Below are 135,280 nucleotides of genomic sequence, written 5' to 3'. Positions count from 1 at the left end.
AGGAGGTCCCAGCCCCCGTGAAGGGGGTGCTGCCGTAGGACCCCCAGCACCAGCACAGACCCTCGAACAGACTCTCAGCAGACACTAGTGCCGGTGGCGGGTGTTGGGAGGGGGATAATCGCTCGAGCCCCGTAGCTGCTTGGAGGCGCCAAGAACTCGCAGCACAGGGATCGGGACTTGCGCAGTGAGTCTCGTTTTTTAAAAGATACGTGGCCTCTCTGGGGTGTCTCTCTGCTTCCTGGGATCAGGGGTGTCCTCTCCACTCTGGCAGCTGAGTTTGGGACAAGGAGCATGGGCCCTCACCCCAAGAGTGCTCAGCTGGACCACAGAGCAAGGTCAAGGTCTCCTGGGGGCACAGAGGCCCCGACAGTGCCAGCGGACATGCACGAGATGGAAAAACTTCACTCAGTTGGGACCCTGCCGTGAGGCCAGGGCGGGGCAGTCGCCACCATCTCTCCATTTGCCTCGGCGGCCACGGCTCACCCCTGCCCGATCTCTGAGTCATCAATGGGAAAATGAGACGGGGCAAGTCCCAGCCTGGCGGCAGCTGGGAATCCACTGAGGCCGGGTGGGGAGGCGGGGGAGAAGGGCCTGGCTGGCTCTAGTCAGGTGAGCTGGGCTGGGAGCTGAGGCTTTGGCAAGAGCCAGCCTGTTGCAGGGAATGGGGACGAGTGCAAAGAGCTGCCGGAAGCAGAGGGTCTACCGCAGGAGGGAGCGGGCATCGCGCCCGTGACCCTGGAGTCTGGCCTTTCCCGGAAGCTGGGGAGTAGAGGCACCTTGGCGGCCAGGCGCAGGGACCCCAGCAAGACATTGTGATTCGCTGTGCGCAGGGCTGCCAGGAGGCTGTACTGGGAGCCCGGGCTGACCTTCTCCCAGCCACCTGAGTGTCCCGCCCAGGACGCAGTTCATCCTTCCGATTAAAACCTCCCGAGGTTTCCCCGATGCACAGGAAGGAAGTCCCAGCTCCCAGGAAGTGTGCCCTCCGAGGTCAGGGCTCTTTCCAGTGTCCGTCCCCACAGTCCCCAGCTGGCGCCCCTGCATGGGAAGCGCCAGGTCCCAGGACTAGCTGGGGGCCTTTGCTCAGCCCACAACCCCGCCATGGGGAGCCTCCCTGCTCGGTCCAGGCCAAGGAACTGCTCTCTGCTCTCCCGTCACCACGCTGCCTGGCGACAGTCGGTCACTCCCGTCACTATGTTCCTGCTGCCTCTGAGTTCCTGGGACAAGGCAGGCGATTCATCATCACGGTTGCAAACGGTAACCAAGCTTGCTCCGTGGGCACTGACCCATGATCAGCACAAGGGGGTCGTGGAACGTCCAGCCGCTGAGGTTGTGGATTAGTTTTACATTCAGAAACTGAGGCCCAGAGAGGTCATGTGACTTGTTAGGAGTCACACAGCGGCTGACTGGCGGAGGAGCCAGGATTCGACTGGGCAGTGGGCCTCTAGATGTGTTCTCTGAATCCACACCAGACGAGTACTTCTCCCAGGATGAGCGGGCGAGTGACAGAGTGAGTTTGCCCGCGATTTCCTGGGGAGAAGGGAGCTCACAGGCGGGCACTGAGAGTACGCACTGAGGCCTGGGGGCCGCGTGAGGGCCGGAAGGGACCCTCCACAGACTCAGGTGGAGGCGGCTGCAGGGGTGGAGGGGTGACTGCAGCCAGGCCTTGAAACAGGAGGAGACACAGGGAGGTGTCCCGGGTTGGGAGGATCTGTGGGTGCCCACAGGGTCAAGGTTGGGGCAGGATCCCCTGCAACAACGGAGGGACCCCGGGTCGGGGGAGGGGCATGAGAACGCTGGGGACAGTGCCGGTCCTGTGTTGGCCCAAATGCTGTTTGTCTCATCACCTGGGTACAGGGACCCCATCCTGCAGGGACAAGGGCTCTGGGCTCAGCAGACGTGACCCCGTGTGGCAGCACCCTGGTCCCAGAGCCCCAGAGGTAGGGCTCACCCCCTGCTGGGGCGACCGACCATCCCAGCTTGCCTGGGACTCTCCTGGTTTTAGCACTGAAAGCTCTGTGTCCCCAGAAGCTCCTCACTCCTGGGCACTCTGGGACCATTGGTCACCCCCCTCCCAGCCTTGCCCAGGGTCAGAAAGCCTGGCCTCTCCCACCCTCCCCATCTCAGCAGTCAGCTCCGCCCACAGCCCTCGGCCCTGAGAAGGGACCACGCAGAGTCCTGGGCTGTGAGCTACTGTGTGATGGCCCATGCGCTCCTCCGGCCCCTACGCTGGCGCCAGCAGACTTTCCTGCCGTCCTCAGAGGACGGCCAGGTCCCGGCTGCAGGGAGGAAGGAGAACCAAGTGTCCTCCGGGCTCTCCAATCAGCTCCACACCTGCTGCACCAGTGCCGAGCCTGCGCCATCTGCCAGGTACTGGAGCCAGAGCAGGCGGACTGAACGGGGAGGAGGGCTGTGCGGTCGGGGCAGAGCTCTGGGGGTGGGGCGGGATGCAGGGAACGTCTCCGGTGGTCTTTCCAAGGGGGTTAGGGGTCTGGCGGGGGACCGCACAGGGGAAGACCTGCCCTGGGCAGAGTTGCCAGGGCTGGAAAAGGTGAGGTGGCACAGAGCCTGGGAGCACAACAGGTGAGCACAGAGGAGGTGGCTGACTTGGAGCCCCCGACCGTGATCTCCGCTTCTCTCTCCGTGCAGTGGGGAGCCCATCTCAAAGCTGCTGTTCTTACACACACACCCCCTTATTTTATTACATTGGAGAAAAATGTGAAAGGACAGAAAATTATAAAGACGGAAACAAATATCTCTGTGTTCCCATCTTTGAGAAAATCTTTGCTAGCATTTTGGTATATTTCCTTCTACATTTACTCCTATGCAAATATATACATAATATATAATTATATATGATTTGTAATATGTAATTATTTTCACACATGGGTCATTACGTGTATTATATCTTGATTTTTTTATGTATTAATATATTGTGTTATGAGGCCATGACATTAAATTTTTTTTTCTTTTTTTGCGGTACGCGGGCCTCTCACTGTTGTGGCCTCTCCCGTTGCGGAGCACAGGCTCCGGACGCGCAGGCTCAGCGGCCATGGCTCACGGGCCCAGCCGCTCCGCGGCATGTGGGATCTTCCCGGACCGGGGCACGAACCCGTGTCCCCTGCATCGGCAGGCGGACTCTCAACCACTGCGCCACCAGGGAAGCCTGACATTAAATATTTTAATGCCTGTGTATTATTCTATTATGTTTATATTATTTATTTGACATTCAATCCCTCATTCGTTGGATCCCCATGTTTTTTTTGATTTTTACTTTGTTATATATAAGGCTGCAACGAACGTTTGCCTATTTAAATCTCTGCGTCTGGGGCTTCCCTGGTGGCGCAGTGGTTAAGAATCCGCCTGCCAATGCAGGGGACATTCGAGCCCTGATCCGGGAAGATCCCACGTGCCATGGAGCACATAAGCCCGTGCGCCACAATTACTGAGCCTGCGCTCTAGAGCCCGCGAGCCACAACTACTGAAGCCCGTGCACCTAGAGCCCATGCTCCGCATTAAGAGAAGCCACCGCAGTGAGAAGCCCGTGCACTGCAACGAAGAGTGGCCCCTGCTCGCTGCAACTAGAGAAAGCCCGTGCGCAGCAACGAAGACCCAACACAGCCAAAAATAATAAGTAAATAAAAATAAAATAAATTTATATATAAAAAAGAAATATTTAAATCTCTGTGTCTCTGGACTTTTTAAAAAATAATTCTTTTTTTAATGTAAGTTTTATTTTTTTAAAAATCAAAGTATAGCTGATGTGCAATATTATATAAGTTACAGATGTACAATATAGGATTCACAATATCTATTTAAAGTTATTATAAAATATTGGCTATATTCCCCGTGTTGTACACTGTGTCCGTGCAGCTGATTTATTTTGTACATAGTAGTTTGTACCTCTTATTCCTCTCCCCCTATTTTGCCCTTACCTTCCCTCTCCCCCGTGGTAACCACTAGTTTGTTCTCTGTAGCTGTGAGTCTGCTGCTAGTGTTATATTCTCTAGTTTGTTGTACTTTTTAGAGTCCTCATATAAATGCCATCATGCAGGTCCTTTAGGAGACTTCTTAGAGCGGCACGGCTGGGCCCGCTGGAGAACAGGGTGGGTGCCGGTGAGCTGCTTCAGAAGGGCCGGTGGTCGCAGAGGAGGGAGACCTGGGGGCAGGGAGATGGGTGTGGGGAGCCGTGGGGGGACTGGGAGGGGTCGGGGAGACGGTGGTGAGACAGCAGCCGTTTAGGAAATGCCCGTGTGGGCAGTGAGTCAGGTCACCCACGAGCAGGTGTGCAGGTGGCCGCTGACCACCAAATCGCTAATCATAGCCGCGAGGCCGTGTCTTTTTGGCCACGCTACTTGGCTCCCATTAAAACGGAGACGACATGGTCTACTTCCTGGATCACTGTGAGACGTGGTGGAGAGAGTGCCCGTAAAGGACACAGCACACAGATGGTGCACACGGCCGTCTGTGAGCACAGCCGCGTAGAAATCCTCCCCGCGACCTTGCCCACCTGATCCACATTTGGGGGGAAGCCGCGTGTAACTAACGTACTCAGGACCAACATCGAGCCCTCGGGGTGCAGCCTAAATTACACACAGGCTCTGCCAGACTTACCTCCCGTCCAGACGAAGAACTGCCACCAGGAAGAGTGGAAGCAGGGGCCCAGGGTGGGGGGCCCAGGCCCTTCCCACTGCCCCCGGGGCCCCCTGGTTAGAAGGAGGCTGGAGAGAGACAGCAGGTCAGTATCTGTCAAGATTCCTCGTCATTAGACTGAGCTGCGCCGCCGCGATCTCCACCGGCACCGCTACCGGGCTGCGCTCCAGTGGCCCAGAGCCCTGCACACACACGCACACATGCATGCACACGCACATGCACGTCTGTCCCCCTGCCCGGGAAGGGAGGGCAGGTTACCCACCACGCCTGAGTTCCCAGAGCCTGTCGCCCACCAAGCCCAGAGGAGAGGGCAGAATGGGACCCAGGCCAGCCCTGGGAGCCTTGGCTGACGCCCTGTGGCGAGGGAGGTGGGCCTCCGCGCTAATCAAGACGGATAAAAGGACTAACGGAGCTCAGAAAGCGGTTCGAACACCAGCGATTAGTTATACTCGACTGGGGTGGTCGGGGCAGCCGTTTAGAGCTTTCAACTATTTGTGCAAAGGGAGACGTCAGACCCCATGCTTTCCCCACTTCCAAACCACGAGTGACAACATGCATTCCCCGCTCCCGTGGGTCCAGCCGCAATGGTCTGTTTCTCCAGCAAGCCCCCTCCCAGCAAGGTCTCTGGAAGACCCCTCCCCCGTCCTCTAATCTTTGTCGTCACCCTGTGTTTCCACCCAGGCCTCTGAGTCTCCAGGAACCTTCAGATGTGATCTTGCTGTGTTATCACAACAGCCTGTGATATTGGACTATTTCCTGATAGATGCCGTGGTGAATCTTGGGCTGGGGGAGAAGCGCTTGGGGTGCAGGTAACGCAGGGCTGCTGTGCGGGCCTCGGGGCTTGGGGTCCAGGCGCCTGGTGGAGATTTAGTGAGTGGAGTCTGCTGAGTGGTGTCTCACACACACACACACACACACACACACACACACACACTGCGAGCTCCCATGCGTTCACTTAGCCTCAGAGGCCGGGGTCCTGGCTGCAAGGGCGACCTCATTCCTCCACTTCCTGTGTCTTCCTCAGACTGGTGCTCGCCTGTGCTTTTCTTTGCCAGATTCCATCTTTATCAAATACGTCCTGCAGAAGGGGGTCCACATGGGCAGTTGGCCTTGGCCACACTCTTACTGCCTGGGGTCGGTTTTCACAGATGGAGACACAGCAATAATCCTCTCTTTCTCCAGGAACACTGCAAATAGGGTCAGGACACACAAGCGGGCACATAGTAAAACGTCAACTCCTGGGCCGCACTCTGGCGGGCGCGGGTTCCCTGAGCTCTGCTCTCTGCCTGGAAGCCCTCCTGCTCTGGTTTCTCAGTCGACCACCACGTTCTTCCTGAGCCCCGCGCTCCCACTGATCTCGCCGGTCCCCGCTGTTCCTCTGAGACCCAGTTTGGGAGTCCCGGTGGCAGTCAGACCCTAAGCAGCGCCCATTGTCTCCGCCCCCTGCAGGGCTTGTGTGGACCCCGCCCCTCGAGAGCGACGGGCCTGGTGAGCGGACGGGTTGTCACGTCTGCAATTAGGGCCACGTGAGATCCCGGCGCCCATCTCTCTCATCGCGGTGCTCTCCCTGCCTCCTTTCTACGAAGGAAACGTCCGTGTTGGATGGGCCCACGTGGCAGGACTGAGAGTGGCCTTTGACCAACGGCCCGCAGGGACCTGGGTCCCACCGGCGACCATGTGAGTTTGGAAGCAGGTCCCTCTCGGTCAGACCTTGAGACGACACCCCCTCCTGGCCGACAACTTGACTGCTGTCTGTGAGACCCCAGAGCAGAAGGCCCGGGGGCACGCCCGGATCCCTGGCCCTCAGAGGCTGTGAGCTGATGCACTGTGTTGTCTACACCACAAGTCTGTGACGATTTGTCACTCGGCAACAGATAACGAAGCAGATGCTGTCGTCAGGGCTCTCTTCTCGCCCGGCTCTTCACACACTCACTGCGGTAGCCTCGGTCTGCTTGTCTGCCTCTGCCCTCCCGCCCCGGGGTAGGGACCACGTTCTCGGTGCCTTTCTTCTCTGGGCTGGCCCTGTGCTTGGCTCACAGGGAGAGTTCAGCGTTTGCCTAGTGCCTGAGAGTCTAGAATCTCCTGAGCGGATGCCCTGGGCTCGGTCCAGTGGTCCTGGGGGCCGCGTGAGGAGGCTGGGGCCTGGGGGTGAGGAGGGGCAGGTCTGTTGTCTCCCACGTGGGCAGCGCACCTTCTCTCGCCAGCCTGTTTAGCCCAGGACACCCTGGAATGTTTCCAGGCCGGAACGAGGCCCTTGGCCATTTAAAAGCATTATCCGTATGGCGGAGAAGACAAACTCCTTGAAAAAGGTGTTCTCCAGCACAGCAGAGAAGACGAGCTACTTTGCTGGGAGCCAGACCAGGCACCTCGTGCCACCAGGCAAGGAGGACGCAACCGACAGCCTCCTGTGGCTGGTGTGACAAGCGACCACACACGTGGTGGCTTGAAACGACAGAGGTCCCTTCTTTCACGGCTCTGGAGACCAGACATTCGAAATCAGCACGGGGCTGATGCCCGGCTGGAGTCAGGGCGTCGGCAGGGCTGTACTTCGGACAAGCCTACGGACAAGAATCAGCCCCTGCCTCTTCCAGCTTCTGGGGTTCCAAGGGTCCTTCGGCTGTGGCCCCATCACTGCAGCCTCTGCCTCTGTGGTCACGTTGCCCCCTCCTCCTCTGTCTGTAATCCTCTGTGTACCTCTTCTTACAGACACATGACAACTTTTACAGCCCACCCGGATAATCCAGGGTCATCTCCGCATCTCAAGTTCCCTAACGTGGTCATGTTTGCAAGGTCTTTGCCACGTAAGGTAATATTCACAGGTTCCAGGGCTTAGAATGTGGACATTCTGGGGGGCTATCATTAAGCCTGCCTGGAGGGTGTGCCCAGGAGGGAAGAAACTGAGGCACAGACCATATTCTCATGTTCTTAGCATCTTATTCTCACCCAGCAAGTGAGGCCCGGAGTCTGAACTCCCAGACCGACTTCCCTGCTGCCAACGGCTGTCCTCACATGAAGGGAGGTCGGGACAGACAGGGCCAGCCCTGCCTTCCCATCCTGGCATCTCCCTGCTGTCTGCTCCCCACCTCCCCTGGCACCTGCGTGGGAGGCCCGGCCGCAGAGCCGGGCTCTTCTTTTCCTTTCCCCGAGAGCAGCATCTCTCCCCAGGGCAGGTGAGGTAGCCCGGCAGAGGTGGAGGCTGTTAAGTCCCCCCCAGACCGCCCACGCCCACGGGAACACCTGGGTCCTGGGCACATGCTGTGGACGTAACCCTCCCCAGGCCGGCTGACGGCTCCCTGGGCCTGGGCCTCTGCTCACGCATGCGATGCCGGCAGACGGCCCCAGCGCTGTTTCCTGAGGGACTTAGAGCTGCCCACCCTTCCAGAAGCCAGGAAGGGCGCGGGCGCGGCTGGCGGGGACCCTGGCAGGAAGGGTGTGCCCGGGGCACGTGCGCCTCCTCTTCGGTCACCACCAGCACCCAGAAGGCCTTTGTTCAGGACTGAACTCTGTCGGGCTCTGGGAGGAACTGTGGACCGGCTGGAGGGACCCATCCTGGCCCCTCCTGGCCCCAGAGTGGGGCTGCTGAGATCTGTTTGCTCAGCCCTCCCTCGCCAGTTTGTCTAGGGAGCTGGAATGGGCATCTTCGGCAGACGGTAAATCCTGTGGAGATGACCCAGGGGACGCTGAAGGTTTCCAGCTGTCCCAGATCACTTTCCCTCCCCACCTCTCTGTCGCTGGATCCGCTGGGAGAGTTATAATGGTCTGAAAATGCTTGGTGAAGTTGGGACACTACCCGCCACGGGGGCCATTGTTATTAGTCTCCAGGAGCTGGACCAGGACAGCCTCATCTCCAGGTGGCTGGGGAGGCTGCCTGCTAGCACGTGGACCATCGTGACGGTCTCTCCGCTGTGTGGCTGGTGAGCAGGTGTCACGGGGCTTTCATAACTACCATCGTGTTTGATCTTCCCACCGCCTGGAGCAGAGATGAGCCCTTCTCACTTTGCAGATAAAGAAACACACTCCGGAAACTCTGGGTCATTTGCTCAAAATCACGTAGCGCTTGCCCGACATTGGGTCGGAACTGGGGTCTGTGGGCCGAGAACGGGCTGGGGCAGAGCAGCAAGGGGACGCCGGGGGTGCCAGGGAGCAGGGCCGCCAGGAGGAACAGTGACAAACACTGAAAGCGGGACCAGAGTAAAGGATGGGAGTTTGCGTCCCTGCCTGGGTGACTTAGGTGGGCGGCTGGGCTATAATTACATCTTACTGAAGGCTAACGAGGGCTGGGACTCTGCTGGGTGCCCAGCAAGAACTGTAAATAATTCAATTAGCAAAGCAGCAAAGGAACACGGGTGGAACAGAGGCTGTGAAGACAGGGTGGGAGCTGAGGTTTTCGGGAGGGAAGGGGCCGGGGGCGGAGCCACCACGAGGAACAGAAGTGCTGGCTGGGCCCCGTGCTGGGGTGGCCCCGGCGCTCCGGGGGCAGGCGTGCGGTGTGAGCAGGCCACGGCCGCTCGGCCTGGCCCCATGGCCCTGATCTGCCCTTCCCGGAGTCACACGAGAAAGACAATAGTCCCAGAGAGACTCCTTCTGGGGACAGGACAGGCGGTGCCAGGCTGCCCGGCAGGACAAGGAACCCTTGTGCACCCTCAGCCCAGATCCTTCTCCCCCCTCCCTGGCCTTGGGCGGTGGTCGGAAGTTCAGATCCTGGGCTGGTGGAGGCTGGGAGCTCACGCCAGGGGCCGGTGCTGGGCTGGGTCCCCTGGAGGTCTGGGCAGCGAGCCGGAGGGGCAGGGGCTGGGTCCTGGTGCGGCTCGAGGGGGCCTGCCTTGACCAGAGAGCGGCCTGATGCTGAGCTGTGCAGCCCTTCCTCCTTGGCCCTCACAATGGCCCTGGACACAAAGGGGAGGGAGGCTTAGGCCCACCTTACAGATGAGAAAACAGAGTTCAGAGAGGTGGAAGGCTCTACCCGAGGCCACCCTGGGGTTCACGCCAGCGCTGCTGCGGGGACACGACCTGGGTGCCTGTCTGAGTGTATCCAGAGGCGGAGGCCATCTGAAGGGTGGGGAGGAAGCCCTCCTCCCACCCATGACTCCACCTTCCCTCTGCTTCCCCTGCTGCCTCCACCTGGCCAGGCTCGGCCTCTGGGGCCCAGGCTGAGCCTGCAACACCCCGGAGAGGGGGCCAGGGTCCCAGCCAGACAGCTCTCATTTACTCAGCTTTTCCTTGAAATTCCACACACTCTGGGCGTTTGGCGGGAGCCTGGAATGCTCTTCATCTGAACAATCTGTCTTTCAGGGCGCCTGCATCAATCACCCCATTGTTCCTCCCGTTTCCTGGACCACTCAGGCTGGGGGGCACCCGGCGCTGGCGAGGGGGGCGCCCCCTGGTGTCCCCATCTGCAGGCACTCATTGCAGTGCCGGAGCTGAGCTGCTGACAGCGGCCTGAGGGCATCTTCCGACCTCTGGGAGGGGAGAACCCACGACGCAGGCGGTCAGGCGCTTCATGAAGAAGGGGTGTAGCTGTGAGAAAGGACACTCCCGGGGTCCAGGGCCAGGGTTCAGCCTGAACTGCCCCCAACATCTGTGCGGCCTTAGGTGACTCAGCAACCTCTCTGGGCCTCGGGGGCCTTAGCCGTAAATGAGAAGCTATCCTGGGGCTGGCGCACACGGTGCTGCAGTCATGGGCGGGGCCTGGAGACAGTGCACATGGGGCTGCAGTGGTGGGCGGGGCCTGGGGCTGGTGCACACGGTGCCGCAGTCGTGGCTGGTCTGAATCCCGGCTCTGCCACTTGTTGGTCAGGTGTAGCCGTTTGCCTGGACGAGCCTCAGTTTGTTGCTCTGTAAAATGAGCTTAATAACAGCCACTGCTCATTATTTGTGGAAGCCGTATTTGCAGATCAGCCCACTTGCTAAAATGTATTTGTAACCCCTGATCACTACCCACGGGGCCTTTATGGTCACTCACGTGCAGGGGGGTGAAAAGTGTCACCTGCGGCACACGTGCCCAGCTGGCGTTAAGCAAGACGACGTCTGCCTCCAGGTTTCCGTCTCATACTGTAAACAGGTATCTGGTGCCGCGGTTTTTGCATATTTGTGATTTTGTCGGTGATCCCGGTGTTTAAAATGGCCCCCAAGCTGATGCTGCAGGTGTCCTGAGCTCAAGGAAGCTGGGACGTGATTTTTGGAGAAAACACGTTAGACGGGCTTCGTTCGGGTGTAAGATCTAGGGCTGTTGGCCACGAGTTCAATGTTAATGCGTCTTCGGTACATATTAGATAAAGTGTCTTTAAACAGAAATATACATAAAACAAGGTCATGTGGTTGGTGAAAACGCTGTGACCAGAGGCCCCCAGGAGCCCAGCCCTGTGTGTCCCAGGCGCCATGGCTCAGGGTTTGTCAGGTGAGAGTTCGGTGATGCTGGAACGACAGGGATCAGTGGCAGGTCCCGCAGGTCCCTGAAGCCCTGAGGCTTGGCTGTGTCCGGTTGGCCAGTAGCTTGGCAGTCATTACTGGTCCATGACGCCGGAGTCCACAGGTCCTTCTCCTGACCTCTGAGCCTCCTGTGGGGTCAGCTGCCTAGACGTGGGACCACCCGCCCCCCACTGCCAAGGGCACACATGGGACCCCACCGCCGGCTTCGCTCTGGCCTGGAGCTTCCAGGCAATGCTTACTCCACCTGGTTTCAGCACGAGGCCCTCAGAACTCTCGATGCCCACAGAGGCTCTCCTCGGACGTTATCTAATTTCATTCTCGCGACAACCCGTGATGGCAGCCTTTTTAAAAAAAATTATTTATTTTTATTTTTGGCCGCGTCGGGTCTTCATTGCTGTGTGCGGGCTTTCTCTAGTTGCGGCGAGCGGGGGCTACTCTTCGTTGCGGTGCACGGGCTTCTTGTTGCGGTGGCTTCTCTTATGGTGGAGCACGGGCTCTAGGCACGTGGGCTCAGTAGTTGTGGCACGTGGGCTCAGTAGTTGTGGCTCGCAGGCTCTAGAGCGCAGGCTCAGTAGCTGTGGCACACGGGCTTAGTTGCTGCGCGGCATGTGGGATCTTCCCGGACCGGGGCTCGAACCCGTGTCCCCTGGATCGGCAGGTGGATTCTTAACCACTGCGCCACCAGGGAAGTCCCCATGATGGCAGCTTTGCAGTCCCGCTTTACAGACGAGCCTGAATTTCAGGGAGCCTAAGTGGCCCGTCCAGGGTCACCTGGTCGGTGGGTCAGTTCTGCAGAGTCAGGAAGTTCCCTCCTCCAGGCTCCCCTGTTAAGACTTCAATGCTCTGGGCATGGTCAGGGCCACACCTGCTCACGGACACTTTAGTGACAATGAAGGCATTGAGGTCCCCAGGAAACTGGCAGAGAGCCACGAGATCAACGTCTAAGCACCCCTCCCTATGCCTCTGCCTCCGCCCCGGGCAGGGGGCTTACAGCCTACCCAGGTCACCCCACGACTCTGCCTACCCTTTGCCTGCAGTCCTGGTGGGCTGAGTCTGCAGCCCCACAGTCACCACGGCTACCTTCCTACACGTGATGTGTAACCCCCATCCCCCCTCCCACCCACCCCTCCCTCCCACGCCTTCTCAGTGAGTTTAGTTTTTATCTGGTTAAATTAAAAGTCTTTACATAATGTGACCATGTAAATACTTTTCACAGCAGAGCCAGCATAGTGTATTATGATTAATATCCCCTTTTTCCAGCACCACGATTTTCTCTGAAGCTGAGTTCTGCCTTGTTTGCATTTGCTGGGTCGTCTGTGTGTTCACGACTAACGAGCTTCCGTTTTTCTGGTGGCAGAGAGAACTCAGTTCATCGGAACCCACAGGGGATCTGGGAACATTTCCTGCTCCCCTCCCCCTCTTTCCTTTTCTTCCATGACTCCCCCGCCCCGCCCCTGCTCTAACCTGTGCTGGTCATGCTGGTCCTTGGCCACAGCTGCTGGTCACTGGGTACTTCCTCCCCACCGACCTGGGACTTCCCTTTGCCTCTGCCCTAGTGACTCCCTGTTCCCGGCACCAAGCCCTCCCCTTCGGTGGGTTGTCCCTTCATTTTGGTGAAACCCAGCCTCCAGCAGCTTCTTGAGAAAACAGACAGAACTCTGAAGCTTCGCATATGTACAAACATCCTTCCTCACCCTCCAGGTCAGTTGATGGTTTGGCTGGGCACCTGAGGCATTCTGGTTGGAAACCTCCCGTAGGATTTTGGAGGCATTTCCTATCGCATCCTGGTTTCTGGTACTGCTACTGAGAGGCCTGTAGCTGCCCGAGTTTTCAGGCTTCTGTGTGTGACCCCTTTTCTCTCCGGAAGCTGGTCTGGTCCTCGGGTGTTTGGCCCTCATGGAGCTGGGCTCATCGCTTCAGTTCTGAGAGGTGCGGGCTCAGCGTCTCTGGTGACTGACTCCTAGGCTGTCTGACCCTCCATAGCTCCAAGTAGTAAAATACTGGGCCCCCTGGATGGGCCTTTAATTTTCTTATCCTTCCTGATCAATTTCTTTTTGTACTTTCCGGAAGATCTCTTCCACTTCCCCATCCAGCCCGTCTACTGAATGCTTTATGGTTGCTATCGTGTTGCTAACTTCCGAGGGTTCTTTTTACTTTCCGGGTGTTCCTTCCCTTTTTTCTAAAGCATTCTCTCCCATTTCATGGGCACGGTTATCTCCTCCATCTGGTTTTGAAGTTTTGTTCCGTTCCTTGCATTTTGTGCTTTCCCCAGATTAGTTTTGAATGTTTTAGCTCCCTTCAAGTCAGCCGTTTTCCTCAAATATCTGGCGGTCCCTCAATGTTCATGTATACAAAGGAATCGGAAGCACTGAAAGGCCGTTGGAAGCTCTGTGTGCGGGTGCGGCTGGGGTCCTGCGGTCTAACTCCAGGGGTCCCGTGGCCTCACTGCAGGCCTGTCAGACGTCAGTGCTTTCCTCGGGATGGTTGCTTTTCCTGGATCCGAATCTCCACCCTCTTGCCAGGGCGTCTGAGGCTGGCTGCCAGCGTTTCCGGAGCAGAAGTGGGAGGGGTGGCTATTAGCCCTCCGTCTGTGAACTTTGCTCCGTCCTCTTGTTTTCAGTGTGATGCCCGTATCCTGAGCTATGCCTGTGCCTGTGTCATTGACTGTGCCGACACCCGCTGTCTTCCCTGCCTTCTAGGGTATCCTGCTGATCTCGTTCTACCCACATCTCTTTATCTCCTCCTCTGAATTCCTTCCCCTGCCTGCCTTTGCATGTCCGCCCCCTCGGGGTGTCATCCTCCCCCTGTCTCCCCCCTCCCCCTCTTCTCCTGTCCCCACACCCTGCCCATATTCTCCAGGCCTTCGCAGGATGCACTGGTGATTCCCAGTCTGCCTGTCCAGGTACCATGTCCCCCTGGAGCTCTGCACTGGGATATCCACCCCCCCCCCGACCCCTGCAGCTACCGGCCAGGCTGCTGGTCCATCCCCTGAGCATCTTGGGTGCCGTCTGTCCAGTGTGGACTCGTCAGCTTCCTCCCAAACCAGCTCTTCCTCTGTGATGTACTTCTGCTTCCAGTTTAAGGCACCATCCTGTTGACTGAGCCGATTGGCCTAGATTCTTTCCTTCACCCCCCACGGCCTCTGCCCCTCACCTCCCAGCACACAGCCTCGACAGCTAGAGCTGAAGACCATCCTCCTGACGGCCTCTTGGATCTGTTTTGCTCATAAAGAAATGCTGTCTGCCATTCCGGTAACAGCAGCCTCTGCAGCCGGGCCCCCATGCTGTGCCCTGAGGGGACTCAGGATGGAGCAAAACAGGATACTGGCCCTAGCGAGCTGAGATGCCTATCTCAGGAATAATTTCAGTGAGCCCAGACTCTGGCATCTTCCCATCCATAGAAAGGTCCCCAAATATAACGTATAACTTTTAGGTCGTGTGGTTTTCCTCCGTCGAAGTCTCGTCTGTTTCACGGCACTGCTGCTGCCTTAATTCAGGTCCTCCTCGGCAGCCACCCTTATTATTATTATTGTACTGTTGTATTTTATATGACTTATAGTTAAATTTTTCTATATTTGTTTATTATCATTATTATTGTAATGGCCTCTGAACTGGTCGCTTGGTCTCCGATTCTTCCACCCTCGGATCCAGCTTTCATGCTGCAGTCTGCATGAACTTTCTAAAATTCACATCTTCCTGTGTCACCTGGAAGTTCTACAGCGCTTTAACAGACCTCTAGTGAATGCACGGAGTCCAGGCTCCTTGGCACCTGGGGCGCAGACCAGGTCTGGGGACTTGTCATCACCCCACAGCCACTCCCACATCACCTCCTGCTTGTCCCAGCTTAGTCCTTTACACTCTAGTGAGAGCAAGCTGCCTATATCCCCCCCCCCCACCCCCATGCATTTTCCTGCCACCGTGTCTGCTCAGACCACCCTGGGTCTGTAATGCCCTTTCTCCTTGGTTGCCTGACAAACTCCGATGTTTCCTAAAAACCCTGGTCTCCTCTCAGAGAATTCATCACACCTCATCAGTACTACAGTGAAGCACATATGGTACGGAGGGTTATTACAATTGTTTGGGGAGCTTTTTATATATTCGTGTGGACAACAAAGCAGGAGGTGAAGGCTCCCGTCTGTCTAGATTTTAGTCTGAATCATGAAGAATTCACATTTATGGAGGTTGGGGAGAGGATAATAGGTGAGGTTTAGCAAGTGTGCGCTTCACCCCGGGCGGGACCCCCTGAATTGTTGTGAGGCGATTGTCCATGGGGGAAGGTGTTGGTGAGAATGAATATCATTTTGCCACAGGCTCTGAAATACCGTGGTTCCCTGGCCTCCATGCTGCTCTGGAACCTTAATATCCTCAGCGTAAAAGCAGCAGGAACTTTCTTCATACCTTTGCGTCTTAGGCATCAGAAAACGCCCACTCCCTGCAGACCCCGCTCAGCAGCGCCCTCTAGTGCCGGCCCTTCCCCTGCAGCCCTTTCTCAGCATCACCCGGTCACCCCAGAGAGGAGCCGGGCGCAGGAGTCCCCTCTCTGGAAGGATTGTGAGTCCTTGGGGACAGCTGTGTACACACGACTGGATCGGACCCCCCCCCCGTGTGTCCTAGACTGGGTTTCGGAGGGTCTTGGAGCCCCCAGCCTTGATGTGCCTGTGAACGTGGATGACTTCCGAATGACGTGTGTGAATGTTAAGGATTGCAAAACTTTCCAAAGGAAGTTCTAAGTCCCCCCAAAATAAAGAACCCCTTAACCACTTAGATCCTCAGGGGGACTTTTAGACGCAGGTACCCTCACGTTAAGGAAGGTAAACCACTGTCAAAGCAGCTACATGGGGGTCACAGTAACTGCACTGCAAACGTGTCTACCATAAGCAGTGTTTGTGGTCTCCGGGTTTAGCGCTGGGCTCAGCCCAGCTCACCTGTGTGGACACGTGTGGACAGCAGGGAAGGCTGAGCGGGTGATGGATTCGGACCCGACTGGGGACGCCTGACTGTGTATCAGCGGGGTGGGTGGGTGGGGAGGGATGAAGTGTAGAGAAGGAACACAAACGACCGTGTGTACGTGGTCGCTGAGTCACGAGTAAGTCACACACACACACACACACACACACACACACACACACACACACACACACTCACGCGTCCCGTTGCGCCCTCTGGTGGCGATGATGAGAACTAGAATTTAGGCAGTTTTCTCGCCCCGAAGGACTGAAGTGAAAATCCCAGTTTCATGCTGTTCCTTATCAGAGTCTCCCTAACTTTAAGGCACATTTTGTGAAACCACAAAATCCCCAGGTTAGCCATGGCCAATCCACACACAATAACTTGGATGTTAAGAATTTCTTAATTATTCCTGTTTTGGGCTGCCACTAGACAGGAGGAAAAATCATACTTCACTTTTTGTTGATCATTTTTCTATTTTTAAGCTTTATTTGATAGATAAAATAAATTAATCAGGATAATAACAATAATAATCTGCTAAAAACAGAACAGTGGTTCTCACACTTTTGGAGCTCAAGACCCCTTTACTTTACTGAGGGCTCTAAAAATCTTTTGTTTGTCGGTCATGATTACCAATATTTACCATATTAGAAACGGAAAAAAATTTCAATATTGATTGAGTTATTTAATAATTATAATAATAAACCCATCTTACGTCTTATTACGTAAGCCCAAATAGGTTTACATAATAAGCCTGTGTAACATAAAATATTTTTAATAATGTTATAAATAACAAATGTATAAATACAAATAAAATACATTATCATTAGTTACTATAAATAATAGTTTTAATAATAAAATTACAAAGCAAAAATATCTAATAAGGGACTTCCCTGGTGGTCCACCTTACGACGGCAGGGGACAAGGGAACTAAGATCCCACATGCCACGGGGCAACTAAGCCCGCGTGCCGCAACTACCGAGCTCGCGCCTCAACTGGAGCCCACGTGCCGCAAACTGCAGAGCCCACACGCTCTGGAGCCCGCGCACCACAACTAAAGAGAAGCCCGCACGGTGCAATGAAAGATCCCGCATGCTGCAACTAAGACCCTACGCAGCCAAAAATAAATAAAATAAAGAAATAATAAATAAATCTTAAAAAATATATATCTAATAAAAAGAGTGGCACTGTTTTACACTTTTACAAATCCCTTTAACGTCTGGCTCAATAGAAGATAGCTAGGTTCTCATATCTGCTTCTGAAGCCAATCTGTTGCAATATGTTTTGTTTGAAGTTCACAAAAAGTATTCAGACTTCCACAGATACGTAGTTGGAAAAGAGAGAAGTAGAATATTTTAATCATCTTTTCAGAGAATTGTGAATACTCTTCTTGGGTTACTGCATCAAAACTCAGCAGGCGGGAGTTTCTTGAAGGTTAGTTCCAATGTGGAATCTGAAACCATATCAATGAAGTCTTCATTCTTCAACGAAGTTGCACGAAAACCCACGTTTATCCTGCACTTTGAACGGATCTCTTACCGGGGTGATGCTGTAACACTACTCATTGGTCATTTGGAAGACACGCAGATCTTCCCAATGTGAACACAGTTCACACATTACACAGTGAGTTTGTAAAACTTGCATTCTTTGACATCACTGCCAATCTTATCAGAGAAGTCTACGTGTTTGGGAAACTGTCGCGCTCACAACGGCAGATACAGATTTTCCCAGATTTGCATTTGCTCCTGAAAGCTTGAATTTGTTAATGGGCAGCTGTCTCCCTCGAGGTGACAGGCCCACTGTGTTCCCTTTTGAGAAACAATCTACCAACATTGAAGTCCGACTAACTATAGTTTTCAATCAAGTGAAAATGACACGCGAAAGTGGCGGCTTCCGCGTCCTCACACCTGCAGGCAGGCAGAGGACCAGCTCCCCGTGTACCAGCTGGATGCAACAGAGCTCCCTTAGCACTTTCTTCTGCCTCATCGAGGGCACTGTCACGTGAAACTGGCTTTTCCCCAGTGAGCGCGTCGTGGGCAAACAGTCTGCTGCCGCGACCTGGATTCCTGCTGTGGCATCAGCAGGTTTACCTGTGCCTGCCTTTGCTCCACCTGTTCGAAAGTCCATGATGGGGAAGAGATGGGTCTGCCGGCAGGATCAGGTTCCCCTCTGCCCTGCTGGTTTCCTCAGCCTCCATCGGGGTGCAGGTCTGTGTCTGCAGCATCGTGTGCCCTGCTGGACCGGCCAGGAGCAAGGCGAGGGCAGGACTCTGGGCTGTGGACCCTCCTACACACAATCCCTCTGACAAGGAGAGGAAACGTGGGTGGAGGCTGTGGGCGGACCTTTGGCTGGGTGTCTGCACTGGCGGGGGGAGGGACACACACAGAAGGGACCTCCGCTTTCCCGAGGCCGCTCCCACCCCTCTGCCCCAGTGTGGAAGGTGCGGGACCCCCGAAGCCGGCCCCAGAAGGAGGTGCGGGGCTCTGGAGAGGTCATCTCACTCTGGGTGGGTTTTGAGGGAACTTCCTTAGAACCTCTGACCTTGAGAAGGCCCCTCTCTAGCCAGCTCCGCCCCAAGGTGCCTGCAAAATCCTCCTGGGGTGAGAGTGGTGGACAGAGAGAGTGCATGGCCCTCTGCTGCGTTGGCACCCGTGTCCCCCCGGCACTCCTGGCCCCGGCCTGGACGCGAGGTGGAGGGGGGTGGGCATAGCCCACGGTGACCTCTGAGGGCTCAGTTTCACATCCACAAAGGCCCAGCTGCCCAGCTGCTCTCTCTATGTCTGTCTGAGCTCATTGTTGGAGCAGAAAACGGTTCATCACCTGTGTCAATGTCAGCGAGAGTTTGCGGCTGCCCCTCCCTGGGGGAGGGGGCAGCTGGGGCCTGGACACTCCAAGTGCCAAGAGCTTGAACGAGAAGCTTCCCAGCCGACCCTTCCCCCGGGCCCCTGGCCATGGGCACTCCGACCATATTCCAGGACCGCAGGAAAAAGCAGGATCCCTCCTGAGCCCTGAGAGGCGAGTTCCTGCACTGTCTTCGGTCAGAAGGCTCCTCTCCGTGTTTCCGTCGGTCCTTTCCTTTGCTCCACGAGCACTGATTAAGCACCTACTGTGTGTCAGGCACTGTGCCGGGCGCTGAGCATACAAACAGGAGTACGACGTGGGGCTGACACTCAGGTTTCTCCAGATGATGAAACAGATGACGTCAACGGGCTAAGTGCAGGGAAAGACGGATGCACCGGGGCCTGGAGGAGGGCTCCTAGTCCAGTCAGGGTGGTCAGGGCAGGCTTCCTGGAAGAGGCAATGCTCCACTGATACTTAGAGGCGGGTGGGGTGAGAGAAGGGCCTTCTGAGAAGCATCTGTGGCTCCAGGAGCTGCGAGAAGAGGGTGTGTGGAGGCGGGGAGGCTGAGAGGAGGCCACAAAGGGCGGGCGAGCCCCCTGCGGGGTTTCCGTTTCATCCTGAGGCCACGGCTGGAGGAACTGGGGACGGGACCGTGTCCTCATTTTAGGAGGGTGGTTCAGGTGGCCGCAGGATCCCGGAGAGGCTGCAACGAAGTTGGCAAAGTGGGGTGGCTGAGCAGAGACGGCAGAGGGCAGATGGGGGACTCCAGGCAGGGAGCAGGGCAGAGCTCGGAGCTCCGCTGACCGTGGGGCGGGGGCGGGGATGGCCCTCAGGTTTCTGGTCTGGCGCCTGGGCGTGGCTATGCCATTTTCTGTGCCGTGGTGACCAGAGGAGGGGCAGGGGCCGAGGGGACGTGTGGAATGGCCGCTGGGCACAGGGGCCTCACCTCGGGGCCCCCGGGCAGGAGACAGAGGTTTAGTGCCAGGGAGGCTGGAACTCTGTCTCCACTGACTCACCCTCCCCTCTTAGCCCTGGGACTAAGTTCGTCCCTCTGACGAAGACGAAAATCATTTCTGGGAAGAAGGACCAGAGTGAAAGCGGTGAGGGGGGTGTCAGGGCACCCAACAGCACCCTCTAGGCCCGGCGTCAGTGGGGCAGGGCCCCAGGCTTGCTACGGAACCCCAGGCCTGGGTCAGTGCCTGGGGTGCAGGGGGCCTCCCACAGGTATGATGAAGGAATCAATGAGCGAACGATGGTGGGGAGTGTGGGCGCCCCCAGAGCTCAGGCTTTGGAGAGTCGGGGGCAAAGGCAGGCGATGGGTCAGGGCAGTTCTCGGCTGGGCTGTCTGTGCCCGGCTCATGGGCTCTGTGGCGGGTGGCAGGCGGGCAGCACAGGCTGAAGTCCAGACCTCCAGCCCCGGGGTTGAGTCTGCCGGGGGGTGAGGTTGGGGTTGCCGACTTGGTTTACCTACAGGGATTCTTCAAGTGTGGTCCCCAGACCTGCAGCTCTAGTAATATCACCGAGACCTTGTTAGAAATGCAAACTTCCAGGCTCCACCCCGGATCTGATGAATCAGGAGCTCTGGGCCACGGACCCCACATCTGCATTGACCAAGCCCTGCAGGAGTTCTGATGCCCTCAGTCCACGGGGCCAGCGGAGGCCTGGGCTGCTGCACACCACGCTGTGTCCTGAGGGGACAGATATAGGTTAGGAGCCCCATCCCTGGGGAGGGGGCGGGATGGAGGGAGTTGGGTATGGGGAGGTGACATGGGGGGTGCGGGCTCTGGAGGAGAGAGTGAGGAATACTGACGTCCAGCTGAGCAGGGACTCACCCCCCATCTCCCGGCCCGTCACCGGCCCCCCAGACCTCCCGGGAGGGGAGGGAAGGGCCCCTTCTCAGGCGTCTCAGCACCGAAAACTGTCTAAAGCAAACCTCCTACGATTTGGTAGGAAGAGAACCAGTGGGTAATTCGGAACATCACTTGTGGTTTTCGTGCGGGAATGAATTATACGGGGCTTGGGAGCCCAGGGCTGGTCCGCTGCGGCCAGCACGCTGGCTGGGGACAACACGTTAAGGCAGTGACGGTGACTCCTGTCTATCGCCAGACATCGCAGGGCGGGGCTGGCGAGGGAGCACAGAGGCCTGGGCGCTGGTCTCAGCTCTGCTTCCGCTGCGCTAAGGGGCCTTAAGGGAGCTGCTCAACCATCCTGGGCCCCGTCTCGTCATCGCAGCCCCTGCCTCAGGCCGTTCCTGGGGGGCTGCCACGAGAACATCCCGGCTGACGTTTGTTAAGCGTTTGCGAGGCCCTCTGTACAGACGGCCTCATTAAGCCTTGCAGGGACCCCCGAGGTGGGCGCTTTACCCCCGTTTCCCAGGTAAGGAAACGAGGTGCAGACGCTACCCTGATGGGCATCTATGTGAGTGGCAGAGCCGTCTGCCTCTGCGCTGCGCGTCTACTCACTGCGTCTCCAGTGCCTTGGGGGGAGGCTGGTCTGCGGCAGAAAACTGAGGGGCGACTCCTTTTCGGTTCTCCGTTCCTTCTGCCTCACCTCCTCTGAGCTGGCCCTGGGCCGGCGGGTGGGCTCAAGACAGGGGTGGGGGTGGGTGGAGGAGCCAGGAGGGGCTTGCGGGCTGTCCCTGAGGGGCCCCTGGCAGCAGGGAGGCAGGTGGGCCGGGCCTCGGCCCCTGCTAAGCTGGGCTCCTCCGCCTTGCAGACCACAGCCCGGCTGACGGGTGTCGGCCATTGAGGGGGGGGCCATGGCCCCCACCCACGGCCCCACCAAGCTTTGCTCCCCTGGTCAGACACTTCCTTCCTCACCTTGTGGCCTCCCACCCTGGGGGACAAGAGCGACACTGGAAGCCCGTGGACCGAGGCTGCACCCCCTGTGGGTCACCTCCCTCCCCCCGCCCTCCCGAGTGGCCCCTCCCCCTGGTCCTCAGCCCTTTGGTCTGACAGTTGGGCCGCCAAGTCACAGATCTGAGAGGACCCCGGTCACACAGGCCCGGCTTCTGGTCGTGGCTGCCGCCGACTCCCCCCGGACTTTAAAAAGAGGCCCAGGGGAGGCTGCCAACCTCACCCCGAGGATGCCAGGCCCGGCCTGGTCACCGTACATGGTGAATCCAGTTTATGGATGAGGAAGCAGGGGTTCGGAGGACCCCGTGCAGCTGGGTTTTAGGGTGCGGTGTGGACGGCCTGCAGCTGCGGGTGGGGTGAATGTTGGGGGGGGGAGCTGAGGCCCGCCGCCTACCCCGGGCCCAAGCAGGGGTTGATGAGGCTGGAGTAGGCACAGGATAAGCTCTGTTTCAGCATCTCACACAAAACAGCACAAAATGGATTTCTAGAGGGCAAGGGGCCGCCTCGGGGGACCAACAGAGGGACGAGGTTCTAGGGGTCAGGACTGGGGCTGCGGTGTAGACGCGTGGATTTCTCACCTTACGGAACAACCGGGCAGGCCTGAGAGGGGCCGAAACGCTGGGTACTGGGCGCAGGGTGGGGGGTGGGGGGGCGGGTGGGGTGCTCCATCCACAGGGAGGGGTCTGTGGGCCGTGGAGTCGGTCAGGTCACAGTGCCAGGGTTAGAGGAGGCGGTGCTTGGGTCAGAATTGGGCTAGAGTTCAGGTCCGGAAGTGACCGGCTTGGGGGCAGTGTGACAGGAGCCTGGGGCTGGGGGTTGGAAGGCCTGGCCCCCGCCATGCAGCCTCTTTTCTCTGGGCCGCTGTCCGTCTCGGGCACAGTGACCGGGCTAGACGGTCTTCCATCCTACGATCCTCTCGGAGGTACCAGAGCTGGCCAGGGGAGGCCAGGCCCTGCGGGGGAGCTGGATTCTGGCTGGGAACGTGGGAAGTCACTGGGCCTGGGTAGGCTCTGCTGTCCGAGCTCCCCGAGCCCGCCTGAACCGTGACCACGGGCCCTGCCCAGCATCCCAGAGGGTATTCATTTCCTATTTCCAAAGCCGCACAAATTTAGTGTCTCACATTTCTGGAGGCCAGCAGCCCGAAGTCATTCTCACTGGGTGAAAGATAAGGCGTTGCCGGGCTGCTCCCTCTGGAGACTCCGAGTGAGAATCTGTTTCCTGCCCGCCTGGGCTGCGGCCCCTTCCCGCTCACACCAGCATCCTCCCTTCTCTGGCCTCGGCCTCTTCTGTCGTCCCCTACCGCTGACCCTGACGCTCATGCTTCGTCTCCTAAGGACCCGTGTGGCTAAGTGGGGCCCCCGTGGACGATCCAGGAGAATCTCCCCGACTCAAGCTCCTTATTTAAGCAGATTTGCCAAGTCCCTCTTGCCTAGAAGGTGACATAGCCCCGTTTTCATTAGGACATGACATTATGGTTTTTTTGGGGGGCGGGTGGCGCATTGTTCAGCCGGCCACGGGGAATGCTGCCTGCGCCTCTCCAGGCCACGGACCCTGATTCTGGCTCTGTGTCTGGGGAGGCGCGTCTGTACCAGACTCGGCCTCCTAGCCCCGGGGACAGCTCCTGTCCGCAGGCAGGATGGGAGGGATTGACCTGGCCCCTGGGCAGATGAGCTCTGAGGTGGGGGGACCTTTTGAGGACAATTTTAAGCAAGCGCAGGGGACAGGCTGCAGAGGCACTGGGACAGACAGCGGGGTCTTGGGGCTGCTACTTCCAGCGGGGGGGCCTCACAGCTGGGTGTGGGCAGCCTGCAGCCGGAGATCGCGGGCCTGTGGGTGGGCTCCGGGGCCTCTGCGCCCACCCCACACAGAGGAGCAGGTGCCAGGGCAACAGGGCCTAACAGCCCCATGTTTGAAGGCCATCTCTGGGCAGAGAGCAGGAGAGGCCCGGGAGAGGTGGGTGGGCGTGAGGGCACGGGCTTCCTTCCCTCCGTGGCTGAGCGGGGCTGCAGGCCCGTGTGGGTCTGAGGGTGGAGGCAGGTGGGGTGAGGGAGGTGTGGGCGGAGTCAGGACACGGGGGCCTGGGACAGGGGTCCCCATGCAGCCTGAGGATGAATCGAACCCCGCCGAGGCCACGGTTCCTGGTGGTCCCTGCGGAGGGGAGTGTCCGCTGGGGGGTTCCCAGTCACCATGTCTTTCTGAGATCATCTGCTCGCCTACTTTTTAGGTCCTTTTGCCCCTATTTCACTCTTCTATTTGTCAATCTGTTCTCTTCGTTTTTCCTTTTCAAAGAGCGGGATACTCCACGCAGAAGATTCATTTTGGTTTTGCACATATTAAGGTTTTGTAGGAAAGTTATTGCAAACGTTATAAACCTAGTAAACCAATGCAATTAACTCCCACAGACTCATCCCCAGCCCCCTGATTCCTTCTCTGATCCCCAGCTGCTCCTCCGGTTTCCATCCCAGCCCCTCCACCTGGGATCCTGTACTGCCCCCCAGCACCCCCCGCCCCCCATAGAACCTCCCAGAGCCCGTTCCCCCTCCCTGGCAGCCTTCTTGCATGGAGGCTTCCCAAAGGTGACCTGACCAATGCCAAATCACAGCAACTTCTGCTGGCCCAGAGGCAGGCGCCTCTACCCCTCCCTGGCACTTGGGTATGTCCCCTGAGGACAGCCCTGTCCACGAGCTCTGTTCCCACCAGCCTGACACTTGGCTAGAGCTCCCCAGCCTCTTGCTGCTGACAAGGCCTTTCCTGGCCTCCGAGAGGGGTCAGCGTCCTGCCTGTCCTGTCCCAGCCTGGGCTCCCGGCCCATGAGATGACCAACAATAATAGCGGCTGGATTAACATAGCAGGCATTGTCTTCCTCTGACCATAGGGTGGGTATTAGGTGTTCATCCCTCATCCTAAAAATAGCCAGTGAACAGGTGCGGCCCCTGCACACCAGCCCCCCGGATGCTGTTGGCATGTGGCCGGTGACAGAGGGTGGGTCAGGGGACAGAGGGAGTTAGTTTCACCAAGTTCCAGGCATGGGGTGCGGGGCGCCGTTTGGAACCGGGGAAACCCACCAGGAGAGGGTGCAGAGCATCTGCGGACCCTCAGACGCCACGAGCTTGAAGGTCAGCTCAGCCCCAGGACCCTCACTGGACCCCCTCAGCACTGTTTACGTCACCCCCAGGTCCAGGCGTCTCCCTGGCGCACGTGTACCAGAGCCTCAGAAGATGCCCGAATGTCAAGCCTTTTGCCCTCCTGGAGCCTGGGCTGTGGGGCCTGGTTCCCGCATTCCCTTGCGAGAGATGCAGGGCCAGCGAGCCGGCCCCCCTTCCCCCGGGCCTCCCGGTGCCCTGGCGCCATCCCTGCTGGGAGCCCCATCCAGTCTGCTATCCAGTCCCCTTTTCCGGGGCTGCCATCTCCTAGGTGGTGGCCGCTGTGTGCAGAGGCGCCGTGCCCTCCTGAGCCGGGCACACGTGTGTCTTCAAGCCCGCCGGCTGCTGTGCATGCTGCCATGTCCCCTTCGTGAGGTGTGTGTGTGGTGGGCGGGGGGTGGGGGGGGAGCGGGGAGGCGGGAGGGGCTGCGTCTGTTCTATTTTTACCCGCCAGTTGCTGTGGGCCGTAGTTTTCATAGCTTCCCCTCCACTTGTCCCCTACAGTCTGCAGTCAACCGCAAGGCGAGACCATCTCACCCCCGGAGACCCAGGAAGGTGAGTGTCCACCGCCCGGGCAGTGGAGCTGGGGCTCCGGACTCAGGAGCAAGTGAGGGCTCGGATGGCGAAGAAGATGGTCTTGCCTGTGCCACTGGGTTTGTTGGTGGACGGTCCTAAGACAGTCCCACAGCATTCAGTCCCGTAGGGCGGCCTCTGCCCTGCAAGACTGTGGCTGGAGGTGAGGCCCCTGCCCGTTCGGAGCCGTGAACAGGATTTTGCAGGCTGTCCAGGGAGCCCCCGGCAGAGCCTCGAGGATCGTTTTCACACTGCAGCCCAGCCGTCCCAGGAGGGAGAGGGGCGCATTGGGGACCAGAGGGGGCAGAGGGGCTGCATTTGGAAGTTGAGGGGGAGCTTGGTGAGCAGTGCAGGGGGCGACGCCCGGGTCAGAGGAGAAGGAGGGAGCAGGGGCAGGACTTGGGGGCTGGAAGGCTGCACATACGCCCGCGCCACCGACCAAGTCCTGCCTCTTTGTTCTTTGTCTTTGACAACTCGCTTGGCGCCCTTTGCTGTCTGCACAGTGGACAGAGCAGGTGCGGGCAGAGCGCCAGCCAGCCTCCTGGCTCTGGCGCAGAAGGGGGGCTCTTGGGGGAAGGCAGGGGGGACCGCACTGGGATGGGAGCTCGAGAGCCTGTGAGCACATCAGTGAGGACCCGAGGCGGGGGTGGGGCGGTGGAGGGGGAGGGTGTCGGGCGGGGTGGGCTCTCTAACGGGGGGCGGGGCCAGGAGACTGTCCCCAGCAGCTGTGGGCGGGCTTTCCTGTTCAGAGCTCAGGGCGCTGGGGGGTCCACAACTGCAGCCTTGGGAGCACAAGCCTTGTCAGCAGTCAGTCAGGGAGGACCGGGATGCCCTTGAACTGAGGTCCAAGATGGGGGTGCGGGCGAGCAGGCGGAGGAACACAAGCCTGAGTAGCAATTTGTGGTCCCTTCCCTGCTCACACGCAGTCACGTACACACTCACGCTTACATCCCTGCTCACACGCAGTCACGTACACACTCACGCTTACATCCCTGCTCACACGCAGTCACGTACACACTCACATCCCTGCTCACACGCAGTCACGTACACACTCACATCCCTGCTCACACGCAGTCACGTACACACGCTTACATCCCTGCTCACACGCAGTCACGTACACACGCTTACATCCCTGCTCACACGCAGTCACGTACACACTCACGCTTACATCCCTGCTCACACGCAGTCACGTACACACTCACGCTTACATCCCTGCTCACACGCAGTCACGTACACACGCTTACATCCCTGCTCACACACAGTCACGTACACACTCACGCTTACACACACAGGCCCACACACAGCCTCAGTCTCGGTCTCACGGCCTGGCTGGCCTGTCCCACCCATGGGGCCTGGGGGAGGGCAGCCCAGGGACCCCCACCTCCCACTGTGGGTCCCGTTATCTCCCTCTTGCTGTTGGGGGCCGGGAGCGCGGCTCTCCCACCCTCTGAGCTGCCCACTCCATCCTGAGTTCTTATCTTGTCTCTGCTTGTCTTCCAGGGGACCTGTCGAGGGGTCCCGTCTGGTGGGTGTCAGCGCAAGGCTGGGACCCCTTGGCCTGGTGATTGTCAGCGGGCGGGCCGGGGGCGGGCCCGGAGCTCGGCAGGACGCCTGGCCTGGCTGGACAGGTAGCGGCTGTCTAGGGGGCATGGACACGGCCTGAGGCCCCACCCCCCACCCCCCAGCCCCGCCCCCGACCGAGGACGAGCACGTCCCTCCGCAGTGAGATCTGTGTCCCCGGGGACCGTGCTGCGGGGGCTGGGGGTGGGGAGGGCTCTTCCCCAGCTGCCCTTCCTCTCTGGACCTCCTCGGTGTCTTCAGAGGAGTGCGGCCCTAGAATAAACAGCTGGCGATAAAATCTAATTGCAGCCAAGCATCTCGGGAATGTGTGGACTGTTTCTACTCCCCTCTGTGCCCCAGGGTGACAGCTGAAGCTCTGGGTCACACTCCCTCCACCGGGCCTCGCCCTCCCCCCACCCCCGAGGCAGCGGCAGATGGGGCGTGGTTAAGGCTTTCGGATGGGAGATTCAGGCGGGGTGGCTGAGCCCCACCCAGGCTTCCAGCAGGAGGGGAAAGGGTGGCGTCGAGGCAGAGGCGGAGGCGGCTCTGGAGGAGGTGATGGTGGCCACTTTGCACGTGTCCTTCAGGGTCAACCTGCCCCTACCCACACCAGGCTCTGGACCAGATCCAAACCCCTGGCCCTGTGCTCAGCTCTCCCCTGGCTCCACCCCCTCCCTGATCCTTCACTTCATAACCCAGCTCGGGCTCCCAACCCCTGCCCGCACACCGGCTCCCACCCCAGCCGTGCCCCTCCCTCCCCGTGTCGTTGGCACAGTGCCCACCCCCTGCACTGGAATGCTGTCCAGCCCGGGCCAGAGGGTGGTCAGGCCTGGCTGTGGAGCATCCCCCTCTACGGCTCGAGGACCTCCTCCTCCGTCTGAGCCCCAGACTCTCTGACTAAAAGGGGTCCCAGGGTCACACAGGTCAGGGGGCTTCATACTGTGCTCCACGGGCGCAGGACCTCACGGAGGGGCATGGGGTCCTGGGCTAACGCCCCTTTCACCAGGGCCAGTCGCTCTATTGATTGGACTTGCTTTGAACAAACGGTTCAGGACCAAATATTAAATGGAAAACAAGTTCTCTAACCCCTGATTTTGCAGAGGGAAAAGCTGGCCCGGGGAGGGTTAGGGTGAAGACCAGAGTGGGACACGGGGTTTTGCCCTGACTCCTGGCCTGACCCCCCTCAGGGCCCCTCACGGACCTGTCCCAGCCCATCACCATCCCCGTGAATGGCGCCTCCTGGCGGTGTGCCGTGTGGTGGCTTCCTGTGGCCTGCACTCACTGTTCCAGACCCTGCCCTCTCAGACCTTCATGACCACCCACTGCCCACAGGACAGCCTGCCTCACCCTGTCATTCGAGGCCCCGTGAGCGAGCACCCACCCCCCCCAACTCCAAACGCGTTTTCTGTGTATCCCATTCTGTTCCCCACAGGTGTCGGCAAATGTTTTCTGGAAAGGGCCAGCTAGGAAATAGTTTAGGCTTTGCAGGTTACATAAGGTTCTGTCCATAGTCTTCTTTGCTTTACCATCTTTTAAGCGAACAGTCCAGTCCTGGCCTGTGAGCTGTAGTCTGCAGATCCTGGTCCTACGCACCTGCCCAGCAGAACCACTTTTGATCCTCATCTTGTTTCTTTGCCTTTGTAAGGTTTCTCTCCCCTGTGAATGAGTGAGTAAATGAATGGAGAGAAAAGAGTAAACGGACAAGTATTTACCCCATCCTGACCCACTGGAAGGCGATACGTCTGATTTCTCCTTTCTGCTATCGGACCTTCTTTCCCAGGCTGGGCGGCTGACACAGCCCCACGGCCCAGCCAGGTCGGGGTGAGGGCAGGAACTGTAACTCTCCCTCATCCATGGTTCCTTCTGCCCCAGGTGCCGCCCCACCGCCGCCATGCCGGAAGTGTAAGTAGTATTGCCTCCCCCCTCCCCGCCCCCCCCCCGCCCCGCCCCGGGGCCCACCTCCCCGCCCCCCTGACCCCGCCCCGGGGCCCACCTCCCCGCCCCGGGGCCCAGGAAGGCATGCGCTGTTGCTGCAGATTTCAGACCATCTGTTCGGTCCCTGAAGCAGTTCCCCGGGAGACCAGATCCTAAAACAGGCACAGTTCCGAGAGCCGGGGTCCCCAGGGTCCACGTGTCCTCCCAGGCTTTGGGCAGAACTGGCTCTCAGTTTGTTGCTGGAAGACCCTCTTGGCCTGTGTCTCAGAGTTTGTTTGCACTGATCAAATGGATGGATCACAAGCCCCAGGCCATGATTTAACGTTACCCAGTAGATGAACAAGCTTTGGGGAGGTACCTACTCGCCCGGGAAGGAAGTTTTCACAGCCTGGGACCCCACCTTGAGGGTTCCATCCTCCCCAGTGTACAGTGGCTCGTGTCTCCCAAAAGGGCCCCCAGTAGCTCACAGGGCCTGAGGGTTTCTGTTCTATTCTGCGTGTGCTCGAACTGGCCCCCCTGCACGACGTCTGTCTGCTTTCTTTCTGGTGTGCTGTCACCGCGCCCCTCCCCCAGCCTGTCCACACGGTCTGCTGTCGCACGGATGCTTATGCACTGTTCATACTCACTCTGTCTTCTGCTCTCCCCCCCCCCCCCGCCCACCCTGGCCTTCCTGTTATGGATGCCTGCAGCGAGGTAAGACTGGGGGTGTCTCTGTCCTGGCGGACGTTAGACAGGTGGCGGTAGGGTGGGCATTTGAGGAGAGAGAGCTTGGGTCAAGGTCTGGGGAGGGGTGCTCAGCGGCTGAGCAAATTCCCTGGAGAATATAAACCTTGGGGGAAGATTCTGGACTTGGGGCTCCTCAAGGTCCAGGGAGGGGGCACCCCAGTGCATCACGTCCCTGGAAGGTGGTCCTGGGGCTGGGACCAGACAGAGGCGGTGCGACTCTGCACCCATGCTGACCACCGAGCAGTTCTCCCTCACCGGGTCTGAGAGCGCGTCCAGCTCTGGGGGGCCGTCCTGTCCTTGCAGATCGACATTGGAAAGGTGGGAGGGAATCATCCGTGGGTTATTCCAGCCCCGCCCACCACCGGACACGGAGGGAGGAGCAACAGGATTCTTGCCCTCCCCTCGGGTCTTAGCCCTGCCCCTGATGCAGCCCAGGTCTGTTTAGACTGCTGAGGACACACACAGCCTGCGTCCCGCCTCGCCCGGGGTGGGGACTGCAGCTGGGCAGCTGTGGACTCAGGACTGGCAGGCTGGGAGTCAGCAGCACATATGGAGGGGACACTCGGCAGAGATTCTGTTTTTCCATAGTCGTGTGAATCTCTAAGTTTCACTGAGGCTCATATGAAAGTGAGTCCCTGGTGACTGATGGGCAACGAGGTGGCCAAAATCTCCCCCGGTTGGTGGGGAGATGGTGAGACATCTCCGTGGGTGCATGACAGTGTAAACCGCGGCTGGTGAGGCACATAGCAACAGGCCATTCCCTCGCAACCACGCGGACCGGACACACAGCAAAACCGTTGGCTTTCGGAGAGGAAAAGACAGAGCACCCTGAATAGCTGGATTAGAAGCAGGTTCCAGGCACGAGAGCCCCTTCGTTTTCTCCCACAGGGACGGCTCAAAGCTGATTGCTTCTTCTTTACGCACAAGAATGGCAAACCCAAGCTGTGGCCGGGGCTCCGCAGAGTAGCTGCAGGTGGGGGATGGGGGGCGTTCACCAGTAGCTCGAGAACTGACCGCCTGTGTCCAGGAGGAGACAGGAGCCCTCGGAGTTAGGGATGGAGCAGACCCCTCTCGCTTCCCTGGGGGACGCTGCCACGGGGCCAAGACCTATTAGGACGTATCTAGTCAGCAAGAGATGTCAAGCATGTTTAATAAGAAGAGAAAATATTGTCTGCATAACTGAGAGCAACTTACATGGATTGTGTTGACATCAAGAAGAGTTTTGACGTCTAAAGAGATGGAGCGTCTTTACTGAGGGAACTCAGGGCTTACTCCTCTGGTGACACAACGTTGCCCCAGCGCGCCAGGCCGCGTGCCTCCGGCACGCTGTTCGAAGCCGGTGCTCACCCACCATCTCATTCTGTCTGTAGTCCCTCTGTGGACCGGGTAAGGTGGGTCTCAGCATCCTGACTCACAGATGAGGAAGGGGGTGCCCAGACCCTGTGACCCACGCAGTGTCTTGCAGGATTCAGCCCCTCGGTCAGGGAGCTGAGTCTCTGAATCTGAGGGGTGCAATCACAAGATGAGCTTTTAAGGGACCCTGAGGTGAGGATTCTGGGTTAGGATGGTGACAGGCTGGCGCTCATCCCGGCCTGGTCCAGATATCTGGTTCTATAGCCTCCACCTCACCCATCTCTCCTCCTCTTTCTCCTCAGAGAAAACCCAAGATTACTGCCTCCCGCAAACTCCTGCTGAAGGTGAGCAGGGTCCTGGCTCTGGGGAGGTGTCCGGGGAGGTAGAGGGGTGCAGTGCACCTCTCCGGGGGAGGGTCATGGGAGGTCAAAGAGGAGGGAGACCAGAGTGGGGAGGAGGTGGGGGATGAGGAGAAGGGATGGAGGACGAGAGGGGATGGAGGAGGAGGGGATGGAGGAGGAGAGGGGATGGAGGAGGAGGGGATGGAGGATGAGAGGGGTTGGAGGAGGAGGGGATGGAGGACGGGGGGGAAGGAGGAAGAGGGGATGGAGGACGAGAGGGGATGGAGGACGAGAGGGGATGGAGGAGGGGATGGAGGACGAGAGGGGATGGAGGAGGAGGGGAAGGAGGAGGAGGAGATGGAGGAGGAGGGGATGGAGGAGGAGGGGATGGAGGAGGAGAGGGGATGGAGGAGGAGAGGGGATGGAGGAGGAGAGGGGATGGAGGAGGAGAGGGGATGGAGGAGGAGGGGATGGAGGACGGGGGGGAAGGAGGAAGAGGGGATGGAGGACGAGAGGGGATGGAGGACGAGAGGGGATGGAGGAGGGGATGGAGGACGAGAGGGGATGGAGGAGGAGGGGAAGGAGGAGGAGGAGATGGAGGAGGAGGGGATGGAGGAGGAGGGGATGGAGGAGGAGAGGGGATGGAGGAGGAGAGGGGATGGAGGAGGAGAGGGGATGGAGGAGGAGAGGGGATGGAGGAGGAGGGGATGGAGGAGGAGGGGAAGGAGGAGGAGGGGAAGGAGGATGAGAGGGGATGGAGGAGGACGCGGCAGAGGGAGTCTGGCCAGAGCCCGGAGCCTGTGGTCAGAGGGTGGGAACCTGGAATTCTGGTCCTGGCACCTTCCCAGGGCTTGGCAGGAGGCGGGGCCATGTTCAGGGTGGGACCTTGGTGGGGGCAGAGGGCTTGCTTTATTTTGGTAAGAGATTCTTTCTTAGGAGCTCTGGGGCCCAAAAAAATGAGAAATGGTAAGAGGAAGATTGAAGGACAGTACGGTCCGGTCCGGGGTCCAAGAACGCGGGTGCTGGTGTGTGGTCCCCCGGGCTTTGGCGTCACGTGGCCGCGCACACACTCCCACTCTTGGCGGCTGCCTGGGCGGGGCCTCGTCCGGGGCCGGGCTGGCGGTCGGGGGCCCGCCTCCCCTTCAGGCCCCGCTGCCGTGGGGGGCCCGGGCCGCGCTCACCGGGCGTGTCCTGCGCAGAGCCTGATGCTGGCCAAGGCCAAGGAGTGCTGGGAGCAAGAGCACGAGGCGCGGGAGGCCGAGAAGAGTCGCTACCTGGCCGAGCGCATCCCCGCGCTGCAGACCCGAGGCCTGTCGCTCAGCGCCCTGCAGGTGGGCATGGGAGAGGGGCTCCCGAAGCGGCGCGCAGCCCCGCGGCAGGGGCTCAGACTGGCTTGGCCCCAAGCTCTCTCATTAGTCTTCACAACCCCGTGGGGCGGGGGCGGGCTGGGGTGGGGCGTTGGGTCCCATTTTACGAGCGGGAAGGGAGCCTCAGCAGGGAGGAGGGTCTTGCTTGCGGGGGGTGGGGTGGGGGGGCTGAGCAGGGTCCAGGTCGCGTATCGGAGCAGCGTGACGGTGCAGAGCGGAGAGCTGGCCAACGCTTGGGAGGGCCCACTTCTCCAGACCTGCCCGTAACATTGATAAGAGTTTAAACACCAGTGACTGCAGAGTGAAGGGCCCGGAAGGAGATACAGATCTCCTTTGACTTACCATGAGGTTAAGTCCCAAGAAACCCATCGTCAGGTGAAACTGTCGTAGGTCCAAAGTGCACTGTCTACGCCTCACCCAGCGCACATCACAGCTCACCTGGCCCAGCTTAACCGTGTGAGGACCCCACTCACGGTAGCTGAAATTTGGGCGAAATCAGCTAACAGAAAAGCCTATTTTACAATAAAGAGTTGAATATCTCATGTAATTTACTGACGATGAAAAAGCAGATGGTTGTCTGGTACATAATGGTTTTACGTATGTGGGTGGCCACCCTCACGAGCGTGGGGCTGCCTGGGAGCTGGGGCTGCACTGCCCAGCACCGAACATCACTAGCCTGGGCAGGATTAAAATTCAAAATTCCAAGGATGGTTTCTACTGAATTTGTATTGCTTTCTCACCATCATAAAGGCAAAAAAGATCATAAGCTGAGCCATCGTAAGTCAGGGACCATTTTTTTAAAGACATTTATTTAATTATTTTGTCTGTGCCAGGTCTTAGTTGTGGCATGCGGACTTCTTAGTTGTGGCATGCATGTGGGATCTAGCTCCCCGACCAGGGATGGAACCCAGGCCCCCTGCATTGGGAGCTCGGAGTCTTACCCACTGGACCACCAGGGAAGTCCCACCATTTGTAGACCAACATGTCACCGACGGTTACCTCCAGGTGGTAACCTATGTTATTACTGCCTGGTGGTAATAATTCCTATTTTATTATTAATTAAATAATAATAATAATTATCACTAATTATTCCTATTTTATTATTATTAGTATTTTTTTGTTTGTTTAGGCTGCACCGTGCGGCATGCGGGGTCTTAGTTCCATCGAACCCATGTCCCCTGTATTGGGAGCACAGAGTCTTAATCACTGGACCGCTAGGGAAGTCCCCTTATTTTATTATTTTTGCTTAATATATAATTTTCAAAATTTCTACAATTAACTTACATTCTTTTTATCATAAGAAAACTTTTTAGTGATAAGTACATTCGGAAAGGACTTCCATTCAGAGCGAAGGGGTCTATCAGCCCCTTCCACAGCTCAGGTCTTGCCGTGGTGGAGGAGGGGCCGGGCACCCGGCTGGGAGGTGGAAAAGGGGGGCTGGGGGCTGAGCGGCTCCCTCATCTCCCTTCCTGACTCCCCTGCTTCCCCAGGACCTGTGCCGGGACCTGCACGCCAAGGTGGAGGTGGTGGATGAGGAGAGATATGACATCGAGGCCAAATGCCTACACAACACCAGGGAGGTGAGCCGGGGCTGGGGGGTGGCAACACCAGGGAGGTGAGCCGGGGCTGCGGGGGTGGCAACACCAGGGAGGTGAGCCGGGGCTGGGGCGCGGCAACACCAGGGAGGTGAGCCGGGGCTGGGGCGCGGCAACACCAGGGAGGTGAGCCGGGGCTGGGGGGTGGCAACACCAGGGAGGTGAGCCGGGGCTGGGGGGTGGCAACACCAGGGAGGTGAGCCGGGGCTGCGGGGTGGCAACACCAGGGAGGTGAGCTGGGGCTGGGGGGCGGCAACACCAGGGAGGTGAGCCGGGGCTGGGGGGCGGCAACACCAGGGAGGTGAGCCGGGGCTGGGGCGCGGCAACACCAGGGAGGTGAGCCGGGGCTGGGGGGTGGCAACACCAGGGAGGTGAGCCGGGGCTGCGGGGTGGCAACACCAGGGAGGTGAGCCGGGGCTGGGGGGTGGCAACACCAGGGAGGTGAGCCGGGGCTGGGGGGTGGCAGGGGCACAGCTGGAGCAGGCTGGCTGGCTGGGACAGGGTGGTGTGTGAGAAGGTGGGCGCAGCCAGTGCAGGTCAGGTGGGTGGCGGGTGACGTCTGGGGATGTCGGGTGGGCACTGACGTGGCAGTTGTGGACCAGGTCCCCCTCCCACTACCGGGTCTGGGGAGTGGCACTTAGGAAGCTCTGGTCCCTGCACTCCATCCCCCAGGGCTGGAGTTGGGCAGAGAGAAGGTGATGCTTTTCACACAGATGAAAAGCACAGACTTCATCCAACCTATAAGGTGGGCTCTTCAGTGGAAGAGAAGCCACCCCTTTTATTCACCTACACAAATAATCACAGCCTGTTAATAACACCTTACCTTGCAAATGGCTTTCATTTGCATTGTCCCTTTGATCCTCCCTGCACGCCTGTGGACGAAGTGGGTGCTTTTATCTGCACCTGACAGATGAGGACACAGGTTCAGAGAGGCTGAGAAACTCGGCCCAGGTCACACAGCAAGTGGACCTGGGATGGGCCTGGCCTCGGACCCTCACTCCAGTCACTCAGCACTCCCTCGGCATGGGGCGCGGGGCGTCAGCTCCACCCAGACCCAGCTCTGGTGCGGTGGGCAGAATGCGGAGGGCAGGGCTCCTGCTGCTGGAGTGGGCGCCTGTTCCAGCAGAGGGGTGGGGAGGGACTAGAGCCACTTCCCTCCTTCCCACTCCTCCCCAGCAGGAATGACGGTCTGTGGGTTCAGGGATCCCCCCAGAATTTCCTCCTGAGGTTGCACCCTGGAAATCCCCCAGGGGGCTCGGACATGGGGTTTATCCATCCTGCTGGACCAGGGCTGTGCCCTCAATGACCTGCTCTGAAGGCTCACTGGGAAGGGACTGGTTAGAAGCGGGAATAAGAGGAAGTGGCCCGTCCCACTGCAAACAGGGCTTCCGAATGACACTTCTGTCTCTTCCCTGCATGGCCGCCACGGCTAACCGAGTTCCCTCTCGGAGTCCCACTCACCCCTGTACCAATTGAATAGGATAGAACGAAGGTGGCTGTTTGCAAGGTGACAGTGGGTCTGGGCGTCCCCGAGGGCCTGGCCTGGAGCCTGGAGAAGTGGGGCCTGGCTGGGGCCCGGAGCCCTGAGCTGCCCCCTCCCCGCAGATCAAGGACCTGAAGCTCAAGGTGCTGGACCTGCGCGGGAAGTTCAAGCGCCCCCCACTGCGGCGCGTCCGCGTCTCGGCCGACGCCATGCTGCGCGCCCTGCTGGGCTCCAAGCACAAGGTGTCCATGGACCTGCGCGCCAACCTCAAGTCTGTGAAAAAGGAGGACACGGAGAAGGTGAGCCCCCGACCTCACCCGACACGGCCTCGGCCAGCCCTGCACCCCCCACATGAGCCCCGCCAGCTGGCAGCACGTTCCAGGACCCCTGTTCTGGGAGGAGGGCTGGGATGTCCCCCCTCTTAGGGGAGGCTGACTTCCCATCACCCAGCCGCTCCCGCGCGGGGAGGGCCTGGTGCTAGGTGTCCCCTGTGTGGCCGCCCACAGGAGCGGCCTGTGGAGGTGGGCGACTGGAGGAAGAACGTGGAGGCCATGTCCGGGATGGAGGGCCGCAAGAAGATGTTCGATGCTGCTAAGTCCCCGACCTCCCAGTAGAGGTAGGCGGAGCCAGCTCCCCGCTCCCAGGCCCCAGCTGACAGGGCCGCAGGGACGCCAGGACGGCGGCTGGCGGGCTGGGCAGGGTGGGCGGGGAAGAGGAGCCCTGAGGTGGCTCAGTCCTGGTCCCCCGAGACCGTAGGCACATCCTTCCTGCTTCGGGGGCCTTCACTCCCTCACCTGCAGCATGGGGTTGCGTCAGCTCCGTGATCCCCCAGGTGTATCGCCTGGGGCGCAGATGATCTGGCCCCTCCCAGGCCTGCTGGATCCGAGCCTCTGGGGTGGAATCAGCCCCTGGGTGACTCTGATGCCAGAGCTTAGAACTCCTGGATTCCATGACCCCCGGGGCCTTCCAGCTCTGACTTTCCAAAAGTCTAAAGCACTTTTAACTGCTTCCTGGGGAATCCTGCAAAGTGCCCAGCACTGGTCGGGGGGCTTCCATTCAGAGGAGACAAGGCCACCCACTCTCCGAGGAAGCTGCTGGAGAAAGCAGAACGTTAGGACACGTGAAGCCCTCTGTGGGCGTGCGGAGGGCACACGCAACAGGGCAGGGTCTGTCCGACAGCCCTGTCCGTCTGAGAAGCCTCCTGGAGGGGCAAGCTCTCCGAGGATGTGATGGGGTTGCAGGTGCAGGAGGGCGTGTCAGGGGCTGATGGTGCAACCAGAGCTCAGAGGTGGGGATTAGCCACGCGTGGGAGGATGCCCAGGCGGACAGGTGCGAGGAGCCCCGTGGGGAGGAGGGTGGGGAGAGCTGAGGCTCGTAGGAGCTCCTGTGGACAGCAGTCCAGCCTGGGTGCCGGGGTGAGAAGGGCTGGGAACTGAGGGCTGCTGCCTCTCTGTCCCGCAGGCAGCTGGCCAAACTGTGCTCCGGGTGCCCTGCCTGCTCCTTCCTGCAGCCCCGCCCACCGGCCTCTCAGCATACCCCCCTGCACTGCAGAGCGCGTCCCCTGTTCCCACGTCTCCCCTCCAGCCTGAGCGCCTTCCGGCGGGACTGGGATTAACAGACACAGAGGGGAGGAATGGCAGCGTCTGAAGACGTCGCCTGGCTGGCGGGTGGGCTCCCTGGGGCTCCAGCCGCTGTGGGGCAACCAGGCCTCGAGGAGGCATGCACCCTCCACTCTGTATGTCAAGCGCCCGCGGGCATCACAGCCTCTCCATTAAAACCAGTGTCCTGCTCACTTCTGCAGCTCTGGCTGTAAACACCTGGGAGAGGGGGAAGGCAGGGAGCCTGTGAGGGAGGCTGTGCTGGGCTTCAGGCAGCAGCTCGGGGCAGCATGGAGGGCCACCTGCTCAGGTCCTCCTGGTCCCCCTGCCATCTGGTCCGGTGACACCACACAGCACAGCCTGACCGCCAGGGTGCTCAGCTCAGCCCAGCCTGACCTGCGGCTGTCAGGGGGCCCCTCCATTCCCAGCCCCTGGCCCTGCTGCTCTCACGGGGCCGTTCCCCCGGCTCCCCTCTCCCGGGTGCCCTGGTGTGCCTGACCCTCGGGGTGAGCAGTCAGGTCAGTGTCCTGGCCCAGCCAGGGGGATGCCCTGCAGTTCCACCCCGGCCACCAGGCAGCTCCTTGTTCACGCCTGCCCTGGGCTCTCCCATCGGGTCCTGGGCCAGCCCTGTCCACCTGCATCCACCCTCCCTGACTGTCTTTCCTTCACACTCCTGACGGACCATGTCCCCCAGGACTGATTCTGTCCCAAGGTGTGGCAGTCAGTTGTCTGTCCTCCAGGTCAGGTCCTTTCTCCATCCCGCTGACATCTGGGCCAAAGCCCGGTGAGGGGTGCAAGTCTGCTGGGGTGGAATGGGGGGCCTGGGGGCACCCCTCCACACACACGGAGGGCAGCGGCTCCCGTGGAGCAGAGACCAACGTCTGGGCCAGAGAGGCTTTTCCGGGCAGTGTCGTGTGACTCCTGAGATATGCCTACGAGGAAGCAGCTGGTCCCCGGCCCGGCCCTTGGCTTTTTGGCCGCCCGGCACTGGCCCCAGGAGAGGCTGGGCTGTGTGAAGAGCCCTCCAGCTGCCTGTGAGTCCCTGTTCTGCCCTCTGCTCCCAGTGCATTATCCACCATAAATGCCAGAAGCTGGGAGCAAAGTGCAGCACCAGGGGCCCCTGGGCCGGGGTCTGGCTCCCGGCCACGCAGCCGCCAGCCCCTGAAGGACCAGCAACCCGAGATGTGCTGGGGGAAGAGCAGTCTGCCTGGGTCCTTGCTGCAAACAGCTCAGTGGGCGGAGAGGTGGACGTGCTCAAAGAAAACAGCTCCTAGAAACACGGAAACTCTCAGGCGCAGACACACCCAGACACACACACACACACCCAGACACACACACACACACACACACACACACACGCAGCTGGAGAGCCCGGCGGGGCTGGGCCAGGCACAGAGCCTGGCTTGGGTCTCACGCCTGGCAGCCACACACACGCCCCCTTCCCTGACGCACAGGTCACTGCGGCCGGCCTGAGTCTGTAGCGTGGCCTCCCCCCTCTGCTTCCTCTCAGCCCTGGGAGATCCTGGCCCCGAGTTGCAAAGGCAGTGCTCGGTTCCGCCCCCCAACTATTGACCTGGGGCCCAGCACGCTGGGGCCCCCACCCTGCCCTGCAAAGCCAGGCCTGACTCAGAGCAAACGCCTGGCGCAGAGAGCCCGTGGGAGGAGGGCCCTCTGGGAAAGGGCCCCTGCCCCACCCAACGCCCTCCGGGAGGATGTCCAGTCCGTTCTGCTTCCTGGCAGGGCCAGACCTAGCCTACCCCCGTGCAACGGAGCCCTGAGTGGTGACGGCCAGGGGGCTCTGTCACAGGGCTCCTTGGGGTGGCAGTGGGCGGGGCTGGCTTAGTTGTGGCCACAGCAGGGCCTGGGCGGGAGGCGTGGTCTCTGGAGAGAGAGAACCACGATTCCACCCGGTCCCCACTCACCACGCAGGGACCCAGCCTGGACACGAGCAGGGCAGAGCCTGGAGCTGGGCCCCACTGAAGACCAGCGGCCGCAGCACTCACTCCACTCTAGGCACTGCTCTCTGCACCTGAATTAGCTCATCTAACCTTCACGACACCCCATGAGAGAGGGACCACAACCACTCCCATTTCACAGATGGGAACAGTGAGGCACAGAGAGGTTAACACCTTTCCATGGTCACACGGTTAGTGAAAGAGGGGCCAGGACTGAACTCAGCTGGTCTGTTAGAGCCCGGACTCTTAGTCACGACTTAATAACATGCCTTACCAGAATCACATCATTACGTTCTCACCAAAACCTAAGGGGTACCTGTTATCTCAGATTCATTGACACATGAGGAGACGGAGGTTAGGAGAGTTGAAGTCACTCACCACGAGTCAAGGGCTGTGACAGCTGCAGGATGGGGACAGGGACCTGGGTCAACCTGCCTTGGCGGTCACCCTTTTCTGGGATCAGACTTGCCTCAACAGAGCCCGACCTGTAACTTTCCAGAAGGGATGTGGCCGGGGACCAAGGGCAATGCATAAGCACCTTGGAGTTCGCCTGTCCCCAGAGAGGAGAAAACGTTCAAATGAGATGCAAATGCACCCAAATGGACAAAGGGGCCGACTTTCTCCAACAGCAGGGACACGGACCTATAGCAGCCGCTGGAGGGGGAGCTCCTGCCTCCTGGAAGGAACGACCAGGGCAGAACGCCACCTGCTACACCCCTGCCTGCCCCAGAGCCTGAGGAGGCCGGCCGCCCCCCAGGTCTCTATATCCACGGGGCAGGAGGCCGAGCCCACTGTCTGTCTGGGGCCCACCTCGCAGCAGGATGGTCAGGGCAGGCCCAGGCTCAGGGCTGCAGGGACTGGAGTGTCCCGCCAAGGAGGGAGCCCGTTAAACATTAGCCCCAATGGCCCCCCACGAAGTGAGTCAGGCTCCCCGCAGGGCTCCCGGCTGGCCAGGTTTGTTCCAGGTGGGTGACCAAGCTGCCGAAGCCTGGGACAGGCCGCTGGGGCCAGTGCGGACGGCAGCCGCCTTCCTGACCCCAGCAGGGCTCCCTCCTCAGCAGCCCGAAAGCCGGCCAGCGGGCCCTCCGCTGGAGGTGGGTGACGGGCACTCTATCCCGAGACACACTCCTAAGCGGGTCCCTGAGGCTACCGCTGAGCAGCGCAGCCCCCATCTGCCCATGGGCCTGGTGCACGGGGCTGTAGCCGGCTTCTGGAGGCCCAGAGAGGGAGACTGAATTGCTCAAGGTCACAGCCCTAACCAGGGGTACAGAAGAGGGCCCTGGACTCCCTGCAGGTGGACAGAGCTCTGGTCTCCCGGCCAGAGGCAGTGGGCCGGGGGCCTGAGCGGGTGGCCCACCTCTGGCCCCGGGTCAGCACCCACCTGGCTCCACCGGTTGACACGGGCTGGGTGAGCCCCACCCTCGGCTCTGGGCTCAGGAGAGAAGTATGGCCACACCTAAATGCCAGGGCAGGTTTTCCAATCCGGGAGCCCCGGGGAGGAGCGTGTGTGTGTGTGTGCGTGCGCGTATGCACTTGTGGCCGTCCCTCGGAAGGGGTGAGTCTGGTGTGTGTGCCCGTGAGGGTGGTGGCTTGCTTGCCCCTGAGTGCCATGGATGCCCACATGGCCCTCGTTTTAGAATTTTCCAGATGCAATTCCCCTGATTGGATCTCTGTGACCCAACTTTCTACTCCACTGCCCGCTGAGGAAACCGGGCTACTGCAGTGAAGTTTCCATAAAGCTACGTGCATTCAGTGAAAAGGGTTCTCCTTTTCTCAAGTATGCTTGCCTTAATTCTATTATTTTAGTATCAAGAAACCCTGTACTTACGGGGTGGGAGCACAGGAAGTGGTAATTGTTGTCTTCTAATTTCTTCAAAAAACAAAATGGTGGGGCTTCCCTGGTGGCGCAGTGGTTGAGAGTCCGCCTGCCGATGCAGGGGACACAGGTTCATGCCCTGGTCCGGGAGGATCCCACATGCCGCGGAGCGGCTAGGCCCGTGAGCCATGGCCGCTGAGCCTGCGCGTCCGGAGCCTGTGCTCCGCAACGGGAGAGGCCACAGCGGTGAGAGGCCTGCATACCGCAAACAAACAAACAAACAAAAAACCCACAAAATGGTGGCAACACGATTTGTGTATTTATATTTTAAAAAGTATTATTAGTTGGTGAAACCCAAAGCCAGGGAACTACTGCCCTGGATTCTTTAGGGTGTGGGTCTTACCTCCCAGTCACAGTCAGGCTGTGACTTCCAACCCCGCTGGCCTGGGGCCGGGGATCCCCTGGTCTCCACTCTGGCCTCTTTGGGGGAAAAGAAGCTGCCTTATGTCCTGTGTAGACAGGGGTTGGGGGCCGGGGAGTCCAGAGCCCAATGTCTTCCTTGGGAGGGGAAGAGAGAGGGGGCTTCCTCCTCCCACTGGCTGGGGAGTCAAAAACTCCCCTCCTGGACCAGGGGATTCCCAGGGTGATAAGCCCTGCCTTCCTGGATTCTCCCCAGGGGAAGTGGCCAGCACAGGCTCACAGTTACTAACATATGCACACAATTATACGGTGAACACCTCTGTGTGAACCACTCATTTTAAGAACTAGGGAACTGCGATTCAGTATCTTGTAATTATCTATAACAGAAAATAATCTGAAAATAAGGAAGTAAATAATTATATAAATATATATGTATAGCTGAATCACTTTGCTGTACACCTGAAACTAACACGATATTGTAAATTAACTATACTTCGATTAAAACAAAAGAACTAGGTTATTGCAAATGCTTTTGAAGCCCCTGCACACCCCTCTCCAACCATGACACTTCCCCTCCAGAGCGCTGAGCCTACGCTCTAGAGCCCGCAAGCCACAACTACTGAGCCCACGTGCCACAACTACTGAAGCCCGTGCGCCTAGAGCCCGTGCTCTGCAACAAGAGAAGCCACCGCAATGAGAAGCCCGCGCACTGCAACGAAGAGTAGCCCCCGCTCGCCGCAACTAGAGAAAGCCTGTGTGCAGCAACGAAGACCCAACACAGCCATAAATAAATTAATTAAAAAAAATTGCTTAGCACTCCTCCACTTGCGAATAGACTTGAGACAGTAGGTGTGGTTGCAGTTGGAGAGGATCCTGGGGCGGCGCTCGCTGGGGCTGGCTTTCTCGTAGGCCACCTCCATGCAGATCCCACACACCATGTCCTTGCTGCGCTGCACGGCAGACGAGAGCTCCATGTCCTCATGGGCCTCGAAATGCATGCTTCTGCTTTGGAGTTCATTAGAGGTGAAGGTTGCAAAATTCACCCCTGTGAAAGAACGAAGTGATGAAATACCACCATTTACTCACCTTTTCCCTGTGAATAGGCCTCTGGGTGGTTTCCGGAGTTTTGCTTCTATAACCAGTGCTACCGGGGATGTTCTGAGCTCCTGCTTGGTGCCCGTGGTCAAGGTGCCGGGCCGTCAGCACTTGCTGGTTTCCAAGTACACTCCCGCAGCAATCTACCATCAGCGTGACCCAGATCCTGGAGAAGAAGGGTCCTAGACGCTGAGAGGCTCCGACCCAGCCTCCCAGGTAACACAGAGGGGATCCCGGGCTGTCTGGGGTTTCCTGTTCTCCTTCCCAAAGCAAGTTAGTGCAATTCTGTAAACCTACCACGCCAAGCGCTAGTGTAGACACGGGGGCGAATGAAACACTCCTGCTCTCCCCAAGACGCTCGGGGCGTTGAAACACGGGCACGGGCACCCTGAGCACCACCCCTGCCCTTGTGATTGTCCCTTTCTCCCGCCCGCCCTGCACAAGCCCTCGGGTGCTGTGGAAAACGCAGGCCAGGCTGTCCTGAGCCCCGCCCCAACGTCCAGCCATGTGCTGGACAGCTCCCCGGGCTGCCCTTGGGGCCCTCACATTCCCGTGGCTCAGGCCAGGGCTGCTGCTGACCACCTCACAGGGTGCAGACAGCCCCACGCCAAGAGCTCTCAGGCCCCAGGGGTCAGTACTGAGGCTGAGGCCCCTCGGGCTGAGGTCACCGGCCCCTCAAGGTAGCAAGTGGGCCTCACCTGGCCTTCTCCCCTCCACCCAGCAGCCAGCCCCATGACCACTCGGCCTTCCAGACCTCCGGCCAACCCCTCCTCCCCCTCCTCTGTGCTCCCGTCGCGGAGCACAGGCTCCGGACGCGCAGGCTCAGCGGCCATGGCTCACGGGCCCAGCCGCTCCGCGGCATGTGGGATCTTCCCGGACCGGGGCACGAACCCGCGTCCCCTGCCTCGGCAGGCGGACTCTCAGCCACTGCGCCACCAGGGAAGCCCAAGTCCTTCTTTTTTTTATGGACGTAAAAGTGGTCCCCTCGGTGGTGGTCTCCCCCTGAAGCCTGGTCAGTGTTGCTTTCAAAGTCTCGGGGGCCTTCCCACTCAGAGGCCATTTGCCTTGTCATTTTCAGCTATTGGGCAGGGTCATGGCCAAGTCCTAAGCTCAGGGCAGCATGAGGACCCCTTTCCTGGTGCCGTGACGGGCACACGGTGCTTCGGGCGCATGAGCCCTCTCCTTGCGGAACCACCTTCCACTCGAGACCCCACATCTCCACTCACGCCCCATCCTGTAGCGGGTCCCTCGCCCCATTCTCTGATGAGTGAATTCCACTCAACGTTCAAGCCCAACCCAGATGTTCCCTCCCCTTGCAGGCACCCCCAGTCCCTCCACTAGAATTAATCTCTCCTGATGACAGTTTCAATTTTCATCACAGCCTGTCTTGAACACGGCTTGTATGTAAGGACGCTTAGGAGTACCTGTGTGTACCTATGCTTATGCACACGTGTGTGTACCTATGCTTATGCACACGTGTGTGTATGCTTATGCACACGTGTGTGTACGCACGATTAGGAGCACATGTGGCTGTGCACCAGCACGTGTGTGCCTCCACTGCCAAACTGGGACTGTCTTGGGGTCAGGATCTGAGTCCCCACCATCTTGGTGTCATTGAAAGCCAGCGCTGTTTGCTGATTGTAGCAGGTGGAATTATGTTCCCGCCCAAAAAGAAAGGTCAGTCCCTAAGCCCTGGTAGCTGTGAATGTGACCTCACTGGGAAATCGGGTCTTTGCAGATGTGATCAAATTTAAATGTGGTCGTATTGGATCAGGGTGGGGCTGTAATGCGAGGACTGATGTCTTGATAAGAAGAGGGAACTTTGGACGCGGGCACAGAGACACCGGGACAGTTCCCTGGGACTCTGAAGGCAGACATGGAGTCACGTGGCGGCAGGCCCAGGGTTGCCACCAGCAGCAGCAGGACGACAGATGCAAAGAAAGGTCCTGCCCTAGAGCCTCTGGAGGGAGCACGGCTCTGCTGACAGACTTCTATACAATGCCTGCCCTCAAGGAACTTTTGGGGCACTAACACGCACATAATTCACTTTTCCTTACTTCTGGAGTTGTCTACGCACCAATCTTCTGTGTCTTTGGGTTTTGTGTCCATAGACAGGGTGCTGGAGTTTGGGCTTTTAGAGACACCGCTGACTCTCTGCTGGTTTCATGAAGTGTCCCTGGAAAGGCCAGGCTTCAAATGACTGGGGTCGTTTGTCCTTCTCTGTTGAGATGTCACCACTGACAAACCATGGGAAGGACATTCTCTAGGTCCCCAGGGGTCAGCAGGCTCCCCAGGAAGTGCTGGGCCCCAAATCCCAGCATCCAGGGACCTGGGTTCTCACTAGCCCCTCTTCCTCTTTCCCTGGAAGAGCCAGTGGCCCAGGGCCTGCCTTGGCCTCTGCAGGGGTCTTGTCAGCTCTCCCGCTGCTCACCCCAGGATCACCGGCACGCAACCACGGACTCGTGTGATCCCCACAACCTGGGCAAAGTATCATTCTACACACATGAGGAAACAGGAGATTTGCCCCACATCACATGTTTCATACATGTCAGAGCTCAAAGCCCCATCTCCAGGCTCCCAGTCCAGCTCTCATTCCTTGAACCTCACTCCTCACCTCCTTTGGCCAAGAAGGAAGGCTCCCTGGAGGAGGGGGCATTTGGGGACGGAGATGCCTTAGCAGGCCAGCTGTGTGTGTGTGTCCCAGCTTCTGCTTAGCGGCTGGCTTGCCCTTTACTGGGAGATCTCAGAGCTGGAGGGTATTGTAGAGACCACCAGCTCTGGATCAGTGCCACGGGGAGGCCAGGCTGGTCAGCGAGACCCAGCAGGGCAGACGCTGTCAGTTCCGCCTCCCTCTTCTCCTGCTGGTGCCTGGGGCTGCAACAGTTCTGATGCGTCGGGAAGATAAGACTCCACAACTTGGGGACTGACCATCCCTGGTCTCCCTGAGGCCGGCTCCCGGGCGGGCAGGGCAGCGCGAGTGGCACCGGTAGCCGGATGCGCACTTAAAGGGAGCCAGGTGGTGCCTCACTTGCTCCAAAACTCCACTGCTAGTTCCCTGTCCACTGCTCCCTTCCGGGGAAAGCCGAGCTTCCCCCGCCTGGTTCCACACCCAGCCCCCTCCAGCCCAAAGTCCAGACCAGCCTGCGAGGAGACGCCTCCGACGTCTTGGCTTTTTCAGAGCCGGAGGCACTCCAGGGTGTGCAGAATGGAACCCAGGCTCTCCTTTCGGGAGGGGTGGGCTTTGCCCCGGGCGTGCCTGCAGTTTTGCGCGCGGCGCAGAGGAAGCGCGCCCCGCGCTCTCCCGGGGTCTCGGAGCGGCGGGCCGGAGCTTAGAGTCGGGAGGGCTCTCCAGACTTCAGACGCGCGCCGGCTCCCACCTACCCGCCCGCCTCCCGTCTGGGATTCTCGGGGCCGAGCCGGTTGGCGGGCGGAGAGCGGGTCCGTCCCCGGGACCCGGCCCCGGGCCGCGGCACTTGTGGGAGGGAGCGGCCGGGCGGGCTGGTCGGACAGGTCCCGAGCAGGAAGTCCCCACCCCCGCCCCGCCCCGCCCCGCGCGGCCCGGGCTCTCGTCCACCCGTCCGTCCGTCGGAGCATACGTGCGGCAGCCCGTCCTGGGCGCGCGGCCGGGTGGCCGGGGCGGGGACCGGGGCGGCTCCTTCTGCGACGCGCCTACCCACAGGCCAATCCGGGGCAGCAGGCGGCGCGCGGCTGCGCGGGACGCAGGCCGGGGGGATAAGAGGCCAGGTGAGCCTACCTGCGCCGGCGGCGGGCGGGTTGCGCGCGGGGCGGCGCCGAGCGGACACGAAGCACGCGGCGGGAGCCCGGGCTCCGGCGACATGTCAGTCAGCAGGAAGAACTGGGCCAAGCTGTCCAGGTGAGCCCGGGGGCCTGGCCGCCCCTGGGGGCCACAGAGTCGGGGCCACACCTGGCAGCTCGCAGGTGTTCCGTCTGCCCCACCGCCTCTTTCCTCCCCTTGGGAGCTGAGGCACAAGCAGGGTGCCTGGGGTGGGCTGTCGGCCCCTAGAGGCCGGTTCGGGGCACTGGGGAGGCGTTCTGGAGTTATGGCCCAGCCTCATTTCCCGAGAAGCCCCCTGACGGCCCGCGTTTCTCTGTAGAGAGTTTGAGGGGCCCCGCCCGGGGAGGAGGAGGGGGCGCCGCGCCAGGAGCAGGGCAGCACCACCGGGGAGCGTTGGTGAACAGCACCGGGGCGGGGGGGGGGGGGGGGGGGGAGACAGATGCCCTCCCACTGATGAGGCTCGCGTTCCGAGTGTGGCATTTCGGGGTGGGGTCTGGGCTGGGTGACCTCACCACAGCTTCTGCCCCCCTCTGGGCTTCAGCCTTTATTTGTGAGCTTATCCTCCCCAGGGCCTGGGCACTGGGTGTCGTATCCCTGCCTGCGGGACATCTGTCAGGGTCAGAGAAGCCTGGGGGCGTGTCCAGAAGGCAGCCCCCCTCATGTGGTTGGTGACCCCTGAACCCCTTGGGGCCACCCTGCACCTCCCTCCAGAGGTGCTTCCATGAGCATCTTCACCTGCGACCCCCCCCCCCCCCCGCACTGCCCCCTCAGGAGACAGGCCCACGTAGTAGATGGGAGCCCGGAAGGTTCTAGCGGGTAGAAGCCGACCGCTTTCAGGTGGGCGTGTGGGTGGAGGCCCAGGCTGCCTTTACAGGCACGGAGCTGCCCCCCCAGGCCTTCCCCAGCAAGGCCTCTGGCCTCCCCACCCCCTTCCCAAGGGCTCCAGAGCTTCTCCAGGGCCGCGGGCCTCCCAGACCCTCAGACCTCACTGCTCTGAAGCACAGTTGCCCGGTCACCCCGCTGCAGAGGGGCCCGCGGGGTCTAGAGAGGGGAAGGATACGCCCCAAGAAAGGAGGAGCTCGGTGCCCTAGACAGGGGCCCGGCCGCCTCAGAGGCTGGACACACCCAGGGAGGGTCTGTACTGTGGGTGGAGCTGGGGGTCAAGGTCTCGGACTCTGCGTGTGGGTCACGGTGCCGGCGTTGACTTGGGAGCGTCTCTGCTTCCAGGCGGGGCCTGTCTGTTGGGGTGTGTAGTGTGGACACGTCTGGGTGGATGGTAAGTTCTGACATTGCCGAGTTTGGGCCTTGGGAGTCCGAGTCCATTTGGATGTCCATTGAAGACCACAGCGCAGGGCATTGGGCTAAAAACACAAAGCAGGGCTTCCCTGGTGGCGCAGTGGTTGAGAGTCCACCTGCCGATGCAGGGGACACGGGTTCGTGCCCCGGTCCGGGAAGATCCCACATGCCGCAGAGCGGCTGGGCCCGTGAGCCATGGCCGCTGAGCCTGCGCGTCCGGAGCCTGTGCTCCGCGACGGGAGAGGCCACAACGGTGAGAGACCCGTGTACCGCAAAAAAAAAAACAAAAAAAAAACCAAACACAAAGCAGACATGGCTGAGTCAGGAGCCCCCGGTCTGCTGGGATGTGTGTGACTTTGTGTCTGAGACATGCCCGGATGTGTGTCAGGGTGTGCGCCAGGTGGCAGTGGGGCGCTGGAACTTTTAAAGTGCGAGCAGGGTCTGGTCTTAGCTGGTCCCCTGCTCAGGTGGCCCCAGTCTCCCGTGGCTGCAGGGGGTGGCGATCGCTAGGCAGCGGGAAGCCCCGGGGACCAGCCCTGGCCCTGCCCCCTGGCCCTCCCCAGCCCTGTGGGCAGACACAGCTGTGGCCAACGCTTGCCCCTGAGGCAGCTGGAGCCGAGGACCCTCCCGCCCTACTGCTCCCTGGCGAACAAGCCTCAGCTGGCAGGAGGGAAGGGCCGTGAGTCACTGTCAACGGAGGCTCCCGGGCCGTCCCGGGGTCGGGTTTGGGGGGGCGCTGAGCAGGGTGCGAGGACCGTGGCCCCAGACGGGGCCCAGGTGGGCAGCTGAGGGCCAGCCTGCCGCCTGTCCTTGGTGAGTAGAAATTCAGACGCTCTAGCCCTGGGGCGGGGCAGTGGTGAGCTGCCTGGCCGGGTGCCCTGGTCAGCAGCCTTGCCCTCTCCTCCCTGGGCTGGCCTGGTGAGGGTGAGGCTGGGCGGGCTCGTCGGCGGGGGCCCAGGGGTGGGTCTGGAGCAGCGGGGGGGGGGGGGGGGGGCGGGATTAATCATCTCCCTGCCTGGGTCTTGAGCAGCCCTGCCACCTCCCGAGCTGCTCAGTTCTCCCTGACACCTCTCCCTAGACCAGCAGGGCTAGAAGGGACCTCATGGACCACCCGGCGTGGCCCCTTGTCACGTGGAAGGCCTGTCCCCCCTCAGAGGCTGCAGACTGGCCCAAGGTCACGCAGCTAATCAGAACTGCGTCTCTCAGCCCGGTGCCAGGCCTGAGCTCCCTTTTCTCCTTCCAAGTTCCGCAAATCCTTGCTCTTTGAGCCCCAGGCTTCCACAGAATGCTCTGGGGCAGCCTTCACACCCTTCCCCTGCTTTAACCAGGGCAGCTGAGCCTCGGTCTGTCGTATAATGGGTTCCTATGTGCGATTCAATTGGGGAAAGAAGGGTCCTCCTGGTAAAGCTGCCAGCACTTACACCCCTGCACTCAGCTGCTGCTGACTGCGAGGATAGAGCTCAGGAAGCGTGGCCCTTGGGAGGGAGCAGAGCCAGCTCTGGCCTGAGCAGCAGGGCAGAAGGTCTTCCAGAACTAGTTAAGGGAGAAGGAGGTCCCTTGCCCTAAGAATGGAGCCGGTGAGGTCCGGAGTAGGGCGGCTAGCAGTCCTACCTGGAGGCAAAGAGAGGGATGTGTGTCCCCAGAGGAGGGCCAGGAGGTGGAGGAAAGGGCTGTTGAGAGGGAGCTGGTGGCGGGACGGCCGCCCAGGGCTGCGGCATCAGCTGGTGATAGTGGCTGGGACTGCCCGGGGTGCGGGACCTACACGGTCCACCCTGGCCTGGCCCTGGCGCCCGAGAGGGCGACGTGTTGGCGGCTGGGTTTCCCCAACCCTGCTTCCCCAGGCTGCGCCACGAGCTCAGGCCTGTGCTGGGCTGGAGGGTCCCACGCTTTCCGAGGCCGTCCCGGACCCCTTGCTCCCCCTGCCTCTTCAGCTGCTGGGCTCCCGGGAAGGTGGCAGGACATCCTTCCCGGCCTTTAGCCGTGTGCCTAAGAGGCTGGCCTATGTTGGAAGCTTCGTTCCTTCTTTTACTGGCTGGCCCGTCCTGGGAACGTTATTGACCCCCATGGCCTCAGAGTCCTCACCTGCAGAATGGGGGTGACCCGCCCGTCCCTCAGGGCTGCCGGGGGCCTCTTATCAGAGGTATCTGGGAGCCGCTGGGAGCAGCGCCCAGCGTTGTGTGAGCACATGTCAGAGCCCGCGCTCCTGCCCTTATTTATTGATCGGTTAGTCACTGTAGTCAACAGGTACTTGTGTGCTCCTGAGTGAAGCCCTTCGTTGCTGCTTGTTTGTTCCTGGGGCTCCCGTGGAGCCGCCCAGAAGCCTGGCCTTCACCCCTCCTGCCCTCTCCTCCCCATTTTCTCCTCTTTAGAGGAGGAGCTCTTTGCTTGGTGGAGACAGCGTTTCTCCCGGGGTGGGGGTGAGGGGTGACCACGTCCCCTGGGTGAGCGGCGGGGTCTTGGGGCAAAGCTGGGGGTCACTCGAGGACGGGCCCCGAGACCCTCAGGGCGAGGACCAGCCTGGGGTGAGTCACTTCCCGAGACCAGGCTCTGACGGATCACACACCGCCTTGTCCCAGGTCCCACAAACACACAGGTGGCTCCCCTGAGGGCTGAGCGGCCTGTGCTCGGGCCCAAGGCATCCTGGGGGCTCCAGCCCAGATGCGCCTGTCGGGGGAGGTGCCCCCGCTCGGTGGGCCGGCCTCCCTCGGGGCGGCGGGGTCCCTCAGCTTTGCAGGGCACGGCTGGCCCCACACTGTGCACTCGGTTCGGTGGGTCCAGAGGAAAGCGAGCTGAAGTGGACCTTTCTCCTCTGGACCCGGGCAGCGAGGAAGGGGTGGGGCATTGGGGCCTGGCCAGAAGGAACCGTGGGTTCCCGTGGAGTGAGTGAGTGAATGAATGAATGAATGATCATGGAGGCCCTGGGGAATCTGGTTTAAACCCCGTGGTCAAGGCCGTGGGTCCTAGATTGGAGCCCTGCCCCATCCCCACGCAGGTGGAGTACAGACCTGAGGAGCGGGAGGAGCTGAGGTTTTCACCAAGAGCTACCCTGACACCAGACTTGGGCGGTTCTGGAAGGTTGCCTGGGGCGATGGGCGGATTGCCGTTCGGGGGTGCCTAGGATTTGCTCCCCCTTTGCGCTCTTGCTTATCGAGGCGGAGATCTGGCGGACCCCGCCCACCCAGGGGGGAGGAACGCCCTGCCCTCCGAGGTTGACACTTGCACTCGGTTCCACATTTGGTGGCGCCTGTGCGTTCCGCGTGCCGTGGTGGATGCGCCCCGTCCGGTGGTCTTTTCTCTCCCTGCAGGGCAGCTTCTTCACACTTTCTTTTCAAACCTTTCGTACCCTCTCGCTCTGCCTCATTTGCCCATCTTGAAAAAGAAAACATGACTTAAGATCTGTGTGTTTACTGTACGTAAATGACACCTCAATTAAGACAGCAATCTTGGCGTCCACGTCCTCCTCCAGCTACCGTCTCATCTTGGTGTCTTTTCTTCTCGTTAAACCTTCTCAGCAGAGTTGCCGGCCGTCACCAGCTCCTCTTTCTCGGGTCCCCTTCTCCCCTTACTTGTCCAGTCGGGTTCTTTCTAAGGGTCCGGAAGCCTCTGTGCTCAACACTGCCTCCTGGTGGTCTTGCCCTTCCAGCGGTGTGGACAGGGCTGGCTCCTCTCCAGCTCAGCTCCTCCCGGGTTTCCTCCCGCGGACATCTCGCCAAACCCCTTCCTCCCTAATGGTCCCCAGCCTTCTAAGAGCAGGTACCAGGAACTGCTCAGGCCAGAAAATCTAGTTTTCCTTGATTTTTCTCATTTCCTCGCCCCTCATCCCCATCCAGCCCATCAGCAAACCCAGTTGGCTCTGTCTTCAAAATGTGCCCCGAATCCATCACTTTTCCCATCTCACGGTCACCACCCCAGGTAACATCACCGTAGCTTGCGCCCTGGCAAGGCCCCCAACCCCCCCACCCCCAGCCCAGTCCCTCTCCTTTGCCTTCTGCAGTCCTGTCACCATACAGCAGCTGGAGAGGTTTAAAATAGTGACCATAATAAGTCTTACCATGTCCCCCTCGGTGTGAAACTATCCAGTGTCTCCCCACACCCTGGAATAAACCCATGCTCTCCCCTGTCCCTTCTGCCCTGGCTCCCGGCCCCTGAGCACAGCCATCCGGCCAAGGCCTGTGCTGTGCTACCCCCTCACCCCGGAACGCTGCCACCAGACCCAGCCCCTCTGGTCCTTGGGGCCCTCTCCGCTCCAGGCGCCTTCTCTCGTCCTCCGTCTCTTCCTGATGTTTTGTTCACGGGCGGGCTCCTTGCTCCCTGTCTGACTCCCCCACCTGGCACGCGCCCCAAAGGGCAGAACCCCGTCGGGCTCCTTCCCGGTCCCTGGAACCTGCCTGCCTGTAGACAGTGCTCAAAACCTGTGAGTTTAGTGACGATCAGATCAGCAGATGTGATGCTGGACTTGGAATAAAAGATCAGCGCCGTCGTGTGGGTGCTCCTCTTGGGGAGGAACACGGAGGCAAGGAAGGGACTTGCCTGCGGGCAGGAGGGCCAAGCAGAGGCCCTTCTGACCGGTGCCCCAGACATCACTGGGGGGCCACTCCCAGCCCTCACGGCCTAAGCTTCTCCTGCGGCTCTGGGTGAAGCACGGCCTCCCTGCCCTGCAAGCCCCCACCTCTGACCACCAGGCTTGCTCGTCCCTCCCCTCTGCCTGGGCCTCGGGTTTCTCCCGGCCCTGGCCTGTCCCCCTTCCTGAGATCCAGCCCACGTTCAGGCTCTGCTGGGGCCTCTGCTGACGCTGCGGCCCCAGTAACCCTTCCCTCCCTGCGCAGAGCTGGGGGGCTACTGGTGGACACACTTGTCTTTCTCAGTATTTGGCAGGTGTCTCCAAGGCAGGGGCCCTGCCCTGGTCTGTGAAGCCGCAGTTTCCGACGGGGCGCTGGCCCAGCACAGTTCCTTTGGGATATTTGCTCTTTGGTTGGGATGGAGGGTGGGGATGGGTTGGGGGGAGGTAGGTGGATAAGGATGACGGGTGGGCAGGGCGGTGGAGGTGATGGGGGAGGGCTGTTTGCAGGGACAGGAGGTTGGGTGGCTGCGTGATTGACGGCGGGGGTGGCTGGCTGGTAAGCCCTGTGATGCAGGAACCAAAAGCAGGGTGTGGCCCCTGCCCCCGGCACCCGAGAGCTGGTTCTCGGGAGCCAAAGAGGCTGCCGGGGCTCCTGGGAGGTGAAGGGAGTGCTGCCGGGCCCTCCCCGGCTGTAACCGGTCTCAGTGGGGAGTCTCCCCCTCTGGAGAGCCGAGAAGTCCCACAGGGAGCTGTGTAGCTGAGGTCGTTTCTCTGCGATTGTCCACTGAGGGATGTCATCTAAGTCCCCGGACCAGAGAGAGAGGGCAGCTTGTCAGGTTCACCCACCTCCTTCAGGCAGAGCTGCACCTGCCCTCCCACATCCCTGGGCGCCGCAGAGGAGGGGCCCCCATCCACCTCGGGGGTCCAGGGTGGAGTCCAGCCCAGCGCCCCCTGGGGGTGTCGCTGCGTAGGCTGGGGTGGCGGGCCATGTGGGCTGACCCCTGTCCCCCCCTAGCCTGGCCAGGCAGTGGACCCTGGAGGACGAAGAGGAACAGGAGAGGGAACGGCGGCGGCGACACCGGAGCCTGAGCTCCACCACGGACGACCAGGTGGCCCAGCCGGCCCAGGACGGAGACGCGGCGGCCCCAGAGAGGTGCGGGGGTGGGGAGGCGGTGTCCCGGTCCCGGATGACGGGCGGGAACCAGGCTGGACTTCCGTGGGTCCTACCCTCACCAGGACAGCCAGTGAGACCAGTGTTCATGAGATGCGCAGCCTTTGCTGGACGTTTTGTGAGCGTAGCTCAGTCCTTCCAGGCTCCCGAGAGGGAGGGTCCTGACCCGTCTCACAGGTGGAGAAGCTGATCAGAGAGCACACGGGTTGTCCAACTGGAGAGCGGGGGCCACGGGTGTCGTCCACATCTGTCGGGCCCCGGGGCCAACTCTCTGCGTTCAAGCCGGCTGCCTCCCTCTAACCCGGACCCTCCGTGGTCCGCCTCTGACCGCAGGAGCGCGGGGGCCGGTCTGGCCACCAGATCTGAGGGTCGAGAGGGGAAGGCGGAGAAGGGCCTTGTTCACCGGATGCTCCTGTCTGTCAGGACGGCGCCCGCTCCTGCCATGAGTCTCCTCTCGCCTCCGAACAAGCCCAGTCTGCAGGCTGGGAAACAGGCTCAGACAGTGAACTAACCTGCTAACCTGCTCCAAGTCGCACGGCGAGCAGGTGGTGGGGACGGAAGAGGCTCCTTTGCTGGAGGCTGAGGGCCCTTGTTCCCCTGGGTCCCCCAGAGGAGGGACCACAAGGTGTGCGTCCTGAGCTACACGCAGTGGCTGACAGGGGCTGGGAGGCACGTCAGAGGCCTGGGTTCTACTCCCAGCTCCACCGCCCATTAGCTGTGTGACCTGTGGCAGCTCCCTGGCTGTCTCTGGTCCTGATCTAAGCCGCAAGGGGCGGGGCCTGGCACAGATGAGGTGTTTGTTGAGTGGGGCTGAGCATGGAATGGTCGCACCTTTCAGGGGTTTATGCATTTCTTTGAAAAGCATCATGTGCTTTGTTCAAAGGATACCTCAGAAGCCCGATGCGTAAAGCAGATAAAAGGGTTCCTGATTTAAGCGATGGTGGTTCCGGCGGGGCCCTCGGCCTTCCTTCCTCGCACCTCCCACGTGGCCCCAGAGGCATCTTCACTGGGTCGGAGGGCACCCCAGTGTCTCTCCCACCTCTGCCGGCCTCTGACTCTGTCTCCCGCCCCATCTCCCATCTTTCAACTCAGACTGCCGAGCGTGGAGGAAACGGAGGTCTCCCCCCAACCACCCCTAGACTCCAGCGGTGAGGACGTGTGGGCCGTCCTCAGGGCACGGCAGGAGCGGAGGCAGAGGCAGCGGGAGGCGGAGGTCGCACAGGCCCCCGTCCGGGAGCAGCTGGACACAGAGGAGGAGGATGGCGCGGGCACTGGGCAGGCGGGGCAGCTGCCCCCAGCGCCCGAGAAGGAGATGGGGCTGCTGCTTCGCCGGAGACTGAGCCGGGAGCGGCAGAGCTCCTGGGTCCGGGAGGAGGAGAGCTTGGTGGGCAGGGAGCCGGGATGCAGCAGGAAGGGGGACTCAGAGAAGCCCTCTGCCCCAGAGAAGACATTAGCGCCCGAAAAGAGCCTGGACTCCAAGGAAGTCTCCACCTCCGGGAAGACTGCCAGCCCTGAGAAAGTGTCTGTGTCCCAGAAGATTGCAGTGTTGGAGAAAAGAACCATCTCGGGAAAGACGTTGGTTCTGGAAGAAACAAGTGTCTTGGAGAAGCTGCCCTCCCCAGGGAAGATGTCGGACTCAGAAAAGAGACTGACGTCTGAGAAAGCAGCAGTCTTTGAGAAGACCCCGGCCCCTGAGATGCGGCGGGCCCCAGCGAGGGCGGCGGCCCCAGGGCAGCCCCGGGCCCAGGAGCGGCCAGCCTCTGCGCAGAGCCCGTCCACCCCCAAGGGGCAGGGGAGGGCCGGCCCCAAGCAGGAGCCCCCGCCCTCGGCGGGGCTGCGGGGGCAGGGGGCAGAGCGTCCGGCTGGGACTTGTCACCTCCCACCCATCACTCTCCAGGTTGGCAGTGCCCCTGCCCTCCCGCCCCCCGCCCTCCGCCCTCCCTTCTAGTCCTGTCCTCCCGCCTCTAGGCCGGCCTCGGCAGTTCCCTCTCCCTACCTGCTCCACCACGGTCAGGATAGCGGACCCGGGGGCGGGGGCGTCAGCTGTGCACCGGGGAGCACCTGGTACCCCGTGCCGCATCCTCAGCCAGGGCCCAGACTGCAGGCCCTCGTGGACCCGTGGGAAGCCTCAGATCCTTCTAGAAGTCCCCCTGAAAGCCCTGCCTCGTGGCCTGGCCCCGGGACTGGGTCCGCCCTCCCCACAGCAGAGGGGCAGGAGGCACGGGACTGTCTTGCTACCTGCTTCCCCCTGCAGCTCCTGGGATGGGCCAGGCCAGTGGTGCCCCGTGGCAGCTCGGGATTGGGGTGCCCTGGCCTTCCGTGTGATACTCCCTCTTCTCCATCCAGTTGAAAATCCCCAGCAAGGAGGACGAGGCGGACACACCCTCGCCCACCCAGGCCACCTACAGCAGCTCCCTGAAGCGCTCCAGCCCCAGGACCATCTCCTTTCGGGTGAGGCCCGGGTCCCTTTGTCTCCTGTCCGCTGGAGGGCATGCCGAGGAAAGCAGCCCCCGTTACGGCCCAGGGCCCTGGGTTAGACACCAGGGACGTTGTAGCAGACACAGGGCTTTTGGGTGCCCAACGGTGGCCGAGAGCAGATGCGGTTGAATCAAGTGAAGCACCGGTTAATGGCTGGAGGCGGGTGTGGACGAGACCCAGCAGCCCCAGGTGGTGGGTACAGCTAGCCTGCAGGAGGGCGGCGCAGGTGGACTGCGGGGAGAGCCCCTCCTCCGGGAGGGCAGGTGGGGGGAGCCATGGGCTGTCCCGGTGCCTGCCGCCCTGCCTTGCCCCAGGAGTACAGATCACGTGGACCGGGGCTGGTCCTGTCGCTTTACGGCAGAATTTACTCCTGGTTTCTGTTGACTGAGTCACTCACTCACTTTTTGACGGTCCGCGCGCTGTGCCAGGCCCTGGGGAGAGGCGGGAGACCTGCTGCCGGCCGGTGCCTGTCCCTGCCCTGCCCTACGGGGCTCGGGGTGGTGGGGACGCAGGCAGGAAGCAGGTGGTTGCAGCTGCCCCAAGAAGATCTGGGGGCGTCAAGGAGGGGCTGCTGACCCGGCCTGGTGGGTGGGGCCGTGTCCCAGACCCTTTAATGGGGGTTGGACTGGGGGTTGAACGGAGATGAGGGGGAGGCCCCAGGAGGGGGATGTGTTCTGACAGCTGAGCCCTCCCTTGAGGAGGCCGAGGCTGACCCCACTCGTGGGCACCTTCCTTCTCGTTTCAGATGAGCCCCCGGAGAGACCACTCAGAGGCAGCCTTAACCCGCAGGTCAGGGGCCCGGAAGCTCTGTCCTCTCCCATCTGCTCCGTCCTGCTTGTGCTGCAGGGTTAGCAGGAGGGACTGAGGCCCGAGATGTGGCGCAAGGGAAGGGATGGGGGGAGCTGCTTGGAGGAGGCGGGGCTTGGGCGGGGCTGTCCCGAGGCACAGGGGTGTGGAGGGAGACTGACCAGTGCAGGAACGGGATGAAGCCGCTTCAGCAGGCGGGGCGCCCGGGACTCTGCAAGCTTGACGAGCGATTCCACCTCCCCCCTACCCCTGCCTCCGCCCACAGCGTCCATGCAAGCAGCTGGAGGACTGTGTGTTTTTCTAAACAACAACAACAACCACAAATGGGGTCTGAAGAGTAGCTGTGCTCATGCGTTGGGAGTTTCATGCTCATGCATTGCATCCGTCTGCCCCCAGACTATCTCTAGGGCAGCAGTGCTGGGCGAGGACTGGGAGTGGGGATGGGTGCTGGGGTACAAGGTGGATGAGACATGCTGCTGCCCTCGAGCAGCTCACATCAGACATGAAATGTGCAAGAGCCCCACAGCACGGAGGTGCCGGGACGGGCATGGGAATGGACGGCTGGAGCCCCTCATGGCTGCGGGAGCTCGGCCCTCAGAGAGCTGGGGACTCTGTCCCAGAGCGATTGGCATCTGAAAGGACTTGAACTAGAGGGAGATTTCCCAGCAGGAGGAAGCTTTGAATCGAGGGGACAGCATGAGGAAAGGCATGGAGTATGACCCACACGGTGTCCGGTTGGCCGGCTCCTCGGCGTGGTGTCAGGAGGGCAGGCACCGCCGGGTCATGAGTCTCGTCCGCTCGTCCGGTGGCCTGAGGACAGGTTGGGGTTGGTCGGGGGTGGGGCAGCCTGGTGGCCGGTGTCCTGCTGAATGGATTGTTTCTAGGGAGGACAGGGGAGTCCCCAGAGTCTGTAGATCGTCACTTTGGCCGAGTCATCATGGTCTCGCTCGGCGACTGAGGCCACATGCCGAAGCGCTGGGGGTGTGGGCGCAGGCCTGGTCTCCCTTGGGGCGGGGGGGTCTCACCTGGCTCGTCTTGTCCTACCTTTCCGTCCCACAGCAGCAGCATGAAGATCCCAGCCAGCTCCTTCACACTGGGCCAGAAGCTGGAGAGATACCACACGGCTGTACAGGTGGGTGGGGCCGGGCGCCTGCCCTGCGTGGTGGGCGTGGTCAGCGCCCATCCTCAAGGGTCAACGGCTTGTGCTCTCTGCTTTCAGAGCTCGGAGTCAGTCAGGTCTCCGGGCCCCTCCCGCGCCGAGTTCTTGGTGGCTCCCGTGGACGTCGCCAGCAAGCGCCGCCTCTTTGAGAAGGAGCTGGTGGGTCAGGGCCGGGGAGGAGCAGCCTCCAGCCGGAAGGTGAGTGGCTCAGGTGTCTGCAAATCCCGGCCCCTGGTCTGGGCAGTGCCACAGCTCTGCGTCTTCGTGCGTCAGTTTGGGAGAACCTGCCGCTGACTTGAGTTCCCTGCCACTCGTGAGCCCCCGTCCCCCTGGCTGTGCGCACAGCCCCAGTGAGGGGGGGGCGGGCCCGGCGCCCTGGGCTGGATGGGTGTGGGCAAGGTACAGGCCCCTGGAGATGCCCACCCGACCCCGACACGGAAGCTGTCTTTTCAGGAGAACTTGCGGCTCTCGGGGGTTGTGACATCGAGGCTCAACCTGTGGATCAGCAAGACTCAGGAGTCAGGAGATGGGGACCCGCAGGTACCTCCTGAGGCCTCACCACGGGACCTTTCCTGGCAGAATGACCTGCCAGAGCGGGGGCAGCCCCAAAAGTAGTGGACGTATTCTGGGCGTGGGAACGGGGTTGGATAAGCCTGCGGGCTGGAAGGCAGAGAGGAGGAGGAGGGTCTGGGGTCCTCCCTTGGGAGGGGGAGGGGTCTGGGGTCCTCCCTCGGGAGGGGGAGGGGTCTGGGGACCCCTGTGCCGTAAGCCTGAGCCTCTGGTCTCCACCCTGATGCCTGCAACGAGGAGGAGCAGAAAGAGTCAGCAGCCGCCAGGAGGATCCAGTGGAGGAAGAAAGTGGACTCCCTGGATGCCAAGGTGAGGGCAGGGGTGGCCGCCCTGCGGAGACGCCACATGCCCAGCGCCACTCACACCGACTGGCCTGTGTTTGCACAGCCCCGTTCTCAGCCTGGGTTGTCCCAACCTGGGGAACGCTGGCTGCACCCTCCGCTGGCTTCGCTTCCCCACAGCTGTGCAAGCCCCTACCCCCCTCAACCAGCAGATCTGGGGCCTCTGGCCCAGTGTGGGCACGGGGCTTGGGGAAAGGGGTCCTTCCTGTCCAGCCCTAGGAACCCGTCTTGTGCTAATAGCCCTTTGCCCTGTAGGTGTGAGAAGCCTTGTCTCATCACCCCGCTCCCTTTCTGCCTTGGACCTGGGACCAGGAACGTCGGGGGCACTCCGCCAGCTCCTTCTCTGCCCAGCCTCTGGGGCAGGTGTGCCTGGCCCCTTGTCCTGCTGTGGGCACAGCGGATCCTGGGCCCCAGCGCCGGCCTAGGCACAGCACGACTCTCGTCCGCACCTCAGGCCTCGGCGTCCTGTCCAGAGACGGCTTTTCCTGCTGGCCCTTTCCAGGGACAGGGGCACCGTCCTGCAAGAAGCCCCGGGTCCCTGCCTGGTCCGAGCCCAGCAGGTGTCTCCGTGTACCTCTCAGAGGCTGGTCCATCCACTTTGGCCAGGCTGGAAGCATCGCACTGTCTTCCTGGGCCCCGTCCCCTGCTTTGTTCTCCCTCACATCCCCACCTGGTGCTCTGGCCAAGCCATCGTGTGCTCCCCTCCCGCTGTTCTCAGGAAAGAGGTGATAAACTCATTCACCCTCAGGTGTGAGTGACTGATAATACTTTAAAAACGCTTCCTTCCCGGAGGCTTTGCTGTTAATGGGGACCGTCCGCAGTGTGCGGGGAGGGCTGTTTTGGCGTGCAGCGGGGAGGCGTTGCCCTCATCACTTGTCCTCACGTCTAAGGGGGTTGCTACCCAGTTGTCTAGCATGGTGACTTGAGGGGGGCAGAGCTGCCGCAAACAGTGCCAGGCCTGCAGTCACATCCCAACACACACGATCCCCAAATCTGGTCCTCTGTTCCTCTAACGTCATGGCTCCTGTGGACTTGGCAGACACTGGGCCAGCTGAGAATCTAGGACAAAGCAAACTCAGAAAGCCTGGTGCCTGTCAAAGCCTTTTGTGCTGTAGTGATAAAAGTAGACGTGTGCGGACAAGCATACGTGTATGTGTGTGTATGTGTGTGTGTGTGTGTGTGTGTGTGTGTGTGTGTGTGTGTGTGTATTTTCTTTTAATCGTTAGAACTAAATTAGAACGCTGTTCCCAAGTGCCCCGGAGCCAGCTGCGGGAACACGGGTGCAGAGCCCACGCCCCCTCTACCCCCGGCCTAGGCCCACCTGGGAAACCCCAGGGCTCCTCAGAGCACAGCTGGAAGGGTCACCAGGCCCCCCAGCCTGTGGGGCAGACACGGCCAGCCTTGTCCAGCCTCTGTGATTCTGAGTGAGGCTCCTGTCTTGCATCCTGGGGTCCAGGGCACAGGAGGCCCCGTCCGTGACCCCAAGCTGGCCCGCCTCCCGCTGGTGGGCTTCCTGTGGCCGGCCCTGTGCTGCCCGGAGCCGGGGGGCAGCAGGACCTGGAGGGCCTGCCTGGGACGCCCGCACCCACTACCGACTCGAGTTCCAGGACGAAGCTGGGGGTGGGGCAAACACTGCCCAGAGACACGGGCCCTGCCAGGAGCTCGGGGTTCAGACAGGCGACCTGCAGGTTTTTGAATGCTCTCGTTCTAGACTTGGGAAAGTCCCAGCAGGTGAATTTGTCCAGCACAACTGTCCTCTAAACCCTCCCTCCAGCGTGGAGACCCGAGAGCGGGCCGAGGGGCTCTGCTTGGCCCTGGGGATCTGGGTGTCCAGTAGCTGTTGCCCTCGGGGGTGGAGCCCTTGGTGCCCGCGCCCGCGCACTGGGGTGCCCATCAAGGGCCGACTGCCGGGCAGTGTGTGGGGGACAGCACCCCACGACTCCTGCCCCCTTGCACGCGTGCATCCCGCCCACGAGGACCCTGCACGCACCCTTATCGGGGGGTGGATGCATGCCCAGGATGACTTCAGCTGGCGACAGTGTGAGGACAGAGTGTGCAGCCTGGGGGTGCCTGGGTGACAAGGTGGGGGGAGGCCCCTCGAGGAGGTGACAGCCCACTCCCTCCCACCCACACTCCGGGCCCCGCCTGCCTGCCTTCCTGCCCGGAGACCCGGGACCTCACCAGCAGCCTCTCCTGTGGGTCCTCACATGTGCAAGCACCGTAACCAGCATCTGCTTCTGCCAGTAAAATTCTGGCCAAGCACCATCTGTTTTCTCTTCGTTCCCCTCTACCGTCAGCACGAGGAGGTGACGTTACATCTGTTTGCAGGGACGGGGCGTCCACGGCAGGTCGGATGTGGTGGCTGGAGGGGGGTTAGACTCACTGGCTGAGCGACTGCCACCCACGGTCCGAGTCAAATTCCCTCCTTAGGACACTTACTGAGAGCCTCACACAGTCAGTCCACGGATGCCAAGAACCTACCACGTTTTCCCTGTGGGGATTCAGGTGGCCAGATCTCTGTCCCGGGCATCCGTGCAAGCGAATTACGTCCCACTTGAAGGATTGCTGAGCTCACAAGGAACGCACTGAAGTAGCTCAAGTTAAGGGAGGGCTTAGGAAAAGCGATTCCTAAATTCCAGGAGATTCCAGGCCAGGACACAAGACGAGGCTAAGGTCCTGGTGGGCTGCACCAGGAGAACGGGGGGTGGGGCATCCCCCCTCTTTCCCGACAGCTTGGCTGCACTCACTGTTCCTCCCTGATCCCCGGGAAGCCGGCAGCAGGCTTGTGGCTTCAGCCTGCCCCGCCCCGGATCTGCTGGCAGCGTAAAGGGCCCCATGGCAGGGATTGAGCCTGGAGGTGGGGAATCAGACCACTGGGCTCAGAGGCCACCGGGGACCATGGAAGGACAGTTTCAGCTGAGTCTGATAGCACAGTGGGGGCGGGGCATGTGGAGGACCCTTTCAAGGGCGTCGGCGGTGGACGCGGCATGTGGCTCCCAAGGCAGCCACGTATGTGCAGGCAAACTCCAAAGCCCTGGGCGCTGGCCTCGCGGACCTTGTGATCTAGTGGGTTTAGCAGATGATAGTCCCGTGTGGCCTAACTTTAAAGCCATAGTGGCGTGAACTTCAACCGTCTTCCCTGCCCCTCCACTCAACCAGCTGCCTCTTTGAGGAGAACCCTCATTCTTGGCTGGATGTCCGACCTTGAACCTGACCTCCTGTATCGGGTTTAACCCCTGCCCAGTAAGGAGGGCTTGCCACGTGGCTTGGGGGTCAAGGAGAAGACCCACTCTGCAGATGTGCTCACTGAGGCCAGCAGAGCCTGCCTCCCCCACAAGGCTGCTCGTCCTGCTAGAAGCGGCCAGTAGCCTGGAAGGCGCCTTCATCCACAGCATCACTTCAGTCGAGCTGCAGACGAGCCCCGCCTCTGCTCCCGAGACCCCCGCCCAGAGACTGACCAAGCGTCTTGCGCCCCCGGCCCTGCCCCCAGCCTGCCACCCCGCCGCTGGCATCCACTGTATTGGGATTCTCAGGAGGGACAGCTGGTTTGTGTTACATGCCTGCTGCCTCCTGTCCCCTGCCTATCTGTCCTGGTTTTAAATAGCTTATCTGAGCAGCTGGACGACCACATGGGCTTATATGGCCTGGGGTGCCTGTTCCCTCAGCCCTGTCCCTGGCACCTGCCAAAGTAACAGCCAGCAGCCCCGCTCCCCCTGCCCCCGCCGCCCCCCCAGGGTGTCTCCTGCCGCACATTCCTCCACCGCGGGGCTTGGCTCCCGGCCGACCGCGTGTCTGCTTAAAGCCCTCTCCATCCCCTCCCCTCGTCCAGACCCTGCGAGGCTGCGGACACCGCAGGACCGGTCTTCGGCAGCTCCTGCTCTGGGTAAGGCTCGGGCAGACGCTGGAGAGCGGACGGGTGTCCTGTGGCCTGGCCCTTCTGTCCTGAGTCCCCGAGTCCTCTCTGAGAGGGTGTCAGAGCTGGGGGAGGCCCCGTTCCCCTGGGTGCTTCCGAGGAGGTGTTGCAGGGACAGGACTCTGAGACTAGTTTAAAGGGCCCTCAGGGAGAGGTTGGAGGCTTGGCTTTGAGTCTGGGATCTGTCAACGAAGGTGGTTTTGCTGGAAAGTCTTGGGTGAGCGGCTTTCCTTCCCCGGGCCTCAGATTCCTCATTGGCAGGAGGGATAGATAATTGCCAGGCCTCTGAATACCTGATGCTCCAACCCATGGGGACGCCCCCTCCAGGCAGAGGGCCCCTGAGGCTTCCCGGGGAAGGGGTCCTTCTCGACCCCCAGAGAGCAGAGCGAGGCTTTGTTCTCATCAGTCAGAACAGTCCTTGTGGCCGAATTCTCTTTTCCCGGAATTCAGACACCGTCCTGAGGCAGCAGGGGCCCCTGGAGGCCCCTCCAGGCAGACACGGGCGGGGTTCATCCGCCCTCCCAGACCCAGGACTGCACCCCTCCCCAGGCAGGGCACGGGCTGAGCAATGGGGAGAGACCCCCTTGGGAGACCCCTTCATGGGGGGTGAACCCAGCTCACTGGGTTATAGGGTTAACCCTGAGTCCAGCTGCCCCCCACCCCAGGGTCCCTGCGAGTGTGACCCTTGCCCCATCCACCTCCATACACCCCGGGAGAGCACTTGCTCTAAGCTCCTCCGGAGGGAGAGCCATTCCCTCTTCTCCTGGGCAGGCTGAAGACAGACTGGGAAAGGGGCTGCCTGGAGCGTGGGGAATCTCAAAGCACATTCCTGTCCTAGTGCAGCTGGGAAGCACCTGACCTCCTGAATTCCTCCTCTGACCCGGGTCTTGGGTCTTATAGGGCAAGGCCTCGTTCTCTCCTGGCAGAAGAGGAATCTGAGAGGATCAAGTTGCCCACTGCCCCTGGCCTAGCTCTGCTGGTGGGCTAACAGCTGCAGGCTTAGGAAGGTGCCAGTTGAATGCTGGGGACAAGGGCTGAGGGATGGGACCCCCATTCCTCTGTTTTATAGACAGGTTAACTGAGGTCCAGAGAGGTTAAGTGACTTAACTAAGGTCACACAGCAAAAACTGGGTTTTAAACCCAGCTCTTTTGACCGCATGGCCAGCATCCTCTCTGCCTTCTATCATTTTTGCTTTACTCCCCAAGAAATGTGCCCCCACTCTCTTGGCCGTGAGGGAGACCGGCTAGAAATCAGCCTGCGGTGGCAGGTGGGGCCCAGGCGTGGGCGTCCTGGTACCTCGCCTGCCGGGTTCTCCACGGCCTCCAAGCTGGAGCCCCGCCCGGGCCCGTCGCCTTCCTGTCCCCAGTCCCCTGAACAATTGTCTTGGCTGCCTCCTCTGCTGAAAGCCCCCCTCCCACACCCCGTGGCCGGCAGGCTATTTTTAGGAGCTGGACAGTGCTCAGAGGAGCAGGGGGCGGTCTCCGGGGCTGTGCCCGATGGCTCTGAGCCGGTGGGCGGGCGGGCAGGAGAGGAGAGAGAGACCCCAAGCCCCAGTCTGGCCACGCACCTTCCCTGGGAAACCTCCCTGCGCCAAGGTGACAGACTCCACCCGGGGTTCAGGGAGGGGCTCCCCAGTTCTCGGGCCACTGATTCTGGCTACTTCCCTGGGGCTCCAGGCAGTGCTTCATCTGCCAGACCCCCACCCCCTCTGGGCTGGGGGCTCTTCCCCTGCCACTCTCCCTGCAAGGCCCCATCTGAAGACCCTCTGGGGTATGTCTTCTCAGGACACCCTACACATCTGACATCTCCTCTTCTCACCCACTGCTACCCTCACCCGGGGGAGCCAGCTTCTGTGCAAAGCTCCCTGTGCCTGGCCCCGCCCTCAATGCCCCACCGACTCCAGCGAGGGGGGCTGGCCCGCTGCAGCGCTCGCCCTGACCCAGCAGGACTGGACGAGCTGAGCCAGGTTCAAAAGAGCAGCCGGTCGGAGGCTGCGGCGGTCTTCCGCCAGAGGGGCCGCGGGGCAGAGGCTCCTTCAGAACTTCTCGGCCTCGGAGGGGCTGCCTTGCAGTGGACATCACGCCACCCGCCAGAGTCGTGGCTCACTGCGTGTCCGCAGATGGGTGCCTGGGGCGGGTCTCGGCCGGGACAGTGGGGTGTGCAGGGACAGGTGGTGTGGGTGTGAGCACCGCTCTCCGTGCCGCTGTCACCGCAGGCTGAGTCGGAAGCTGGTGGCTGCAGCGCCGGGTGCCAGGAGCAGCCTGGCATCACCCCTTCGGGGAAGAGGGGACTGAGGTGTAGGGAGGTCAACGACCTTTCCAAGGTCACAGGCAAATGTGAGGCGGAGCCAGCGTTCAAAGCCAGGTCAGCCTCCCAGTCCCGTGAGGGCAGTCTCCACCGCTCCCTTGGCTTCTCCCCATCATTGCGGGGAAGTGACGGTAAAACGCTTTCCTCGGTGTCAGCGTGGTCCTCACAGACCTCTGGGCTGGGCAGCCAGGATGCGGCCACTCTGCGCTTTGGGAAGACTTGCCCCAATGCTCAGCTGACAGGAGAGTCTTGATTTTCTGTTCCTAGTGTAGTAGGGGGAGAATCTCAAAACGAGAGCTTCCCCAGAGAAACTCCATCGAGTTGGACTTTTTACTGAGCCGGGGTAGATAAACACGCTGCCGTGAGACCCACACCCACTTCCCAGTGTCCCCCGCGGTAGCGCTTGCACAGCCAGGACCACATCACAGCGGGACGTGGAAGCACCATCCGTGATCTACACGGATTCCCCGCTCTCCTTCGACTTTGTGTGTGTGAGCGCGAGTGTGAAATTCCCTTCCGCTTTAGCCTGTGCAGGCCCGAGGATCCACCACCACAGATACCGAGCAGTTCTAGAGCCACAGACGTCCCTTGTGTGCCTTTTCCTTCCACGCCCACCTCCCTCCCAGCCCCCCACGGCCACCAATCTGTTCTCCATTTCTACAGCTTTGCTGCTTCGAGAATGTTCCATCTCTGGGTGGAACCACGTGCCTCGGCTTTTCCTCCCCCCAGGGAGAGTAATTCCCGGGAGGGGAGTTTCGGCTGGTGTGTCGGCTGCACCCCCGGTTTGCTCCTTTCTGTTGCCTAGTTACCGTCCATGCCACGCTGGGCCACTCCCAGGGGAGACTGCGTGGATGGGGCAGAGCTTCTCCCCTGGTCGCTGGGCAAGGCTGGCAAGGCTGGGGAGGCTTAGAGCTGGGGTTCAGACGGTCACCACGTGGTGCAGGGGTTGCTGTGCTCCCCGACAGAGGAGGCAGCGGGCTCTGCTGCCGTCACAGGCGGATAAGGGGCGGGTGGTCAGCGTCTCGGGTGGACTGCGGGCCCAGCGTTCCTCGCAGAGCCGGGAGGCCAGCCCTCCGCCCGTGCTGACTGTTCTTCTCTCCGGAGGGAAGCGGAGACCATGTCGGACGCGGAGGAGGCGGTGGACAAGTCCGAGGGGTGAGTACCGGGGTCATGCTGGGGGGCCGTCCCCTCCGTGCACCTGGCCTGGGAGATGCCCGGTTGTGGGCTGGGGCTGCGCCCCTCTGGGGGCCCCGGGAGAGCTGCACCCCTTCGTTTCCAGCCCTGTGCCTCTGGGCTGCCCCGCGGGGTTGGCAGTAAAGAGCCCATTCCCGGGGCAGTGGGCTGCTGCTGGGAGCTGGGCCTCCCGAGAACGGACCAGAGAGGTTCCATGAGGATCCCGAGGCCACAGAGCGACCGTGCCCCAGGAATCCACCTCAGAGCCCCTGTGATCACTGCCCCGGGCAGCCACTGTTCCTGCGCTGCACTGTCCCCTGCACTGTCCCAAGCGCCGGGGAGGGGGCACACACTGGTGGCCAAACAGTCACCTGCTGTGGGGAGTGGGTGCACAGGAAGGACACGAACGCCGGCATGGCTTGGACCCCGTGGACCTTCCTCCTGGGCACGGAGCGTGGAGGGCCTGGGGGGGGCTGCGCCTCCTGCGTGGACTTGGACCCCGGGTGGAGTGGGTGGACAGAGCGCAGGGGACCAGCAGCTGAGCCAGGTTTCCTGGGGGTGGTCAGAGGTGGCAAGACCGGAGGCTGGGCCAGACCAGGCTGTGCGGGTGGGCAGAGCGGGCGGATGCCAGCACCCAGTGCGGAGGGCAAAAACTGGGGTCATCTTCAGGAAAAGGCCAGGGTGTGGTGTGTGGGTGTCAGGGGGTGTGTACACGTGTGTGCAGTGTGCCCTGTGCTCCTGACAGCATCTCCCCTCACACCGCAGGGAGCAGGAAGGTAAGTGCGTGCCCCACGCTCACTGCGCAGGACAGCCTGCTTTGAAACTGATGGTCTCTTCTCTCCTCTCTTGTGGCCGTGTCTCATCCCCGGAGCAGAAGGAACTGTGGAAGGTATGGGGGACGGATGGGCGGGGGAGGAGGGGTGGCGTGGAGGGAGCGCATGGTCCCCGCCTCCCACTCTCAGCTGAGCAAAGACCCTCCACCAATCCCAGCTCCTAGCTGGGATCAGCCCGAACCCTGGTGCTCAGGTCTTGGGGCAAAAGGTTTAAACCTGTCTCTATCGCCCACCAGGTGGTTCACACGGAATCACTGCTTTTTTTCCAATTAATTAATTTTGCTTTTTTTCTCTAATTTTTTTTTACCACGTAAAGTTTTAAATGCACATAAAAGTGGCAAAAATAGAAAAATGCACCCCCATGCACCCATCACTCAGCTCCACAACCATCAACTTACAGCCCATCTTCTCTCACTCACTCTGTCTCTGCCCAGTATTTTAGAGCAGACGAATCCTCGCCAGACATCTTGACATCACCCCATGCTTACGTAGCTCAGTATGAATCTCTAAAAGATAAGCACTATTTAGAAAACGTAGCCGTAATAGCATGACCACACCTAAAGGCGTTCCGTTTAATGCTTTTTCAAATGAGATTATGAAGGTGTCCAGGTATCTGAGACACGTCACGTAGACACGAAGACCTTGTCACCTGGCGAGGGTCCACTCTGACCCTCGGATCTTTGCCCTTTTCCTACTTGTTGATCATTTTCATTATCATGGTCTCCTCAGCGTGGTGCTCCTTCTCCCTGCAAGCACCTAACCTTCCCTTCTTCCTGAGCACTTGACACATGCCAGTGGTCACGAGGCCTCTCTCTGTCCCTACAGTGCCCCCAGTTGGCCCAGCATGGCCCTGGGGCCCCTCAGGCTTCTGCCCCAGGGAAGGGTGGATCCTGCCCCTTAGAGGCTCAGCAGATCCTCAAAAGCATCACGTCAGCACGTCGTGCATGGACATTAGGGGGAGGGTCTCTGGGAGGGGATGTCGGCCTGCAAGTGTGCGTAGCTGCAGGTGAACGGGGTGGGGTGGGCGGGCACAGACTCGGACTGAATTTTAGCGGGAACTTTCTGGTAGTGACGTCTGAGGATGTGGGGGCAGCTGGGGCGTTCCCCTTGGGGGTGTTGGGCGCCCACTTGGCGAGGTGGGAACTGAAACATCAGACGGGGTGGGAGAGGTGTTAACAAGATGGCCTGAAGGTGGACCCCACACCTGGCCATGTCCTTGCTAGCCAGCCCTCCCCTCTCACTCCTTCTGGAAGGATCTTCTTTGAGGTAAGGGTCCTGCAGGGATCAAAGAAGAGGACTCGGGCTTCCTTGGTGGCGCAGTGGTTGAGAGTCCGCCTGCCGATGCAGGGGACATGGGTTTGTGCCCCGGTCCGGGAGGATCCCACATGCCGCGGAGTGGCTGGGTCCGTGAGCCATGGCCGCTGAGCCTGCGTGTCCACAACGGGAGAGGACCGTGTACCGCAAAAAAAAAAAAAAAAAGAAGAGGACTCTTGAGGACTCAGACCTAGAACAAGAGTGGAAGCAGGGGGTGTGGAGGCCAGGTGTGGAGGCGGGGGTGGAGGCTGGGGGTGGAGGCCAGGGGTGGAGGCCAGGGGTGGAGGCAGGGAGTGGAGGCCAGGGGTGGAGGTGAGTGTGGAGGCAGGGGGTGGAGGCTGGGGGTGGAGGCGGGGGTGGAGGCTGGGGGTGGAGGTGAGTGTGGAGGCAGGGGGTGGAGGCCGGGGGTGGAGGTGAGTGTGGAGGCAGGGGGTGGAGGCCAGGGGTGGAGGCGAGTGTGGAGGCTGCATGTGGAGGCTGGGGGTGGAGGCACGGGGTGTGGACATTTCCGTGCTGGCCTCACCTCCCCCCCAGCTCCAGGCTTTCCAGCCCCCCGCCAGGAGTCCACCACATGTAGAGCCTCAGTCAAGGTCTTCATCAGCACCCCCTGCAAGCGGATCCCCGTGCCTAGCGCCACGCTGTCGAATGTGTCTATCCACTCGGAGTGCCTGACTGGGGCGGGGTCTACACCCTGCCAAGCAAGTGGATGAAAACAGAAACCCCCTGACTCCTTGGACCGTACATACGTCCACATGCGGGGCAGCTCCTTCCCCCACACGCAGTCCTGCTTTGGTCTCTTTCAGATACAGATGAAGGGTCTCCAGGGTCTGAGCCCGGGACAGGCGCTCCCCTGACCCCTGTGGTGCCGCACCGGGGGACGGGATGGGGAAGGGGGGCTGAGTCGACAGAAAGAGCCCGGTAGACAGCCCCCACCCCTTCCCTGGTGCTGCCCAGCACCCCCCTGGCCTTCCCAGAGGCCTCCAGGTGCAGAGCTGGTCTCCAGGCCCCTGAGAAGGAGCTGATAGTAAATGTTTTAGGCTTTGTGGCCACCTGGTCCCTGTGGAAGCCGCTGAACTCTGTTGTTGCGTGAAAGCAGCTTGGGCCGTGCTCCAATAAAACTTTATTTAGAAACAGTCTGGGGGCCAGATTGGGCCATAGTTTGCGGACTTCTGGTTTAAACCAAGAACAGAGTAGCCCCCGTCTTGTCACATCAGTCACCCCCAAATTCACGTGGAACCTGGATGTCGCTGGCCCCCTCCCCACACCTCCGCCCCGGGCTCTGCCTGCCAGCATGAGTGTGTTCACTGTGTCTGGTTCACTTCTCCAGAACAGGAGGAGGAAGTGGAAGAAGAGGCTGGAGGCGGGACTGACGTGGAGGAGACCAACACAGAAGGTGAGGCTCTGCCCAGGCTGAGGGTGCGAGGGGCTCTGTCCTGGAGCCCGGGGTGGCGAGAGCCCCAGAGCCACTCCTACAGCAGCAAGAAATCCGCCTGGGCCGCGCTTTGCAGCCTGGGCGGCCACTCGTCCTGTCGGGGCTCAGCTCTCAGCCGCCCTGTCAGTAAACGCTGGCCACGTGCCCCTCTGGTGCCCGGTGGTCTGGGGCCCAGGGCAGGTGCAGACAGACAGCTCCGGACCCCAGACCCCCACAGGGCACAACTGGCTGAGGACCTGTTGCGGGGAGGCTCCTGGCAGGGGTCTGAGCTCGCAACCAGGACCTTTACTGATTTCTCACGTTCTCTTCAGAAGGTGGAGAAGACGAAGATAAAGAGGCTGAAGGTGAGGCCTGCTGGGCGTTGGGAAGAGGCGCTGGGGGGCCGGGGAGCCCCTCCAGCAGCTTGGGGGAGACCCCAGGGAGGCGGGGGAGGGGCTGGGGAAGGCAGGACACAACTCGGTGACCATGCGTGTTTGGAGGTCGGGCTCCTCCTTGCAGAGAAGCTGCCCCGGTGGTGCCCAGGGGAGAGGGGCGATGTCCAAGGGCCCAGGCAGGGCAGGGCAGGGCAGTGGTCACAGCCACGTCCACACACGAGGCGCCTGGAGCCCAGCTGAACCACTCGAGGGTGGGGAGTCTGGGGGAGGAGATCCCAGGCATGGATGGTCGTGGGGTGGGTCACTGCTGCGGTCACTGTTGGCTGGCGGCCTTCCCCAGGGGCGCAGGTGGCCCCAGTCACGCCTCTGGAGGGGCGCAGCCGGTGGGTCTCAGGGTCACGCCCCATCAGCTTCCTGGTCCCGGGCCGCCAGGAGGTCTGGGGGCAACCGAGGAGGCAGAGGCTCGGGAGGGGACTCTGGGGCCAGGACCCCCAGGGACCGTGCCCTGGACCCCTCCTCACCGTGAGGCCAGCACTGCTGAACGAGAGGGCCGTGCGTGCGTGCGTCTCCCGAGGCTCCCCCAGGGAGCAGCCCCGAGAGGGAGTGTGGGGTTTGCAACCCTGCGGCTTATTTCTTTGGGTGTTCCTGCAACCCGGGGCCGGGAGGGACTCACAGGTGGATGGGGAAACGGAGGCCTACAGGTGCCCGGCTCATCAGGGGCAGAGTGGGACCAGATCCAGGCCTCCTGACCCCGTGGCCGTGTGCTTCCCTTCTCTCCAGATGGCCCAGTGGAGGAGTCCAAGCCCAAGCCCAGGTGAGTGGCGAGGTCTTGGGAGCAGAGGGCTCATGCGGGAGGACAACTGGGACAGGACCGCAGTGCATGGTGGTACAGCGAGCAGAGACTGCCACGTATGGTTTTACAGGTTGTGCACTGCACAAGGGTCTCTGCCATCTGCTGCCAGGGTGTGTGCGGTCGGGGGGGGGGCGATGGGGGCTGAAATCCACCCACACTCCATCACCAGTTCCGGGCCCTGCCCCCGTCAGCACTGTGTCCATCTAGAGGAAAATGATGAACTAGCTGTGGCCCTGGGTGGACACCTTGTCCGACCCTACAGGAGAGCTAGGACTCCATCCTCAGTGGCTGAGGTGGGGCCGGGGGTGGGGGGAAGAGGGAGGAAAATTCGGGGAAGCCAAGCAGTGAGTGTGCGTCAGCCTCGGCGTGGGGTTCAGAGCGTCACCAAGGGCCACACAGGGCAACTTGTTGCCACACACGCGACACTGCCTGGGAGCTCTGGGTGCTGGGTGGGATGGGGGTTTCGGGAACGCCAAGGCCGCCAGCTGACGGCGCCTCGGCACACGCAGGCATCTCCCTGCGGTGCCTTCCGGCTCGAGTGGATGGTCTGAAACTAGCCCGGCCCGGAAGTCCAGCCCCTTCCCCGTTCCCCCGCTGCTCTGAGCGCTGCAGTGTCTCGGTTCAGCCCCACACAGATGAGGCAGACGGGAAACTCAGGCCCAGCGCCCGGGGCCTGGAGTCCCACGCGAGTGTGGGAGGGGGTGGGGACCAGCGTGGCCTCCTGGGCTCCTGGGGAGGTCCCGTGGGTCAGCCAAGCTGTCACCTGTGCAGCTTCTCTACTTCCTGGCTGGTGGTTTTGAGCCAGGCGCTATGTCTCAGAGTCTCGGCTTCCTTGAGTGAGATGAGTGGTTCCTGCTCTGTGGGTAAACGTGAGGGCACGTGCAGGCGCCGTGGACCCTGGTGCTGAGCGGCCTGGGGGCTCCTGTACGCACGCCATGCTGGTGTCACCGTGCTGGTGGCTGCGCAGCGGCGGCCGCGTTTCTGCAGGGAGGAGAGAACCTTGCCCGCCCAAGCACTGCAGCCCCTTGGTCCAGGGAGGGCTTGGTGCTCACGTCTCCTTCTGCCCACCAGGCCGTTTATGCCCAACCTGGTGCCGCCCAAGATCCCCGACGGAGAGAGAGTGGACTTTGACGTGAGTGGGGGCTTGGGGAGGGCAGGCCCCCTGGGAGAGAGCTCAGGACCTCCTGGCGGAGGGGAGGTCACGGGCGGGGGGCACACAGTGCCCGACAGTGTCCTGGGTCCGGCCCCAGCTGCTCTCCTGGACCCAGGCCCCTCCCCCTGGCATGGGTGCGGTGGGCAGCCTCTGAGCCCCGCCCCCCCGCAGGACATCCACCGGAAGCGCATGGAGAAGGACCTGAACGAGCTGCAGACGCTGATTGAGGCGCATTTCGAGAACCGCAAGAAAGAGGAACAGGAGCTGATCTCCCTCAAAGACAGGATCGTGGGTGTCGGGCGCCTCCCGGGGCCGGGGGTGGTCCAGCAAGAGCCCCTGGGGCCCCAGCACCCTACCCCTGAGGGCTGGAGCCGAGTCATCATCTCTGCCCTCCACCTCGCTCCCCCCGGGCCCCCCCCCGCCCCGCCACTCACGGAGGGGAGATGCGGTGACCTCCGGGATCCCAAAACATTCTCCGGGGGACAAGAGGCTGTTCGCCTTCCTTTCTCCCCTCTACCTCCCGTGCTGCTTGGCCGACGGCAGGACGTGGCCTCTGCCTCCAGCACAGGGCAGCGGCCGGGGCGGTGGGGGGGACACTCAGGGGACACGGAGAAGCCCACCGACACTTTTCAGACGTTGACGTCAGTCCCACAGCGGGCGCTCCCTCCGCAGGAGGAACGGCGGGCAGAACGGGCGGAGCAGCAGCGGATCCGGGCGCAGCGAGAAAGAGAGCGGCAGAGCCGCCTGGCCGTGAGCGACCCCGCCCGGGCCCTCCGCGCGCGCGCAGACAGGGACTCGGCCCGGGGCGAGCACCGCGCGACGCTGGGCGTTGCGTGCGCGACTAGACAGAAAGGCCCTGAGCGGTTAAGGCACCCCCTCCTCCTCCCTGCACAGCGCGCCCCCGGGAACTGAGGTGCCGCGGCCCCCGTCCTGTGCTGCTGCTGCCGGGGCCCCGCCCCAGTGATGCCGCCCACCCCTGGGGCTTCCTGTTCCTGGCCTGGGTGCGGGGACCCTCACTGTCAGGAGTTGGGACCCCGCTCGCTCAGTCCCGTGTCCCCGGCCGACAAACTGCACCACCAGGCCCCATGCCCGAGTGCCCTCAATCCCCAGGACAGTGTGCTTGGCCACAAGGACCGCCAGCGCCAGCCCAGAATCAGGGTGTCCGGCCCCCAGCCCTAATCCACTCCCTCCCTGCCGGAAACCAGGAGGAGAGGGCCCGCCGAGAGGAGGAGGAGAGCCGGAGGAAAGCTGAGGATGAGGCCCGGAAGAAGAAGGCTCTGTCTAACATGATGCATTTTGGAGGCTACATCCAGAAGGTGGGGGGCCTCCAGGCGTCCTGGGTCGTGAGGAGTGACTGTGCGCGGGATCCCGGGAAGAGATGTCCAGCCGCTGTTGCGAGACTGAGTTCTCACGCCAGACCCGAAGCTGGCCCTCGCAGCAGCTGGCTTTCCCTGGGAGGGACTGCTGGGATGAGCGCTGTGAGCAGAGCCCAGAACGCCACTGCCCCTCCCAGCCCTAGCCCCACGCTGGCTGGTGGAGCCGGCAGGCCCTGTGCCCCGTCTCACATCCACCGTGTGTGGCCTCATGCCATCCCGGAGCCTCAGTCTGCTCATCTGTAAAATGGGGTTAATGTCCACCCTGCCTGCTCTGAGAGGGTCAGACGAGCTACTCTGGAGTGCGGCTAAGTGCTGCCTGGACGCAGGCTGGTTTGCTCCTGGGAGCTCACCCCCACCAGATACCCCATTCCCAGGGGCGGAGAGATGGGAAGTTGAACTCTGCGCAGCGGACACATCAGAACATTTTCTTAGATGTCCAAGTCCCCAGCTCAGAACTGGGCCAGCCTCCTGGCCCCTGCGCCCCACGGCGACCCTACGAGCGGGGGCCCTGCTGTCAAACATCCCCACCCCACCCTGGACGCACGTCCAGTAACTAAGGTGGCCCACAGCACGGCTGAACCCTCTCCTTCCTGTGTCTCTGCCTGTGTCCCTGTGCCCTCCCCTCTCCCTGTCTCTGTCACTGTTGCATCTTTCTCTCTGGGTCTTCCTCTTGCTGTCCTGGCTCTGCAGGCCCAGGTGGGTGCCAGTCCTCAAACCCTCCTCCTCCTTGTAGTCTGGGGAGCCCCAGGAGGGGAAGGCATTGGGCTGGGGGGAGATGTGGGGAGGTAGGGGTCCAGGGGGCCCCCACCTGTCTGTTTCCTGGGGAGCCCAGGCAGTTGCTGGCCTGGGGGTTGCAAGGCCGAGCCTCTGTCCCCGCTGGGTTTGGGGGTGTGGGGATAGGAGGGGGTGTTCACTAACCCATTCCCCTGCTTCTCACCCCCTCCAGACGGAGCGTAAAACTGGGAAGAGGCAGACGGAGCGGGAGAAGAAGAAGAAGATTCTGGCCGAGAGGAGGAAAGTGCTGGCCATCGATCACCTGAACGAAGACCAGCTGAGGTGGCTGCCCGCTCGCTGGGGCTGTACCCGCGAGGGAGGGGCGTCGGGCCGAGGGCAGGGGCACCGGCTCGCCTGAGCCGCCAGGGGGCGCTGCCGCCCCACTTATTCCGTCGGCGGCTTTGGCGGGACCGCGACGGGCTGGCCGGGGCGGCAGAGCCCCGCTCCCCTTCCCCACCTGCGCAAGATGTTGGTGCGACCCCCACCCCTCCGCGCTTCGGGGCTGTGCCCTGGCGGCGCCGGTGCCCCGTCCTCAGTCCCGGGCACTGCAGTCAGCCGGGGTGGGGGGCCTTGGCAGGCCTGGAGTGGGGGGAGGGCCGGGAAGGGGAGCGGTCCGGAGCAGCAGGGAGGCAGGTGAGGCCCCTCCTTACTGCCCCCGCCCACGGCCTGTGCAGGGAGAAGGCCAAGGAGCTGCGGCAGACCATCTACGACCTGGAAGCGGAGAAGTTCGACCTGCAGGAGAAGTTCAAGCAGCAGAAATACGAGGTGAGCCGTCGTGTGACCCTGTGCCTCGCTCGTGTGGCCGCTGGTCTGGCTGGTGCTTCTGGAGTCTGAGGGTTCGCTGCGGCTGAGCAGACACTTCCCGGGGTTCCAGCCCTGGGGTCTCCCCACTTCTGGCCTCGAGGCAGCAGCTCAGCCCACTGAGCTCGCAGGACGGGGGGACCAGGATGCACCGGGCCAGGCCTCCCGGCGGAGGTGGTGGCGGGGACGCAGCCGCTTACTTCTCACCGTGATGGCCCGGGGCCCTAGTGTGGGGTCCCGGGAGAAGTAGCGGGGTCCCGGTCCTGCCCGTCCCATCCCCAGGCCAGCCGGGCCCTGAGCCCAGTGGGTGCCGCGAGGTCACTCTCTCTGGTCTCCTTTTCTTACAGATCAACGTTCTCCGCAACAGGATCAATGACAACCAGAAAGTGTGAGCATCCCAGCTCCATCCCCCCCGCCCCCTTCCCCCTCCTGCCTGTTTCCCAGGCCTCCCGCCCCTTCCTCCTCTCCCTTAGGGTCCAAGAGCTCCCCACCCCCACCCCCACCCACCCCTGCCTGAGGCTGCTGCCCTGTTGAGTCTCTGGAGGCAGCTCCAGGTGGCCCCTCGCCCCTCTCAGCCCTCAGCAGCCCCCCACGCCCCCCACCTACCCACCGTGGAGGGCTGCCCCGCGTCCTGTCTGACCGGGCCCTGCTTCTCCTGCAGCTCCAAGACCCGCGGGAAGGCCAAAGTCACCGGGCGCTGGAAGTAGAGCCGCAGCTGCCTTCTCCCGGGATCTGCGCCTCGCGGTGCCCCCGCCCTGCACACCCCCGGCTCCCGGGGTCCCCCAGCACTGGAGGCCGGCTCCCGCCCGCACACCAGGAGCTGGCCCAGCCGGAAGCCGCACTCGTGCCCCACCACGCCCCCACGCCCCCCCTAGCCAGTAATAAAGGCCACCACGCACCCACGGCGTCCTGTCACTTCTCTTTAGAGGGAGGGAAACTGAGGCCCACCCTGGCCTCGCAGGGACTCGGGGCGGACAGCAGCCCTCAGGGACACAGGCCCCTGGACCAGGGCTTTCGGCCACTCCCGGTGGGGAGAGGGCGCGGCCCGGGGATGACCACGCTTTCCCCAGCCTGGGCCGCAGGGCAGAGAGGCTGTGATGGGAGCCCCTGGCGGCACCTCGTGGCCCCCAGGCTTCACGAGTGAGTCACTCCCGGGAGCGATGAGGCCTCTGTGCACACCTGCTGTCTTCCTCTCTGGGCCAGGGTGCGAGAAGCAGGTGGAGGAAGGAGGCCAGTTTCATCAGGCGGCTTCTCGTGCCTCAGAGGCCTGGGCCCGTCTGCATGCCCCGGTTCCCCCCACCATCTGGAGGTCCTCTTGGGCTTGAACTGCGAGCCGGGGTCGCAGGGTCCCTGAGCTGAAGAGGACGGGGCCCTGGTCCAGTCGGCAGAGGACGCGGAAGCCGCGTGGGAGGGGGCGGGCCGCCCTGCTCTCTGGGGTCCCCTGCATGCAGCTGTCCCTCCGTCCGGGGTCCTCTGCTCAGTTCTCCCTCCACCTGAAGGGGCACTGCCTCCCACCCTCTTCCAGGCAGAGTGAGCTCGTTTCTCCCTGCTCTGCACACCCTGGCCGGTAACTGTCACGGTTTTGCCACCTCTTACGCACGGAGGGCAAGTTTCCTGTTCTCTGGGCGTCGCCCTTCCATGCTCGAGAGACGTGTGGGCCTCTTCGTCATGTGCTGTGTGCCGAGCCCCGTGGTAGACGCTGAGATGAAGAGGCTATGGTCCCAGGGCACCTGGGAGGGGTGGGGCCTGGGGTCTTGGCCTCATTCCTTGTTCATTCACTGAGTCATTCAGTAAATGTCTCCTGAGCCCCAAATGTATGGTAGCTGCTGTGCCGGGCAGGGGCGCTGTGATTAGACAGGGCGGCCCGACCCTCAGGAGTGTGCAGCCCCGTCGGGGAGAGGCACAGCAGCAGAAGGGTCCAGCTCCGCGCGATGGCAGGGGCGCACGGGGGCTGAGGCAGCGCAGACCAGGGCCCCCCGGCCTCGCCCCGGCAGGTAGGAGGCCTTCCTGGAGGAAATGGTGTCCTCACCAGGCCCCAGAGAGTGAGGAGGAGAAAGTCGGGATGGGGGCGGGCAGGGAGGGAAAAGGGGCAGCACAGACACAGGCCCTGGTAGCAGGGGCCAGCCTGGCGCGTTCACGGAGCCCGAGGGCTTGTGGTGGGACCGGGAGGGCCCCCGGCACCGGCCTGAAAGGGCAGGGAGGCAGGTGGCAGGACCTCGGGCCCACGGGGGCTCTCACCACTGCCCCCGAGAGACCCACCAGAGTTCCTGGGCACGGCCCACCTCACGCTCCCCAGTCGACAGCTGCACCAGTGTCCCAGCCTCTCCTCCGTAATGGTCCCCTCTCCTGCCACCAGAGAGAGGGGCATCGAGCCCAGAAGTGGACACCAGAATTTTCCAACCACCACCAAGTCCCCACGGGCTCTGCTTCCTGTGTCCCAGCATCTCCCTGGGGCAGCAGGATGGGATGATGGTGAGGTCTCCGTGCCGAGCACTGCACCTCCCCTCCCGACAGGGTCCTCATGCCCGTCTCTCTGCTTCAGTGGGCATGGTCTTGCCTTTGAAAACCCCGTGCAGAGGCGGACGCGGAGGGCAGCTTCCCTGAGGCCAGGTCCCGCTTCTCTCTTCTCCTGAGGTCCCCCGGTGCCCAGGAGAGGCCCTCGGGTGCCCCAGCGCCATCCCCATGCAGAGCTGGCTGTGCTCTGACTGTGGCAGGTGGTCCAGTCCCCACCCTGGCATCGTGAAACGAGCCCTACCCTTGACCCGAGTGCCGCCTCTGGCTGGAGGCCAGCAGGCCCCTGTGTGCCCTTCCGTTAGCACCACCCATAAGCGAAGGGTCTGGGCAGGCGGGCTCACCAAGGAGAGAGTGAGTGAGGGCCAGGGCCCAGAGCCTAGGGCAGGGGGCCCTTCCAAGTCCAAGGCAAGGGTGTGCGCTCTCCCCATTCTCTCCTGGGAAGCGGGGGGACCACGACATGTGCACTGAAACCCTTCGATGGACTCAGGATGTGGAGGTGCCTGGGGTGGGGGCACACCCGCCTCTCCCTCAGCTCTTCCTTCCATCATTCTTGTGCTGTCCACGCAGCAGGGCCAGAACCAGACACTAAAGGTGGGGGATGGCCAGAAGCCGGCCTGGGTGTCCTGACCAGCTGCCCATCAGACACCTGACCCCTGCTATGCCCAGCGTCCCCTGTACCCCAGGCGCCCCAATCCTTCCGGGCCCCACCTTGCCCTGCTTTGGCCACACCCCTTGCCTCGGGGATCTGTCGGTCCCCTGTGTACCCACGTGCTCAGGGAAAATGACCTCCGGGCTCCGAGGCTCTGGGTCAGAGACGGAGACCCTTCCCGTCCCTCAGGCTCTCTCTCCACACTGGTGCGCGTCCCGGGCAGGGCTGGTTCATATTATGCCCGCTTTCAAGGTGGAAAAGCTAAGAGACAACAACGGGTTCTCCTGGGGCCTGCTTGCCTTGAAACCCAGCGCTTCCAGCTGGAGAGCACGTCAAAGTCCAGCCCTGCACTTCCCAGCTCTGTGGCTCTGAAGGCAAGTTACTTGCCTTCTCTGTGCTTGAGTTCCCTCATCTGAAACCTAGAGCCGCACCTGCGCGGTGACCAGTGCTCGCTGCCCATCAAGTGTGTGACGGATGTTGGCCGCTGTCTCTGCTAATTTGGCTGTAACCTGTCACCGGCCCCCTCCGGGGCTCAAGGTGTGTGGAAGCCAGGTCAGCAGCGCTGGGCCCTGGCTGGCCCTCCTCGTGCAGGGTCTACGGAGCCCCCAGAAGCCTCTTTTCTCTCTGGGTTCCAGGTCAGGCCTTCTCCTTTAGAGACCCCGGGGCTGGGGGCAGCACCGCCCTGCTGCTGCTGGCTGGCCCCGCCTGGAGCTGGCCTGGGTCGGTGCCACTGCCCACAGGAAGCGGCAGAACTGGCTCCCAGCTGGGGCTCCACCCCTGATACTGCAGGCTGGTTTCTTGAAAGGGTAGGGCAGGGCCCGCCCTGGGGCCGGGGGGGCTGGTGGTGCTCCTCCTGGCCAGACTCTCCCACAGGCCCAGGTGTCTGTGTCCCTGCGGAGTCGCCGTGGCACTGGCCTCTCTGGGTTCCCTTCCCCCGGGAAGTCCAGCCCGCCCACCAGGCCGACCTGGGCGGAGACAGCGTGAACTGGAGAAATGCTTGGGAGAGGGCAGGCTCACCCCTTTCCCCACACACAACACGCCCTCACGTGTTCCTCACTCTGCCCCCGTGCACGCCTGTGTTGGCCGCTTTACATGTGTCCTCTCTGGCCAACCGCCCACGGTCCCCAGGCCACATCCCCTGTCGATAGGGAAACAGGTTCAGAGGTTTAGGCGCTGTCTGAGGGCCGTTCACTTAGTAAGTGCAAAGCTGGGGTTTGAACCGGATCTACGGCTCCAGAGCCAGGACTGCCTAGCTAGCTCGCGGGCCTTGCTGCTGGGAGCACCCTAAACCTCCCCAACTTCAGAGCCCCCCCGCCCCCCGGGAACCCTGGGAGCCCTCTGGGGTGGCCTGGGTCGATGCAGGGCAGGAGGGCAGAGCTGGGCTCTGCTCCCTCCCCACCAGCCCAGAAACAGCAGCCCCTCCTGGCAGCCTCTCTGCCCCCTTGGGAGCTGGGGGACCAGACAGGGGATGTGCCCTGTTCAGCAGGGGAAGGCCAGCCTGAAGGGCAGGGACTCAGTCAGGGGCCTCCCCCTTCTCGGGGCAATGACAGCCCATCCTTGTGACCACGTGGTTGGGGGGAATCAGGAAGCACCTGTCACTGCTTTGCTGCTGGGTCACCCCGACTGCACAGAGAGGAACCCCAGGGTGGAGGGGCTGGGCCTGGCTGCCCTGTATTGCTGGGGTGACAGGGACGCCCCAGGGAACGCTTGCAGCCCCCGCAGTCCAGCCAGATGGAGCAAGCTCTTCCGTTTGCCCAAACGTCCCACACTCTCCCACCGCCGCCCTCTCCTCCCTGTCCCTGGACGGCCCTCCTTCCCGCTCTCCCGTCCATGCCCCTTCCCGCTCTCCCATCCATCCCTCGGGGCCTCGCTCAAGTCACGGTTTCCCCAGCAGTCTTGCGGGGAAGACCAGCTCCTGTGGCCTCCCGGGCGATGCCTCCCTGAGAGCCCCACGCTGAAGGCCCTTCGCTCTGGGCCTGTGATTCAGACGCCAGGTCTGGGCACCCCACGCCCTCCGCGGCACCCTCCCTGGAGCCTCAGCTCCACCCACCCGCTCATCCCTGGTTCTCAGCCTCCACCCCAATGGCTACAGGAATTTAAATGGCTCTCGTTGGAAGACGCAGGAGAAAACTGTTTCCACGTGGCGCTAAGCGCCCAGGCCCCAGGGGGCAGCCCCGCCCCGCGGCCCGGCACTCCGCAGACCGGCTGCGCTGCACAGCTTCAGGGAGCCCCAGTCCCAAAGCAGTTTCCGCATAAAGTGGGGCCCGGGCACTGGCACCCCGCAGGAGGCGGGCAGGGCTGCTCTTCAGGGAAGCGGAGGGCGAGCTGGAGGGGGTGTGAGGCCCTGGAGGCTCGGGGCTGAGAACTGCCGAGATGGGGCTGAGATCACGTGCTGGGCTTGCGGGGGAGGGTCGGGAGACCCTGTTCAGCACCAGCTGCCGCACTCCTTCCCTCCCCCCACCCACCCCTCCCCTGCCAGTTCCCCAGAGGAGCAGCCCACAGGTGCAGGTTGCTGAGAATGAAGGGAGGGGCCGCTTCATTTCTGCTCGGTGCTAATGGCCAAGCCGTTTTTTTTTTCCTCTGGACTTGACGTAGTCACCCCTCTGGCTCCACATCTCCTACCTTCTGGGGTCCAGGGCAGGCGGTGAGTAGTGGGCATAACTTATTAGCCAGCTCCACGATGACACAGACAAATGATGTCAGATCAACATGAGGCCCTTGCTGTGCGCTGGGGCGCCATGCGTAATTCACGTGCGATAGCTCAGTCCCACGCCGCGTCAGGGCCCACGTAAATAACACCCTCTACGTGAGGGACTGGGGCTCAAGGAAGTTGGGTGACTCATCCAAGGCCACGCAGGGCAGGACCTCTGTTGTTTTGATTACGATTTTTAAATTGTTTGCCTGGTACGCTTTGTACCAAATTGGGTATCTGATAGAAACCAAGAAACGTGTGTTTTTAAGCAATTGCTTCTGTATTTTAGCCAACAAAGGTTTGAATAATTTCTGATTATATGATGCAAAGTCTGCGTGCAGCAGTCCCGATGGTGGGAAATCGAGCGTAAAATAACACTCACATGTGTCTGCTGCTCCCCGGGCACCCTGCCGGCCGTCTGGCTGGTGAGCCTGAGGTCTTGCCGCTGTCCTTGCTCAGATTAACATCGGCCTCGCCCCACTCAGCTGTGCTGGTTGGTTTTCTCATCTCTCTCCTTCTACCCTGGGAGCTTCCTGGGGCCCTGGCTCAGTCATCTGTGGAGCCCAGTGTCCAGCCCCGTATGGTGAATGGATGGAGGAAGAGATCATTCTCATCCAGCCTGTCTGGTACAGGATTTGATCATCTGAACATCAAATATTGACGGGGAGGGGCTTCCCTGGTGGCGCAGTGGTTGAGAGTCCGTGTGCCGATGCAGGGGACACGGGTTCGTGCCCCGGTCCGGGAAGATCCCACATGCCGTGGAGCGGCTGGGCCCGTGAGCCATGGCCGCTGGGCCTGCGCGTCCGGAGCCTGTGCTCCGCAATGGGAGAGGCCACGACAGTGAGAGGCCCACGCACCGCAAAAAAAAAAAAATATTGACGGGGAGGGCAAATAAGGCAAAACTGTCCCATTATAGCTGTCCTGGCTTGTACAGTCCAAGCACTGAATCAACCCCTAACAACTGAAACTAGAAAAAGGACAACTTTGATCTTGAAAGGTCGAGATGTTCGCCTCACTCACGTGACATCAGCGTGAGCACCGGGTCTGACTGATGACCGGTCCTTCTACCGTGAGGCTATCCGTCCTTCCGCGAATCCAACACACGCAGCGAGCACAGAGCCCAGCGCAGGTAGTGACTGTTGTCAGGGTCATAACTGGCCACAGGGCGGGAGCTCCACGTCTTCATAGACCAGGGAGAGAGAAAGTAAACACATTGAGCCCATGAATAGATAGATACTAATATGCAGATAGAGGTACGCACATGCACACACTTAGACACACACATGTGGAATGTGGGAGCCATGGCTGTGTTGGCGCCCAGAGTGAGCAGGGGTCCCCAGAGGAGGAGAGCGGAGCTGTCGGTGGGCAGAAGGAATGCAGGGCAGGGAGGCTGGTGTGATCCGGGGCCTGAAAGAGTCAGGCAAGAGGAGGTGGGAGAGGAGTCAGGGAGGCCGGCAGGGTCCTGGGGGCCAGGGGAAGGGGGTCGATCTTCCTCCGTGTGATGGGAAGTCGCCGAGGGTTTCAGGCAGGAGGACAGATTTTGGTTTACGTTTCAAAAAAGATCACTTTGGCTGTGACGCTGCCAGAAGGCATGTGGAGAGACCAGGTGGGAGGCTGTTACCGTGGCGACGGTGGGGCAGCAGGTGGGGCAGCTGAGGTCCTGGCTGGGGGTGGAGGAGGTGAAGCGATGGGGTTCTGAGATCGTTGGTGTAGAATCTTGTGGCGAGAGTGCCCTGCGGGTTGCGCAGGTTCTGATCCGCTCCCCAGGCCCGCCTCACCTGGTCCCTCCAGCATCACCCCAGACCCGGGAGGGCCTGGTGGGAAGAGCCGTCTGCCGCCCGAGGGACGTGCCCCCAGACCCAGCTGCTCCGAACCAGAGCTGCTCAGAGACGCACCACAGCGAGATGGGCATTTGCCCCAGAAGTTGAGCCCGTGCGGGTTCCTTCACCAGGACAGTCTTGCTACAGGAGAAACACACAGGCAGTTGGGCTCAGCCGCGGGCTTTGGGATGCAGCCATCCTGCGTTCTGCCATGAGGGCTCCTGTGGCCCGGACTGGAAAGAGTGCCTGCACTCCCACCACTGCTGCTCTAGCCACAGGCTTCCTGCCATGATCCAGGGCCCGCGAGGCCTCTACCCTGGGCGCGACCTCCGTGGGGCAGACCACACCACCTGTGTGTGCCCCGGACACCCCCAGACCCAGGAGGGGGCCCAGGGGTGACTGCGTGTGGCCGGTGGGGCTTGGGGGAGCTTGGACGGGGGGCTGTGATGGGGCTCAAGGTCCTCCCAGAGTCAGAAGAGACGGGGTGGAAGAAACAGGTTGGGCCGCTGGCCAGGGCCTTGGCTACCACGGCTGGGGAGGCCTGGCCTTTCCAGGGTTTCTCCCATCCACGGAGGTCGAGGTGCGTGTAGGGCACTGTGGGACCAGCTGCAGGGGACAGGATGGGGACGGGTCACCGTAAGCTCTAGAAAGGCTCAAAGTAGCTACCCCTCCCCCAGGGCAAGAGAAGGCGGTTTGGGGGGCTTGACTGTGGAAAGCTGGGGGGCTGGGAGCGTGGGGTCCCAGGGCATGGTTTAGTGTCCCTGAAGAGAAGTGGGCGCATCACAGCGTGGCCCAGAGCTGCAGTCCGGTGAGTCTGCTGCTTGGACTATCCCCTCCACGGCCCACCTCTCGCGCGCCCTCCGGCCCCTCTGAGCCTGCGGACGATGAAGCAGAGGACCCGATGGAGCCTCTCCGTGGAGGGGAGGGGAATGTCCTGACACCCATGGGACCAGGTAAGAGCCGCTGTCTCCTTCCCCTGGCCCACCCCCACGAGTGGGGTCCGCGTGGAAAGAGGCATGGGGGGTGGCGGAGCGCAGGCCCTGTCCCCCAGATCTATGCGTGCTGGCGGCGGGGAAGGCGGGGAGCTGTGAGTTGAATATGAAGCAGGCGTTTGAGGTGGGTTAGGGTGGAGTTTTCATGGCTAAGATGTGACGGTTGAAAGAACTAAAACGGCTAAGTCCGGCACCTTGACCCACCACCCTGCAGGGCAGGGGCTTCCCTGGGGCTCGGTTGTGGCCGTTACTGAGATAAAAATGAGACTTTCATAAGGAAACCTCGCCTCTTGGAGTTGGGCATCCCTGGCACAAAGGCTAACCCTGCTGTGCCCTCCCCTCCCCGTGGCGCTTCCAGCCCCTTTCCTGTTTTATTATTCATTGTCTGCATACTGTGTGTTTTCACTGTTTATCTTGGTTTTCTTCTGTCTCTCTCCATTCACTGTAAGCTCTAAGAGACCCAGGATTTGTCTTTTTTGCCGAATTCCCATCTGAATCCCCAGCATCAAGACTGTGGCTGGCGCACAAAGTGTGCAGTAACTGTTTGTTGAGTGAATGAATGAATGAACGACCATGTATCCCCAGGGAGTCGAGGCTTGGCACTGGACGGGTCGCCCATCCCCAGTGCTCTAAAAAGGTCAGAGAGAATCTTGCTGCTGGGAAAGGAACAGAGAGATTCGTGGCCCTGGGGCCGGGGCAGTTGGATATTTGACACTCAGAAGAATTTATCACTGGAAGGGAACTCACAGAGTTTTCAGCTGCTGGCAATGGAGAGGCCAGGGCTACAGGGCCCTGAGTGAATGGTTGGGGGGACCAGTAGGAAAGGCGTTTTTCCCAGGAAGGAGATTGGGCTGCCTTGCCGGCCGACAGTGGGACCGTTGTTCGGGCCATCAGACCCCATCCTGCACCTGCTGGGCCGGGGCTGGGCCGGGGTGGGGGGCAGGTGGGGAGTGGGGAGCCCCTGGGTGCCCCGGAGCCCGTTGTTAAGTGCACAGCCTCTGAAGCCACCCGCCCTGGATTAGTCCCAGTTGTACCACAGACTTGCTCGGTGCCCTTCCTGTGCCTCCGTTTCTTCGTCTGTAAAACGGGGTGACGTGACCACTGGGTCATTGTGAGGAGGAAACGAGCATATTTAGATCTGAGAGCTTGGAGCAGCAGCTGGGGGAGGCCTGGGAGTGTTTGCTGGCATCTCGGATACTGTGTGTGTCCCCTGTCCTTCTCCTTCCCGGGGGTGCCCAGCTCCCCTCTGCCTCCCCGCAGATTCCCGCAGCTTAGGCTCCCCTCACCCAGCCCAGGGCACAGGGCGGGCCTTGGCCGCCCCTCCTTCCTGCTCTCTCCCTCCTGAGTCAAGCCTGGGACCGCTGGTCATGGGAAGATGGGCCCACCCTGCCCTGCCCTGCAGCCCCCAGCCGCGGGGGGAGCTGACGGCACACCCCTCTTCCAAGGAATTAGGGCTTATCTGGGTGGGGTGCCCAGGCCTTGCAGGTGAATTACTGTCACCCTCCCCGTGGGGTCCGGGGCAGACTTGGCCAGCTGCTCGGCCTTGGCGTCCACCTTCTGGGCCTCCCACCCTGTGCCTGCTTCAAGTCCGGGCCCCCAAAGGTCTCGCTGTCAGGCTCTCCCCACTTTCCTATAATTCTGCCGCCCCAGCTCTGCTTCCTGGTATCTTTTCCCTCCGGTCTCCCCTCTCTAGTAGGTCTGCTCTTCCAGGGAGCCCTCCTGGACTGGCTAGGACCTCGCTGCTAAGTGTGGCCCACAGCCGCGCGGCAGGAGCACCCCTCGGGGGCTGGCGAAAACGCAGAAGCTCAGAGCCTGCGTTTTAACCCGATTCCAAGGGGCCACATGCACGTTACAGCTTGAGAATTACTGAGCGAGGTCCCTCTTGCTGTTCCAACCCCGACAAGATGGAGATTCTGGGAATCTGGGTCAGCGGGTCAGGCTGACTGGGGACAGAGGAGGGGGCGTCTCAAATTCTGTAAATAATGACGCAGGTCTGCTCGGGCCCCATCCTGAATCCCCCTTTGACCGCAGCCTGCCCACCAGCCTCTCCTGCTGGCTGAAACCTGGACACACCAACTCCCCTGGGAGGCTGTCCCGTCATGGGACCCTCTCAGCTGAGGCAGAGGCCCCCTCAGGCCATGCCTGGCTGGTCTGCCACTAACGTGCTCCAGGGGGATGTCTGCCCGGGGCCTCAGAATCTCCCTTCACCTGGGCTGCGGCAGACGGGCCCAGACTGGCTCCCTGCAGGGAGACAAGGTTGGGGCGGGGGACTCACGTCACCTCCTCCCTCTTTCTCGCTCTCTCTGCTGCCATGTGTGCGAGCACTTAAAGCTTCTGGGGGTCCTGAGTGATGAACGCTAAGTGCTTAACCTCATTTAGAGTCTCCGAAGCTTAGACCTCCTTTGTCACTTAGCACCTAAGAACGTCCTGTGGGAATAACTTAGGGAAACGCTAATCTGATTCCTTTCTATACACACGCACACATGCACACACAATGCACACATGCAACAATGCACACACACGCACACACGCACACACACACACACACATGCACACACACGCACACACACATATGCACATACACCAGTTATGAAGGCTTTCATGTGAGGCTCTGGTGGGTGGGAGGCTGACACTGGGGGAGCTTCTCCCCACCGCCCTCTGGACAGCGGCCGTGGGGTCGAGGCGACGTCGCCTTGCCCAGGCTCTGTGGGGCAGGTTGTCCTCACCAGCCTTTGTTTTGAGTCCCAAATGCGATGGTTCTCTCAAATCCACCAGCCTGGCCTGGAGCTGGCACCCCGGCTGGTTGTAAAAGGGCGGAGGGAAGCGCCCTGTCTTGCCCACCTGGAGGGTGGGTGGCAGCCTGGGCTTCTGCTGACGCTGTGGTTGGACGGAGGTGGAGCTGGCAGGGCCAGTCCTCATGCCTGACTTGCCAGCTGCATCGGCTGGGCCTCCCGCCTCAGGCAGACACTGAGGCGGGAGGCTGTGGGGTCCGGGCACCAACCCTGGGTACCCCCGCTCCTGCCCGGCCGGGAGCTGGGGCAGGCGGGCGCCGAGGTTCGGGCTCACACAGTCCCCGGAGGGCAGTGTGGGAGTTGGCCTGACTGTGGGCAACTGCTGCCTACATGCAGCTAAAGGGGGGAAGAGTGGGAACCTGGGCATCAGACCATGTTCAAATCCCAAGTCTGTCACCTACTAGCTGGGTGACCTTGAACAAGTTACTCAGCCTCTCTGAACCGTAGTTTCTTTTTCTTAAAAAATAAATTTATTTATTTTATTTAATTTTGGCTGTGTTGGGTGTTCGTTGCTGCACGCAGGCTTTCTCTAGTTGCGGCGAGCGGGGGCTACTCTTTGTTGCGGTGCAGAGGCTTCTCATCACAGTGGCTTCTCGTTGCGGAGCGTGGGCTCTAGGCACGCGGGCTTTAGTAGTTGTGGCACGCAAGCTCAGTAGTTGTGGCTCGCGGGCTCTAGAGCTCAGGCTCAGTAGTTGTGGCGCACGGGCTTAGTTGCTCCGCGGCATGTGGGATCTTCCCGGACCAGGGCTCGAACCCGTGTCCCCTGCATTGGCAGGCGGATTCTCAACCACTGCGCCACCAAGGAAGCCCTGAACCGTAGTTTCTTTATCTGCGAACTGGGAGTGGTCATGCCTACCTTGTGGCATCGATATAAAGATTTAGGTGATTAATGTGTGGTCATTGCTCTGTACGTCTACCTGTCCCCACGGCCCAGCTGTCCTCCAGGACAACTTCAGGCCCCAGAATGCAGGGATGCGAGGCACTAGGCTCGACCAGAACGACACACTAGGCTCACCGGGGGTCCCCTTGGTCATGGAGACCCAGGTGAAGTTTTCTTTCTGACAGAGGTGCAGAGGGTGGGATTTTAATGGCCTTGTGTGGAAGGGGTGGCATTTGTGGCCCAGAGATTCAGAACCACTTGATAAATGCCAGAGTGCTTTTTTATTAATTCACCAGTCATGAAACTTCCAACTGGTTGGCTGAAGGGCGTGAAGTCCTTTCTTACATGGGGCCCTGCTGATCCGCCGTCAGGCAGCTCATTGGCGTTGACGTGCGTCCCCGAGAGGGCTGACACGCTGGCCAGTGACATCAGTCCTCTGCTGAGCCAGAGGATGACCAGTCAGGCTGCGGGACGCTTGCTGGGGTCACTGAGGCATAGTTTGCCCCGTGGCCTCGCTCTCATTAGCCCCATATTCTAACCAAGCCGGTCCCAGACGGGGTGACCCTCACAGCATTTCTGGGATCCGAGCTTCCATGGATCAGAACTTTCTCTTCATCAGCACGTCGGCCCAGCAGCCCTGGCACCAGACGTGAGATCCTAGGAGGCATCACTGAAGCTTGAATGACACAGCGGAGCCCCCGTGTCCGGCTGTTTACGGGGTCCTCAGTTCTGACACTGGGATGTCCCCGTGGGCTGGGCCCCAGGAGGCCGGGTCCCGCCCCGCTTGTGCCGCAGCCGTGCCGTGTGGCTCTGGGCCAGCGTCCCTGGGCCTGTTTCCTCTTCTATGAAGGGGACGTTAGTCCCCTGAGCTCTGCCTGCCTCACCAGGGGAAGCAAACGAACACCCTAAGGCTTTGCAAGGTAACAGGGTTATTTTGTGGTCCCTCAAGTAAAAAGCCTGTTGTTAGGATGAGTAAGTTCCGTTCACTCTTTCTCTGGGTGCGCTGGGCGGCAGAACGCCCTGCGTGCTAAGAGGTGACGAGTGAGGCCTGCAGGGTCTCCAGGGCAGCCTGGACTCCAGGAAGAAACGGCATCACAGCTCGGGGTGGACTGGCTGTGGGCAACCTGGGCCTGGGGTCTGGGAGACTCAGGCTCAGGGCTCAGGAGACACCTCCGCACAGTCCAGGCTTGCAGCGGCTCCTGGCGCCCCCGCTCTGCGCTCCCTCTGCCCTGGGACCCCCGAGGCCTCCCACTCCCATCTGCAAATCCTGAGGGGCCAGAAGGGCCTGTGCCCCCTTGACCAGGGACAGCGACATCACGTCCCTTCAGCACCCGTACACATTAAATGCACCACGACCACATAGATCGGAGTTCTTTACCGTCAGTTTTACTTTCTGTCATCACATCACCTGTGGGGACTCCTGGGCAGGGAGACGACGAATCCACACGTGGTTTCCACGTTTGTAAACGCTGGACATGAGGACGGTGGGGACGGAACGTTGTATTTTGCATCGTAGGGTCGTCGTGAAAGAGCTGCTTCACAGCAGTGACCGTGACCCAGAGCAGCAGCGGATGATCCCCGTGAACATGAGCTGCGGGGAGGGCCGAAGGGCGTGCCGACTCCGTTTATAAGAAGCACAGGTCGGTCAGGACAGGGGCTGCCCTGGGGAGCAGGACAGACACAAGCGAGGCCTGAGGGCCACCGGGAGCCGGTCACTTTCTGTTCCTGATCTGGGGGCTGGCGCTCTGCGCTCAGTTGGCAGAGATTCACAGAGCCACCCGTACCGAAGCCGTGCGCTTTCCTGTGTGTACGCTTTGGTTAAGTGACAGCTCACCAGTTAAACGCTTATTGATCTTTTTTTCTAATTAAGCAGCCATTTTAAAAATAATTAATTTATTTATTTTTGGCTGCATTGGGTCTTCGCTGCTGCGCGCGGGCTTTCTCTAGTTGCGGAGAGCCGGGGCTACCCTTCGTTGCGGTGCGCAGGCTTCTCATCACGGTGGCTTCTCTTGTTGCGGAGCTTGGGCTCTAGGTGCGCAGGCTCAGTAGTTGTGGCACGTGGGCTCAGTAGTTGTGGCTCACGGGCTTAGCTGCTCTGCAGCATGTGGGATCTTCCCGGACCAGGGCTTGAACCCATGTCCCGTGCGTTGGCAGGCGGATTCTTAACCACTGCGCCACCAGGGAAGTCCAAATGCTTATTGGTTTTGAAGCTGTAGTTTGATCTCATGTTTTGGAGGCCCCAGACCTGGTGTATCAACAATCTGGGCCCCAGACAGGCCGTCTTTCTCCCGCTAGGCTGAGGTAGAGCCCTCCTCCCTGGCCTTGCTGACCGTCACCAACTGAGGGATGACCCAGAGGTCAGGTCCATGGGCTCTACACAGAGGTCACTGCCCTCCCAGGCTGAGAAGAGTCCTCTCCAGCCTCCTCCATCTGGGAGCCCACAGCCATACGTCTGACCACCACTTGGAGCTTATTCCCCGTGACTTAGAAAGTTCCGTGCGCCTGCCACGTCCCTTACGAGCCTCTTGAGGCAGGGGGCCCCAGCCCGTCCTGCAGGACCCAGGGAGAACGTGCTTTCAGTAAACGGGAGCTCCCTTTATAGCCCTGAAGCTCACATCCCCCAGGGCCTGCCTGGACATGTTCCCCTGGGGGTGGCTTTCCCTTTACAGGCTGTGGGACACTGGGCTTGTCTATCCCCTCCCTAAGCCCCACGTGACTTATTTGTAAGATTAGCGCAGCCACACCAGTGTCCTGGAGACGAGGACGGAATGTGGGACCCGGAGCGGGTGGTGCCCCCGCACGGTGACCCCAGTCCTTGCCTGGCGCAGGGTCAGTGAGAGGGGATCCCCTCGGCCCTCAGCAGCTCCCCCAATAATCCACTGCTCGGAAGTGTTCAAAGAAATGCCAGCAATTTATTGATTTCCTATATTTCCAAAAAAAGCAAACGCACAGTGTACCCCCCAGGGAAATGGGCCTGGCCAGCGCTAGGTTCCTCCGCAAACATGGAGCGGGGGCGGGGGCACGGGCTGCAGAGTGCCCCACCCTCCCTCCCTGCCCAGCCAGAGCCCCTTCCTCACTGTCCCAGCTGCCCCCGCCCCCGCCAGGCTCCAGGGTGGATGGGACCAGCTCTGCCTCTGCGTCCCGGGGGCGGCTGAGTCTGCGCTGCTAGGCCGGCCCCGCTGCACCGGCTGCCGGTGGCCAGTGACCAGGTCTGTCTTTCGCGCAGGAGGCCCTGGGTCGGGGCAGCGACAGGGAGGACAGGGTCCTCCCCCACTCGGCGTTGGACCGTCCTGTTCCGGGTGTCGAGCCCGACAGCGCGCGGCTGACGTGTGCTTCACATCCTGAGCTGTGCCTCAGCGGACCCCGCGCTCCTTCTGTAGGAAATTTATCCACAGGCCCCTCCAAGGTCTGCCTCTTCCAAAGCGACAGGCCCAGGAGGCTGGCCTCAGAAGTCATGAGAGAGGTGACCAAAGCCAGGCCTGGCCTGACGGTCCGCCTGGCCCACGGGGGTCTGGAAAGCTGCCCATCCCCAAGGCAGAAGCTGGGCCCCGGTTCCCAACCCTGCGGGGGAAGGAAAGCCGAGGGAAGGGGCACCCCCACAGGGTCATCGGCTAGTTCCCTCTCGCCCTGACTGGACTGCATGGTCCTCTCACACTGGGGACCCCTAACGCCAGGGACCCCAGGGCCCCTCCTTCCTGCAGGAGAACGTGAGACGGGGGTGTGGCCTCTCCGTTCACTGACGTATCCAGAGTGCTTACAACACTGCCGGGCTCTGTACGTGTTTCTTTGAGAAACCAGTTCCTCTGGGCCCTGAGGGATGGCAGAGGGGACAGTCTACTGGCACCAGCTCCCCACGGGCCCTGAGAGAGAGGTAAGCCACCACCACGAGGGGCGGGGAGGACGCGGCACAGACCCAGCACCAGAGCACGCCTGGCTGCGTGGCCCGTCATCTCGGGTCTGTTCCCCACCCGCTCCCTAGTCCCGTCCTGCTGCCACATCTCTCATCAGGAGGGTCCTCAGTGCAGAGGCTCTGACTGCTGGGGTGAGCGGTGGGGCTGGACGGGGCGTGGGGGGAACTCCAGGCCGGGAGGAGGGAGGAGGGAGGACGAGGCAGCCAGTCCGCCTCGATCACCACCAGTGCCGCTTGGCGGGGACGCTGTGTCCTGCCCTGTCCTACAGTGCAGACCAAGGACCATTTCCACAGCCCTTCTCCGGAGGCCCCTCCTCTACTTCTCATCTGAAATGCACAGGAGTCTGGGGTCTGGGGTGGCCAGTGTCCCTGGTGGGCCTCTTATCACGTCCCCTGCGGTTTGCACAAAGTAGAGACAGAGGGCTGGGGTCGGGGAAGAAGCGAGCGGCCTCTGGCTGGGACGGGGGCGGCTCCCCTTCCTGTTCTATCCAAATTCCCTTCCTCCGAGTCTCCTGGGACCCAAAACACTCCCTCGCTTGGATCTCGGCAGGCGCACAGGGCAGGACCCTCCTGGCTGACTCCCTGCCTGGCCCAGCCTGCCCCTCCGCTGGGAACACGAGGACCAAGCTGCCAGTCCCTGAACAGCTGCTGGGCCTTGAGCACCATCCTTCCTTCCTTCTCCTGCAACAAGTGGATTCCAAGCCCCCGGAAGGCAGGGGCTTCCCAGGCTGAGCCTGCTCTGACGGGTACACAGCCCGCGAGAATGGCCAGGCCCCCTCTCTGGCACCTACCCTCGGGACAGCCTTCACACAGCAAAGCCAGCGTGCCTGTCCTGGCCCATCTTGCAGACGGCCGCGTGGCACCGGGGGCTGGGCCGCACAAGCGCACAACTAGATCTTCCCAGGAGATACACCGAACCCCGCCAGCCTCCCTTCCTGCAGAGCTGCCTCTTAGCGGGGGTTGAGCCCCCGGCCTCACATATTCCCCCCCGCGCCCCGCCCCCTGCAGAGGTCCCGGTGGGCCTGGCGCTGGCGTGGCCCCTGCCCCGGCACACACAGCTCAGGACGACGGGGAAGCTACACCCAAAGCACACATTGTCCGCGCCCGTGAGGGCGAGTCCCTCCACCACCGTGAGCTGCAGTCCGGCAGCTCACACAGCTCTTTGCAGTTTCAGGTCCTGCTCTCAGCACATGCACACACGCGCGCGCGCGCCCACACACACACACACACACACACACACACACTATACACATGTATATGTACCATTTCTCGGCCAAAGAAGTATTGACATCAGATGTAAGCTCCCTTAACTGAAGAAAGCCCCCCAACCCTCCCCAACCCCCATTGCCTGTCAGTTCCCCCAAGAAAAAAAAAAAAAGAATCTAAACGTATTCTTGTCATCCACAGCGTCCCGGTTTGCTCTCAGCTGTGGTTAAACATTTCCCAATACTGTGCAGCTGGACAGAATACCCCTCCAGCAAGGCCCGAGTCTTCTCAGCTGGATCGTATCGCGTCTGGAAAAGGACAAGGGCTCTCGTGAGTGCCCACAGGGGGGCAGCCGCGCCACCGGCCTCGCCAGGGCTGTCCCCCTCACCACGTCTGCACAGACGTGCCCAGGCCTGAGCCTGGGGTCAGGGTCGCCCTCGACACGTTCACAGGTTGCTCCTGTTGGGTCAGAGCTGCCCCCCACCCCACCCCGCCCCCGGTGGCCAGCGCAGCACCGAACGCCGCGACTGCGTGCCTCAGGCATCTGCTGGTTTGGGTCTCCTCTCCTTGCCTGTCCTCATGTTGTTGGAGCCCATTTGCCAGGAGTGGGTGTCTGAGGTCTAAGGGACATGTCTGAGGTCTAAGCCTGCCTTCCGGGGGTTTGGAATCCACTTCATCTGGACTGAAGTTCTAGCCCCTACCCCAGCCAGGACCCTCCCCGGGTGCTGGGATTGGGGTCCTGGCGATAGCCGGGGCACGAGGAAGTCCCCTTCAGCTCAGGACACCCTGTCCCAGCCCTGGCTCTTTGCAGACGGCTCCACCCTAGGGCTGCCTGCCTCTGCTGACCCTCGAGGGTTGACGAGGTCTGGTTTGAGCACCTAAGCCTGGTCCTGGGCTTACCTGCATCAGAATCACTTTGGACGCTTGTTTAACAATGTATTTTCCTGGACCCCGCTCCGGAGCCACTGAATCAGAACTGCTGGGGCTGGGACCAGGAGTGCGCAGTTTAGCAAGCATCCCAGGTGAGTCTAACGGAGGCTAAGGCTTATTTATGAGCCTTTGTCACAGATACTGGATCTGAGGTTTTGGTCCCTAGAATCCTCAGCTGGAAACAAGCTTGTCCACACTAGGCATGTTGCAGAGACTGGAGGGTGGATTATAAAAAGGAGAGGGTGGTGAGCGGGAGAAGCCCAAACCCCAAACGACACATGGTGTCACTGCAGGGGCGCCACGCACACTGCAGTCCACGTGAATGGTACCACCTGGGTCGTGCAGTGTGCAACGCACACGGCTGTACCCAGCAGTTCTGCCCAGACCTCTGGCCTGTCGATGCTACCAGGACATTGCACACCCCTAACATCCTGTGTGGGATGGTCACTGGCCAGGCAGTCTACACGGCTGTCCTCACAGACAGCCTCACCGTGTGTCAGCTGGACTGAAGGATGCTTCTGCATCCCTGGGGAGCACCGCCTGGCTCCTTTCTCTGGGACTGGCTGACGCCGTGGTAGGGGTCCCGGGGGCGCCCCCTGCCCTGGATGGGCCGACTCTTACCTGCAAGCTGAACTTGCTTGGGCAGCCTCTTCTTAGAATCGGGAGGAGAAGTTCCTGAGGCTGCTGGCCCCAGCTAAGGTTCCCAGCATGCTCCTATCGAAACCTTGCTGCGGAGGAGAAACGGGAGCTCTATGAAACATCACAGGACGGACCAGTGCGGGCGTCCACGCGGCCAGAGGCTGCCCCCAAGCGTCCTCGAGCTTGCGCGAAGCTCTCTGGACACACTCTGCACGTGTGTCGGGGCTAAAACTGGCCTGATTAAACGTGTGACCAAGCGTGAGGTCCCTGACACTCACGAGTTAGTGAGATGGGTCTGGCCTTCCGCACAACGGAACACCCTACTCGCCATCACAGAAACCTGAATCCAGGCGTGAGGGTCTAGCGACTGCTTGTCACTCTAGAAACAGAGCAGCCACCGGAATCAGGTTAGAAAAATTGTTTGTTTCTTCCTCTGACTGGCCCCGCTTTTGAAAAAGATGAATCCCGACAAGAGCTCTTGGCAGGGAGGTCATGCCCGGCGGGGCGGAAGGGTCATGGGCTCTGTCTACCTGTGTGCTCTGCCACCTCCAACCTTACCAGCCCCGAGAGCGTGCCGAGCAGAGGCTGAATCTCACTCCTGTGTGTCTCACAGCAGACGGCAGGTGCTCAGTACATGCTCTGGAGTGACCGAGGGCGGCCCTTGAGAAGGGGCGCCTGGCTCCAGCCCTGGCCTCTGAGAGCCTCGTCAGCGCTCACTGACCGGTGGGGACACAGGGGACCAAGGCAGGCGGTTCGAAGCCCCGGTCCCACCTGGTCTGGGCATGGGAAACGTGATCACCCCCCCCACCCCCCGTCTCCTGCAGGTTTGCAGGCTCTCTCCTGCCAAGCTTGGCGGGATGTGGTGGAAGGTCCCGGGAGAGTCGAGTCCTGGGTCCCAGCCCCGCTGTCCTCCAACTGGCCGAGTCAAGGCCGACTCCGGGGCCCCGTCTCCCTGGTCTGCAGGAGGGACCAAGCCCATGGCGGCCTCACTGGGGATGCAACAGTCTCGTGAAGGTGGATGAGCACCGAAGCACCAGGCCAGTCCCTTTGGGGCTGTGGTCAAAGCTGGCTCCAACTGCGTGGCCCAGGAGAGCCTGACCGGGGGACTCTCTGTGTGTCCCGGGCGGGTGCCGCCTCCGTATCTGGGGGAGCCCAACCCTCGGGCCACCTCGGAGCAGCTGGAGGAAGCGCTCCCTGGTCCTCTCACCCACCTCCCCTCCACGAGGCCTTCCTGGCAGCTATCACATGGCCAAGCCCACCTGCCCAAGAGCAGGACAAGGGCCACCACCAGCAGTGGCTTCACACGGCCCCGGCCACCTGTCTCCCCACCGTGCTGGAGGAAGAGCCGTCCTTCTCCTGCCCAGGGGGCTGTCCTCCCATCCCCTCCCCTGCCTGGTCAGGCAGTTCCTGAGCCTCCAGGACCCTGTCCCCAACCCCCGCCCCCGCCTTCCTTCTCCTCCTTCACTTTCCCTGCAGAAATGTCATTAAACAGGTGGCTTTTTATGCATTCTTTTGTCTCCCTGCCCTCTGGCCAAACTGAGGTGATCAGGTCCCCTCCCAGCCCCCGCCCTCCCCCTTGCAGTGGGCCCCATGGGGCTCCCCCTCCCCCCCTTTGACAGCTGTGCCCGAGTCACCGGAGACTTCTGGATGCCCAGATCCAGGCCCTTCCTGTTCCCATCTCCCCTCGGCCCCCAGGGAGGGTCTTCTCCCTGCTTCCGCCTTTGTTCCCCAAGACTTCTCTGCAGACGTGCTGCCCGTGCCCGTGGCTTGTCCCGTGTGGACATGCAGCCGTCTGCACACAGCCTGGCCTCTCTCCCCAGGCCCCGCACGCGGACCCCAGACTCCACCTCTCCATCAGGGCTCCCCTCTCTCCTCCCTCAGAAGCCCCTGACCCTCCCCCGCTTCCCTGGCTGATCCGTTTCTAAACGTAACCACAGGGTCTCCAGCCAGAAGCCCAACCCGCCTGTTTCTTCTGCCCCTGCCCTTCATGGCCACCCTCACCGCTGCTGACACCTCGGTCTAAAGAGCGGCTGCCCCTGAGATGGGAAAGGAGGTCAGTCAGCATGAAGGGCTCCTACAGAACTGGACCCGACCGTGCGGCTGGGGTCAGAGGGGCAAGGTTGCCACCGGACAAATCCAGCAGCCTGGTCTCGTGTCCACTCCACCCTGCAATGCATGCAAGGAGACTTCCTAGGGCTGGTTTCAGCATGTCACTCTCTCCTCCAAACGCTCAATGGCTCCCCAGCGCCAAAAGCAAACCCTTTAGTCTAAACTTGATTGGGTCTCGCCATGCGGCCCAAACCCGCCTTCCCAGCCAGACGGCACACGTGCCCCCAAGCGCATGATGCGCCTTTGGTCCGCCTGCTTCCCAGTTCGTTCCCAGAAGACCCCCCACCCCCAGGCCTCCGCGGCACTTCCTGGATCTCCTCTGTCCTCCACCCGCTCAGCGCCTCCGCAGGCCCTGGGCTGAGAGGTGTCAGCGCCTGGATCCCAGTCACCGAGGGGCTGGCCTCTCCCTTCCTGTGCCGCGCGGACCCGAGTCAGTGGCGGGAAGGAGCGGGAAAGCCTCGCCGGCAGGGGTGGAAGGTGTGGGCCCTTACCTGTCTGAGGACCCCCTGCAGCTCCCTGCTGGACCACATGTCAGCCAGGAGGAGTCGGGCGGCCTCTGCAGCCCTGGGGGAGGTGCTGCACGGGTAGAAGTTCATCAAGGGTGAGACTCCAGCAACTTGAGGATGAACGAACGCCCTCTTCCGTCCCCCCTCACCTCCTCGTGGGGCGGCCCCTGGGTGCCCGAGAGCGCAGCCCCACGGGGGGTCCCTCTACACAGTGGGCACAACCCCAGGCCCCTGCCCAGCTAGAGGTACCCGGGACTCTCTCTGGGGCCCCGGTCCCACCCCCTGGCCTTGTCCTCGGAGGAGAGGAGCCCGTGGAGCAGACGCAGCTCCCGCACGGCTGGGTCTGCCGCTCGGTGCCTCCCGTTGGCCCACGAGGACTCAGTGTCGCTCGGTCCCCTGGCCGGGAAGCGTGCTGCCCGAGGCCTGGATGCAGGAGCTCGGCTTCTGGACTTCCCTCCCGGTCAGCCTCCCCGCCGCTCCCCCCTGCACCGCACGGCCTGCTCAGGCTGCGGCACTGCTCCTCCGCGGGGCCGGGGAGGGCGCGGAGGGGCCCCCGTGCCGCCCACCTGCTGCGACACAGGTTGATGACGTTGCAGATCATGTCGCTGGAGAAGTGCTGCTTGGCCATCGCAGGCTGCGACGCCATCAGGTTCCTCACGGTGTAGCAGGTCGAGGACAGGATGTCCTCCGAGTTGCTGGTGTGGCCGGTATGGCTGCTAAGGAGTCTGGTCACCTCCGGGAACACCTGGTTCCCTGGGAGAGGAAGGAGGGCGCGGCACGGGGTCAGGAGACCGAGGGCTCCCACGGGGCCCCGGGCCTGGCGGCTCCAACTCGGGGCTTGGGACCGTATGGGACCTCGCACGCCTGTGCCCCATCCTCAGGTGACCTGCCCCTTCCCATGCCCGAGCCTCTCTTGGGCCAGCTCCCCGCCCCACCCCAGGGAGCGGTCAGAGGGTAACCTTTCGGGAGGCTCTGGAAAGTGGGGGTGGGGGCTGGCCTGAGCCACACGGCGCTCACCCATCGCCCTGTGCAGCGCGGGGTGGCGGGACATGTTGCTCAGGAGGGACGCTCCGGACCGCACCACGTCCGAGTTGCCCGACTGCAGGAGCTTGGCGATGTGAGGCAGGCCCTTCTCCTTCAGCCCGATCAGCTGGCTCATGCCGCTGGACATCTGAGAGGAGGGACGGACGCGTGAGGCCTTGGCTGGGCTCCCCAGGCCGCCCGGCAGGCCGCAGAGGCTCCCCAGGCCAGTTACCCCGAACCGAGAGACCCCAGAACTTTCTCTCTTCCGTGCTGGAAGCAGAGACAGACACACATTTTTTTTTCTTTTTTCTTTTTTTGCGTTACGCGGGCCTCTCACTGTTGTGGCCTCTCCCGTTGCGGAGCACAGGCTCCGGACGCGCAGGCTCAGCGGCCATGGCTCAAGGGCCCAGCCGCTCTGCGGCATGTGGGATCTTCCCGGACCGGGGCACGAACCCCTGTCCCCTGCATCGGCAGGCGGACTCTCAACCACTGCGCCACCAGGGAAGCCCGACAGACACACATTTGCTCCCACCTGGGTGACTGCAGAACAAAGCCCCGGGCAGACATGCACCTGCACCTCACCCGGGGCAGCCTGGAGCCCAGGGAACGAGGGAAGCCTCCGGCCCCTCATTCACGGCGGGAGGGGCCCCAGAATCGACTTCCGGATTGAGCCGGTACCAGCGGCTGCCGCTCTGCCTGCCTCCCCCTCCCTGGCCCCGGCTGCTCACGTGAAGCCTCGGGTCGAGGGCACCTGGCACCTGAGGAAGTGCCCACCGTCCCGTGCCAACCTCCCTGCCTTCTGTGGAGTCAGTACATACTTGAGTCAAGGAGGGATAAGAGCGGGCCGGTGCCTCGTGGAGATGCCATCCAGGTCAGCCCATCCGGGCCGGTGTGGGCTTCTTGAAGACCCCCGGCCTATCCCCTCTCAGTGCGGGGTCCTCCTTTACCCTCAACTCACCCCTGTCCTCCTTCCGCCCGCCCCCTTCCGTCCTGAGCAAGGAGGAGGGCGGGGTAGCCGCAGACGTGCCTCCCACGGCACACGTCTCAAGTCCATCAAGTCCTCCCCTGCCCGTGGCCTCAAAATCTGTCCCGATCCTGCCACGTCTTCCTCTGGACCTGCCCGCACCCCAAACCCTCTATTTCCACCCCTGTCAGTTCAGCAAAGAGGAGACCCCTCTCCTACCACGAACACACCCTTCTTCCTGTCCCCCATCCCAGGCAGAGCCCGAGGCCAGCCCAGGGCCGGACACCAGGAGGCAGATTCTGTGGCACAGACAGAATCCAGGAGGGCTGGTTCCACAGCCCCTGTCCTCCACCTGGGCGTCCCAGGGGCCGAGGATGCTCCCTCCACACGTCCCCAGTGCCTGGCCCAGAGCCTACGCATGCCGGACCCTTGACTCAGGCAGGCCCCGGTACATGGGGACGCGGGGAGCTGAGCCCGGACCGTGGGTGGAGAGACAGGTGCGGGGCGGGAGCGCTCACCAGCCCCTTGCTGGCGGTCAGGTTTTGCAGGGCGCCGGCGCAGGCCTCCAGGGTGGCGTCCTTCTTGCTCTTGCCCATGAGGTTCAGGTAGGTGCGGATGGCGTTCGAGTGGTAAAGCCAGCTGCTGCCCTTGGGGTTGGGCTCTTCCTCAGGAAGGGGGCAGTCGTAGTTGTTGTTCTGGGGACAAGAAGCAAGTCGAGAGGGGCCGAACCCACGCATTCTGCTCCCCCAGCCTCAGGGTCATGGTTCCCAGATGAGGAAGCGCCCGCTGCCCCCTCCTCTGTGCACTGCAGCTGCTCCCCGGCGGGTGAGGGGCAACTGTGCCCTCTGCCGTTTCCACGGGGCACAGAGCATCATCGGTGCCCCAGGCCAGCTCTGCCCCCACCCAGCTACGAGGCTGCTGTGGGTCTCACATCCTGACGCCTCCACCCCTCCCAGAGTCACAGCCTGAACTTGACCCTCCCGGGGCCAACAAGGGTGGTCCAGGGCCTGGCTCCCGCTGCCGGCACAGTGATGGCAGCCACCCTCCCTCCGCAGCATCCCTCTGCTTCTGGGGAGACCTGGGGGGCTCAGGAGGCGGTGGGAACCGGGATGCCCCCCAGTCTTCAGGGGTGAGATGAAGAGGGGGAGACTTTACTGGTCACACAGCAAGAGACACAAGCCTGCAGACAGGGGCCTGGAGCTTTTGATCTCCGGGGGTCTGAGCAGCTCCTACATCCCGAGCACACACACCCCCAGTGTCGTAAGATGCCAAGGTTGGGCAGGGGTCCATCCCCCGGGACTGGCCTTAGGCTCCAGCAGGGCAGAGGGGCGGGGTGCACGAGGCAGTGGGATCCGGGGGACTCAGCGGGAGCAGACGGACAGACGCACGGACAGACGCACGGACAGACGCACACGCTCACCATCATCCTGCCGTTCTTGCTGCTGAAGCAGCCGGTGGAGGACTTCTCGGTGTAGGCATTGCGGGCGTTGTGCTCCAGCTGGCGGTAGCGGGTGGGCACCTCGGTGTCCAGGCGGTAGCAGAGGTTGTGCAGGGTGCACATGCAGTTCTCCACAGACTAGGGGCCGAGCAGAGACGGCGCTGAGCCTCTGCTTAGCCCCCGAACGCCTGGCTCAGTCCCTGCTGCCACAATCCCTCCAACGAGAGGGCGGGCCCCTCGGGCTGCCCTGGGCAGGCACAGACGCCGCCACGGTCCAAGATCTTTGCCGCTTTCCTTCCGTAAACCCTCCCGGCTCGGGGGTGAGGCAGCAGATCTGCCCTCTTAATGTTTGGCCCTGCTGGGGTTTGGGAGCCCCTGACTTCCGGGGCCCGGGGTCACCCAGGTGGAGGCGGTGTTCCATCCACAGCGGAAGGTCACGGTGCTGCTGGGGCCACCCTGAGCAGTCAAGCGACAGGCTGTCTCCTGAAGCCGGCCGTCCCTTCCAGGGGAGGGAGTAGGAGGCCAAATCCCTCCCCAGGGAAACCGTGCGCAGGACCCAGGGGCCGTGATGCCCGGCCAGCCCCCTGGGGACTGCTCGCCAGTCTCCGTCCTGCTGTGCGGAAGGACCTCAGCCTCCAGTATACCTTCCTGCCCCGATTTCGCCTTTCTGTCTGTCTGGGCAGGTGTCCAGAGCCCTGGGGGGTGGGAGGGTGGCTCTACCAGGGCCTTTGGGGGCGGCAGCGGACGCTCACAGAGAGCTCGCCCTGAGCCGGGAGCTCCCTGCGTGTTTTGCTTATTAACTGAGTCTCTAAAACAACCCCCGAGGTAGATACGACGTGGACTGAGGAACAGAGATGAGGGAAGTGTCACAGCCGCAGAGCCTCTAAGTGCGGGAGAGGACCTGCCCCTGTAGCCACTGCTTGGGCGCCACCCGCCAAGGAAGGGTCGGGCCGCTCGCCATCCGCACGTTCCCTCTGCTGGCTGGGCTCTGCGTCCCTCCCGGCCACCAGGCCACGCCTTAAAGGCTCCCAGGAGCGCAGACCTGCCCTGTGGAATCTGGGAGAGAAAAGTACCAGGACCTGGAGTCCCAGGCCGCCCTCACTGATTGGAGACAGAGAGGAGTCTAGGTTCAGGGGTGCCCCCTGGGGCGACGCTCACCTTGTCGTCACAGCGGCCGGCTGCCACACATTTCTGGATGTAGGCCATGAGGGAGTCAATGAGACCCGTGTAGTTGCGCATGGCCTGGCGCCCCGTGTCTGCGGAGCTCAGGTTCCTGGCGGAGGACATGGGGCGGGTTGGGGGGGGGACAGGTGGGAGGGGAGGAGATGCAGCGGGGAGGGGAGGGGGGGAGAAGAGGAAAGGAACGGGTGGGAGACAGAAATGAGGGCCAAGGAAGGAAAGAGAAACCGTTCAGCGAATCCTGCTCGGTCCTGGCTGAGGCTGGGAAGGGCTCTCACTGGAACCCGGCTCTTTTCGCCCTTCCTGCCCACCTGGTCCCCAGGCCCGTAACTTTGATGTGCCCAGGGCTCCGTGCCGCTGGCAGCCCAGGCACGCACCCTGCCCTCGCGGCGCTTGCTGGGCAGGGGACTGGACACCCCTCCCCGTGGAAGCTGTGCTCTGCCCCCAGCAGCGGGCTCACTCCCACCCGGGCAGTCTGGGCCCTTCCGCCTGGTGCAGGTGGGGTGTGACTGCTACCACCCCACAAAGTCCCCGATTACCCTGGCTCTGCCTCTGCCTAGCCTCTCTGCTCCCCAGAGGCTGCCACCACAGGCGGGGAGGGAGGAGCCCAAGCCAACTGTACCCCTGTTCCGGGGCTCCCAGGAGTTGGAGAAGACGTGTGACCCTTAGGGGGGATCTGCTCCACAGTTCCACCTCCATGCCGCCCACCCCCCGGAAGCAGCCTCCAGGGCCTTTGCCACACCCTGGGGCAGAACTCAGGGAACTCTGGGCAGAGCAGCGCCGTCTTCACGCCGAGGAATGCGGCAGATGCTGCTCGCACCCCAGCCGGGAGCCCACCCGCAGACCTGTGTCGAAAAATGCTCTTCAAGACAGCACAAGGAAGGCATATTTTATGGTGTGGAAGAAGGGGAAACAGCTGTGCCAGTTTAGCTATTCGGATCCAAGCATTTCCACTCAGATCCCTAAGGAAGACCCCCTCAGCAGAGGTGGTGGGGTCCTGAGCCTCCACCAGGCCCAGGGAAGCTGGGACGCAGCCACGTGTGGGAGGCCAGGCTGGTGCCAGTCCCCTGCCCCGCTGAGCCTGGGCTGAGCCGGGCTGAGCTCCCCGCCCTCACCTCAGGCAGCCGGTGGCATTGAAGAAGACCTCAGGGTCCACGGCTTTCTGGGGCACGTTGCTGTTGCCATCGCACCAGCCGGAGAACGGGATGATGACCCGGTCAGCCAGGACGGGCAGGGCTTCCGAGATCAGCTCCTCCTTTAGCTCGTCGGTGGAGGACAGGTTCCAGAGCAGTCCTGGGGGTGGGGACCGCCAGGGTCAGGAAGACCAGGGACCCAGTGCCACCCCCGGCTGGACACCACCTCCCGGACGGGCCTCTGTCATGCGAGCATCCCGTGAGCCCCCCTGCCCACGTCTCAACTAGATGGCAGGCTCTCGAGGGCAGAGCGTCTAGAGTTCTCCGTGCAGGTCAAAGTTACACACAGGGAAGCTGATCAAAACACGTGCGACTCAGCAGTGTTTTCTGATACCAATGCTAGCACTCAGCATCTTCTCACGGTCTCTGCTTTCCACCCAAAGGTCAGCCCAGAGACTCTCACTTGCTGCGTATGTGGCCCCGTCTTCCCCATCCCACTCCAGGTCTCCTCAGTCACTTCTGTGCCCTGTGTGCCCACCCTGAGTGCTTGCTGGTACAAGCCTTGGATACAGGCGCTGACGACCTGTTGACCTGCTCGCTCCCCTTCACCTGCAAATTCCAGGGTCTGCTGAGTACGGGTCCTGCCTGGACACCAACCCTCCACTCCTTCCCTCTACCCCTCACACATAGATGGTGGATGGATGGACGGATGGACATGGACAGATGGATGGAGGGACACAATACCCAGGGTCACCAGCTGGACACGACCAACTGGCCAGCACCGGTCCCATGGGACTCCTGGGGTGTCAGCCTGAGGCCGCCCACGCCCCACCCTGTCCTGGGCTGTGGCCACCCCAGCGCCTCCCAGCCGCCCCGCTCTGTGGCCGGGCTCCCCACCGGTCAGCTGCTTCTGGATCTCCGTGCAGCTGGTACTCCTCAGGAGGGTGACGGCCTCGCGGATGCCGCTCTGCCTTTGAGTCTCCAGCTTGTTCGTGGTGCTGCGGAACACCAGGTTGCGCAGGGCCCCAGCCGCGGCCTGCTGCACGTTCTGGTTGGAGCTGCGGAGAAGGTCCACCAGCTTGCAGATGCCGCCCAGCTGGTACACCTGCGGGACAGGGCGCCCAGCGCCGGGCAGGGCGGTGAGGCTGGGCTGACGACCCTCCGCTTGCAGCAGCTTCAGCCCGACCGAAACACCCAGGGCGGCCGAAATAAACAGGCAGCGCAGAGTGACAGTGACCGGCCAGACGCGGAGCCAAGGCGGGACTTCGCCGCCAGCTCTCTCGCACCCCAGCCGGAACTCCCTGAGCCCCTCCTCGGGAGCCTGGTGTGAGGACCAGACGGGAACACGCATAGAAACACACTTCAGAACCCTAAGGCGGGGAGACCCCCCCTGCAAACGCCTCCTCAATACAGCAGGAACTGGATGCAGACGGACCCTGCCCACTCTAGGAAATGCATTCACGGGACTGCACCCTTGGGCTGACAGCGGAGGACTTGAAGAGTCCTCCCTGCCAGCCACGCTTAGAGGCACAGACAGCCCTGTTCTCCACCACAGAAGCCTGGTGAGAGACAATGGTACCACGGAGGGACAGAGACAGAGACAGAGAGACCGAAACAGAGAAAGAGAGAAAGAAAGAAACAGAGAGAGGCAGAGACAGAGAGACCGAAACAGAGAGAGACAGAGACAGAGAGACCGAAACAGAGAGACAGAAACAGAGAAACAGAGACAGACAGAGACAGAGAGAGACAGAGACAGAGAGAAACAGAGAAACAGAGACAGACAGAGACAGGGACAGAGAGAGACACAAAGAGACAGAAACAGACATAGAGAGACACAGGCAGAGAGAGACAGAGAGACAGAGACAGAGAAAGAGAGACAGAAACAGAGAGAGACAGAGACAGAGAAAGAGAGACAGAAACAGAGAAAGAGAGAAAGAAAGAGAGAGAGACAGAGACAGAGAGACAGAAACAGAGAGAGGGGGTAGGGGGAGGAAGCTGAAGTGGAGGGAGATGTCCCTCCTTAGTGGAATCTGAGGAGGGGTCTCTTTGGAACCCGTGGCCGTCACCAAGGGTCTCTTCCACAGCCAACAGAGGAAACACGGCCGAGTGGTGTCCCCTCCACCAGGGGCTCTGCTCCCGCAGAGGGTTAAGATGCCCGTTCTGATCTCGGGCAGTGCCAGGCCCACTCCCGGGCCGCAGGCAGCTGGGCTGGGGTAGAAGGAGCCATCGGGCAAACGCCCCCACTAGCTCCCGTGCAGGGTCAGGCTGCCCCGCCCAGGCCCCGCCCAGGCCCCGCCCAGGCCACTCACCTGCTGCTTGGCAGACTCATCCTGGAAGCAGGTGTGCTGGATGTAATAGGCCCCGATGGCCTGGCACTTCTTGTCCGGGGAGGTCAGGCACCGCACGGCCTTGGGGATGGTCAGCCCGCTGCACTCAACGTCCTCGCTGCAGATCCTGTGGGGACGCGCGGCGTGGGGTGCGCGAGGGTTACAGGGGCTTGGAATCCCCCTTGCGTGCCGAGAGCCCCGCTGTGGACAGCTCCTCCAGAGGAGGGGGAAGGCTCACCCCGCCGTGAACACTTGCTGGGACGAGGCCCTGTCATATGTTCGTGTTCAAGTGGCAAGTTACCTCTGCCCTGAGAAAAAACTCTGCTCTATTCCTGAGGGGAAGCTCTCCACCCACTCTGCCATCTCTCATGTCTGTGCCTGGTACTGGGAAAATGGAAGAGAATGGCTGGGGGCCTGTCCGTCTATCCATGCCCTGCCATCATCCCTCCCTCCCTCCCTCCCTCCCTCCATCCATCATTCACCCATCTTCCCTCCATCCACACATCCATTTATCCATCCATCTATCCATTTATCCATCTTCTCTCCATCCATCCATTACCCATTTATCTATGCATCTACCCATCCCTCCATCCCTCCATCATCCACCCATCTTCTCTCCATCCATTCATCCATCCATCCATTCACCCACCCACCCACCCACCCATGCATCCATCTCTCTCTCCTCCCTTCATTTCTAAGTCTAGCTAATGCTTCTAACACAAAAATTCTCACACCTACTCCTTCTTCCATCCTCACGGCCACTGCCTTCCCTCTGACCACGGTCACCCTCACTGGGCCTACAGCGAGGCCCCCGCAGCTGGTGTCTTCTCCAAGCACTCCCAGCCGAAATGTTACACCCCTTCCCCAGACGAGCAGTCTTAACACTGTTCACTGTGTTGTCCCCGTCAGCAGCTTCTCATACTGCAAGTTCAAGTTCAAACTGCTTAAACTGACATCCAAGGGCATGTGTTACGTCGAACCACACCAAATGGCTGAAAATCAGCTTTTCTGAGCCACAAAACGAGAACAACCATGTTCTAACCCAACAGTCTGGCTCTGCTGTGTCCTGTACACTCTCTAGCCCTAATGTGGGTCTGCTCCAGCAAGACTGCTCTCTGCACTGTGCCCTGATCAGGGCTCAGGGGTGCCTCTGTCCCTTCCCCTCACCATCCCCGTGACCACTGAAGACCCACTGCCTTCCCAGGGAAAGGAAACCTCTCTTCCAGGACCCACACCAGCTCCCGGGGTGCTGGCTACAGGCTGCCTCCCCGGCTGCCCGTGTCCTGGGTCCCACAAGACAGCGGGGACAGCTCCTTCTTGGCACCCAGCCCTTCCCCCCTGGAAATCTTCCCAGCGTTTCTAGAGGGAGAAACACTCCTCATGTGTACCAGCCTCATGCCCTTCCAGAGCAGGTGCCCGACTCCACTTCTGGAAAGATCACCCATGGGGCGGAGCTCCCCAGTCTCCCCCAGCCTCACTGAGAGACTGTCGCCCAGAATCTGCCAGTCGAACGTCACCTCCAAGTGGCCTGTCACTCACGCCCTCCATGGCTCACCTGACCCTGTCCTCTTGGGGCCTCCGGTTTGGGGTGATGAGCCAGGGCCAGGCGCTGCCCTGGTCAGTCTCCATGGGACAGAGGCTTCTGAGCCCTCCTGCGAGCATCCTCAATACCCCTTACGGCCTCTGAGTAGCCAGGAGAGGGCCGGCTTTATAACGGCTCTGCTTATGGGCGGGACAGCACGGTGAGTAGGGGAGGGCACAGGGAGTGGCCTCGGCTGTGTGGTCTTGGGCAAGCTCCCTAATGTCTCCGTGCCTGTTCCTCCTCAGGTTCTAGCCTGGAAGGGCTCTGAGGGTTAGAGATGAAGATTGCAAGGCTCGTGGGCTCCGTGGCAGGGGGTTACTCCTGCAGCCGCAGGACGGCCCTGGGCTGCCGTTCTCTTCATGGCTGTCTCCCCGCTCTGACCACAGACCGCACATGCTCAGTGAATGTCAAATACATGAATAAAGGACCACCCAGTGGTGACAGAGGACAGCTCCAATGTTCATGGGGCTCTGAGCCCTGGAGGGCAGGCCTCAAGACCCTCGAGACACCGTGGCCATCCCCAGGCCACCCTGTGCCCAGGGCTCTCTAAAGGACTCCCACTTCATCTCCTGCATTCCCACCCCTGGCACTAGATCTTACCAGTTTTTATGACTTTTGCCCTGTAAGACGGACCCGGCTCTTTCCCATTGCTGACCCCAGGGCACACTCCTTTGCTCTTTCAGAACGTGGGGAGAGGTTTACACGCCCAAGCCCAGGGATTCTCAAACCCTGGCAGGGTCTCGTCTCCTGCAGGCTGGTAACGCACACACCGCGGGCCCCTCCCAGGGTTTCTGAGCTGGAGGTCTGGGAGGGCTTGACAGGAGTGTTTCTCACAAGTTCCCCGGTGACGCTGAGGCTACTGGCCAGAGAAGCACACTCTGAGAACTGCTGGCCCAGCTAGCTTCTGATTCTCCTCCCCTTGTTCAGTACCTGTGACCCTTGAAAACTCACACACTCGACAGGTTTGCTCAGTGTCTCCACGCTGAGAACTTCCCGGGCTAACGGTCTGTCTCCCGTGCCCCGCATGCCCCCCCGCCCCGCCGAGTGACACTCACTTGGAGCTGACCCTTGAGTGGCTGAAGGACTGGTCCTTGGTGCAGGTGATGGGCTGGACGTACACGGGGTCCTGCTTGGAGGTGCAGGAGGGCGGGCGCACCGGGTACTTCTTGGCCCCCTTCTGGCCGCTGCAGGTGCTATAGATGCTGTAGCGGTTCTGGGCGGTCTTGAAGCCCTTGCTGCCCAGCGTGCCCTTGCGCAGGGTGCCGCGGGGGTCGCAGTAGAGGTCGGGCTCGCTGCGGCTGGCCTTCATCTTCTGCATGAAGCAGATGTCGCTGCCGGCGCAGGGGGGAACGCAGCTGCTGCGGGGGTACTGCCGGCCCCAGGTCTCCATCTGGCTGTAGGAGCTGAAGCGCCTGTTGTCTGCCTCCCGCTTAAGGGTCCCATTGTAGATCTGGCCAGAGAAGGGGAGAGGGGCTCAGCCGAGGGTCCCGACCCGGGATCCAGCCCCCCGCTGCCCCCGCGAGAGGCTCAGAGAAGCCCGGGGTGTTTGGTGTGGCTGGAACCGTGGCCAGCATCTCGGACTACTTTTCAAACTGCAGGCTGTGACCCGTTATGGATTACGAAATCAATTTAGCAGACTGTGACCATCATTCTTTTTAAATGGGATTGAATAATATATACCGGAATTAAAAATGTCAGAGTGCATGCAGCGCAGGTAGAAAGGGCTGGGCTGTCATGTAAAATGTACTTCATACTGTGCATTGTAGCCAGAAAGGTTTGACAGACACTGATCCGGTCCCAGTGGGCCCGGTCCAGGAGGGGAGTCAAAGGCCCAGGGAGGAGAGGGGCCTTCCTGTAGAGGGAAGGGCAACAGTGGCACTTGAACGCAAGCCCCCAGGCCCTCGCCCCGCCGCCCCGAGCACTTCCCAGACACCAGCAGCTCCTGACCGCCTTGGCCGCCTGTACTCCGCGCGGGGAAATTTCTCCTGCTCTGGCCAGGACTTCTTTCCACTGTTATTTCTCTGCCAAACTCTCCATCTTTGCCTCCTGTCTGCCAAACCAAGAAGCAAATGGCAAGAGGCATTCTAGGGGGACCCCTCGAAGGCCAGAGGGGGAAAATATCCTGCTCCCTGGGCCTCCTGCACCCGTGGAGGCCGGCGCGGGGCTGCAGCAGGGGTGCAGGGCGGCCTCCTAGGCTGTGCCCTTGGGCTGGCAGCAGGGGAGAGGCGGGCAGACAATAGTAAACTTATAATAATGAGGCGCCCCCAGGGCTCTGTGTGAGCCCAGCTGGGGAGTCAGGCGCCCTGGGAAGAGCCTGCAAAGCCGGAGACCTGGTGGGAGCGAAGCCGTCACAGGGCCGTCCGAGGAGCTTTCCCAGGAGCTCACGGGCGGTGGGTCTGCCTGCTCTGACTTGTCCCGAGACTAGAGGATCAACATGCAGCCTGAGAAAATGCCTCCGCACAGGTGCCGACCTGAGACTCAGCTTTGCCAGGGTGAGCTGGGGCCAGTCCAGCAGCCCGGAGCCTGCCTGCCCCACCCCGTGAGTGAGCGTGTGTGTGCATGTGTGTGCGCGTGTGTGCATATGCATGTAAGTATGTGTGTGCATGCATGTACGTACATATATGTGCGTGTGCGAGTGCATGAGCATGAGTGTGCTGTGCGCATGTGTGTAGGTATGTGTGCGCGCGTGTGCGCACGTGTGTGCACGTGTGTGTGTGTGTGAGTGCCCACACACAGGGGAGTCGCTGGGCGTCTGGGAACTCCCCTCCACTCCAGACCTAGCCACCGGCCCTTGGCTGGGCCCTGTCCCTCTCTGCAGGGAAAACCTTTGGAACAGGAGACCGCCTGTGGGTCACCTTCTGTCAGCAGTGACACCCAGCGCTCAGAAGACACCCACTGTCAACCTTGGCCAAGGCGCTCTGGTCAGCTCCGCCCACGCGGGCAGCTATGCACTCAGGCGGGCAAGGCGTTCACCCCCAAACTGGGTCAAGCCAGCCAACTCCAAAGGGAACTGGTGTGTGGGGCAGGGTAGGCACAAAGGGACAAGAAGAGGCAGAGGTCAGAGGAGCGGGCCGCCGTCTGACCATCCTCAGTGGGCAACCTGCACAGCACACAAGAAACACACAACTAGGCCTCCAGGCCTCAGGCTGGCGGCCACACCCCACCCTCCTCTGGGGGAGGAAGATGACATGGTGCCGTGGAGGGAAGGCTGGACCCCCCGGGCCCCCCTGGTCCTCAGTGATGACACTCCTGGTCGTCACCCCAGACTGTGACGCCGGAGAGGCCACACGCTTCCCCGGCCCAAACCCAGCGCACGTGCCGTCCTGCTGGCGAAGCTCAGGGCTTGCTCTCCTGCCCTGGCCAGGGGTTGGGGGGTGCTGCCCACAGGGGCCGGGGTGCCGGCTGTGCTGCGGGAGGGCAGGTACGGGGGAGGCAGCTGCCCCGCGGGGCAGCATTTCTCAGCCACAGCCGCGTCGTGCACCCCACCTGGTTCCTGTGGCAAGGGCTGCTGGCGGGCTGGCGGTGGCCAAGCCAGCCGTGGGTGAGTCTCCCGCCCTTAGGACCTCTGCTGTCACTTTGACAAGCGTGAGCAAGGGCTCCTCTCGGCCGGGCACCATCCCCTCCTAGTGCACAGGGGGCCTGGGCTCCCCTCCAAGGTGCAGACGAGCCCTCCCAGAGCAGGCGGCCCGTGGCCTAGCTGACGCCTGTGCCCTCTGCCCCTTTTCTTCTATCTGCCTGAAACGACAGGGGATTGTGGGCTCGGTGGGCTGGGACTTCTGCAGCAGAGGGAGACTCGAGGGCCAAGAACAGACCTCAGGAGCCAGACGGCCTGGGTTGAGCTCTGCCCATGTCAACTGCCCGATGGGTGGCCTTGGGCTTGTGCGTCTTGGTTTCTTCACTGGTAAAGTGGCATCATTGTGCCCAGTGTGCAGGACCGTTGGGAGAATTCGGCGCACGGATGTTTGAGAAGTGCTTAGCACAGAGCATGACATAACTGTCCCTCTGACACTCAGACTGGGGACAGGCTGGCTGCCTCTGGGTCTTGCCAAAGGAGCTGCCGGGTGGGCACAGGAAGGGGGAGGAACCCAGGCAGCCAGGAGGGCCTGGGGAAGGGGTGCACGCTGGCTTCCAGGGCCCAGGCTGCTCTCACCCCATGGCCACAGAACAGCCTCCATGGGTTTCAGAAAAACAGAGGAGACTGGTCCGCCCAGATGGACGGCGTTATGATGAAACAGCCTGGTGTTTCTTTGCGTGGGCGATGTCGGCCTTCAGGCCAGACAATTCTTCACTGTATAGGATGCTGCAAGCATTGTGGGATGTCTGGTGCCCTGGCCCCCAGGCCCTAAGTACCAGTAACACCTCACAGCCACGCTGACCCGTGAGAACACCCCACGCGCTTCCAAACGCTGCCTGTGGACTCTGAGTAACCGCCGGACCAGACCAGGAAGCGAGGCAGCACGGGATGGCGCTGGCCAGGCCGGGGCCCGCTCCCACGCTCAGACAGTGATCTGCTGGCAGCGTCCTCTGCTGTGGCTACAAAGGTCACACACACACGCGCGCACCCCGCGGTCTGGTCATCTCATGCTTCCTTGGGAAACTCTGGCCTCGGGGGGGATGGCCCATGGGACCACAACATGCCAGAGGCGAGATACTTGATTTCCCGAGAGCACAGCCGACCCCTCGGCCAGAGAGCAGGCTGGGCCGGGCAGCCTCAGGGACGCCTGGGCAGTGTGTCCGGAGAGACACATTTCAGCACCTGGAACCATCCAGGGAGCCTCCCGGAGCCCCGCCCTGCTCTGCTAGTGACTTTGGTCTTGTAACCCATTTTCTCTCCCTCTCCCCTTCCCTCGTGGGAAAGGGGAATTTTGCCCCCCACTGAGTGCCCTCACCCCCGCCCTGGGCCCTCAACGTAACCTCTCTTTCCATCCCTCCTGAAGCCGGTCCGACAGGGCCACTGGGGCAAAGTAAAGCAACAGAAGCCTGGGACCCGGGGCCTCAAAGCACTGCGTGCGGGCGGCCCCCCGCGAGCCCCCCTCGGTCTGCAGCAGCCAGGGGTGCGCCAGGTGGGCCCGGATGAAAAGAGCCCTTTCTGAAACCAAGCTTCGCCAGGCAGGCAGGGCTGGACAAACCTGCTCTGGGCGGACACGCCCGGACCCTCCTGCCCAGGCACGCTCAGAGGAGAGTCACGTCCGATGCCCTCCTGTGAGAGCCAGCGCGTGCGCCACTTCACAGGGTCCTCGCCCTCGTGGCCCAGGGAGGGGGCTCCTGAGAAAGGATCCGGACTACAGACGCCTCAGGGACAGACCCCATCGGCCATTTCCCTGCACATGCCACCCCACTCAGCACCCAGCCGGGCCCCCGGGGCAGCAGGCAGACAGCAAGGCTCCCTCCCCCTGGGAGTGCGGTCGGGCTGGCACCGCAGCAGGTCACAGGCAGCAGGGCGTCTTCCCACGCTGCGTGGTGGCCCGGGGGCCTGGAGGGCACGGGTCCCCTCCCAGCAAGGGCTCCCGGGGGGACACTTAGGGCCCAGGGTGTGCGGGGCTCCCCCGGGCCTGGGGCGGCTGCTCGCTTGGCAGTTTGCATCAGCGTGGAAACCACCGGCCTGAGTCACCAAAGGTGGGACCTCGGCTGGGGGGAGTGCCGGTCCTCGCCCCCCACCCCACCCCACCGCCGGGCACCGCTCCCTCCCTGGCTAGGAGCAGGGGTTCCGCCCTGGGCCGGCCCGCCCCTCCTTCCCTGGCACGCGGCTTCGTGGGGAGCGTGGAGGACAGACGGAGCGGCCCCTCGGCTTGGAGGCCCTGCCGTGTGGGCCCGGAGGAGGCTGTGTGGGTACCCTGGCCAGGCAGTCCCTCAGGGCGGGAGGAGCTGCCCCCGAGAGTCCGTCACCCGCACCCAGTGACCAGCAGTTCCCACCCGGGGGGACCCCGGCTTGCGAACTGGACAACACTGATGGAGGCCCGGCTCCCAGGCTCAGGGGAGGCACCGCAGAAATCTGAAACTGAAATTCAGTGCCGGGGGCTGGGCATCTTGTATCACCTGAATGTTTTTAATATGAAAAAGAAGCAAGTTTTGATGTTCCTTCTGCGAGTAGATTTCACCAGAGAGCTGGTTAATAATGGCACGTCCCTTATCACCTTGTAGGGTCAGGACTGAACTCCCAGTGACCAGGGCAGGAGTAAGAACTGTTGTGGGTAATTCAGAAAAGTTTTCTGAAGTATCTGGACCATGAAGCCCAAGTAGAGAAGAGCCTATGGCGCTCGGACTGCAGCCTGTGGGTCTTTCACGGAGGTGCTGCTCTCTCCAGGGACAGAGGCCACAACTCTGGGGAAAGAAGCCACCTGACCTCCTGGGCTCCAGGCTCCAAGTCTGCCTCTCAGGCCGGGGGCAAGGGTCAGGCCCACCGTGGCTCCTGCTGCTACTGGCGACGGGGCGGGAACGGGGGGCACAAAGTGCGTTTGTGTGCCCCAGCACTTGGCCGAGAGCTGGCCTCCGTGACATGTGATGTCTGAAAATACAACGGTGCCAGCTCCAGCACCCAGCACCCAGCGCCAGCACCCAGCTCCAGCTCCCAGCTGCTCCAGCATCCATTATCCAGCACGCAGCTCCCAGCTCCCAGCTCCAGCTCCCAGCTCCAGCACCCAGCTCCCAGCTCCAGTACCCAGCTCCAGCACCCAGCTCCCAGCACCAGCACCCAGCTCCCAGCATCCAGCATCCAGCTCCCAGCTCCAGCACCCAGCATCCAGCATCCAGCTCCCAGCTCCCAGCACCCAGCATCCAGCTCCCAGCACCCAGCTGCTCCAGCACCCAGCACCTACCTCCAGCAACCAGCACCCAGCTCCCAGCTCCAGGACCGAGCTCCCAGCTCCAGCACCCAGCTCCCAGCTCCAGCTCCCAGCTCCCAGCCCCAGCACCCAGCTCCAGCACCCAGCTGCTCCAGCATCCAGCACCCAGCTGATCCAGCCTCCAGCACCCAGCTCCCAGCTCCAGCTCCCAGCTCCCAGCTCCAGCACCCAGCACAGCTCTAGCATCCAGCTCCCAGCTCCAGCACCCAGCACAGCTCTAGCATCCAGCTCCCAGCTCCACCATCCAGCTCTAGGACCCCACTCCCAGCTCCAGCACCCAGCTCCAGCACCCAGCTCCAGCTCCCAGCTCCCAGCTCCAGCATCCATTATCCAGCACCCAGCTCCCAGCTCCAGCACCCAGCACCCAGCTCCAGCACCCAGCTCCCAGCTCCAGCACCCAGCTCTAGGACCCCACTCCCAGCTCCAGCACCCAGCACAGCTCTAGCATCCAGCTCCCAGCTCCCAGCTCCAGCTCTGCCTTCACATCCTGCTCCCTGTTTCATCACTAATCTGTGGGAGAAACTATTTCCTGAAACTCTGTTCTTGGACCTCTCCCCCTGCACACCTGAGACGTGGGCTTTTCTCAGCTCCTGACCCGCCAGGATGGGTTTGTGGGACAAGGACCTCAGGTTTTCTTCGTGGAAACGTTGGGCTTCACTTTGGGACGCACCCCCTGGCAGGTGTCTGCCTTTCAGAGGCAGCTGTCAACAGTCCCAAGAGGCAAAGGATCCCCGCACCTCGGCCACCCCTCTCATGGGCTCAGGAGTGTCCGAGGCACGGTCCTTCTGCCCCCCAGGAGCCCTGTGCTCTGTGGTCACTTTGGAACCCAGAGGCCGACCCCTTCTTCCCCGTGATGGTTCATCCTGGGGAGGGCAAAGTGAGGGCCCCTCCAAGGTTCCCACGTGAAAGAGCTCCTGGAACCTCGAGGGAGTGCCAGCTTCCTGAGCGTCAGGGAGATCCCATGGGGCCAGGCACCCCACCTTGTGCAGGGAGACCGGGGGTGCCCCTGAACTGCCGCCCGAGCCCTGAGCCAGGAGGCACGTGCCAGCCATAAGAAGAGGGCCAGACGCTGCAAGACGGCAACATCGTGAGGAGCAGATTCTTCCTTGGCCAACAAAGAGCTCCTTGGAGACTCCTTGGTGAAAAACCCACTCCCACTGAGGAGACAGCCAAACATTTCACAGGAAGGAAGGGATGACTGGCTGGACCCTCCAGGGCTTGGTGACGCAGCCCCGACTGGAGGACGAGCCGGTGTGCATGTGCACACACACACACTCCACGTGCACACCCGCCTGTGTGGGACACACAGCACTTGGCTGGGGGTGGACTCAGGCGGGTAGGTCTTTGGAAGCGCCTTGAGCTTATCCTAAGGACCCCATAGCAGGCCTGGTACTTCACAGTTTGTAAACAGGCCTCCCATTCAACCTCTTGCTGGAACCTCACGGCCTCCGTCCCCCGCCTGGCCGAGGAGGCGCCGGGACAGGCAGCAGCATCTGTATTCTCTCTGAGAGCACCTCTTAAGCTCGGAGAACTTGAGGCTAAGACGGGGTAGACCCTGAACCAGGACCCAGGGCTCTGACCTTCCCGGTGTTCGTCCTCCAGCCTCGTGGCCACCAGACTCTGGTGACGTGAGTGAAGTCTAAATGGCCCAGAGCTTCTGCAGGACAGGCTCCACTACCACCTCGGGCTACTCACTGCCCCCTCACCTAGAAACCCCTCCCCAGAGCCCCAGACATAAGAGATGCCGGCTCTTCCTCTTTGGCCGATGGTGGGAAACGTTTAAGAAGAGTGCAGCTGACCGGCCGTGTGACACGTGATAAGGCTCTACTGCCCACAGAGCCTGGCTGGAAGGCCCTCTGTCCCGAGAGACGCCTATGGGCGAGGCGGCCTGTGATCACAGCAGGGCTGGCCGGGGGGGTCTCGAGAGGGAAGGCATGGAGGAGCGAGCGCGGGCCCCCATGCCCTGCACCCATGCTCGTTCCTGGTGCACACAAGCTGCCCTGAGAAATCAGGACATCACGTCAAGACTGCCGACTGAGGCCGAGCCCGGAGTCTCTGCACTGAGACGAGTCGTCCTGAGCTTCTTGGGCTCTAGAAGCTGAGCCACCTCCCTCCCAGCCTCGGGGGCAGTCAGAGGGAGGAGGGCCTGCCCCGAGCCCCCCAGCTCCCTCCACGCCTCCCCCACGGCACCTCGCCCTTCCCCCAGCTCTGTGGGCCTCCCAGAGCTGCTTAGGGCTGCGGGGAGATGGGGAGAGCCTGGGGTCTCCTACCGACCCTCCACAGGAGCAACTGATCCTACAGGGCTTGGTGCCCGGCAGGCCCTGGGTTAGTACAGAGGGCCACAGACCTTGGCCGGAAACCTCATCTTTAAATGCTCCATTCAAGGGATTTCCCTGGTGGTCCAGTGAGTAAGACTGCGCTCCCAAGGCAGGGGGCCCGGGTTCCATCCCTGGCTGGGAACTAGATCCCCCATGCATGCCGCACCTAAGAGTTTGCATGCCACAACTAAAAAGAAAAAACCAAAAAACATGCCACCACGAAGACCTGGCACGGCCTGAATAAATAAATATTAAAAAAAGAAAAAGAAAAGATCTACATGCTCCATTCAAAAAGGCCTTCAGCTGGGCACAGGGCAGTCACCGGTGAGGGGAGGGGGAGCCACCTGGATGTGTCTTTAATGTTTGCCAACCTCCCTTCTGAGCAGAAAGATAAAAAGCCTTTTTACCCACTTGGAATTAAGCAATGATTTGTTTCCATTCTATTTATTGTTATTGATTCTAAATTATGGTAAGCCTTCTTTTATGGCAAAAGATACTTTTTTTTCTCTCAAGTTACTGATACAAAGTTTCTTTTCAAAATGAAAGCACTGAAATTTAAAAGGAAGTTTATTAAAAATGAGTAAATAATAGCTGGTGTGATGATTTTGTAAAACCTCTGACAGCAGAGATCAGATGAAACTCTGTTGCCTGCAGTGGCCAAGGTCCCCTCCTGTGACAGTGTGACCAGGAGCACAGGGCAGGGGCCCCAGAGGTCGGGTTCTAGCCCTGGTTCTACCCTGAGTGGCTGTGCAGCCTTGGGCAGTCACCTCACCTCTCTGAGCCTCTCCGTTTCCCCAACTAGAGCCAGGGCTGTAAGGCTTCTGACTTTTAGTGTCGTTTCAGCCCCGCTGGAGTCACACTCGCCCTTCTCCCCAGCCTAGCTCAGAGCTTCAGAACAAACCCAGGAGGCTGTCTTCACCCCCACTCCGGGCCACGCCCTTGTGCAGGTGTGTGTGGGGGGGTGCCCCCTGCTAGAGCCCCCAAAGCTGCACCCCTCCCCAGCTGCGTCTCCACCTCCTCCGTCCACCCCCGCCCCACTGGATTTTCCTTTTCAGCTAAGTTTGCTCTCCTGCGCTGGAAGACTTTGGTGGAGGCATGCCAGGGCGGGGCCCTGGGCGGGGGAGGCTGAGCCCCACCCTAGGGCGGGGTGAGGTCCTCATCCACCTACGGGAAAGGCTGCTGCCTTTGTCAGCGGAGTCTGGTGACAAAAGGCAGTTGCAACCAGAAGAGGCCCTGGACGACCTGCCCAGGGCTTTGTTTTGGCGGCCTCCTTCAGGGCCCCTCCTCCCTCCCGGCTCTGGAGCCCTTGTCGCTCGCCCGCCGGGCAGGAGACAAGGTCCTGACTCTTCCTCCTTCTCCTCGTGTCCCCCGACACCCCACGCAGAGCTGACTGGGCTCTGGACCCAGTTCTGCCCAGTCTACCTGTGAGGTACCTCCCGGGCAAGCCCCTGCACTTCTCCATAGCCTGACTTCCCTGCGAATAAAATCGGAATAACAGGAACCAGTTCACCCGTCCAGATCTCACAAAGGTGGAAGGATCAGGTTGGGAAGTGGAAACAGGATTACCTGTATACGTTGAAACCGCTCCATAATTCAAGGGGTTCTGAGGACTGGGCTTCCTCCCACTGACAGCCCACCAAACGTGAAGGTGGCGGTCCTGGCAAAGCCGGCACTTCCTGCTAATCCAGAACCCCAGGGCTCCGTCCCCAGACCTCCAGGACCCTGGGGACCAGGGCTGGTGCTAGGGAAGAAGGTTGGGTGGTCACCTGGTGCCACCCGCCGATGACAGACCAGGAGACTGAGGCCCGGAGAGGGTTAAGGAGCTCGTGCTGCAAACCCCAGCATTTCATCACACCCTTTCTCACGCTGGTGTCTCGTCTGTTAGTTGCTTTTGTTTTCTTTTAAATAAATTATTTTTGGCTGCGTTGGGTCTTCGTTGCTGCACGCAGGCTTTCTCTAGTTGCGGCGCGCGGGTTTTCTCTAGTTGCGGCGAGCGGGGGCTACTCTTTGTTGCGGTGTGCGGGCTTCTCATTGCGGTGGCTTCTCTTGCTGTGGAGCACGGGCTCCAGGCATGCGGGCTTCAGTACTTGCGCCTCGTGGGCTCAGTCGTTGTGGCTCGCGGGCTCTAGAGCGCAGGCTCAGTAGTTGCGGCGCACGGGCTTAGGTGCTCCATGGCATGTGGGATCTTCCCGCACCAGGGCTCGAACCCGTGTCCCCTGCATTGGCAGGCGGATTCTTAACCGTGCACCACCAGGGAAGTCCCCTGTTAGTTGTTTTTAACTAGAGTGTTAGGGCTTTCAAGTCTTGTTGGCTCAGTAGATTAGTTCTTGTCAGGAGTTAAAAAAAAAAAAAAGGCAAAACTAAAACTCGCTAATTTTCTTCTGGAGCGAAATAAAGAAGTTTGCAATTGTCCTTGATTCTTCAAATCTTCCCTCTAAGGTTTCAGCGGCTCTACTGTGACACGTGTGTCAGAAGGAAGGTGGGAACAAAGCCAGATCACAGGGGAGCCTCCTTCTTGGGGAAAGACGCTGACCGGAAGTGACAGGTGGATTAAAGCCAAAGGAAGATGTAAAACCAGGCTCGGTCCTCTCTCAGAGGAGGGGGAACTCCTTCCCGAGCCCATCTGGGAGGGGCCCCTGCAGACTGTCCAGGGCTGGCAAAGCCCAATGCTCCCACCCACCAACCACACAGTGGCCACACTGAGTCCCCTGCACGGACGGACACGTCTCTCTGGACATTGCGACCGATTGCCTGCCTCCCTCCCCCACGAGGGTCCACCAGCTGGGACAGTGACAGGTGACTACCTTCCCCTGGGCCTGGCCTCTGGAGCTGCCCTTCTCGGAGCGATGCCTGTGCCTGTGAGCACTCACAAAGGACGGCCCAGGGGCTACGGTCCCAGCTCCAAGCCTGGCAGCACCCCTCTGCCCGCTCCTGTCGGCTAAGGGCAGCCCCCAAGCCCAGCTCCCCGCCTGGAGCCCGTCCTGGGACTCCGCTTGCATTGATGTGCGGGCCGGGTCCTCCCCCTTCACCGGCCCGCAGTGCCGACTCCTCTCCCCCCAGGGAGGACATACAACACAGGACGTCAGAGCCGAGGAGACAGTCTGATGGTGCCCCTGGGGCCCGGCAGGGATGGAGGGCCAGCAGCGGTCGCTGGGCAGTGCTGGGGAGCCCCATGCCCAGGCCAGTGGCCTTTCCTCCACCTCACCCCTGGCTTCTAAAGAGTCCCTGCCCCCCCCCCCAATCTGAGCCAGGAAGAGCAGCCTCTCCGAGAGGCTGGAGTCAGCCCTCGGTGAAAAGCGGCTCAGAAGGACGCTCCGGCCCGGGGCCAGCAGGATCGTCCGGCACAGAAAGCAGGGCCACCCCATGCACATGGCCACTCTGAGGGACACCCCGACGTGGGCGTATGAGTTTGAACAGAGGGGGTATCTCCAGCCTCAGTGACGCCCAGCCGGGCGCTGCTCCTACAGGAGGGAGCCCGGGCGGGGGGCCGGCCCGCGGCCCCCACTCCCTCGCCTCCTGTCTCGGACAAATTCTGTCCCTTGACAGCAGCATCCTCGTTGGGCGAGAGCCCGGGGCCCGCGGGACCGGGTGGGGGTGAGTCACTGCTGGCAGGGAGACGCTGTGCAGGCACCGCCAGAGAACCCAGCTGAGAGAGGGGAGCAGGGCCGGAGGCGGGGCGGGGTTTTTGTTTTGTTTTGTTTTGCGTTACGCAGGCCTCTCACTGTTGTGGCCTCTCCCGTTGCGGAGCACAGGCTCCAGACGCGCAGGCTCAGCGGCCATGGCTCACGGGCCCAGCCGCTCCGCGGCATGTGGGATCTTCCCGGACCGGGGCACGAACCTGTGTCCCCTGCATCGGCAGGCGGACTCTCAACCACTGCGCCACCAGGGAAGCCCCGGGGCGGGGTTTTTAAGCAGTGGGAGTTACCGGCCCGCCTCCCCTCTGTAGAGCTAAAGGAAATGAGGGCCCACCAGCTCTCCATCCTGCTGCAAGGGTTAATTGCCTGCTGTTTCCCCGGCGCCTGGAGGTGCCCAGATGAAAGCGGGGAGGTCATGCAGAAGCCCTCACCCACCTGCAGGCCCCGGAGACCACCGTGAGGCCCAGGCTGTGTGTCCCGCAGCTGTCCAGAGGAAGCTCTCGAGCCGCACAGAGCCCTGAAAAGTTGGGGCTGAAGGGGTCCTTGGCTAGGTCTAGTCCAACAGCCTTGCTCCGTGGATAAGAAAAGGTCTCAGGAGGTGAAGACCCCCCGGGTCCTTCCCTCCGCTTGTAGCAGCCAAGCTGAGACCAGAATCCAGGCCTCCTACCCGATCGGGTGTGTCCTATCTACAGCCCCGACTGCCCTTCGAGATAGAAATTCTCCCCTATTTCAGAAATGGGCAAGCAGCTGAGGTTAAGAATTTGCCGAGGGTCATCCAGCTAGCTGAGGGCCCAGGACTGGTCCCTCCACACCACCTGCCATGGGAGGGGTCTGTGTTTACTGGGACCTTTCTCTGCTTCAAGGGCTAGAGTCCTGCCGTTTTCTCTCCGGCAGCCCCTCGGCCTTGGGCCCTGCCGCCTGCAGACCCTGCACACACGTGGCTCACCAGAGCCTGGGCTCCCACGTCCCACGGAGCTGTGCACAGCCTCAGCCCTCTCATCTACAGAAGAGGGCCACCCAGGTGTCTCTGGGTCTGGGGTGGGCAGGACCAGTCCCCCTCAGGGAGAGGGTTCCCAGCACGTGGTCCAGGAGACCCTGTCGTGATGGGATCACCAAATACTGACACATCAGTTAAGCAAGCACAGCTGAGAAGAGGCTGGGAGGAAGATTTGCTAGCGAATCCTGGATTTTTTTTTTAATACTTTTTCTTTTTTGGCCTCCCCGTGCGGCATGCAGGATCTCAGTTCCCCGACTAGGGATTGAACCCGTGCCCCCTGCAGTGGCAGCTCGGAGTCCTAACCACTGGACCACAGGGGAATTCCCTGAACCGTGGATTAAGGCAGAGAAATGGGGTCAGTGGCCAGAATGAAGGCAGAATTTCCCCTGGCCGTTCTCCCGGGGAGTGTTGGCCTCCGCCCCCACCCCGAGCACTGGGCTGGTGTAACAGAGCACGGTGGAGGGATTCAGCACGATGCCCCCACGGGATACCCTGGCCCAGCTGCTGCGCGCATGGGATCGGCTCCCGGCTCCCGGCGGGATGCTCTAGGCCCGTCCACAACCAAAGCACGTTTCACTCCACGTGACGCCCAGAGGGACGTAAGCGCTCTAGGTGTGCTTCTTGATTTGTAAATAGGAAAACCATTTGGGGCCGGAGGCGGTGGAAAGGGAGACCCTCCTCTTAATCCAGAACCTTCCCTGGACGCTAAACTGTCCACCTGCCGCAACGTCATCCAGGACAAACCCACATGCTTTCAGTGATTTCTGCTCCCTCCTCCCTCACCCTGCTGTCAGCCGACCCAGGGGACGTGTTCAAAGTGCCCCGTACAAGGACCTCAGGGGGGCCGTCAGCCTCCCTTTGCTCCCCTAAAGTAATTCTGCCTCGGTCCCCGACCTAGGACAGGGGCACTTAGGGAGTCTTGTTTTTATTACAGGGAATGGGTGGAAACACACCCTGACCTGGGGAACGCCAGATACAGCAAATAAAAATGCAGGCCCCCCAGTTACATTTGACTATCAGGTAAACAAGTAACACTGTAGGATCAGTATGTCGCAAATATTGCATTTCTTTATGTTTAATTGGTAGCCCACCCTGACCCCCACAGCTGAGTGGCTCCAGCTTGAGTCTAGGAAGGAAAAAGGGGCCACTGCCCTGCGTCTTTTGTGTGAGGCTGACTCACCAAGGAAAGAGTAGGCTTGGCTGGGGGACGGAAGGGGGGAAATGAAGGGATTTGAACCCATGCGTCTGTTCCAAGTCCCCAGAACATGCTATAGTTTTAAATATTGAGACTGCAAAAAAAAAAAAAACACCAGAAAACATCCCATAAAATGCCCAACAAAAGAGCGCAAATGTCTGGGGCGATGAAAGGAAACTCCATCAGGTTAGGAGTTAGGAGGCCAGGGGTCTCGTCTGCTCTCCCATTAACCAGCCATGTGACCCTTGTCCTTACTGGGCCTGAGTGTCCTCAACTATGAAATGCCAACCTTGTCGGTCCCTACATAGTCCCCGAGTCTGGTTCTGAGAACTGGGACAGAAGAGTTGAGTCTGCTCATCTGAGAAACAGGGCTGGATGTGCCCCACCCTTTGCACCAGCTCACCTGCTCCTCCCTGGGCCTCTGGGCATCACTGACCAGCAGATACGGTCTCCGAGGACCAGGAGAGAATAGAGAACGACTGGCCAACGACTTTCTCGGGACCGGTTCTTCTTTTCCTTAAGCCCCTTGATGCTTTTTGTGTGTCAGACTAACTCTGTTTCATTCTATGACAAGACCGTCTATATTCCATTTTCTTATCTTGTGATATAAGTGATCATAGATTATAAATGGTAGGATGAGATATATCTCATCTGTTTTTTTAAATTAAAAGACTATGCTGAATTAGAATATAAGGTAACATCATAAGGTACCACCACTGCTTTTTAAACATTTTTAGAACAGATCCTTTGCATACTTAAATAAAATACGTCGTCAGTGGTGACCAATCTTTGTTATTTGAAGTTGATCTGATATTTGAAACAAGACAAGTCTGAGGAGTGAGGCTCTCAGAGGGCTTAATATCATTTCCGCTCAAACACAGGTCCTGACAACACACAAATGGGGCTGGTTTTCTTAGATGGCCGCTAAAATGGCACTAACAACAATTATATTTTATAAAAAAAATTTTTTTAGAGGTTCCAGAAACACTTCCGGCAATGGCAGCACAGCTGGACTCTTCCAGCTTAGCAACGATCTGTCTGCGGTCCTCCCAGGGCAGATGGAGGCTACTCTGAGGAGGGTCCGTGGGCCCTGTTCCCTCCCCCTGCCCTCTGCGCTCGTTTCTTGGGGGGGGGGGCACTGAACTTCCCTGGCTCAGCTGTGCCAATCCCTGGGAAAATCCCATGGCTCCCCTATTGCCTTGCCCCCTGCCCCCCTTCCCCTAAGTCCTGACTAGCGGTTCCGCCATCGTGGCTGACGTGCTCGGCTCCAGCAGCAATCCTTCCACCCATCCGCCTCCCTCCACCAAAGCCCCGTGTCCCACAGCCCCTCCTGAGCTAAGCAAGCCGGAACACGTGTCCAGGCAGCTCCTGACTGAGTCACTCTGAAATCCCGCCGGCAGAGAGAAGGAGCGACGAGGGCTGGGCCTTGGGGTTCGGGAAAGGAGGGAATTCTCACCGGGCGTCAGAAAAGAGTCACAGGGAGGGTGTAGGGGCAGCTGGGAGCTGGTGAGGATCGAGTTAATGGACCAGAAGCAGCGCTGAACCCAGCCGCACACAGGCTCTCCCAAGAAGGCCCTCAGAACGAGTTCCCTGCAGGTCCTGGTTACAGATCCCCACATGTAGCAACCCCTCATCTGATGACACGTCCCGGTTAATGTAACACGTCAACCCCTGAGTGGAGATGAAGCACGCGCAGATGAGAACACTGATACCCAGAGAAATCGGAGCTCGATCTAAAGTCACAGAGTCAGAGAGCAGCCAGAGGCCCAGGGCGGGAACCCAAGCGCCAAGTTCTGATTGGGCAACGCAACATTGTAAAGACACAGAACATCTGCGCGGTCAGCACGATTACTCATCTGACTGCTGGTCCCGTCCAGGGACCTGCCCCTCCTTGGGTCTCTCCTAATCCTTTTCACGGGCATTACGAAGTCATCTTCTCAGATTCTGCCTGGTCATCAGTCACTCCGTCAAAGCCCTTTACTCACACCTATGCCTGGTCTGCCCGCCTACTGGGCTCAGTCAACTGTATTTATCAGTTATCGGCGCTGAGGGTATCAACTGACATTAAGAATAGGGAAAAACGGAGGGAACTAAATTCACAGCAAACCTAGTTAAAGCTGCGACGAAAGACAAATCCTCCCAAATCAGCCCCAGTGAGACCTTATGTAGGAAGGAATCGAGTGGATGGCAAGGAACACCTAACTCATAAACCTCCCACCTCTCTCCTGCCCGGGACCCCGACATCTGTGAGCAATGTGGACTCAAAGCGAAAGCTGCTAAAACCTGAGGCCCAAGCGGACGGAGCCCAGAGTCCCACGGAGAAGCGGCCTTTATCCCCAGCTGCACAGGCCTGAAGGGCCTCACAGAAGGATTTCCAGAACAATACAGGCTAATGTTGGAATTAGCAAAATGAAAGGGAAGTCACAGGATTTGCAGACTGGGAGGAAACCTGGGTGTCACCTAGCCCGACACCCCGATTGTGGAGCAGAAGAAAACTCCTGCGTGGGCTTGTATGGTTGAAACAGGGCATCTGCCCTGGTGCTTGATGGAGAGCTAGGGCTAAAGAAATATTTGTTCAGTAATGGGCGGACGGGCATAGCGGGATGAGATCACACAGAAAGACAGTGACAGGGCCAGGATTAAAGGATCTAGGATAATGTCTACTCATGCTAATTTAAAAAAAAAATTCTTAAGAATGATTATAATCAGGTTGGTTTTTTTTTTTTCTTTTGTTTTGCGGTACGCGGGCCTCTCACTGTTGTGGCCTCTCCCGTTGCGGAGCACAGGCTCCGGACGCGCAGGCTCAGCGGCCATGGCTCACGGGCCCAGCTGCTCCGCGGCATGTGGGATCTTCCCGGACCGGGGCACGAACCCGTGTCCCCTGCATCGGCAGGCGGACTCTCAACCACTGCGCCACCAGGGAAGCCCAATCAGGTTTTTTTTTAATGCACATTATTTCGTTTAGTCCTGACAACAATCCCCAGAGGTAGACTTTGTTATACCCATTTTACATGTGGGGGAACTGAGACCCAGAGGTAGAAGAATCTTGCCCAAGGTCACATGCTCAGCAGTAAGTAACACAGCTAGAATCTGAACGCGGGTTTGTCCAACTTACAAACTCAAGCCACATTCCCCCCTGGGCACACATCCTTGGTCATCAGCACATACCGAGGAGAGGGCTCCTTCGGGATTTTTCTAGAAACATCTAACCTATACATGACTGGACCATGAGAATTCAAACATCTTTCAAATCTATGATCAAATCAGATATATTGGGAAATGGACTTTTCTTTTGAATATGATGTTTTCTTTATGCTTTTTCTAAAATGTTCTCATCTGAGACATTCAGAAATATCCAGTCAGACAGGAGGCTGCAGTGAGAGCCACGTGTGAAATGATGGCCAAGCAAACGGACCCAGTCAGAGCTGCGGGGCCTCCCCTCGGGGACCCTTCCCACCCTGCACCGCTGTCTCGGCGACCAGGACACGCCTTCTCTTCCATGAAGCCTGAGCCCACACCCTGCGGGAAGCCGCTCCTTACCGGATAGCCCCACGCGCCGTTCCCCGCCTGGAACTTCGAGTAGTAGCTGCTTCGGCCGGTGGTCCCGCAGCTGTTGTAATTGTCGGCCAGGCCGTCATACATGGAACCTTGAGGACAGGGGCAAGGGTTAGGCCATTCGCTCCCCACAGCCCTCCTGCCCACGGCGTCCCCTCCGCATCTGGTGCCCTGCGGCCCTCGGAGACCAGGGCCGAGGCCTTGGAGGAGGAGAACGGGGAAGCAGCCGTCTGCTCACCTTCTCCCTCTCTCCACCCGGCCCTCCACAGCCAGATGGCTGCAGGGTCAGCTCCGAGGGCCTCGGCCGACCCCTTCCTGGGGGTCTACCCCTGTGGCCAGGGGTGGGCAGACACCTACAGGTCAGGAGTTGGCCTGGAGGGCTTCAGGCCCCCGTCATCCCGGTCCAGGGAATTACAACTCCGAGTTCCACAAGGATGGCCTTCCCACTCATGGACGAGAGCCCGGAGCTCCACATGGCAGCTCCAGAGCCTCAGGGCCGCAGGGCAGCTCCGCAGGGTCCGGGGCCGACGCCACGCGGGACTCTGGTCCCCGAGCCCAGCTTTCCGCCCCCTCCTGCATCTCCCAGGTGCCCCAGCTGCTGCAGGGGGAGCGGCCACCAACCTCAAAGGCCCGGTGAGGATTAATGAACTGTCTTCCGAGTGCTTGGGGGCCCACAGATGACAGGCTCCGGGGAGGACAGAGTGCCATTACTCCTATTAAGGGTAAAGGGGCTCTGGATTTCAGAAGGCAGCCTGGACGCTAGGCTCCTTCACCGGATGGCTGGGGAACCCGAAAGGACAGCCCAATTCTTCCCGCTGTCCTGCTGCCCTTGAAGCGAGGCTGACAGGGACCTGCCTGCGGCTTTGCTCACACCGTGTCCCGTGCCGAGTCTGCCTTCCTTCCTCGGCCACAGCCACTGAATCGCAGCCGTCTGTAAACCCACGTTCAAAACCTGCAGCCGGGCCCCGCCCAAGAGGCTGTCCTGCCGTCCGTACCCCAGGTCACATCCTGCCTGGTGCCCCATTTCCTAGACTAGGAACCATGGCCCCACGGCCTGGGCGTCCGGAGCAAGGGTGGTCCTACACTCGTACTAAGCGATGGCCCCTGGGGAAAGTCGATCCAGGGAGAGGGGGTTGACCCAGCATCAGGGGAAGGGTCCGGCCGGGATCCCACTTGGCTCAATTCACCCCTCCCCATCGGCTGTGCTCCCTCAGACTCCCAAGCCTTTGGGGGTGAGCGCTGGAGCGTCTGAGCTGGGGGGAGAAGACAGAGCAGAGGGGCAGCTTTGGGTTGTGGCAGATGTCCCTGCCTGGTGCCACCTCCTCTGTCCAGAGCCAGGTGACCCCCAACAGCTCACAGGAGGGGCAGTGTCCCTGATTCTCCATGCTCCCCATCACGGAGGATCAACTGGCCACTGGGGCTGCCGGCTGTGGCACAGACCCCCTGTCCTGGGCGCCTAGCGGTGCTGGAATTGGTCCTGGCTCCGGCATTTGGGCAAAGCACTTGCCTTCTCTCGGCCTTGGCTTCCTCTTCTACAGAAAGAGGGGTTTGGCCTCTCTGGACCTCAAGGTCCCGTGGTTGTGTGATTACAGTGACTTGTGTCTGGGCATTCAGAGAAGCCTGACCTCTCTTCTCTAGAGACAGGGCTCAGCAAGGAAGAAGTTTGGGCATCAAAGGCTACATCATCACCTCCTTTGCTGCCTGCCTCAGGGTCCCCCAGAGGTGTCCCCACCCCAGAAAGCCCCAGGCCCAGGCCTGGCTCCAGAAGGGACGCCCCTGAGGCTCTGAATTGCTCCAAGCTCCCTGCTGAATGCAGGCAGCTCATGCCTCTTCCTTTCTCCAGAAGCTCTGGAAAAGCTGCCTTTGTCAGGAGGAGTCTGGAGGCAATCTCATGGGCGTGGACGCCCAGAACTCGCTCTCACCGAGAAAAGGGGCTGCAGCCAGGAACCCCGGTGGCCGACAGCCAGCGTCCCGTCTATCTCCCCTCCTGACACCCCTTCCAGGGCAGGCCAAGGCAGGGTTCACCTGGGCAAGGGATTTCTCACCCAAGGGCAAGCGTGGGTCAGCCAGCTGCTTTGGATGAAAAATCTGGGGTGGTGACAGACACAGAGTTATGGGAGAGGCGTCTCCAGGAGGCTCCGTGGAGGGCAGGCTCCCACAGAGCCTCCGCCCTGCTGGGGAGGGAGTCTGTCAGCAGTGATGTCACTCGCCCTCTTGGTCATCAGGTGAAGCATATCCTCCCCGACACCCTGCACCTGCCCGCCTCCCTCTCATTCTCCTCTGTGTGACAGGCGGGGAGTTCTCTGCCGTGGAGGCAGATGACCTCTGGAGTACCTTATCATTTCAAGGCCAGTCCCTGTGACCCAGGGGGGACTGTGGTGATGACAGGTGTGGGTTGTAACTCTCACTTCTGGTTGGGCCAAGGCCTCCAGGCCCTTCCAGGCAGCTCCTGAAGGCATCTCCCCAAGATCACCTGCAACTGGGGGTCAAAATGCCTGACTCCCATCGTGAGCTGCCTGGCTTGGCCTCCTTGTGAGAATGTGGCTGCCATCACACCAGCCAGCACTGCTGCTCCGGCGGGAGGCAGCTGCCCTTGCACCAAGGTTTCGAGGGTGGGGTGTCCAGACATCTCACACACTTGCAGTCACACCTTGCAGTGTACCAGATACCCGAAGGGGTGCAGGCGGGAGGCGAGCCATTTGTGAGACTGTTACTCCCACAGCAGAAGCGAGCGCTCCCTCTCCTGACCCTGGGGGGTCTGGTTGGGAAGTACCACCCTCTGAAAGTCAAGTTCAGCAGGAAGAACATGGAGCTTCTCACTGAGAGTGATGGGACAGCTCTGATGGCCTGCACTTCTCCACTGGCCCCTTGACCTCACTGGACGTCACTTCTAGGAAGTCTTTCCTGATGACCCCCACCTGGTCCCCGTGCCCCAGGCTGCCTGTCCTCTCAGTGCAGGGTACGGTGAGGTACGGTCCCCCTGCCCAGCTCTGGTGCCTTGAGGCTCAGTGTTCCCATAACCGCAGCAGGGGACTGGGGTCCAGGCCCCCCTCCCACCCAAAGAGGTCCCTGGCGGGTCGGTGAACCGGGGAGAGGCTGGAGCCAGAACACCCAAGGCTATATTCTCAGGGAGGTGGGTCCCAGCACCAGTTTGCCCCACAGTCACCCCACCTCCCGGGAAGCACTGCACCCGCTGTTGTCGCTGGAAGGGCCCATGGGCCTTTCCGCGTGGCCCAACTGTGTGTCTGCCTCGAGGCATCCGCCCTCCCACAGGAGCCTGGGGTCAGAGAGCAGAGGTCTGCCTTACCTGTGGACCAGCATGGCCGGCCGCTCCCCACGCTGCAAGCCTCACTGTGGGTCACTGCTCCGGGTGACAAGCCATCTCAGAAAACCCACCCCGCACACGGCAGCACCCGGAGCCCCTTCCCTGTGGCCTTGCACGGGCGGCCTGACTCTCCCGGTGTCACTGGGCAGCCCTCTGTCAGGACCCCCGGGATTCCTTCCCCACTGGGACGGGTGAACCTTCGCAGGGATGACTCACCCTTCCACCCCCAAGCATTCCATGGGTCACACCCGCCACGCCTGAAACATTCCTGCTCTCCTTCTCAGGCAGGCCTCTCCCTGGAGCCCAAACCCTGCACAAAACCAGCTCCTCCTGGAGAAGACCCACCCCCGCCCCGGCGCCCCAACGCCCTGGGAGCCGTGTCAGCACCCGGGCTACCTGCTCGACGCACTCCGTGCTGTACATTCTGTGTGTGTCTGCTGGGGGCGCTCTCCACCCACCCCAACGCAGGACCAGACTCCACCTGGAGAAGGCCCTCGGGACACCGGCCAGCCTGGCCTAAGGGCTGCCCCAGGGGCAGAGGCTGCCCGAAACGCCTCTCCTCCACCCCAGTCTCCCCACACCCTCGTCCCTGCTAGCCACAGGCCCTCCCAGAGAGGGATGTCTGTGAACCTGCCTCTCACAAGGTTCCTACCTCTTCTAGCTGCTTCTGCACTTACATCTGCTCCTTAGCACAGAAAGCCTCAGAAAGGAAGTCCACTGCCTCTCGGCCTCAGAAACGCCTTTACTTCACCCCCTAAATCCGTCCCATCCAGGGTGCCCAGCAGGGTGAGGCCCACAGCAAGAGGAATTTAAGTTAGACAATAAGGAGAACTGTCGGAAGAGGGCACGGAGATGTCTGGGACCCCGGACTGTCCCGCAGCCGGGCTCCTGCCCCTCGAACATCGCAGGGGATGTTCTGCCCTCCACCCAGGCCAGTGGGGCGCTCGTGGACACGCCGCCCTGTCCTGGACGGGAGGAGTTCAGCTCAACCCCACCTGACATGCTGGCGCAGTCGCTGCCCTTTCCTGGGCACGTGTACAGAACGGAAACACCAAAGCACACCGGGGTGTGTTCAAACCCAGCTCTGCTGGAAACCTGCTTCTCCTCCTCACGACCTGTGTGTGGCCACCACTAAGCCTAAGTGCTGAACTGAGGGCAGAAGCATGCTGGGGCCTGGGCTCAGCCCCCCGAGGGGGGTCCAGGGTAAAGCATCGTCACCAGCAACTGCCACACTAGATGCCCGTCCCTGTGTGTGTGTAGAGGTGTGTGCCTGTGACGGGGTGGTCCCCACAGGGGGTCTCTGTGTGAGGGCGGGTGAGGGCCAGAACTTTGCTGCATCTCAGAACCGCCTGGGAGCCTTTAACAGTCCACATGCCCGCGCTGTCCCCATACTAACTGAACCAGAACCGCTGGGGGCCGGAAATTCCCAGACTCTTCCGACGTGTAACCATGCTTAAGGACAGTGCTTTGGGGGATAGTTTCTGGGGATCTGATGCTTCCTGGAAGGAAACCGTGAGGGCCGTGTCTTGAGGGGAGGAGCTTTTTCTGCAGCTGCAGATGGTCTGGGGAAACGGTCTGCAGAGGCCGTGAGTTATACATCTATTTCCAGTGAAATATCTGGAGATGATCTCACCCCACCTCTCACAGTTGCACAGACCCAGAGAGGGGCAGCCACTTGCCCGAGATCACACAGCAGCTGGCAACAGATCAGAGAGAACTCAAGCCTCCTGACACCAGTGGGACTCCTGCCGCTGCACAAGCTGCCGCGAGGTGGGCCGCGTGTGAATGCGCGTGTGCGTGAGGACACGTGTGTGTGTGTGTGTACAGCGGTGGGTATACGTGTGCATACACGCGTGCCTGTGTGGCGTGTGCCTACAAAGAGCCTCACATGAGGCTACCTTCCATGGAAAACAGTCCTCCATTTTGTTTTGTTCAAACATCACGTAACTTCTACGGGTCACACCCTATCGCAGAAGTAGCTCCCAGAGTTTCAAACCTAGAACAAGTGGCTTATTGATATTTACAATTCCGTGTGTGGGGAGAGGAATTTCTTTTGTTTTGTTTATTTGTTTTCTAATCTCTGTCAATGAGCTTAGCAAAGGAGCGGGGGGGGGGGGGGGGGGGGGGGAACACCCCGGAATACTCGGCATTTTTGCATGTGTTGTAACAGGCCGGTGGAAATCCTGGCTAAGCCCTCAGCTCCTAGAGGAGGCATTGTGAAGAAATGAGAACTGATCTGCTTGAAGTTTAACTAAGATGTTTCCCTGCTGGGGCAGGCCTAAGCACAGACACCACGTACCTCCTCTCGTCTCAGCTTTGGTCCTGAGGAAATAACCCCAGAAGAGACACCTGTGCCCAGCCTGTGGTCAGGGCAGGACACCTTCCAGGACAGTAGAGACAGCAGAACCTCCCCGGGTGGAGGGTCACGCCGAGACACAGCCCCCCATGAATCCAGGGAGCCGGCCAGCGGGGCCCTAAGACAGGGTCTTGGCTCCCCTGGGCACAAGCCTGCCCCCAGGAGGGCCCTGGGGAGCAGGACACCTGCCCAGCGCACCCCACCCCCACCTCTGACCATCACAGGTGGGAAATGGTGCTTCTGAGAAGAATGGAGACAGAACCTTTGGGCCCAAGGCTGACGATGGCTCCCGGGGCAGTGCGCAGGGCGCGTGGGTTAGGACTCCCTGGAATGCTGTGTGGAAGGCAGCTGGTTCCACCGAGCTGTGTGTGTGTGTGTGTGTGTGTGTGTGTGAGTGTATGTGTGTGTGAGTGTGTGTGTGTATGTATGTGTGAGTGTGTGCGCGCGTGTGTGAGAGTGTATGTGTGTGAGTGTATGTGTGCGTGTGTGTGTGTGCGCGCGCATGTGTCTGTGTGAGTGTGTATGTGTGTGTGCATGTGTATGTATGTGTGAGTGTGAGTGTGTGTGCGCGCGTGTGAGTGTGTGTGCGTGTGTGTGTGTGGCAGCGGCGGCTTCGGACTTGGATCAGAGGAGATTTGGGTTCAGCTTTAGGAAGAGATTCCAAGCGGAGCATTAAGGGCATGAAAATGGCAGTGTCTCCGCTCGGGCCAGACGACAGCGCACCAGTCCCTCTCCCCACGGTCCACCCCGCAGCGGCTCCCCGCCCGCCGCAAGGAGGTCATGTTTCCCAGCCCTGATCTCCGGCTGGGCAGCCACGTCCCCGGGTTCCTCCCGCTGCCCACGGGGACCCTCGGGAAGCGTGGGCAGCAGTGCTCAGAGGCCCCATTCAGGAGAAGATGGGTGGGCGGGTCCCGAGCAGCCTCCTCCTGCAGGGCCTCCAGGCCCCAGAGAACCCCTCCCTAACCGGGGACTGCCCAACAGGGTGGGCCGTGCGTCTGGGCCCGTGTTTGGGGAGGGCACGGCAGAGACAGGCGTTCACGCCAGGCTTCTCCCACGCGGTCCCACACCCAGCCCTCGGTGGCTCAAGGCCCCTCCCTGACAGGATGGAAGGCAGCCCTACGGGCTGGCTCCGGACAAAAGACACTCCTACTGCCAGGATCGTGGGTGGCTGACCCCTGACTGTCCTACAGGGCTACAGGGAGAGGCAGCTCCTCTGCGGTCAGTGGGGCGCACCTGGCCTTCTTCAGGGCGGGGGCCCGGGAGAATCAAAGACCCCAGAGAAACCTGCTCTTCTGTCTCGGGCAACTGAAAGAGAATTCGAGTCTGTGCAGGGGGCGAGGGGGATGGCCTAGGGCGTGGTCCTTTCACAGCCGCCAATCACCCCTCCGGGGACCAGAGCAGACACATGGAGTGAAACCAACAGGACAGAGAAGGACCAAAGCGGGGAGAGGCAGTCACAGAGCAAACGGGGGACGCCTGGGCGGTGCTGGCGAAGAGACAAAGCCGGATAAACCAGAAACGCCAGCTGCAGGTGGCCTGACGGCCTCTCCCAGCTACAGTGCCGCTGGGGAAACTGGTCAGAGCCAGGGGTAGAGGGGACATGCCTCCAGGGTCAGCCCTCAGAGAGAGACGCACTAGCCATCAGAGTCCGCCCCTGCCTGCTGACGCCCCCGGAGGACCTTGGGATGGAGAAGTGGAGAGAAGAGGGATGGATGTGTCACCCACAAAGAGAGAGGCCAGGGGCACAGTGCCCAGCCAGCGCCCCATGGGGGGATCAGAGGGGGTGTCTGGGGCACCGGGGCTGGTCTGAGACTTTTCTGGAGCTGCGAGCCTCCAGCTCAGGCCAGGGACGGAGTGGGAGCGGGACGGGGACAGGTGAGTCTGCAGCAAGGGAGAGAGGAGGTTGGCTTGAGCTGCGACTGGGCTGTGGCCAGGAAGGGCACTTTGTTTCCCAAACCTACTTCCAAATAAGGCTGGAAGCAGCTACCAAACAAAAGGGAAGGGGGCAGGCGCTCTGGAGGCTGTGACCTCGAGTGGGGGTCTGGGAGGAGAGGAGTAGGGGGCACAGCCGCACAGACCTTTGGGTTTGGGGTGCAGGGGAGTCCTCCGCCAGCCACTTTCTCCCGCTCAGCTCTACACGGGGACCACTTGGGCGGGGGCACAGAGGTTGAAATCGTGAGCTGGTGTGTGTGTGTGCACGCGCACGTACGCACGCGTGTGTGGGAGAATCGGTGAGGATTCATCTCCTTTGTCCCCCCCTCTTCACTACCTTCTCCCCGCTCTCTCATGAACTCCTGACTTGATCAATGTATCTCTTTTTTTCAATAAGTAAATCTTGGATGACCCGTACTGTTTGCAGTCTGCAGGTCTTTGTTAGCATTTAAATAAGTAAACAGAAGGTACCCTGATCCGTGTGTAATTCTCACTGGGAATTGTTTATATGAAAGCATTTGGTCTAAAAATCCTCCGCAAAGGGCCCTGTCAGGTATCATACCTTCCTCCTTGCGTTTCAGGGGTCCTACCCCTTTCTCCTGGCCGCCCCCAGGTGGGGGAGCTTACCGTGGAGGGGAGAGGGCTGGCCAGGCCGGCACCTAGATGGACAAGTGCCCACCACGAGGGCCCAGCAAGGCGGGGGGTCGAGGGCGGGGCATTCCCAACCTTGGCCACCGAATTCCCTAGTTGCCCCTAAGACACTTGTTTCTAGGCAAGCTGAGTGGGTCAGGGCGAATCCCGTAGGAAAGTGGGTTTCTCTCAGCCACGGGAAAGAGGGCATCCTGGTCCCCTTCCCGGCCTCAGTCCCCAGGGTCCGCACTGGCCCGGGGCGACCTTGGAACCACACACGCCTCTTCCAGGTGCGAGGCTCCCGCTACCACGCCGCGCAGTCACAAGGGCTTGTCTGCTCCCTGCGCCACCTCCCCGGCCGCCCGCCCCTCCTGGGCCTCCACTCGGGTCTCCGTGACTCCCTGCCCGTCGGGCAGCCACGCACCGCCCTCCCCCCAGACCCCCCCAGCCACTGAGATCCCGCAGCTAAGTCCGGGCAAGATGGGGCGGGGTGAGGGAGGCGCACGACCCCGGGCGACCGGGTAAGACAGGACGCGGAGACAGTTCCCCGGAGCAGGCCGGGGAAGAGAAAGCCCTGGGCCCCGAGAACGGCCCTGACTGCGTCTCCCACCGCGCCCCCACCCCCCAACACCGTGAGCGCGCCGCCGACCGGCGGCTGCACAGTAGACCCGGCGGCGGAGGGGAGCGCTGCTGGGGTCTGCGCGCGCCCCGCGCCCCGCCGCCCGGCCACGCGCGCATCCGGCCTTTACCTCGGATGGAGTGGCTCGGGGTGGACGACTGGGAAGTCTTGGACTTCTGCCGCTTGACGGTCATCATCACCTGCTCCTGCACGCGCTGCTGGCCCGACGTGCCGGTCTTTATCTTCAGGTCCGACGGCAGGGCCAGCGTCGAGTTGTCCTGGTCCTGGAAGCATTCGTAGGCCAGGGCGGTCTTGAGCGGCGAGTGGTTCATGGCGGCGCGGGGCGCGGGCCCGGAAAGCGAGCGGCAAGGTGCGAGGTGCGGGGCTCGCGACGTGCGGGTAGGCAGCGGGGTCTTCTCGTGCTCAGAGGCTCCCTGTGCCCATAGAGCGACGACCACGCGCGTGACAGCTCCCGGCTGCTGCTCCCGGCACTTCCACCCGGCGCGTCCTGGCCCAAGCACTGGCGGGCCCGCCCTTCGCCGCGCTGGATATACCGCCCCGCCCGGCGCCGCCCCCTCCCCGCCGCGGCCGCTCCAGCGGAGCCCCGGGCGCTGAGCTGCGGGCCGGGCGCTCTGGGGGCAGGGCTTCAAGTCCCGAGCCTGGACCGTGCTCTCTCTTCCTTTGTCCCCCTTCCCTCTCCCCGCGACCTGCCGAGGTGAGGCCTCCGCCGGGGAGCCGCCCTCTGTCCCGGCGGTCCTGCGCGCTCAGGGATAGAGTGCGTGCTCAGCTCGGGACTGAGGGAGACTTCTCTCTAGGAAAAAGGAGTCTTTCTCGACTGCGCCCCCTGCACAGCCAGATGCCCATCTGCCTCCGTGCAGAGGTCACTGCGGAGACCGGCCCTGTGGATGGGGGCTCCCAGGCTGACGGCAAGGAGCACAGCCCGGTCCAACCTGCAGAGAGGGGGTGAGGGCCTGAAGCCCACAGCAGGATGAGACTTGAGATGGAAAACCACAAAGTAGTGCCCACCCCCCAGGGCATGGGCATGCCAGGGGAAACACCAGGTGAACAGTGGGTGTCTCTGAAACTCCAGACTTAGCCTGAAATGGGTGCCTGGTACATCTTCGGGGCTCAATAAAAAATATGTTTTAACGGACGAGTAAATGAAGACTAGCTAATTTAAGGTAAATTAAGTCTGATTTGAATCCTACCCAGATCCTTACTGAAAAACCATGAGGTAGCCTACCCCTTAAAACTACCTGGCTGTGGACTTATTATCCTAGGACGTCGTGTGCATTCTCCCATACTCCCTGGGGCGTGTGTAGCGATGTTTCATTCTTGTAGCTTTGTCCGCAGGCCCCGAGGTAGCCGGCGCCAGGGAACCTGGTGTGTAACAGGAACTGAATATTTCAAACCTATGTTGATGGAAA

General features: G+C 61.2%; 4 protein-coding genes and 2 long non-coding RNA genes across 17 annotated transcripts; 3 read left to right on the top strand and 3 right to left on the bottom strand.

The window, feature by feature from the left end:
- The first annotated feature begins 21,464 nt into the window (after window positions 1-21,464).
- On the top strand, window positions 21,465-37,589 carry TNNI1 (troponin I1, slow skeletal type). 7 transcript variants are annotated; one of them, XM_067729879.1, is made up of 9 exons: window positions 25,363-25,419; window positions 28,870-28,903; window positions 31,314-31,355; window positions 32,289-32,318; window positions 32,552-32,683; window positions 34,210-34,299; window positions 35,920-36,096; window positions 36,304-36,413; window positions 37,259-37,589. In XM_067729879.1, exons 4-8 carry the CDS (start codon window positions 32,316-32,318, stop codon window positions 36,409-36,411), a joined length of 510 nt encoding a protein of 169 aa, XP_067585980.1. In that variant the 5' UTR covers window positions 25,363-25,419; window positions 28,870-28,903; window positions 31,314-31,355; window positions 32,289-32,315; the 3' UTR covers window positions 36,412-36,413; window positions 37,259-37,589. The 7 variants fall into 7 exon arrangements, with proteins under 7 accessions (XP_067585976.1, XP_067585977.1, XP_067585980.1 ...); XM_067729878.1 differs by lacking the exon at window positions 25,363-25,419 and adding an exon at window positions 26,950-27,065; XM_067729880.1 differs by lacking the exon at window positions 32,289-32,318.
- Window positions 30,791-35,922, bottom strand: LOC137220180 (uncharacterized). The gene is made up of 2 exons (XR_010941522.1): window positions 35,138-35,922; window positions 30,791-31,160 (listed from the first exon to the last, which is right to left on the bottom strand). It is a non-coding gene; the product is annotated as an uncharacterized lncRNA (long non-coding RNA).
- An 8,836-nt stretch (window positions 37,590-46,425) lies between the features above and the next one.
- On the top strand, window positions 46,426-59,607 carry LAD1 (ladinin 1). Of its 2 annotated transcripts, none has more exons than XM_067729874.1 (10): window positions 46,426-46,555; window positions 53,350-53,487; window positions 54,598-55,402; window positions 55,852-55,956; window positions 56,729-56,772; window positions 57,850-57,922; window positions 58,010-58,147; window positions 58,403-58,489; window positions 58,757-58,828; window positions 59,116-59,607. In XM_067729874.1, the coding sequence occupies exons 1-10, from the start codon at window positions 46,518-46,520 to the stop codon at window positions 59,119-59,121; spliced, it is 1,506 nt and encodes a 501-aa protein (XP_067585975.1). In that variant the 5' UTR covers window positions 46,426-46,517; the 3' UTR covers window positions 59,122-59,607. The 2 variants fall into 2 exon arrangements, with proteins under 2 accessions (XP_067585975.1, XP_067585974.1); XM_067729873.1 differs by lacking the exon at window positions 46,426-46,555 and adding an exon at window positions 48,142-48,452 and having other exon boundaries at window positions 58,760-58,828.
- Window positions 59,608-66,183: 6,576 nt separating this feature from the next.
- On the top strand, window positions 66,184-76,062 carry TNNT2 (troponin T2, cardiac type). Of its 3 annotated transcripts, XM_067729872.1 has the most exons (14): window positions 66,184-66,236; window positions 67,020-67,030; window positions 69,729-69,794; window positions 70,145-70,177; window positions 70,988-71,021; window positions 72,132-72,192; window positions 72,385-72,501; window positions 72,886-72,963; window positions 73,419-73,529; window positions 74,280-74,285; window positions 74,536-74,645; window positions 75,038-75,128; window positions 75,512-75,552; window positions 75,826-76,062. In XM_067729872.1, the coding sequence occupies exons 1-14, from the start codon at window positions 66,199-66,201 to the stop codon at window positions 75,869-75,871; spliced, it is 843 nt and encodes a 280-aa protein (XP_067585973.1). In that variant the 5' UTR covers window positions 66,184-66,198; the 3' UTR covers window positions 75,872-76,062. The 3 variants fall into 3 exon arrangements, with proteins under 3 accessions (XP_067585973.1, XP_067585971.1, XP_067585972.1); XM_067729870.1 differs by lacking the exons at window positions 66,184-66,236; window positions 67,020-67,030; window positions 74,280-74,285 and having other exon boundaries at window positions 69,725-69,794; XM_067729871.1 differs by lacking the exons at window positions 66,184-66,236; window positions 67,020-67,030; window positions 69,729-69,794; window positions 74,280-74,285 and having other exon boundaries at window positions 70,148-70,177.
- LOC137220176 (uncharacterized) lies at window positions 69,505-81,057 on the bottom strand. 3 transcript variants are annotated; one of them, XR_010941519.1, is made up of 3 exons: window positions 72,648-73,419; window positions 71,824-72,041; window positions 69,505-71,263 (listed from the first exon to the last, which is right to left on the bottom strand). It is a non-coding gene; the product is annotated as an uncharacterized lncRNA (long non-coding RNA). The 3 variants fall into 3 exon arrangements; XR_010941520.1 differs by lacking the exon at window positions 72,648-73,419 and adding an exon at window positions 80,950-81,057 and having other exon boundaries at window positions 69,505-72,041; XR_010941518.1 differs by having other exon boundaries at window positions 69,505-72,041.
- A 9,338-nt stretch (window positions 81,058-90,395) lies between these two features.
- Window positions 90,396-134,386, bottom strand: PKP1 (plakophilin 1). Its single transcript, XM_067729868.1, has 14 exons — window positions 133,984-134,386; window positions 124,977-125,083; window positions 107,505-107,899; window positions 104,850-104,994; window positions 103,438-103,645; window positions 102,523-102,700; window positions 101,387-101,501; window positions 100,211-100,366; window positions 99,309-99,485; window positions 97,821-97,974; window positions 97,370-97,556; window positions 96,789-96,873; window positions 94,171-94,277; window positions 90,396-92,927 (listed from the first exon to the last, which is right to left on the bottom strand). The coding sequence occupies exons 1-13, from the start codon at window positions 134,183-134,185 to the stop codon at window positions 94,203-94,205; spliced, it is 2,184 nt and encodes a 727-aa protein (XP_067585969.1). The 5' UTR covers window positions 134,186-134,386; the 3' UTR covers window positions 90,396-92,927; window positions 94,171-94,202.
- Between the last annotated feature and the right edge of the window lie 894 nt (window positions 134,387-135,280).

Source organism: Pseudorca crassidens, chromosome 2 (genome assembly GCF_039906515.1).
Source record: "Pseudorca crassidens isolate mPseCra1 chromosome 2, mPseCra1.hap1, whole genome shotgun sequence".
In the NCBI taxonomy this organism is placed as follows: domain Eukaryota; kingdom Metazoa; phylum Chordata; class Mammalia; order Artiodactyla; family Delphinidae; genus Pseudorca; species Pseudorca crassidens.
This window is presented reverse-complemented; position numbering and strand designations above follow the sequence as displayed.

Excerpts from the sequence above, each read along its gene's own strand:
- TNNI1 (XM_067729875.1), top strand. The coding sequence starts at position 23,830 with ATGAATCGAACCCCGCCGAGGCCACGGTTCCTGGTGGTCCCTGCGGAG. Across the intron at positions 24,060-24,896 it reads TTGGTTTTGCACATATTAAG|GTCCAGGCGTCTCCCTGGCG; the intron begins GTTTTGTAGGAA and ends CGTCACCCCCAG. Across the intron at positions 25,240-25,368 it reads TGCCATGTCCCCTTCGTGAG|TCTGCAGTCAACCGCAAGGC; the intron begins GTGTGTGTGTGG and ends TGTCCCCTACAG.
- LAD1 (XM_067729873.1), top strand. The coding sequence starts at position 48,151 with ATGTGTGTCAGGGTGTGCGCCAGGTGGCAGTGGGGCGCTGGAACTTTT. Across the intron at positions 55,403-55,851 it reads TCCCACCCATCACTCTCCAG|TTGAAAATCCCCAGCAAGGA; the intron begins GTTGGCAGTGCC and ends TTCTCCATCCAG. Across the intron at positions 58,148-58,402 it reads GAGCAGCCTCCAGCCGGAAG|GAGAACTTGCGGCTCTCGGG; the intron begins GTGAGTGGCTCA and ends CTGTCTTTTCAG.
- TNNT2 (XM_067729872.1), top strand. The coding sequence starts at position 66,199 with ATGTCGGACGCGGAGGAGGCGGTGGACAAGTCCGAGGG. Across the intron at positions 69,795-70,144 it reads GGAGGAGACCAACACAGAAG|AAGGTGGAGAAGACGAAGAT; the intron begins GTGAGGCTCTGC and ends CGTTCTCTTCAG. Across the intron at positions 72,502-72,885 it reads TCTCCCTCAAAGACAGGATC|GAGGAACGGCGGGCAGAACG; the intron begins GTGGGTGTCGGG and ends CTCCCTCCGCAG.
- PKP1 (XM_067729868.1), bottom strand. The coding sequence starts at position 134,185 with ATGAACCACTCGCCGCTCAAGACCGCCCTGGCCTACGAATGCTTCCAG. Across the intron at positions 102,701-103,437 it reads GATCCAGAAGCAGCTGACCG|GACTGCTCTGGAACCTGTCC; the intron begins GTGGGGAGCCCG and ends CCCCACCCCCAG. Across the intron at positions 99,486-100,210 it reads GCAAGAACGGCAGGATGATG|AACAACAACTACGACTGCCC; the intron begins GTGAGCGTGTGC and ends TCTTGTCCCCAG.